A 144,179-nucleotide genomic window follows, 5' to 3' on the forward strand; every position below is an offset into this window, starting at 1 on the left:
AAAATGACTGACTAGGGAAATGTCTAGGAATGTGTCTAAAACACCGAGAATATGTTTGTAGAACATTAATACCTCTAGTGCACTGTGGAAATACTGAGAATTTGTATTCCATGAGCTGTGAAAGGTATGATAGTCTTTAGAATAATAATCACTCACGTTAAAAGAGCTGGTATATATGGAAAAATGCTGTATAAATACTTGGAATTCACAATGAAGGAGCTTGAAACAGTGGAATAAAGTCAATCAAATGCAGAATTCACAATGATAGTCAAGGGAAATATTTAGGAATGTACTTGCAACACTAGGTATACCTGTTCATAGAGCCATAATATCTGATGGACACTGTTTAATCACTGGGAAATTGTGTTCTAAGAGTAGAGAACTGATTTGGATACTGGTTACATTTATAATTCATTCTCAATGAGTTGGCGTTTTTGAAAGGAGGTAGGTTACACATTTTAACATTCATTTTCTTAGGGCTCAGAGTTTAAATAGTTATTTTCATACAGCTGATATGACAGTTTAGAGTAAGGGTTAGGGTTAGGGTTAGGGTTAGGGCTAGGGCTAGGGTTAGGGTTAGGGTTAGGGTTATTGTTAGGGCTAGGGCTAGGGCTAGGGTTAGGGTTAGGGATAGCGTTAGGTCTGGGTTAGGGTTAGGGTTAGGGTTAATGCTAGGGTAGGTTTAGAGCTAGGGCTAGGTTTAGGGTTAGAGTTAGGGTTGGGGTTAAGGTTAGGGTTAGGGCTAGGGTTAGGGTTAGGGTTATAGATAGGGTTAAGGCTAGGGTTTGGACTCGGTTTAGGGCTAGTATTATGGTTAGTGTTAGGCCTAAGACCAGGGAAATATTTAAAGTAAGGCTTCATACTCTAGAATTACTTGTTCAGAGATCTCAATTATCTGAAGGACACAATTTAGTCACTGGGAAATGTGTTCAAAAAGCTTAGAGGTGAGTGCCATAATGTTTATATTTATTATTCTGTCAAAATGAGTTGGAATTTTTAAGTTAAACAATTAAATCTTCGCTTTCATGGATCGATATAACAGCATGAAAGTATTCAAAACTCTTTGGAATCTAAATGATAGTTATTCTAGTGTTCAAAGTAGTAATAATTAAGTTGAAAGAGCTCTTATATGCAGGGAATGGCTGTATAAACACGTGGATTTCATAATGAATGAGCTAGAATCTTTACAGAATAGTGAATCAAACTCTGAGAATTCACATTGATAGACAAGGGAAATATTTCGAAATGTGCTTCATATATTAGGAATACAGGATGAAAAAGCTTTTGTATGGGAAGGAACCTGTTTGGTCACTGGGAAATTGTGTTGAAAACCTGATAACTGAGGTGGATACTGGTTACATTTATAATTTAGTCTAAATGAGTGGTGTTTTTGAAAGAAGGTTGGTTAAACACTTAAACATTTTATATGATAGGGCTCAGATACCCGTATAAAAATGTTAAAACTCACAAGTAAAAATGACTGACTAGGGAAATGTCTAAGAATGTGTCTAAAACACCGAGAATATGTTTGTAGAACATTAATACCTCTAGTGCACTGTGGAAATACTGAGAATTTGTATTCCATGAGCTGTGAAAGGTATGATAGTCTTTAGAATAATAATCACTCATGTTAAAAGAGCTTGTATATATGGAAAAATGCTGTATAAATACTTGGAATTCACAATGAAGGAGCTTGAAACAGTGGAATAAAGTCAATCAAATGCAGAATTCACAATGATAGTCAAGGGAAATATTTAAGAATGTACTTGCAACACTAGGTATACCTGTTCATAGAGCCATAATATCTGATGGACACTGTTTAATCACTGGGAAATTGTGTTCTAAGAGTAGAGAACTGATTTGGATACTGGTTACATTTATAATTCATTCTCAATGAGTTGGCGTTTTTGAAAGAAGGTAGGTTATACATTTTAACATTCATTTTCTTAGGTCTCAGAGTTTAAATAGTTATTTTCATACAGCTGATATGACAGTTTAGAGTAAGGGTTAGAGTTAGGGTTAGTGTTAGGGCTAGGGGTAAGGTTAGGGTTAGGGTTAGGGTTATTGTTAGGGCTAGGGCTAGGGCTAGGGTTAGGGTTAGGGATAGTGTTAGGTCTAGGGTTAGGTTTAGGGTTAGAGTTAGGGTTAGGGTTAGGGTTAAGGTTAGGGTTAGGGTTAGGATTAGGGTTAGGCTTAGGGTTAGGGTTTGGACTTGGTTTAGGGCTAGTATTATGGTTAGTGTTAGGCCTAAGACTAGGGAAATATTTAAAGTAAGGCTTCATACTCTAGAATTACTTGTTCAGAGATCTCAATTATCTGAAGGACACAATTTAGTCACTGGGAAATGTGTTCAAAAAGCTGAGAGGTGAGTGCCATAATGTTTATATTTATTATTCTGTCAAAATGGGTTGGAGTTCTTAAGTTAAACACTTAAATCATCGCTTTCATGGATCGATATAACAGCATGAAAGTATTCAAAACTCTTAGGAATCAAAATGATAGTTATTCTAGTGTTCAAAGTAGTAATAATTAAGTTGAAAGAGCTCTTATATGCAGGGAATGGCTGTATAAACACGTGGATTTCATAATGAATGAGCTAGAATCTTTACAGAATAGTGAATCAAACTCTGAGAATTCACATTGATAGACAAGGGAAATATTTAGAAATGTGCTTCATATATTAGGAATACAGGATGAAAAAGCTTTTGTATGGGAAGGAACCTGTTTGGTCACTGGGAAATTGTGTTGAAGACCTGAGAACTGAGGTGGATACTGGTTACATTTATAATTTAGTCTAAATGAGTGGTGTTTTTGAAAGAAGGTTGGTTAAACACTTAAACATTTTATCTGATAGGGCTCAGATACCCGTATAAAAATGTTAAAACTCACAAGTAAAAATGACTGACTAGGGAAATGTCTAGGAATGTGTCTAAAACACCGAGAATATGTTTGTAGAACATTAATACCTCTAGTGCACTGTGGAAATACTGAGAATTTGTATTCCATGAGCTGTGAAATGTATGATAGTCTTTAGAATAATAATCACTCACGTTAAAAGAGCTGGTATATATGGAAAAATGCTGTATAAATACTTGGAATTCACAATGAAGGAGCTTGAAACAGTGGAATAAAGTCAATCAAATGCAGAATTCACAATGATAGTCAAGGGAAATATTTAGGAATGTACTTGCAACACTAGGTATACCTGTTCATAGAGCCATAATATCTGATGGACACTGTTTAATCACTGGGAAATTGTGTTCTAAGAGTAGAGAACTGATTTGGATACTGGTTACATTTATAATTCATTCTCAATGAGTTGGCGTTTTTGAAAGAAGGTAGGTTATACATTTTAACATTCATTTTCTTAGGTCTCAGAGTTTAAATAGTTATTTTCATACAGCTGATATGACAGTTTAGAGTAAGGGTTAGGGTTAGGGTTAGGGTTAGGGTTAGGGCTAGGGGTAAGGTTAGGGTTAGGGTTAGGGTTATTGTTAGGGCTAGGGCTAGGGCTAGGGTTAGTGTTAGGGATAGCGTTAGGTCTAGGGTTAGGGTTAGGGTTAGGGTTAATGCTGGTTTAGGGTTAGAGCTAGGGCTAGGTTTAGGGTTAGAGTTAGGGTTAGGGTTAGGGTTAAGGTTAGGGTTAGGGTTAGGGTTAGGGTTAGGGTTAGGGTTTGGACTCAGTTTAGGGCTAGTATTATGGTTAGTGTTAGGCCTAAGACTAGGGAAATATTTAAAGTAAGGCTTCATACTCTAGAATTACTTGTTCAGAGATCTCAATTATCTGAAGGACACAATTTAGTCACTGGGAAATGTGTTCAAAAAGCTGAGAGGTGAGTGCCATAATGTTTATATTTATTATTCTGTCAAAATGGGTTGGAGTTCTTAAGTTAAACACTTAAATCATCGCTTTCATGGATCGATATAACAGCATGAAAGTATTCAAAACTCTTAGGAATCAAAATGATATTTCTTCTAGAGTTCAAAGTAGTAATAATTAAGTTGAAAGATCTCTTATATGCAGGGAATGGCTGTATATACAAGTGGATTTCATAATGAATGAGCTAGAATCTTTACAGAACAGTGAATCAAACTCGGAGAATTCACATTGATAGACAAGGGAAATATTTAGGAATGTGCTTCATATACTAGGAATACAGGATGAAAAAGCTTTTGTATGGGAAGGAAACTGGTCACTGGGAAATTGTGTTGAAGTCTTGAGAACTGAGGTGTATACTGGTTACATTTATAATTTAGTCTAAATGAGTGGTGTTTTTGAAAGAAGGTTGGTTAAACACTTAAACATTTTATCTGATAGGGCTCAGATACCCGTATAAAAATGTTAAAACTCACAAGTAAAAATGACTGACTAGGGAAATGTCTAGGAATGTGTCTAAAACACCGAGAATATGTTTGTAGAACATTAATACCTCTAGTGCACTGTGGAAATACTGAGAATTTGTATTCCATGAGCTGTGAAAGGTATGATAGTCTTTAGAATAATAATCACTCACGTTAAAAGAGCTGGTATATATGGAAAAATGCTGTATAAATACTTGGAATTCACAATGAAGGAGCTTGAAACAGTGGAATAAAGTCAATCAAATGCAGAATTCACAATGATAGTCAAGGGAAATATTTAGGAATGTACTTGCAACACTAGGTATACCTGTTCATAGAGCCATAATATCTGATGGACACTGTTTAATCACTGGGAAATTGTGTTCTAAGAGTAGAGAACTGATTTGGATACTGGTTACATTTATAATTCATTCTCAATGAGTTGGCGTTTTTGAAAGAAGGTAGGTTACACATTTTAACATTCATTTTCTTAGGGCTCAGAGTTTAAATAGTTATTTTCATACAGCTGATATGACAGTTTAGAGTAAGGGTTAGGGTTAGGGTTAGGGTTAGGGCTAGGGCTAGGGTTAGGGTTAGGGTTAGGGTTAATGCTAGGGTAGGTTTAGAGCTAGGGCTAGGTTTAGGGTTAGAGTTAGGGTTGGGGTTAAGGTTAGGGTTAGGGCTAGGGTTAGGGTTAGGGTTATAGATAGGGTTAAGGCTAGGGTTTGGACTCGGTTTAGGGCTAGTATTATGGTTAGTGTTAGGCCTAAGACCAGGGAAATATTTAAAGTAAGGCTTCATACTCTAGAATTACTTGTTCAGAGATCTCAATTATCTGAAGGACACAATTTAGTCACTGGGAAATGTGTTCAAAAAGCTTAGAGGTGAGTGCCATAATGTTTATATTTATTATTCTGTCAAAATGAGTTGGAATTTTTAAGTTAAACAATTAAATCTTCGCTTTCATGGATCGATATAACAGCATGAAAGTATTCAAAACTCTTTGGAATCTAAATGATAGTTATTCTAGTGTTCAAAGTAGTAATAATTAAGTTGAAAGAGCTCTTATATGCAGGGAATGGCTGTATAAACACGTGGATTTCATAATGAATGAGCTAGAATCTTTACAGAATAGTGAATCAAACTCTGAGAATTCACATTGATAGACAAGGGAAATATTTCGAAATGTGCTTCATATATTAGGAATACAGGATGAAAAAGCTTTTGTATGGGAAGGAACCTGTTTGGTCACTGGGAAATTGTGTTGAAAACCTGATAACTGAGGTGGATACTGGTTACATTTATAATTTAGTCTAAATGAGTGGTGTTTTTGAAAGAAGGTTGGATAAACACTTAAACATTTTATATGATAGGGCTCAGATACCCGTATAAAAATGTTAAAACTCACAAGTAAAAATGACTGACTAGGGAAATGTCTAAGAATGTGTCTAAAACACCGAGAATATGTTTGTAGAACATTAATACCTCTAGTGCACTGTGGAAATACTGAGAATTTGTATTCCATGAGCTGTGAAAGGTATGATAGTCTTTAGAATAATAATCACTCATGTTAAAAGAGCTTGTATATATGGAAAAATGCTGTATAAATACTTGGAATTCACAATGAAGGAGCTTGAAACAGTGGAATAAAGTCAATCAAATGCAGAATTCACAATGATAGTCAAGGGAAATATTTAGGAATGTACTTGCAACACTAGGTATACCTGTTCATAGAGCCATAATATCTGATGGACACTGTTTAATCACTGGGAAATTGTGTTCTAAGAGTAGAGAACTGATTTGGATACTGGTTACATTTATAATTCATTCTCAATGAGTTGGCGTTTTTGAAAGAAGGTAGGTTATACATTTTAACATTCATTTTCTTAGGTCTCAGAGTTTAAATAGTTATTTTCATACAGCTGATATGACAGTTTAGAGTAAGGGTTAGGGTTAGGGTTAGTGTTAGGGGTAGGGGTAAGGTTAGGGTTAGGGTTAGGGTTATTGTTAGGGCTAGGGCTAGGGCTAGGGTTAGGGTTAGGGATAGTGTTAGGTCTAGGGTTAGGTTTAGGGTTAGAGTTAGGGTTAGGGTTAGGGTTAAGGTTAGGGTTAGGGTTAGGATTAGGGTTAGGCTTAGGGTTAGGGTTTGGACTTGGTTTAGGGCTAGTATTATGGTTAGTGTTAGGCCTAAGACTAGGGAAATATTTAAAGTAAGGCTTCATACTCTAGAATTACTTGTTCAGAGATCTCAATTATCTGAAGGACACAATTTAGTCACTGGGAAATGTGTTCAAAAAGCTGAGAGGTGAGTGCCATAATGTTTATATTTATTATTCTGTCAAAATGGGTTGGAGTTCTTAAGTTAAACACTTAAATCATCGCTTTCATGGATCGATATAACAGCATGAAAGTATTCAAAACTCTTAGGAATCAAAATGATAGTTATTCTAGTGTTCAAAGTAGTAATAATTAAGTTGAAAGAGCTCTTATATGCAGGGAATGGCTGTATAAACACGTGGATTTCATAATGAATGAGCTAGAATCTTTACAGAATAGTGAATCAAACTCTGAGAATTCACATTGATAGACAAGGGAAATATTTAGAAATGTGCTTCATATATTAGGAATACAGGATGAAAAAGCTTTTGTATGGGAAGGAACCTGTTTGGTCACTGGGAAATTGTGTTGAAGACCTGAGAACTGAGGTGGATACTGGTTACATTTATAATTTAGTCTAAATGAGTGGTGTTTTTGAAAGAAGGTTGGTTAAACACTTAAACATTTTATCTGATAGGGCTCAGATACCCGTATAAAAATGTTAAAACTCACAAGTAAAAATGACTGACTAGGGAAATGTCTAGGAATGTGTCTAAAACACCGAGAATATGTTTGTAGAACATTAATACCTCTAGTGCACTGTGGAAATACTGAGAATTTGTATTCCATGAGCTGGGAAAGGTATGATAGTCTTTAGAATAATAATCACTCACGTTAAAAGAGCTGGTATATATGGAAAAATGCTGTATAAATACTTGGAATTCACAATGAAGGAGCTTGAAACAGTGGAATAAAGTCAATCAAATGCAGAATTCACAATGATAGTCAAGGGAAATATTTAGGAATGTACTTGCAACACTAGGTATACCTGTTCATAGAGCCATAATATCTGATGGACACTGTTTAATCACTGGGAAATTGTGTTCTAAGAGTAGAGAACTGATTTGGATACTGGTTACATTTATAATTCATTCTCAATGAGTTGGCGTTTTTGAAAGAAGGTAGGTTATACATTTTAACATTCATTTTCTTAGGTCTCAGAGTTTAAATAGTTATTTTCATACAGCTGATATGACAGTTTAGAGTAAGGGTTAGAGTTAGGGTTAGGGGTAAGGTTAGGGTTAGTGTTCGGGTTATTGTTAGGGCTAGGGCTAGGGTTAGGGTTAGGGTTAGGGATAGCGTTAGGTCTAGGGTTAGGGTTAGGGTTAGGGTTAATGCTAGGGTAGGGTTAGAGCTAGGGCTAGGTTTAGGGTTAGAGTTAGGGTTAGGGTTAGGGTTAAGGTTAGGGTTAGGGTTAGGGTTAGGGTTAGGGTTAGGGTTAGGGTTTGGACTCGGTTTAGGGTTAGTATTATGGTTAGTGTTAGGCCTAAGACTAGGGAAATATTTAAAGTAAGGCTTCATACTCTAGAATTACTTGTTCAGAGATCTCAATTATCTGAAGGACACAATTTAGTCACTGGGAAATGTGTTCAAAAAGCTGAGAGGTGAGTGCCATAATGTTTATATTTATTATTCTGTCAAAATGGGTTGGAGTTCTTAAGTTAAACACTTAAATCTTTGCTTTCATGGATCGATATAACAGCATGAAAGTATTCAAAACTCTTAGGAATCAAAATGATAGTTATTCTAGTGTTCAAAGTAGTAATAATTAAGTTGAAAGAGCTCTTATATGCAGGGAATGGCTGTATAAACACGTGGATTTCATAATGAATGAGCTAGAATCTTTACAGAATAGTGAATCAAACTCTGAGAATTCACATTGATAGACAAGGGAAATATTTAGAAATGTGCTTCATATATTAGGAATACAGGATGAAAAAGCTTTTGTATGGGAAGGAACCTGTTTGGTCACTGGGAAATTGTGTTGAAAACCTGAGAACTGAGGTGGATACTGGTTACATTTATAATTTAGTCTAAATGAGTGGTGTTTTTGAAAGAAGGTTGGTTAAACACTTAAACATTTTATCTGATAGGGCTCAGATACCCGTATAAAAATGTTAAAACTCACAAGTAAAAATGACTGACTAGGGAAATGTCTAGGAATGTGTCTAAAACACCGAGAATATGTTTGTAGAACATTAATACCTCTAGTGCACTGTGGAAATACTGAGAATTTGTATTCCATGAGCTGTGAAAGGTATGATAGTCTTTAGAATAATAATCACTCACGTTAAAAGAGCTGGTATATATGGAAAAATGCTGTATAAATACTTGGAATTCACAATGAAGGAGCTTGAAACAGTGGAATAAAGTCAATCAAATGCAGAATTCACAATGATAGTCAAGGGAAATATTTAGGAATGTACTTGCAACACTAGGTATACCTGTTCATAGAGCCATAATATCTGATGGACACTGTTTAATCACTGGGAAATTGTGTTCTAAGAGTAGAGAACTGATTTGGATACTGGTTACATTTATAATTCATTCTCAATGAGTTGGCGTTTTTGAAAGAAGGTAGGTTACACATTTTAACATTCATTTTCTTAGGGCTCAGAGTTTAAATAGTTATTTTCATACAGCTGATATGACAGTTTAGAGTAAGGGTTAGGGTTAGGGTTAGGGTTAGGGCTAGGGCTAGGGTTAGGGTTAGGGTTAGGGTTATTGTTAGGGCTAGGGCTAGGGCTAGGGTTAGGGTTAGGGATAGCGTTAGGTCTAGGGTTAGGGTTAGGGTTAGGGTTAATGCTAGGGTAGGGTTAGAGCTAGGGCTAGGTTTAGGGTTAGAGTTAGGGTTGGGGTTAAGGTTAGGGTTAGGGCTAGGGTTAGGGTTAGGGTTATAGATAGGGTTAAGGCTAGGGTTTGGACTCGGTTTAGGGCTAGTATTATGGTTAGTGTTAGGCCTAAGACCAGGGAAATATTTAAAGTAAGGCTTCATACTCTAGAATTACTTGTTCAGAGATCTCAATTATCTGAAGGACACAATTTAGTCACTGGGAAATGTGTTCAAAAAGCTGAGAGGTGAGTGCCATAATGTTTATATTTATTATTCTGTCAAAATGGGTTGGAGTTCTTAAGTTAAACACTTAAATCATCGCTTTCATGGATCGATATAACAGCATGAAAGTATTCAAAACTCTTAGGAATCAAAATGATAGTTATTCTAGTGTTCAAAGTAGTAATAATTAAGTTGAAAGAGCTCTTATATGCAGGGAATGGCTGTATAAACACGTGGATTTCATAATGAATGAGCTAGAATCTTTACAGAATAGTGAATCAAACTCTGAGAATTCACATTGATAGACAAGGGAAATATTTAGAAATGTGCTTCATATATTAGGAATACAGGATGAAAAAGCTTTTGTATGGGAAGGAACCTGTTTGGTCACTGGGAAATTGTGTTGAAGACCTGAGAACTGAGGTGGATACTGGTTACATTTATAATTTAGTCTAAATGAGTGGTGTTTTTGAAAGAAGGTTGGTTAAACACTTAAACATTTTATCTGATAGGGCTCAGATACCCGTATAAAAATGTTAAAACTCACAAGTAAAAATGACTGACTAGGGAAATGTCTAGGAATGTGTCTAAAACACCGAGAATATGTTTGTAGAACATTAATACCTCTAGTGCACTGTGGAAATACTGAGAATTTGTATTCCATGAGCTGTGAAAGGTATGATAGTCTTTAGAATAATAATCACTCACGTTAAAAGAGCTGGTATATATGGAAAAATGCTGTATAAATACTTGGAATTCACAATGAAGGAGCTTGAAACAGTGGAATAAAGTCAATCAAATGCAGAATTCACAATGATAGTCAAGGGAAATATTTAGGAATGTACTTGCAACACTAGGTATACCTGTTCATAGAGCCATAATATCTGATGGACACTGTTTAATCACTGGGAAATTGTGTTCTAAGAGTAGAGAACTGATTTGGATACTGGTTACATTTATAATTCATTCTCAATGAGTTGGCGTTTTTGAAAGAAGGTAGGTTATACATTTTAACATTCATTTTCTTAGGTCTCAGAGTTTAAATAGTTATTTTCATACAGCTGATATGACAGTTTAGAGTAAGGGTTAGAGTTAGGGTTGGGGTTAAGGTTAGGGTTAGGGCTAGGGTTAGGGTTAGGGTTATAGATAGGGTTAAGGCTAGGGTTTGGACTCGGTTTAGGGCTAGTATTATGGTTAGTGTTAGGCCTAAGACCAGGGAAATATTTAAAGTAAGGCTTCATACTCTAGAATTACTTGTTCAGAGATCTCAATTATCTGAAGGACACAATTTAGTCACTGGGAAATGTGTTCAAAAAGCTTAGAGGTGAGTGCCATAATGTTTATATTTATTATTCTGTCAAAATGAGTTGGAATTTTTAAGTTAAACAATTAAATCTTCGCTTTCATGGATCGATATAACAGCATGAAAGTATTCAAAACTCTTTGGAATCTAAATGATAGTTATTCTAGTGTTCAAAGTAGTAATAATTAAGTTGAAAGAGCTCTTATATGCAGGGAATGGCTGTATAAACACGTGGATTTCATAATGAATGAGCTAGAATCTTTACAGAATAGTGAATCAAACTCTGAGAATTCACATTGATAGACAAGGGAAATATTTCGAAATGTGCTTCATATATTAGGAATACAGGATGAAAAAGCTTTTGTATGGGAAGGAACCTGTTTGGTCACTGGGAAATTGTGTTGAAAACCTGATAACTGAGGTGGATACTGGTTACATTTATAATTTAGTCTAAATGAGTGGTGTTTTTGAAAGAAGGTTGGTTAAACACTTAAACATTTTATATGATAGGGCTCAGATACCCGTATAAAAATGTTAAAACTCACAAGTAAAAATGACTGACTAGGGAAATGTCTAAGAATGTGTCTAAAACACCGAGAATATGTTTGTAGAACATTAATACCTCTAGTGCACTGTGGAAATACTGAGAATTTGTATTCCATGAGCTGTGAAAGGTATGATAGTCTTTAGAATAATAATCACTCATGTTAAAAGAGCTTGTATATATGGAAAAATGCTGTATAAATACTTGGAATTCACAATGAAGGAGCTTGAAACAGTGGAATAAAGTCAATCAAATGCAGAATTCACAATGATAGTCAAGGGAAATATTTAGGAATGTACTTGCAACACTAGGTATACCTGTTCATAGAGCCATAATATCTGATGGACACTGTTTAATCACTGGGAAATTGTGTTCTAAGAGTAGAGAACTGATTTGGATACTGGTTACATTTATAATTCATTCTCAATGAGTTGGCGTTTTTGAAAGAAGGTAGGTTATACATTTTAACATTCATTTTCTTAGGTCTCAGAGTTTAAATAGTTATTTTCATACAGCTGATATGACAGTTTAGAGTAAGGGTTAGGGTTAGGGTTAGGGTTAGGGTTAGGGCTAGGGGTAAGGTTAGGGTTAGGGTTAGGGTTATTGTTAGGGCTAGGGCTAGGGCTAGGGTTAGTGTTAGGGATAGCGTTAGGTCTAGGGTTAGGGTTAGGGTTAGGGTTAATGCTGGTTTAGGGTTAGAGCTAGGGCTAGGTTTAGGGTTAGAGTTAGGGTTAGGGTTAGGGTTAAGGTTAGGGTTAGGGTTAGGGTTAGGGTTAGGGTTAGGGTTTGGACTCAGTTTAGGGCTAGTATTATGGTTAGTGTTAGGCCTAAGACTAGGGAAATATTTAAAGTAAGGCTTCATACTCTAGAATTACTTGTTCAGAGATCTCAATTATCTGAAGGACACAATTTAGTCACTGGGAAATGTGTTCAAAAAGCTGAGAGGTGAGTGCCATAATGTTTATATTTATTATTCTGTCAAAATGGGTTGGAGTTCTTAAGTTAAACACTTAAATCATCGCTTTCATGGATCGATATAACAGCATGAAAGTATTCAAAACTCTTAGGAATCAAAATGATATTTCTTCTAGAGTTCAAAGTAGTAATAATTAAGTTGAAAGATCTCTTATATGCAGGGAATGGCTGTATATACAAGTGGATTTCATAATGAATGAGCTAGAATCTTTACAGAACAGTGAATCAAACTCGGAGAATTCACATTGATAGACAAGGGAAATATTTAGGAATGTGCTTCATATACTAGGAATACAGGATGAAAAAGCTTTTGTATGGGAAGGAAACTGGTCACTGGGAAATTGTGTTGAAGTCTTGAGAACTGAGGTGTATACTGGTTACATTTATAATTTAGTCTAAATGAGTGGTGTTTTTGAAAGAAGTTTGGTTAAACACTTAAACATTTTATCTGATAGGGCTCAGATACCCGTATGAAAATGTTAAAACTCACAGGTAAAAATGACTGACTAGGGAAATGTCTAGGAATGTGTCTGAAACACCGAGAATATGTTTGTAGAACATTAATACCTCTAGTGCACTGTGGAAATACTGAGAATTTGTATTCCATGAGCTGTGAAAGGTATGATAGTCTTTAGATAAATAATCACTCACGTTAAAAGAGCTGGTATATACGGAAAAATGCTGTATAAATCCTTGGAATTCACAATGAAGGAGCTTCAAACAGTGGAATAAAGTCAATCAAATGCAGAATTCACAATGATAGTCAAGGGAAATATTTAGGAATGTACTTGCAACACTAGGTATACCTGTTCATAGAGCCATAATATCTGATGGACACTGTTTAATCACTGGGAAATTGTGTTCTAAGAGTAGAGAACTGATTTGGATACTGGTTACATTTATAATTCATTCTCAATGAGTTGGCGTTTTTGAAAGAAGGTAGGTTATACATTTTAACATTCATTTTCTTAGGGCTCATAGTTTAAATAGTTATTTTCATACAGCTGATATGACAGTTTAGAGTAAGGGTTAGGGTTAGGGTTAGGGTTAGGGCTAGGGGTAAGGTTAGGGTTAGGGTTAGGGTTATTGTTAGGGCTAGGGCTAGGGTAGGGTTAGGGTTAGGGATAGCGTTAGGTCTAGGGTTAGGGTTAGGGTTAGGGTTAATGCTAGGGTAGGGTTAGAGCTAGGGTTAGGTTTAGGGTTAGAGTTAGGGTTAGGGTTAGGGTTAAGGTTAGGGTTAGGTTTAGGGTTAGGTTTAGGGTTAGGGTTAGGGTTTGGACTCGGTTTAGGGCTAGTATTATGGTTAATGTTAGGCCTAAGACTAGGGAAATATTTAAAGTAAGGCTTCATACTCTAGAATTACTTGTTCAGAGATCTCAATTATCTGAAGGACACAATTTAGTCACTGGGAAATGTGTTCAAAATGCTGAGAGGTGAGTGCCATAATGTTTATATTTATTATTCTGTCAAAATGGGTTGGAGTTCTTAAGTTAAACACTTAAATCTTCGCTTTCATGGATCTATATAACAGCATGAAAGTACTCAAAACTCTTAGGAATCAAAATGATATTTCTTCTAGTGTTCAAAGTAGTAATAATTAAGTTGAAAGATCTCTTATATGCAGGGAATGGCTGTATAAACACGTGGATTTCATAATGAATGAGCTAGAATCTTTACAGAATAGTGAATCAAACTCTGAGAATTCACATTGATAGACAAGGGAAATATTTAGAAATGTGCTTCATATATTAGGAATACAGGATGAAAAAGCTTTTGTATGGGAAGGAACCTGTTTGGTCACTGGGAAATTGTGTTGAAGACCTGAGAACTGAGGTGGATACTGGTTACATTTATAATTTAGTCTAAATGAGTGGTGTTTTTGAAAGAAGGTTGGTTAAACACTTAAACATTTTATCTGATAGGGCTCAGATACCCGTATAAAAATGTTAAAACTCACAAGTAAAAATGACTGACTAGGGAAATGTCTAGGAATGTGTCTAAAACACCGAGAATATGTTTGTAGAACATTAATACCTCTAGTGCACTGTGGAAATACTGAGAATTTGTATTCCATGAGCTGTGAAATGTATGATAGTCTTTAGAATAATAATCACTCACGTTAAAAGAGCTGGTATATATGGAAAAATGCTGTATAAATACTTGGAATTCACAATGAAGGAGCTTGAAACAGTGGAATAAAGTCAATCAAATGCAGAATTCACAATGATAGTCAAGGGAAATATTTAGGAATGTACTTGCAACACTAGGTATACCTGTTCATAGAGCCATAATATCTGATGGACACTGTTTAATCACTGGGAAATTGTGTTCTAAGAGTAGAGAACTGATTTGGATACTGGTTACATTTATAATTCATTCTCAATGAGTTGGCGTTTTTGAAAGAAGGTAGGTTATACATTTTAACATTCATTTTCTTAGGTCTCAGAGTTTAAATAGTTATTTTCATACAGCTGATATGACAGTTTAGAGTAAGGGTTAGGGTTAGGGTTAGGGTTATGGTTAGGGCTAGGGGTAAGGTTAGGGTTAGGGTTAGGGTTATTGTTAGGGCTAGGGCTAGGGCTAGGGTTAGTGTTAGGGATAGCGTTAGGTCTAGGGTTAGGGTTAGGGTTAGGGTTAATGCTGGTTTAGGGTTAGAGCTAGGGCTAGGTTTAGGGTTAGAGTTAGGGTTAGGGTTAGGGTTAAGGTTAGGGTTAGGGTTAGGGTTAGGGTTAGGGTTAGGGTTTGGACTCAGTTTAGGGCTAGTATTATGGTTAGTGTTAGGCCTAAGACTAGGGAAATATTTAAAGTAAGGCTTCATACTCTAGAATTACTTGTTCAGAGATCTCAATTATCTGAAGGACACAATTTAGTCACTGGGAAATGTGTTCAAAAAGCTGAGAGGTGAGTGCCATAATGTTTATATTTATTATTCTGTCAAAATGGGTTGGAGTTCTTAAGTTAAACACTTAAATCATCGCTTTCATGGATCGATATAACAGCATGAAAGTACTCAAAACTCTTAGGAATCAAAATGATATTTCTTCTAGAGTTCAAAGTAGTAATAATTAAGTTGAAAGATCTCTTATATGCAGGGAATGGCTGTATATACAAGTGGATTTCATAATGAATGAGCTAGAATCTTTACAGAACAGTGAATCAAACTCGGAGAATTCACATTGATAGACAAGGGAAATATTTAGGAATGTGCTTCATATACTAGGAATACAGGATGAAAAAGCTTTTGTATGGGAAGGAAACTGGTCACTGGGAAATTGTGTTGAAGTCTTGAGAACTGAGGTGTATACTGGTTACATTTATAATTTAGTCTAAATGAGTGGTGTTTTTGAAAGAAGGTTGGTTAAACACTTAAACATTTTATCTGATAGGGCTCAGATACCCGTATGAAAATGTTAAAACTCACAGGTAAAAATGACTGACTAGGGAAATGTCTAGGAATGTGTCTGAAACACCGAGAATATGTTTGTAGAACATTAATACCTCTAGTGCACTGTGGAAATACTGAGAATTTGTATTCCATTAGCTGTGAAAGGTATGATAGTCTTTAGAATAATAATCACTCACGTTAAAAGAGCTGGTATATACGGAAAAATGCTGTATAAATCCTTGGAATTCACAATGAAGGAGCTTGAAACAGTGGAATAAAGTCAATCAAATGCAGAATTCACAATGATAGTCAAGGGAAATATTTAGGAATGTACTTGCAACACTAGGTATACCTGTTCATAGAGCCATAATATCTGATGGACACTGTTTAATCACTGGGAAATTGTGTTCTAAGAGTAGAGAACTGATTTGGATACTGGTTACATTTATAATTCATTCTCAATGAGTTGGCGTTTTTGAAAGAAGGTAGGTTATACATTTTAACATTCATTTTCTTAGGGCTCATAGTTTAAATAGTTATTTTCATACAGCTGATATGACAGTTTAGAGTAAGGGTTAGGGTTAGGGTTAGGGTTAGGGTTAGGGCTAGGGGTAAGGTTAGGGTTAGGGTTAGGGTTATTGTTAGGGCTAGGGCTAGGGTAGGGTTAGGGTTAGGGATAGCGTTAGGTCTAGGGTTAGGGTTAGGGTTAGGGTTAATGCTAGGGTAGGGTTAGAGCTAGGGTTAGGTTTAGGGTTAGAGTTAGGGTTAGGGTTAGGGTTAAGGTTAGGGTTAGGTTTAGGGTTAGGGTTAGGGTTAGGGTTAGGGTTTGGACTCGGTTTAGGGCTAGTATTATGGTTAATGTTAGGCCTAAGACTAGGGAAATATTTAAAGTAAGGCTTCATACTCTAGAATTACTTGTTCAGAGATCTCAATTATCTGAAGGACACAATTTAGTCACTGGGAAATGTGTTCAAAATGCTGAGAGGTGAGTGCCATAATGTTTATATTTATTATTCTGTCAAAATGGGTTGGAGTTCTTAAGTTAAACACTTAAATCTTCGCTTTCATGGATCTATATAACAGCATGAAAGTACTCAAAACTCTTAGGAATCAAAATGATATTTCTTCTAGTGTTCAAAGTAGTAATAATTAAGTTGAAAGATCTCTTATATGCAGGGAATGGCTGTATAAACACGTGGATTTCATAATGAATGAGCTAGAATCTTTACAGAATAGTGAATCAAACTCTGAGAATTCACATTGATAGACAAGGGAAAGATTTAGAAATGTGCTTCATATATTAGGAATACAGGATGAAAAAGCTTTTGTATGGGAAGGAACCTGTTTGGTCACTGGGAAATTGTGTTGAAGACCTGAGAACTGAGGTGGATACTGGTTACATTTATAATTTAGTCTAAATGAGTGGTGTTTTTGAAAGAAGGTTGGTTAAACACTTAAACATTTTATCTGATAGGGCTCAGATACCCGTATAAAAATGTTAAAACTCACAAGTAAAAATGACTGACTAGGGAAATGTCTAGGAATGTGTCTAAAACACCGAGAATATGTTTGTAGAACATTAATACCTCTAGTGCACTGTGGAAATACTGAGAATTTGTATTCCATGAGCTGGGAAAGGTATGATAGTCTTTAGAATAATAATCACTCACGTTAAAAGAGCTGGTATATATGGAAAAATGCTGTATAAATCCTTGGAATTCACAATGAAGGAGCTTGAAACAGTGGAATAAAGTCAATCAAATGCAGAATTCACAATGATAGTCAAGGGAAATATTTAGGAATGTACTTGCAACACTAGGTATACCTGTTCATAGAGCCATAATATCTGATGGACACTGTTTAATCACTGGGAAATTGTGTTCTAAGAGTAGAGAACTGATTTGGATACTGGTTACATTTATAATTCATTCTCAATGAGTTGGCGTTTTTGAAAGAAGGTAGGTTATACATTTTAACATTCATTTTCTTAGGTCTCAGAGTTTAAATAGTTATTTTCATACAGCTGATATGACAGTTTAGAGTAAGGGTTAGAGTTAGGGTTAGGGTTAAGGTTAGGGTTAGGGTTAGGGTTAGGGTTATTGTTAGGGCTAGGGCTAGGGCTAGGGTTAGGGTTAGGGATAGCGTTAGGTCTAGGGTTAGGGTTAGGGTTAGGGTTAATGCTAGGGTAGGGTTAGAGTTAGGGCTAGGTTTAGGGTTAGAGTTAGGGTTAGGGTTAGGTTTAAGGTTAGGGTTAGGGTTAGGATTAGGGTTAGGCTTAGGGTTAGGGTTTGGACTTGGTTTAGGGCTAGTATTATGGTTAGTGTTAGGCCTAAGACTAGGGAAATATTTAAAGTAAGGCTTCATACTCTAGAATTACTTGTTCAGAGATCTCAATTATCTGAAGGACACAATTTAGTCACTGGGAAATGTGTTCAAAAAGCTGAGAGGTGAGTGCCATAATGTTTATATTTATTATTCTGTCAAAATGGGTTGGAGTTCTTAAGTTAAACACTTAAATCATCGCTTTCATGGATCGATATAACAGCATGAAAGTATTCAAAACTCTTAGGAATCAAAATGATAGTTATTCTAGTGTTCAAAGTAGTAATAATTAAGTTGAAAGAGCTCTTATATGCAGGGAATGGCTGTATAAACACGTGGATTTCATAATGAATGAGCTAGAATCTTTACAGAATAGTGAATCAAACTCTGAGAATTCACATTGATAGACAAGGGAAAGATTTAGAAATGTGCTTCATATATTAGGAATACAGGATGAAAAAGCTTTTGTATGGGAAGGAACCTGTTTGGTCACTGGGAAATTGTGTTGAAGACCTGAGAACTGAGGTGGATACTGGTTACATTTATAATTTAGTCTAAATGAGTGGTGTTTTTGAAAGAAGGTTGGTTAAACACTTAAACATTTTATCTGATAGGGCTCAGATACCCGTATAAAAATGTTAAAACTCACAAGTAAAAATGACTGACTAGGGAAATGTCTAGGAATGTGTCTAAAACACCGAGAATATGTTTGTAGAACATTAATACCTCTAGTGCACTGTGGAAATACTGAGAATTTGTATTCCATGAGCTGTGAAATGTATGATAGTCTTTAGAATAATAATCACTCACGTTAAAAGAGCTGGTATATATGGAAAAATGCTGTATAAATACTTGGAATTCACAATGAAGGAGCTTGAAACAGTGGAATAAAGTCAATCAAATGCAGAATTCACAATGATAGTCAAGGGAAATATTTAGGAATGTACTTGCAACACTAGGTATACCTGTTCATAGAGCCATAATATCTGATGGACACTGTTTAATCACTGGGAAATTGTGTTCTAAGAGTAGAGAACTGATTTGGATACTGGTTACATTTATAATTCATTCTCAATGAGTTGGCGTTTTTGAAAGAAGGTAGGTTATACATTTTAACATTCATTTTCTTAGGTCTCAGAGTTTAAATAGTTATTTTCATACAGCTGATATGACAGTTTAGAGTAAGGGTTAGGGTTAGGGTTAGGGTTAGGGTTAGGGCTAGGGGTAAGGTTAGGGTTAGGGTTAGGGTTATTGTTAGGGCTAGGGCTAGGGCTAGGGTTAGTGTTAGGGATAGCGTTAGGTCTAGGGTTAGGGTTAGGGTTAGGGTTAATGCTGGTTTAGGGTTAGAGCTAGGGCTAGGTTTAGGGTTAGAGTTAGGGTTAGGGTTAGGGTTAAGGTTAGGGTTAGGGTTAGGGTTAGGGTTAGGGTTAGGGTTTGGACTCGGTTTAGGGCTAGTATTATGGTTAGTGTTAGGCCTAAGACTAGGGAAATATTTAAAGTAAGGCTTCATACTCTAGAATTACTTGTTCAGAGATCTCAATTATCTGAAGGACACAATTTAGTCACTGGGAAATGTGTTCAAAAAGCTGAGAGGTGAGTGCCATAATGTTTATATTTATTATTCTGTCAAAATGGGTTGGAGTTCTTAAGTTAAACACTTATATCTTCGCTTTCATGGATCGATATAACAGCATGAAAGTATTCAAAACTCTTAGGAATCAAAATGATATTTCTTCTAGAGTTCAAAGTAGTAATAATTAAGTTGAAAGATCTCTTATATGCAGGGAATGGCTGTATATACAAGTGGATTTCATAATGAATGAGCTAGAATCTTTACAGAACAGTGAATCAAACTCGGAGAATTCACATTGATAGACAAGGGAAATATTTAGGAATGTGCTTCATATACTAGGAATACAGGATGAAAAAGCTTTTGTATGGGAAGGAAACTGGTCACTGGGAAATTGTGTTGAAGTCTTGAGAACTGAGGTGTATACTGGTTACATTTATAATTTAGTCTAAATGAGTGGTGTTTTTGAAAGAAGGTTGGTTAAACACTTAAACATTTTATCTGATAGGGCTCAGATACCCGTATGAAAATGTTAAAACTCACAGGTAAAAATGACTGACTAGGGAAATGTCTAGGAATGTGTCTGAAACACCGAGAATATGTTTGTAGAACATTAATACCTCTAGTGCACTGTGGAAATACTGAGAATTTGTATTCCATTAGAAGAGAAAGGTATGATAGTCTTTAGAATAATAATCACTCACGTTAAAAGAGCTGGTATATACGGAAAAATGCTGTATAAATCCTTGGAATTCACAATGAAGGAGCTTCAAACAGTGGAATAAAGTCAATCAAATGCAGAATTCACAATGATAGTCAAGGGAAATATTTAGGAATGTACTTGCAACACTAGGTATACCTGTTCATAGAGCCATAATATCTAACGGACACTGTTTAATCACTGGGAAATTGTGTTCTAAGAGTAGAGAACTGATTTGGATACTGGTTACATTTATAATTCATTCTCAATGAGTTGGCGTTTTTGAAAGAAGGTAGGTTATACATATTAACATTCATTTTCTTAGGGCTCATAGTTTAAATAGTTATTTTCATACAGCTGATATGACAGTTTAGAGTAAGGGTTAGGGTTAGGGTTAGGGTTAGGGCTAGGGGTAAGGTTAGGGTTAGGGTTAGGGTTATTGTTAGGGCTAGGGCTAGGGTAGGGTTAGGGTTAGGGATAGCGTTAGGTCTAGGGTTAGGGTTAGGGTTAGGGTTAATGCTAGGGTAGGGTTAGAGCTAGGGTTAGGTTTAGGGTTAGAGTTAGGGTTAGGGTTAGGGTTAAGGTTAGGGTTAGGTTTAGGGTTAGGGTTAGGGTTAGGGTTAGGGTTTGGACTCGGTTTAGGGCTAGTATTATGGTTAATGTTAGGCCTAAGACTAGGGAAATATTTAAAGTAAGGCTTCATACTCTAGAATTACTTGTTCAGAGATCTCAATTATCTGAAGGACACAATTTAGTCACTGGGAAATGTGTTCAAAAAGCTGAGAGGTGAGTGCCATAATGTTTATATTTATTATTCTGTCAAAATGGGTTGGAGTTCTTAAGTTAAACACTTAAATCTTCGCTTTCATGGATCTATATAACAGCATGAAAGTACTCAAAACTCATAGGAATCAAAATGATATTTCTTCTAGTGTTCAAAGTAGTAATAATTAAGTTGAAAGATCTCTTATATGCAGGGAATGGCTGTATAAACACGTGGATTTCATAATGAATGAGCTAGAATCTTTACAGAATAGTGAATCAAACTCTGAGAATTCACATTGATAGACAAGGGAAAGATTTAGAAATGTGCTTCATATATTAGGAATACAGGATGAAAAAGCTTTTGTATGGGAAGGAACCTGTTTGGTCACTGGGAAATTGTGTTGAAGACCTGAGAACTGAGGTGAATACTGGTTACGTTTATAATTTAGTCTAAATGAGTGGTGTTTTTGAAAGAAGGTTGGTTAAACACTTAAACATTTTATCTGATAGGGCTCAGATACCCGTATAAAAATGTTAAAACTCACAAGTAAAAATGACTGACTAGGGAAATGTCTAGGAATGTGTCTAAAACACCGAGAATATGTTTGTAGAACATTAATACCTCTAGTGCACTGTGGAAATACTGAGAATTTGTATTCCATGAGCTGGGAAAGGTATGATAGTCTTTAGAATAATAATCACTCACGTTAAAAGAGCTGGTATATATGGAAAAATGCTGTATAAATCCTTGGAATTCACAATGAAGGAGCTTGAAACAGTGGAATAAGTCAATCAAATGCAGAATTCACAATGATAGTCAAGGGAAATATTTAGGAATGTACTTGCAACACTAGGTATACCTGTTCATAGAGCCATAATATCTGATGGACACTGTTTAATCACTGGGAAATTGTGTTCTAAGAGTAGAGAACTGATTTGGATACTGGTTACATTTATAATTCATTCTCAATGAGTTGGCGTTTTTGAAAGAAGGTAGGTTATACATTTTAACATTCATTTTCTTAGGTCTCAGAGTTTAAATAGTTATTTTCATACAGCTGATATGACAGTTTAGAGTAAGGGTTAGAGTTAGGGTTAGGGTTAAGGGTAGGGTTAGGGTTAGGGTTAGGGTTATTGTTAGGGCTAGGGCTAGGGCTAGGGTTAGGGTTAGGGATAGCGTTAGGTCTAGGGTTAGGGTTAGGGTTAGGGTTAATGCTAGGGTAGGGTTAGAGTTAGGGCTAGGTTTAGGGTTAGAGTTAGGGTTAGGGTTAGGTTTAAGGTTAGGGTTAGGGTTAGGGTTAGGGATAGGGTTAGGGTTAGGGTTTGGACTCGGTTTAGGGCTAGTATTATGGTTAGTGTTAGGCCTAAGACTAGGGAAATATTTAAAGTAAGGCTTCATACTCTAGAATTACTTGTTCAGAGATCTCAATTATCTTAAGGACACAATTTAGTCACTGGGAAATGTGTTCAAAAAGCTGAGAGGTGAGTGCCATAATGTTTATATTTATTATTCTGTCAAAATGGGTTGGAGTTCTTAAGTTAAACACTTAAATCTTCGCTTTCATGGATCGATATAACAGCATGAAAGTATTCAAAATTCTTAGGAATCAAAATGATAGTTATTCTAGTGTTCAAAGTAGTAATAATTAAGTTGAAAGAGCTCTTATATGCAGGGAATGGCTGTATAAACACGTGGATTTCATAATGAATGAGCTAGAATCTTTACAGAATAGTGAATCAAACTCTGAGAATTCACATTGATAGACAAGGGAAATATTTAGAAATGTGCTTCATATATTAGGAATACAGGATGAAAAAGCTTTTGTATGGGAAGGAACCTGTTTGGTCACTGGGAAATTGTGTTGAAAACCTGAGAACTGAGGTGGATACTGGTTACATTTATAATTTAGTCTAAATGAGTGGTGTTTTTGAAAGAAGGTTGGTTAAACACTTAAACATTTTATCTGATAGGGCTCAGATACCCGTATAAAAATGTTAAAACTCACAAGTAAAAATGACTGACTAGGGAAATGTCTAGGAATGTGTCTAAAACACCGAGAATATGTTTGTAGAACATTAATACCTCTAGTGCACTGTGGAAATACTGAGAATTTGTATTCCATGAGCTGTGAAAGGTATGATAGTCTTTAGAATAATAATCACTCACGTTAAAAGAGCTGGTATATATGGAAAAATGCTGTATAAATACTTGGAATTCACAATGAAGGAGCTTGAAACAGTGGAATAAAGTCAATCAAATGCAGAATTCACAATGATAGTCAAGGGAAATATTTAGGAATGTACTTGCAACACTAGGTATACCTGTTCATAGAGCCATAATATCTGATGGACACTGTTTAATCACTGGGAAATTGTGTTCTAAGAGTAGAGAACTGATTTGGATACTGGTTACATTTATAATTCATTCTCAATGAGTTGGCGTTTTTGAAAGAAGGTAGGTTACACATTTTAACATTCATTTTCTTAGGGCTCAGAGTTTAAATAGTTATTTTCATACAGCTGATATGACAGTTTAGAGTAAGGGTTAGGGTTAGGGTTAGGGTTAGGGCTAGGGCTAGGGTTAGGGTTAGGGTTAGGGTTATTGTTAGGGCTAGGGCTAGGGCTAGGGTTAGGGTTAGGGATAGCGTTAGGTCTAGGGTTAGGGTTAGGGTTAGGGTTAATGCTAGGGTAGGGTTAGAGCTAGGGCTAGGTTTAGGGTTAGAGTTAGGGTTGGGGTTAAGGTTAGGGTTAGGGCTAGGGTTAGGGTTAGGGTTATAGATAGGGTTAAGGCTAGGGTTTGGACTCGGTTTAGGGCTAGTATTATGGTTAGTGTTAGGCCTAAGACCAGGGAAATATTTAAAGTAAGGCTTCATACTCTAGAATTACTTGTTCAGAGATCTCAATTATTTGAAGGACACAATTTAGTCACTGGGAAATGTGTTCAAAAAGCTGAGAGGTGAGTGCCATAATGTTTATATTTATTATTCTGTCAAAATGGGTTGGAGTTCTTAAGTTAAACACTTAAATCATCGCTTTCATGGATCGATATAACAGCATGAAAGTACTCAAAACTCTTAGGAATCAAAATGATATTTCTTCTAGAGTTCAAAGTAGTAATAATTAAGTTGAAAGATCTCTTATATGCAGGGAATGGCTGTATATACAAGTGGATTTCATAATGAATGAGCTAGAATCTTTACAGAACAGTGAATCAAACTCGGAGAATTCACATTGATAGACAAGGGAAATATTTAGGAATGTGCTTCATATACTAGGAATACAGGATGAAAAAGCTTTTGTATGGGAAGGAAACTGGTCACTGGGAAATTGTGTTGAAGTCTTGAGAACTGAGGTGTATACTGGTTACATTTATAATTTAGTCTAAATGAGTGGTGTTTTTGAAAGAAGGTTGGTTAAACACTTAAACATTTTATCTGATAGGGCTCAGATACCCGTATGAAAATGTTAAAACTCACAGGTAAAAATGACTGACTAGGGAAATGTCTAGGAATGTGTCTGAAACACCGAGAATATGTTTGTAGAACATTAATACCTCTAGTGCACTGTGGAAATACTGAGAATTTGTATTCCATTAGCTGTGAAAGGTATGATAGTCTTTAGAATAATAATCACTCACGTTAAAAGAGCTGGTATATACGGAAAAATGCTGTATAAATCCTTGGAATTCACAATGAAGGAGCTTGAAACAGTGGAATAAAGTCAATCAAATGCAGAATTCACAATGATAGTCAAGGGAAATATTTAGGAATGTACTTGCAACACTAGGTATACCTGTTCATAGAGCCATAATATCTGATGGACACTGTTTAATCACTGGGAAATTGTGTTCTAAGAGTAGAGAACTGATTTGGATACTGGTTACATTTATAATTCATTCTCAATGAGTTGGCGTTTTTGAAAGAAGGTAGGTTATACATTTTAACATTCATTTTCTTAGGGCTCATAGTTTAAATAGTTATTTTCATACAGCTGATATGACAGTTTAGAGTAAGGGTTAGGGTTAGGGTTAGGGTTAGGGTTAGGGCTAGGGGTAAGGTTAGGGTTAGGGTTAGGGTTATTGTTAGGGCTAGGGCTAGGGTAGGGTTAGGGTTAGGGATAGCGTTAGGTCTAGGGTTAGGGTTAGGGTTAGGGTTAATGCTAGGGTAGGGTTAGAGCTAGGGTTAGGTTTAGGGTTAGAGTTAGGGTTAGGGTTAGGGTTAAGGTTAGGGTTAGGTTTAGGGTTAGGGTTAGGGTTAGGGTTAGGGTTTGGACTCGGTTTAGGGCTAGTATTATGGTTAATGTTAGGCCTAAGACTAGGGAAATATTTAAAGTAAGGCTTCATACTCTAGAATTACTTGTTCAGAGATCTCAATTATCTGAAGGACACAATTTAGTCACTGGGAAATGTGTTCAAAATGCTGAGAGGTGAGTGCCATAATGTTTATATTTATTATTCTGTCAAAATGGGTTGGAGTTCTTAAGTTAAACACTTAAATCTTCGCTTTCATGGATCTATATAACAGCATGAAAGTACTCAAAACTCTTAGGAATCAAAATGATATTTCTTCTAGTGTTCAAAGTAGTAATAATTAAGTTGAAAGATCTCTTATATGCAGGGAATGGCTGTATAAACACGTGGATTTCATAATGAATGAGCTAGAATCTTTACAGAATAGTGAATCAAACTCTGAGAATTCACATTGATAGACAAGGGAAAGATTTAGAAATGTGCTTCATATATTAGGAATACAGGATGAAAAAGCTTTTGTATGGGAAGGAACCTGTTTGGTCACTGGGAAATTGTGTTGAAGACCTGAGAACTGAGGTGGATACTGGTTACATTTATAATTTAGTCTAAATGAGTGGTGTTTTTGAAAGAAGGTTGGTTAAACACTTAAACATTTTATCTGATAGGGCTCAGATACCCGTATAAAAATGTTAAAACTCACAAGTAAAAATGACTGACTAGGGAAATGTCTAGGAATGTGTCTAAAACACCGAGAATATGTTTGTAGAACATTAATACCTCTAGTGCACTGTGGAAATACTGAGAATTTGTATTCCATGAGCTGGGAAAGGTATGATAGTCTTTAGAATAATAATCACTCACGTTAAAAGAGCTGGTATATATGGAAAAATGCTGTATAAATCCTTGGAATTCACAATGAAGGAGCTTGAAACAGTGGAATAAAGTCAATCAAATGCAGAATTCACAATGATAGTCAAGGGAAATATTTAGGAATGTACTTGCAACACTAGGTATACCTGTTCATAGAGCCATAATATCTGATGGACACTGTTTAATCACTGGGAAATTGTGTTCTAAGAGTAGAGAACTGATTTGGATACTGGTTACATTTATAATTCATTCTCAATGAGTTGGCGTTTTTGAAAGAAGGTAGGTTATACATTTTAACATTCATTTTCTTAGGTCTCAGAGTTTAAATAGTTATTTTCATACAGCTGATATGACAGTTTAGAGTAAGGGTTAGAGTTAGGGTTAGGGTTAAGGTTAGGGTTAGGGTTAGGGTTAGGGTTATTGTTAGGGCTAGGGCTAGGGCTAGGGTTAGGGTTAGGGATAGCGTTAGGTCTAGGGTTAGGGTTAGGGTTAGGGTTAATGCTAGGGTAGGGTTAGAGTTAGGGCTAGGTTTAGGGTTAGAGTTAGGGTTAGGGTTAGGTTTAAGGTTAGGGTTAGGGTTAGGATTAGGGTTAGGCTTAGGGTTAGGGTTTGGACTTGGTTTAGGGCTAGTATTATGGTTAGTGTTAGGCCTAAGACTAGGGAAATATTTAAAGTAAGGCTTCATACTCTAGAATTACTTGTTCAGAGATCTCAATTATCTGAAGGACACAATTTAGTCACTGGGAAATGTGTTCAAAAAGCTGAGAGGTGAGTGCCATAATGTTTATATTTATTATTCTGTCAAAATGGGTTGGAGTTCTTAAGTTAAACACTTAAATCATCGCTTTCATGGATCGATATAACAGCATGAAAGTATTCAAAACTCTTAGGAATCAAAATGATAGTTATTCTAGTGTTCAAAGTAGTAATAATTAAGTTGAAAGAGCTCTTATATGCAAGGAATGGCTGTATAAACACGTGGATTTCATAATGAATGAGCTAGAATCTTTACAGAATAGTGAATCAAACTCTGAGAATTCACATTGATAGACAAGGGAAAGATTTAGAAATGTGCTTCATATATTAGGAATACAGGATGAAAAAGCTTTTGTATGGGAAGGAACCTGTTTGGTCACTGGGAAATTGTGTTGAAGACCTGAGAACTGAGGTGGATACTGGTTACATTTATAATTTAGTCTAAATGAGTGGTGTTTTTGAAAGAAGGTTGGTTAAACACTTAAACATTTTATCTGATAGGGCTCAGATACCCGTATAAAAATGTTAAAACTCACAAGTAAAAATGACTGACTAGGGAAATGTCTAGGAATGTGTCTAAAACACCGAGAATATGTTTGTAGAACATTAATACCTCTAGTGCACTGTGGAAATACTGAGAATTTGTATTCCATGAGCTGTGAAATGTATGATAGTCTTTAGAATAATAATCACTCACGTTAAAAGAGCTGGTATATATGGAAAAATGCTGTATAAATACTTGGAATTCACAATGAAGGAGCTTGAAACAGTGGAATAAAGTCAATCAAATGCAGAATTCACAATGATAGTCAAGGGAAATATTTAGGAATGTACTTGCAACACTAGGTATACCTGTTCATAGAGCCATAATATCTGATGGACACTGTTTAATCACTGGGAAATTGTGTTCTAAGAGTAGAGAACTGATTTGGATACTGGTTACATTTATAATTCATTCTCAATGAGTTGGCGTTTTTGAAAGAAGGTAGGTTATACATTTTAACATTCATTTTCTTAGGTCTCAGAGTTTAAATAGTTATTTTCATACAGCTGATATGACAGTTTAGAGTAAGGGTTAGGGTTAGGGTTAGGGTTAGGGTTAGGGCTAGGGGTAAGGTTAGGGTTAGGGTTAGGGTTATTGTTAGGGCTAGGGCTAGGGCTAGGGTTAGTGTTAGGGATAGCGTTAGGTCTAGGGTTAGGGTTAGGGTTAGGGTTAATGCTGGTTTAGGGTTAGAGCTAGGGCTAGGTTTAGGGTTAGAGTTAGGGTTAGGGTTAGGGTTAAGGTTAGGGTTAGGGTTAGGGTTAGGGTTAGGGTTAGGGTTTGGACTCGGTTTAGGGCTAGTATTATGGTTAGTGTTAGGCCTAAGACTAGGGAAATATTTAAAGTAAGGCTTCATACTCTAGAATTACTTGTTCAGAGATCTCAATTATCTGAAGGACACAATTTAGTCACTGGGAAATGTGTTCAAAAAGCTGAGAGGTGAGTGCCATAATGTTTATATTTATTATTCTGTCAAAATGGGTTGGAGTTCTTAAGTTAAACACTTATATCTTCGCTTTCATGGATCGATATAACAGCATGAAAGTATTCAAAACTCTTAGGAATCAAAATGATATTTCTTCTAGAGTTCAAAGTAGTAATAATTAAGTTGAAAGATCTCTTATATGCAGGGAATGGCTGTATATACAAGTGGATTTCATAATGAATGAGCTAGAATCTTTACAGAACAGTGAATCAAACTCGGAGAATTCACATTGATAGACAAGGGAAATATTTAGGAATGTGCTTCATATACTAGGAATACAGGATGAAAAAGCTTTTGTATGGGAAGGAAACTGGTCACTGGGAAATTGTGTTGAAGTCTTGAGAACTGAGGTGTATACTGGTTACATTTATAATTTAGTCTAAATGAGTGGTGTTTTTGAAAGAAGGTTGGTTAAACACTTAAACATTTTATCTGATAGGGCTCAGATACCCGTATGAAAATGTTAAAACTCACAGGTAAAAATGACTGACTAGGGAAATGTCTAGGAATGTGTCTGAAACACCGAGAATATGTTTGTAGAACATTAATACCTCTAGTGCACTGTGGAAATACTGAGAATTTGTATTCCATTAGAAGAGAAAGGTATGATAGTCTTTAGAATAATAATCACTCACGTTAAAAGAGCTGGTATATACGGAAAAATGCTGTATAAATCCTTGGAATTCACAATGAAGGAGCTTCAAACAGTGGAATAAAGTCAATCAAATGCAGAATTCACAATGATAGTCAAGGGAAATATTTAGGAATGTACTTGCAACACTAGGTATACCTGTTCATAGAGCCATAATATCTAACGGACACTGTTTAATCACTGGGAAATTGTGTTCTAAGAGTAGAGAACTGATTTGGATACTGGTTACATTTATAATTCATTCTCAATGAGTTGGCGTTTTTGAAAGAAGGTAGGTTATACATATTAACATTCATTTTCTTAGGGCTCATAGTTTAAATAGTTATTTTCATACAGCTGATATGACAGTTTAGAGTAAGGGTTAGGGTTAGGGTTAGGGTTAGGGCTAGGGGTAAGGTTAGGGTTAGGGTTAGGGTTATTGTTAGGGCTAGGGCTAGGGTAGGGTTAGGGTTAGGGATAGCGTTAGGTCTAGGGTTAGGGTTAGGGTTAGGGTTAATGCTAGGGTAGGGTTAGAGCTAGGGTTAGGTTTAGGGTTAGAGTTAGGGTTAGGGTTAGGGTTAAGGTTAGGGTTAGGTTTAGGGTTAGGGTTAGGGTTAGGGTTAGGGTTTGGACTCGGTTTAGGGCTAGTATTATGGTTAATGTTAGGCCTAAGACTAGGGAAATATTTAAAGTAAGGCTTCATACTCTAGAATTACTTGTTCAGAGATCTCAATTATCTGAAGGACACAATTTAGTCACTGGGAAATGTGTTCAAAAAGCTGAGAGGTGAGTGCCATAATGTTTATATTTATTATTCTGTCAAAATGGGTTGGAGTTCTTAAGTTAAACACTTAAATCTTCGCTTTCATGGATCTATATAACAGCATGAAAGTACTCAAAACTCATAGGAATCAAAATGATATTTCTTCTAGTGTTCAAAGTAGTAATAATTAAGTTGAAAGATCTCTTATATGCAGGGAATGGCTGTATAAACACGTGGATTTCATAATGAATGAGCTAGAATCTTTACAGAATAGTGAATCAAACTCTGAGAATTCACATTGATAGACAAGGGAAAGATTTAGAAATGTGCTTCATATATTAGGAATACAGGATGAAAAAGCTTTTGTATGGGAAGGAACCTGTTTGGTCACTGGGAAATTGTGTTGAAGACCTGAGAACTGAGGTGAATACTGGTTACGTTTATAATTTAGTCTAAATGAGTGGTGTTTTTGAAAGAAGGTTGGTTAAACACTTAAACATTTTATCTGATAGGGCTCAGATACCCGTATAAAAATGTTAAAACTCACAAGTAAAAATGACTGACTAGGGAAATGTCTAGGAATGTGTCTAAAACACCGAGAATATGTTTGTAGAACATTAATACCTCTAGTGCACTGTGGAAATACTGAGAATTTGTATTCCATGAGCTGGGAAAGGTATGATAGTCTTTAGAATAATAATCACTCACGTTAAAAGAGCTGGTATATATGGAAAAATGCTGTATAAATCCTTGGAATTCACAATGAAGGAGCTTGAAACAGTGGAATAAGTCAATCAAATGCAGAATTCACAATGATAGTCAAGGGAAATATTTAGGAATGTACTTGCAACACTAGGTATACCTGTTCATAGAGCCATAATATCTGATGGACACTGTTTAATCACTGGGAAATTGTGTTCTAAGAGTAGAGAACTGATTTGGATACTGGTTACATTTATAATTCATTCTCAATGAGTTGGCGTTTTTGAAAGAAGGTAGGTTATACATTTTAACATTCATTTTCTTAGGTCTCAGAGTTTAAATAGTTATTTTCATACAGCTGATATGACAGTTTAGAGTAAGGGTTAGAGTTAGGGTTAGGGTTAAGGTTAGGGTTAGGGTTAGGGTTAGGGTTATTGTTAGGGCTAGGGCTAGGGCTAGGGTTAGGGTTAGGGATAGCGTTAGGTCTAGGGTTAGGGTTAGGGTTAGGGTTAATGCTAGGGTAGGGTTAGAGTTAGGGCTAGGTTTAGGGTTAGAGTTAGGGTTAGGGTTAGGTTTAAGGTTAGGGTTAGGGTTAGGGTTAGGGATAGGGTTAGGGTTAGGGTTTGGACTCGGTTTAGGGCTAGTATTATGGTTAGTGTTAGGCCTAAGACTAGGGAAATATTTAAAGTAAGGCTTCATACTCTAGAATTACTTGTTCAGAGATCTCAATTATCTTAAGGACACAATTTAGTCACTGGGAAATGTGTTCAAAAAGCTGAGAGGTGAGTGCCATAATGTTTATATTTATTATTCTGTCAAAATGGGTTGGAGTTCTTAAGTTAAACACTTAAATCTTCGCTTTCATGGATCGATATAACAGCATGAAAGTATTCAAAATTCTTAGGAATCAAAATGATAGTTATTCTAGTGTTCAAAGTAGTAATAATTAAGTTGAAAGAGCTCTTATATGCAGGGAATGGCTGTATAAACACGTGGATTTCATAATGAATGAGCTAGAATCTTTACAGAATAGTGAATCAAACTCTGAGTATTCACTTTGATAGACAAGGGAAATATTTAGAAATGTGCTTCATATATTAGGAATACAGGATGAAAAAGCTTTTGTATGGGAAGGAACCTGTTTGGTCACTGGGAAATTGTGTTGAAAACCTGAGAACTGAGGTGGATACTGGTTACATTTATAATTTAGTCTAAATGAGTGGTGTTTTTGAAAGAAGGTTGGTTAAACACTTAAACATTTTATCTGATAGGGCTCAGATACCCGTATGAAAATGTTAAAACTCACAGGTAAAAATGACTGACTAGGGAAATGTCTAGGAATGTGTCTGAAACACCGAGAATATGTTTGTAGAACATTAATACCTCTAGTGCACTGTGGAAATACTGAGAATTTGTATTCCATGAGCTGTGAAAGGTATGATAGTCTTTAGAATAATAATCACTCACGTTAAAAGAGCTGGTATATACGGAAAAATGCTGTATAAATCCTTGGAATTCACAATGAAGGAGCTTGAAACAGTGGAATAAAGTCAATCAAATGCAGAATTCACAATGATAGTCAAGGGAAATATTTAGGAATGTACTTGCAACACTAGGTATACCTGTTCATAGAGCCATAATATCTGATGGACACTGTTTAATCACTGGGAAATTGTGTTCTAAGAGTAGAGAACTGATTTGGATACTGGTTACATTTATAATTCATTCTCAATGAGTTGGCGTTTTTGAAAGAAGGTAGGTTATACATTTTAACATTCATTTTCTTAGGGCTCATAGTTTAAATAGTTATTTTCATACAGCTGATATGACAGTTTAGAGTAAGGGTTAGGGTTAGGGTTAGGGTTAGGGCTAGGGGTAAGGTTAGGGTTAGGGTTAGGGTTATTGTTAGGGCTAGGGCTAGGGTAGGGTTAGGGTTAGGGATAGCGTTAGGTCTAGGGTTAGGGTTAGGGTTAGGGTTAATGCTAGGGTAGGGTTAGAGCTAGGGTTAGGTTTAGGGTTAGAGTTAGGGTTAGGGTTAGGGTTAAGGTTAGGGTTAGGTTTAGGGTTAGGTTTAGGGTTAGGGTTAGGGTTTGGACTCGGTTTAGGGCTAGTATTATGGTTAATGTTAGGCCTAAGACTAGGGAAATATTTAAAGTAAGGCTTCATACTCTAGAATTACTTGTTCAGAGATCTCAATTATCTGAAGGACACAATTTAGTCACTGGGAAATGTGTTCAAAATGCTGAGAGGTGAGTGCCATAATGTTTATATTTATTATTCTGTCAAAATGGGTTGGAGTTCTTAAGTTAAACACTTAAATCTTCGCTTTCATGGATCTATATAACAGCATGAAAGTACTCAAAACTCTTAGGAATCAAAATGATATTTCTTCTAGTGTTCAAAGTAGTAATAATTAAGTTGAAAGATCTCTTATATGCAGGGAATGGCTGTATAAACACGTGGATTTCATAATGAATGAGCTAGAATCTTTACAGAATAGTGAATCAAACTCTGAGAATTCACATTGATAGACAAGGGAAATATTTAGAAATGTGCTTCATATATTAGGAATACAGGATGAAAAAGCTTTTGTATGGGAAGGAACCTGTTTGGTCACTGGGAAATTGTGTTGAAGACCTGAGAACTGAGGTGGATACTGGTTACATTTATAATTTAGTCTAAATGAGTGGTGTTTTTGAAAGAAGGTTGGTTAAACACTTAAACATTTTATCTGATAGGGCTCAGATACCCGTATGAAAATGTTAAAACTCACAGGTAAAAATGACTGACTAGGGAAATGTCTAGGAATGTGTCTGAAACACCGAGAATATGTTTGTAGAACATTAATACCTCTAGTGCACTGTGGAAATACTGAGAATTTGTATTCCATGAGCTGTGAAAGGTATGATAGTCTTTAGAATAATAATCACTCACGTTAAAAGAGCTGGTATATACGGAAAAATGCTGTATAAATCCTTGGAATTCACAATGAAGGAGCTTGAAACAGTGGAATAAAGTCAATCAAATGCAGAATTCACAATGATAGTCAAGGGAAATATTTAGGAATGTACTTGCAACACTAGGTATACCTGTTCATAGAGCCATAATATCTGATGGACACTGTTTAATCACTGGGAAATTGTGTTCTAAGAGTAGAGAACTGATTTGGATACTGGTTACATTTATAATTCATTCTCAATGAGTTGGCGTTTTTGAAAGAAGGTAGGTTATACATTTTAACATTCATTTTCTTAGGGCTCATAGTTTAAATAGTTATTTTCATACAGCTGATATGACAGTTTAGAGTAAGGGTTAGGGTTAGGGTTAGGGTTAGGGCTAGGGCTAGGGTTAGGGTTAGGGTTAGGGTTATTGTTAGGGCTAGGGCTAGGGTAGGGTTAGGGTTAGGGATAGCGTTAGGTCTAGGGTTAGGGTTAGGGTTAGGGTTAATGCTAGGGTAGGGTTAGAGCTAGGGTTAGGTTTAGGGTTAGAGTTAGGGTTAGGGTTAGGGTTAAGGTTAGGGTTAGGTTTAGGGTTAGGTTTAGGGTTAGGGTTAGGGTTTGGACTCGGTTTAGGGCTAGTATTATGGTTAATGTTAGGCCTAAGACTAGGGAAATATTTAAAGTAAGGCTTCATACTCTAGAATTACTTGTTCAGAGATCTCAATTATCTGAAGGACACAATTTAGTCACTGGGAAATGTGTTCAAAATGCTGAGAGGTGAGTGCCATAATGTTTATATTTATTATTCTGTCAAAATGGGTTGGAGTTCTTAAGTTAAACACTTAAATCTTCGCTTTCATGGATCTATATAACAGCATGAAAGTACTCAAAACTCTTAGGAATCAAAATGATATTTCTTCTAGTGTTCAAAGTAGTAATAATTAAGTTGAAAGATCTCTTATATGCAGGGAATGGCTGTATAAACACGTGGATTTCATAATGAATGAGCTAGAATCTTTACAGAATAGTGAATCAAACTCTGAGAATTCACATTGATAGACAAGGGAAATATTTAGAAATGTGCTTCATATATTAGGAATACAGGATGAAAAAGCTTTTGTATGGGAAGGAACCTGTTTGGTCACTGGGAAATTGTGTTGAAGACCTGAGAACTGAGGTGGATACTGGTTACATTTATAATTTAGTCTAAATGAGTGGTGTTTTTGAAAGAAGGTTGGTTAAACACTTAAACATTTTATCTGATAGGGCTCAGATACCCGTATGAAAATGTTAAAACTCACAGGTAAAAATGACTGACTAGGGAAATGTCTAGGAATGTGTCTGAAACACCGAGAATATGTTTGTAGAACATTAATACCTCTAGTGCACTGTGGAAATACTGAGAATTTGTATTCCATTAGCTGTGAAAGGTATGATAGTCTTTAGAATAATAATCACTCACGTTAAAAGAGCTGGTATATACGGAAAAATGCTGTATAAATCCTTGGAATTCACAATGAAGGAGCTTGAAACAGTGGAATAAAGTCAATCAAATGCAGAATTCACAATGATAGTCAAGGGAAATATTTAGGAATGTACTTGCAACACTAGGTATACCTGTTCATAGAGCCATAATATCTGATGGACACTGTTTAATCACTGGGAAATTGTGTTCTAAGAGTAGAGAACTGATTTGGATACTGGTTACATTTATAATTCATTCTCAATGAGTTGGCGTTTTTGAAAGAAGGTAGGTTATACATTTTAACATTCATTTTCTTAGGGCTCATAGTTTAAATAGTTATTTTCATACAGCTGATATGACAGTTTAGAGTAAGGGTTAGGGTTAGGGTTAGGGTTAGGGTTAGGGCTAGGGGTAAGGTTAGGGTTAGGGTTAGGGTTATTGTTAGGGCTAGGGCTAGGGTAGGGTTAGGGTTAGGGATAGCGTTAGGTCTAGGGTTAGGGTTAGGGTTAGGGTTAATGCTAGGGTAGGGTTAGAGCTAGGGTTAGGTTTAGGGTTAGAGTTAGGGTTAGGGTTAGGGTTAAGGTTAGGGTTAGGTTTAGGGTTAGGGTTAGGGTTAGGGTTAGGGTTTGGACTCGGTTTAGGGCTAGTATTATGGTTAATGTTAGGCCTAAGACTAGGGAAATATTTAAAGTAAGGCTTCATACTCTAGAATTACTTGTTCAGAGATCTCAATTATCTGAAGGACACAATTTAGTCACTGGGAAATGTGTTCAAAATGCTGAGAGGTGAGTGCCATAATGTTTATATTTATTATTCTGTCAAAATGGGTTGGAGTTCTTAAGTTAAACACTTAAATCTTCGCTTTCATGGATCTATATAACAGCATGAAAGTACTCAAAACTCTTAGGAATCAAAATGATATTTCTTCTAGTGTTCAAAGTAGTAATAATTAAGTTGAAAGATCTCTTATATGCAGGGAATGGCTGTATAAACACGTGGATTTCATAATGAATGAGCTAGAATCTTTACAGAATAGTGAATCAAACTCTGAGAATTCACATTGATAGACAAGGGAAAGATTTAGAAATGTGCTTCATATATTAGGAATACAGGATGAAAAAGCTTTTGTATGGGAAGGAACCTGTTTGGTCACTGGGAAATTGTGTTGAAGACCTGAGAACTGAGGTGGATACTGGTTACATTTATAATTTAGTCTAAATGAGTGGTGTTTTTGAAAGAAGGTTGGTTAAACACTTAAACATTTTATCTGATAGGGCTCAGATACCCGTATAAAAATGTTAAAACTCACAAGTAAAAATGACTGACTAGGGAAATGTCTAGGAATGTGTCTAAAACACCGAGAATATGTTTGTAGAACATTAATACCTCTAGTGCACTGTGGAAATACTGAGAATTTGTATTCCATGAGCTGGGAAAGGTATGATAGTCTTTAGAATAATAATCACTCACGTTAAAAGAGCTGGTATATATGGAAAAATGCTGTATAAATCCTTGGAATTCACAATGAAGGAGCTTTAAACAGTGGAATAAAGTCAATCAAATGCAGAATTCACAATGATAGTCAAGGGAAATATTTAGGAATGTACTTGCAACACTAGGTATACCTGTTCATAGAGCCATAATATCTGATGGACACTGTTTAATCACTGGGAAATTGTGTTCTAAGAGTAGAGAACTGATTTGGATACTGGTTACATTTATAATTCATTCTCAATGAGTTGGCGTTTTTGAAAGAAGGTAGGTTATACATTTTAACATTCATTTTCTTAGGTCTCAGAGTTTAAATAGTTATTTTCATACAGCTGATATGACAGTTTAGAGTAAGGGTTAGAGTTAGGGTTAGGGTTAAGGTTAGGGTTAGGGTTAGGGTTAGGGTTATTGTTAGGGCTAGGGCTAGGGCTAGGGTTAGGGTTAGGGATAGCGTTAGGTCTAGGGTTAGGGTTAGGGTTAGGGTTAATGCTAGGGTAGGGTTAGAGTTAGGGCTAGGTTTAGGGTTAGAGTTAGGGTTAGGGTTAGGTTTAAGGTTAGGGTTAGGGTTAGGATTAGGGTTAGGCTTAGGGTTAGGGTTTGGACTTGGTTTAGGGCTAGTATTATGGTTAGTGTTAGGCCTAAGACTAGGGAAATATTTAAAGTAAGGCTTCATACTCTAGAATTACTTGTTCAGAGATCTCAATTATCTGAAGGACACAATTTAGTCACTGGGAAATGTGTTCAAAAAGCTGAGAGGTGAGTGCCATAATGTTTATATTTATTATTCTGTCAAAATGGGTTGGAGTTCTTAAGTTAAACACTTAAATCATCGCTTTCATGGATCGATATAACAGCATGAAAGTATTCAAAACTCTTAGGAATCAAAATGATATTTCTTCTAGAGTTCAAAGTAGTAATAATTAAGTTGAAAGATCTCTTATATGCAGGGAATGGCTGTATATACAAGTGGATTTCATAATGAATGAGCTAGAATCTTTACAGAACAGTGAATCAAACTCGGAGAATTCACATTGATAGACAAGGGAAATATTTAGGAATGTGCTTCATATACTAGGAATACAGGATGAAAAAGCTTTTGTATGGGAAGGAAACTGGTCACTGGGAAATTGTGTTGAAGTCTTGAGAACTGAGGTGTATACTGGTTACATTTATAATTTAGTCTAAATGAGTGGTGTTTTTGAAAGAAGGTTGGTTAAACACTTAAACATTTTATCTGATAGGGCTCAGATACCCGTATGAAAATGTTAAAACTCACAGGTAAAAATGACTGACTAGGGAAATGTCTAGGAATGTGTCTGAAACACCGAGAATATGTTTGTAGAACATTAATACCTCTAGTGCACTGTGGAAATACTGAGAATTTGTATTCCATTAGAAGAGAAAGGTATGATAGTCTTTAGAATAATAATCACTCACGTTAAAAGAGCTGGTATATACGGAAAAATGCTGTATAAATCCTTGGAATTCACAATGAAGGAGCTTGAAACAGTGGAATAAAGTCAATCAAATGCAGAATTCACAATGATAGTCAAGGGAAATATTTAGGAATGTACTTGCAACACTAGGTATACCTGTTCATAGAGCCATAATATCTAACGGACACTGTTTAATCACTGGGAAATTGTGTTCTAAGAGTAGAGAACTGATTTGGATACTGGTTACATTTATAATTCATTCTCAATGAGTTGGCGTTTTTGAAAGAAGGTAGGTTATACATTTTAACATTCATTTTCTTAGGGCTCATAGTTTAAATAGTTATTTTCATACAGCTGATATGACAGTTTAGAGTAAGGGTTAGGGTTAGGGTTAGGGTTAGGGCTAGGGGTAAGGTTAGGGTTAGGGTTAGGGTTATTGTTAGGGCTAGGGCTAGGGTAGGGTTAGGGTTAGGGATAGCGTTAGGTCTAGGGTTAGGGTTAGGGTTAGGGTTAATGCTAGGGTAGGGTTAGAGCTAGGGTTAGGTTTAGGGTTAGAGTTAGGGTTAGGGTTAGGGTTAAGGTTAGGGTTAGGTTTAGGGTTAGGGTTAGGGTTAGGGTTAGGGTTTGGACTCGGTTTAGGGCTAGTATTATGGTTAATGTTAGGCCTAAGACTAGGGAAATATTTAAAGTAAGGCTTCATACTCTAGAATTACTTGTTCAGAGATCTCAATTATCTGAAGGACACAATTTAGTCACTGGGAAATGTGTTCAAAAAGCTGAGAGGTGAGTGCCATAATGTTTATATTTATTATTCTGTCAAAATGGGTTGGAGTTCTTAAGTTAAACACTTAAATCTTCGCTTTCATGGATCTATATAACAGCATGAAAGTACTCAAAACTCATAGGAATCAAAATGATATTTCTTCTAGTGTTCAAAGTAGTAATAATTAAGTTGAAAGATCTCTTATATGCAGGGAATGGCTGTATAAACACGTGGATTTCATAATGAATGAGCTAGAATCTTTACAGAATAGTGAATCAAATTCTGAGAATTCACATTGATAGACAAGGGAAAGATTTAGAAATGTGCTTCATATATTAGGAATACAGGATGAAAAAGCTTTTGTATGGGAAGGAACCTGTTTGGTCACTGGGAAATTGTGTTGAAGACCTGAGAACTGAGGTGAATACTGGTTACGTTTATAATTTAGTCTAAATGAGTGGTGTTTTTGAAAGAAGGTTGGTTAAACACTTAAACATTTTATCTGATAGGGCTCAGATACCCGTATAAAAATGTTAAAACTCACAAGTAAAAATGACTGACTAGGGAAATGTCTAGGAATGTGTCTAAAACACCGAGAATATGTTTGTAGAACATTAATACCTCTAGTGCACTGTGGAAATACTGAGAATTTGTATTCCATGAGCTGGGAAAGGTATGATAGTCTTTAGAATAATAATCACTCACGTTAAAAGAGCTGGTATATATGGAAAAATGCTGTATAAATCCTTGGAATTCACAATGAAGGAGCTTGAAACAGTGGAATAAGTCAATCAAATGCAGAATTCACAATGATAGTCAAGGGAAATATTTAGGAATGTACTTGCAACACTAGGTATACCTGTTCATAGAGCCATAATATCTGATGGACACTGTTTAATCACTGGGAAATTGTGTTCTAAGAGTAGAGAACTGATTTGGATACTGGTTACATTTATAATTCATTCTCAATGAGTTGGCGTTTTTGAAAGAAGGTAGGTTATACATTTTAACATTCATTTTCTTAGGTCTCAGAGTTTAAATAGTTATTTTCATACAGCTGATATGACAGTTTAGAGTAAGGGTTAGAGTTAGGGTTAGGGTTAAGGTTAGGGTTAGGGTTAGGGTTAGGGTTATTGTTAGGGCTAGGGCTAGGGCTAGGGTTAGGGTTAGGGATAGCGTTAGGTCTAGGGTTAGGGTTAGGGTTAGGGTTAATGCTAGGGTAGGGTTAGAGTTAGGGCTAGGTTTAGGGTTAGAGTTAGGGTTAGGGTTAGGTTTAAGGTTAGGGTTAGGGTTAGGGTTAGGGATAGGGTTAGGGTTAGGGTTTGGACTCGGTTTAGGGCTAGTATTATGGTTAGTGTTAGGCCTAAGACTAGGGAAATATTTAAAGTAAGGCTTCATACTCTAGAATTACTTGTTCAGAGATCTCAATTATCTTAAGGACACAATTTAGTCACTGGGAAATGTGTTCAAAAAGCTGAGAGGTGAGTGCCATAATGTTTATATTTATTATTCTGTCAAAATGGGTTGGAGTTCTTAAGTTAAACACTTAAATCTTCGCTTTCATGGATCGATATAACAGCATGAAAGTATTCAAAATTCTTAGGAATCAAAATGATAGTTATTCTAGTGTTCAAAGTAGTAATAATTAAGTTGAAAGAGCTCTTATATGCAGGGAATGGCTGTATAAACACGTGGATTTCATAATGAATGAGCTAGAATCTTTACAGAATAGTGAATCAAACTCTGAGTATTCACTTTGATAGACAAGGGAAATATTTAGAAATGTGCTTCATATATTAGGAATACAGGATGAAAAAGCTTTTGTATGGGAAGGAACCTGTTTGGTCACTGGGAAATTGTGTTGAAAACCTGAGAACTGAGGTGGATACTGGTTACATTTATAATTTAGTCTAAATGAGTGGTGTTTTTGAAAGAAGGTTGGTTAAACACTTAAACATTTTATCTGATAGGGCTCAGATACCCGTATGAAAATGTTAAAACTCACAGGTAAAAATGACTGACTAGGGAAATGTCTAGGAATGTGTCTGAAACACCGAGAATATGTTTGTAGAACATTAATACCTCTAGTGCACTGTGGAAATACTGAGAATTTGTATTCCATGAGCTGTGAAAGGTATGATAGTCTTTAGAATAATAATCACTCACGTTAAAAGAGCTGGTATATACGGAAAAATGCTGTATAAATCCTTGGAATTCACAATGAAGGAGCTTGAAACAGTGGAATAAAGTCAATCAAATGCAGAATTCACAATGATAGTCAAGGGAAATATTTAGGAATGTACTTGCAACACTAGGTATACCTGTTCATAGAGCCATAATATCTGATGGACACTGTTTAATCACTGGGAAATTGTGTTCTAAGAGTAGAGAACTGATTTGGATACTGGTTACATTTATAATTCATTCTCAATGAGTTGGCGTTTTTGAAAGAAGGTAGGTTATACATTTTAACATTCATTTTCTTAGGGCTCATAGTTTAAATAGTTATTTTCATACAGCTGATATGACAGTTTAGAGTAAGGGTTAGGGTTAGGGTTAGGGTTAGGGCTAGGGGTAAGGTTAGGGTTAGGGTTAGGGTTATTGTTAGGGCTAGGGCTAGGGTAGGGTTAGGGTTAGGGATAGCGTTAGGTCTAGGGTTAGGGTTAGGGTTAGGGTTAATGCTAGGGTAGGGTTAGAGCTAGGGTTAGGTTTAGGGTTAGAGTTAGGGTTAGGGTTAGGGTTAAGGTTAGGGTTAGGTTTAGGGTTAGGTTTAGGGTTAGGGTTAGGGTTTGGACTCGGTTTAGGGCTAGTATTATGGTTAATGTTAGGCCTAAGACTAGGGAAATATTTAAAGTAAGGCTTCATACTCTAGAATTACTTGTTCAGAGATCTCAATTATCTGAAGGACACAATTTAGTCACTGGGAAATGTGTTCAAAATGCTGAGAGGTGAGTGCCATAATGTTTATATTTATTATTCTGTCAAAATGGGTTGGAGTTCTTAAGTTAAACACTTAAATCTTCGCTTTCATGGATCTATATAACAGCATGAAAGTACTCAAAACTCTTAGGAATCAAAATGATATTTCTTCTAGTGTTCAAAGTAGTAATAATTAAGTTGAAAGATCTCTTATATGCAGGGAATGGCTGTATAAACACGTGGATTTCATAATGAATGAGCTAGAATCTTTACAGAATAGTGAATCAAACTCTGAGAATTCACATTGATAGACAAGGGAAATATTTAGAAATGTGCTTCATATATTAGGAATACAGGATGAAAAAGCTTTTGTATGGGAAGGAACCTGTTTGGTCACTGGGAAATTGTGTTGAAGACCTGAGAACTGAGGTGGATACTGGTTACATTTATAATTTAGTCTAAATGAGTGGTGTTTTTGAAAGAAGGTTGGTTAAACACTTAAACATTTTATCTGATAGGGCTCAGATACCCGTATAAAAATGTTAAAACTCACAAGTAAAAATGACTGACTAGGGAAATGTCTAGGAATGTGTCTAAAACACCGAGAATATGTTTGTAGAACATTAATACCTCTAGTGCACTGTGGAAATACTGAGAATTTGTATTCCATGAGCTGTGAAATGTATGATAGTCTTTAGAATAATAATCACTCACGTTAAAAGAGCTGGTATATATGGAAAAATGCTGTATAAATACTTGGAATTCACAATGAAGGAGCTTGAAACAGTGGAATAAAGTCAATCAAATGCAGAATTCACAATGATAGTCAAGGGAAATATTTAGGAATGTACTTGCAACACTAGGTATACCTGTTCATAGAGCCATAATATCTGATGGACACTGTTTAATCACTGGGAAATTGTGTTCTAAGAGTAGAGAACTGATTTGGATACTGGTTACATTTATAATTCATTCTCAATGAGTTGGCGTTTTTGAAAGAAGGTAGGTTATACATTTTAACATTCATTTTCTTAGGTCTCAGAGTTTAAATAGTTATTTTCATACAGCTGATATGACAGTTTAGAGTAAGGGTTAGGGTTAGGGTTAGGGTTAGGGTTAGGGCTAGGGGTAAGGTTAGGGTTAGGGTTAGGGTTATTGTTAGGGCTAGGGCTAGGGCTAGGGTTAGTGTTAGGGATAGCGTTAGGTCTAGGGTTAGGGTTAGGGTTAGGGTTAATGCTGGTTTAGGGTTAGAGCTAGGGCTAGGTTTAGGGTTAGAGTTAGGGTTAGGGTTAGGGTTAAGGTTAGGGTTAGGGTTAGGGTTAGGGTTAGGGTTAGGGTTTGGACTCAGTTTAGGGCTAGTATTATGGTTAGTGTTAGGCCTAAGACTAGGGAAATATTTAAAGTAAGGCTTCATACTCTAGAATTACTTGTTCAGAGATCTCAATTATCTGAAGGACACAATTTAGTCACTGGGAAATGTGTTCAAAAAGCTGAGAGGTGAGTGCCATAATGTTTATATTTATTATTCTGTCAAAATGGGTTGGAGTTCTTAAGTTAAACACTTAAATCATCGCTTTCATGGATCGATATAACAGCATGAAAGTATTCAAAACTCTTAGGAATCAAAATGATATTTCTTCTAGAGTTCAAAGTAGTAATAATTAAGTTGAAAGATCTCTTATATGCAGGGAATGGCTGTATATACAAGTGGATTTCATAATGAATGAGCTAGAATCTTTACAGAACAGTGAATCAAACTCGGAGAATTCACATTGATAGACAAGGGAAATATTTAGGAATGTGCTTCATATACTAGGAATACAGGATGAAAAAGCTTTTGTATGGGAAGGAAACTGGTCACTGGGAAATTGTGTTGAAGTCTTGAGAACTGAGGTGTATACTGGTTACATTTATAATTTAGTCTAAATGAGTGGTGTTTTTGAAAGAAGGTTGGTTAAACACTTAAACATTTTATCTGATAGGGCTCAGATACCTGTATGAAAATGTTAAAACTCACAGGTAAAAATGACTGACTAGGGAAATGTCTAGGAATGTGTCTGAAACACCGAGAATATGTTTGTAGAACATTAATACCTCTAGTGCACTGTGGAAATACTGAGAATTTGTATTCCATTAGCTGTGAAAGGTATGATAGTCTTTAGAATAATAATCACTCACGTTAAAAGAGCTGGTATATACGGAAAAATGCTGTATAAATCCTTGGAATTCACAATGAAGGAGCTTGAAACAGTGGAATAAAGTCAATCAAATGCAGAATTCACAATGATAGTCAAGGGAAATATTTAGGAATGTACTTGCAACACTAGGTATACCTGTTCATAGAGCCATAATATCTGATGGACACTGTTTAATCACTGGGAAATTGTGTTCTAAGAGTAGAGAACTGATTTGGATACTGGTTACATTTATAATTCATTCTCAATGAGTTGGCGTTTTTGAAAGAAGGTAGGTTATACATTTTAACATTCATTTTCTTAGGGCTCATAGTTTAAATAGTTATTTTCATACAGCTGATATGACAGTTTAGAGTAAGGGTTAGGGTTAGGGTTAGGGTTAGGGTTAGGGCTAGGGGTAAGGTTAGGGTTAGGGTTAGGGTTATTGTTAGGGCTAGGGCTAGGGTAGGGTTAGGGTTAGGGATAGCGTTAGGTCTAGGGTTAGGGTTAGGGTTAGGGTTAATGCTAGGGTAGGGTTAGAGCTAGGGTTAGGTTTAGGGTTAGAGTTAGGGTTAAGGTTAGGGTTAAGGTTAGGGTTAGGTTTAGGGTTAGGGTTAGGGTTAGGGTTAGGGTTTGGACTCGGTTTAGGGCTAGTATTATGGTTAATGTTAGGCCTAAGACTAGGGAAATATTTAAAGTAAGGCTTCATACTCTAGAATTACTTGTTCAGAGATCTCAATTATCTGAAGGACACAATTTAGTCACTGGGAAATGTGTTCAAAATGCTGAGAGGTGAGTGCCATAATGTTTATATTTATTATTCTGTCAAAATGGGTTGGAGTTCTTAAGTTAAACACTTAAATCTTCGCTTTCATGGATCTATATAACAGCATGAAAGTACTCAAAACTCTTAGGAATCAAAATGATATTTCTTCTAGTGTTCAAAGTAGTAATAATTAAGTTGAAAGATCTCTTATATGCAGGGAATGGCTGTATAAACACGTGGATTTCATAATGAATGAGCTAGAATCTTTACAGAATAGTGAATCAAACTCTGAGAATTCACATTGATAGACAAGGGAAAGATTTAGAAATGTGCTTCATATATTAGGAATACAGGATGAAAAAGCTTTTGTATGGGAAGGAACCTGTTTGGTCACTGGGAAATTGTGTTGAAGACCTGAGAACTGAGGTGGATACTGGTTACATTTATAATTTAGTCTAAATGAGTGGTGTTTTTGAAAGAAGGTTGGTTAAACACTTAAACATTTTATCTGATAGGGCTCAGATACCCGTATAAAAATGTTAAAACTCACAAGTAAAAATGACTGACTAGGGAAATGTCTAGGAATGTGTCTAAAACACCGAGAATATGTTTGTAGAACATTAATACCTCTAGTGCACTGTGGAAATACTGAGAATTTGTATTCCATGAGCTGGGAAAGGTATGATAGTCTTTAGAATAATAATCACTCACGTTAAAAGAGCTGGTATATATGGAAAAATGCTGTATAAATCCTTGGAATTCACAATGAAGGAGCTTTAAACAGTGGAATAAAGTCAATCAAATGCAGAATTCACAATGATAGTCAAGGGAAATATTTAGGAATGTACTTGCAACACTAGGTATACCTGTTCATAGAGCCATAATATCTGATGGACACTGTTTAATCACTGGGAAATTGTGTTCTAAGAGTAGAGAACTGATTTGGATACTGGTTACATTTATAATTCATTCTCAATGAGTTGGCGTTTTTGAAAGAAGGTAGGTTATACATTTTAACATTCATTTTCTTAGGTCTCAGAGTTTAAATAGTTATTTTCATACAGCTGATATGACAGTTTAGAGTAAGGGTTAGAGTTAGGGTTAGGGTTAAGGTTAGGGTTAGGGTTAGGGTTAGGGTTATTGTTAGGGCTAGGGCTAGGGCTAGGGTTAGGGTTAGGGATAGCGTTAGGTCTAGGGTTAGGGTTAGGGTTAGGGTTAATGCTAGGGTAGGGTTAGAGTTAGGGCTAGGTTTAGGGTTAGAGTTAGGGTTAGGGTTAGGTTTAAGGTTAGGGTTAGGGTTAGGATTAGGGTTAGGCTTAGGGTTAGGGTTTGGACTTGGTTTAGGGCTAGTATTATGGTTAGTGTTAGGCCTAAGACTAGGGAAATATTTAAAGTAAGGCTTCATACTCTAGAATTACTTGTTCAGAGATCTCAATTATCTGAAGGACACAATTTAGTCACTGGGAAATGTGTTCAAAAAGCTGAGAGGTGAGTGCCATAATGTTTATATTTATTATTCTGTCAAAATGGGTTGGAGTTCTTAAGTTAAACACTTAAATCATCGCTTTCATGGATCGATATAACAGCATGAAAGTATTCAAAACTCTTAGGAATCAAAATGATAGTTATTCTAGTGTTCAAAGTAGTAATAATTAAGTTGAAAGAGCTCTTATATGCAGGGAATGGCTGTATAAACACGTGGATTTCATAATGAATGAGCTAGAATCTTTACAGAATAGTGAATCAAACTCTGAGAATTCACATTGATAGACAAGGGAAAGATTTAGAAATGTGCTTCATATATTAGGAATACAGGATGAAAAAGCTTTTGTATGGGAAGGAACCTGTTTGGTCACTGGGAAATTGTGTTGAAGACCTGAGAACTGAGGTGGATACTGGTTACATTTATAATTTAGTCTAAATGAGTGGTGTTTTTGAAAGAAGGTTGGTTAAACACTTAAACATTTTATCTGATAGGGCTCAGATACCCGTATAAAAATGTTAAAACTCACAAGTAAAAATGACTGACTAGGGAAATGTCTAGGAATGTGTCTAAAACACCGAGAATATGTTTGTAGAACATTAATACCTCTAGTGCACTGTGGAAATACTGAGAATTTGTATTCCATGAGCTGTGAAATGTATGATAGTCTTTAGAATAATAATCACTCACGTTAAAAGAGCTGGTATATATGGAAAAATGCTGTATAAATACTTGGAATTCACAATGAAGGAGCTTGAAACAGTGGAATAAAGTCAATCAAATGCAGAATTCACAATGATAGTCAAGGGAAATATTTAGGAATGTACTTGCAACACTAGGTATACCTGTTCATAGAGCCATAATATCTGATGGACACTGTTTAATCACTGGGAAATTGTGTTCTAAGAGTAGAGAACTGATTTGGATACTGGTTACATTTATAATTCATTCTCAATGAGTTGGCGTTTTTGAAAGAAGGTAGGTTATACATTTTAACATTCATTTTCTTAGGTCTCAGAGTTTAAATAGTTATTTTCATACAGCTGATATGACAGTTTAGAGTAAGGGTTAGGGTTAGGGTTAGGGTTAGGGTTAGGGCTAGGGGTAAGGTTAGGGTTAGGGTTAGGGTTATTGTTAGGGCTAGGGCTAGGGCTAGGGTTAGTGTTAGGGATAGCGTTAGGTCTAGGGTTAGGGTTAGGGTTAGGGTTAATGCTGGTTTAGGGTTAGAGCTAGGGCTAGGTTTAGGGTTAGAGTTAGGGTTAGGGTTAGGGTTAAGGTTAGGGTTAGGGTTAGGGTTAGGGTTAGGGTTAGGGTTTGGACTCGGTTTAGGGCTAGTATTATGGTTAGTGTTAGGCCTAAGACTAGGGAAATATTTAAAGTAAGGCTTCATACTCTAGAATTACTTGTTCAGAGATCTCAATTATCTGAAGGACACAATTTAGTCACTGGGAAATGTGTTCAAAAAGCTGAGAGGTGAGTGCCATAATGTTTATATTTATTATTCTGTCAAAATGGGTTGGAGTTCTTAAGTTAAACACTTATTTCTTCGCTTTCATGGATCGATATAACAGCATGAAAGTATTCAAAACTCTTAGGAATCAAAATGATATTTCTTCTAGAGTTCAAAGTAGTAATAATTAAGTTGAAAGATCTCTTATATGCAGGGAATGGCTGTATATACAAGTGGATTTCATAATGAATGAGCTAGAATCTTTACAGAACAGTGAATCAAACTCGGAGAATTCACATTGATAGACAAGGGAAATATTTAGGAATGTGCTTCATATACTAGGAATACAGGATGAAAAAGCTTTTGTATGGGAAGGAAACTGGTCACTGGGAAATTGTGTTGAAGTCTTGAGAACTGAGGTGTATACTGGTTACATTTATAATTTAGTCTAAATGAGTGGTGTTTTTGAAAGAAGGTTGGTTAAACACTTAAACATTTTATCTGATAGGGCTCAGATACCCGTATGAAAATGTTAAAACTCACAGGTAAAAATGACTGACTAGGGAAATGTCTAGGAATGTGTCTGAAACACCGAGAATATGTTTGTAGAACATTAATACCTCTAGTGCACTGTGGAAATACTGAGAATTTGTATTCCATTAGAAGAGAAAGGTATGATAGTCTTTAGAATAATAATCACTCACGTTAAAACAGCTGGTATATACGGAAAAATGCTGTATAAATCCTTGGAATTCACAATGAAGGAGCTTGAAACAGTGGAATAAAGTCAATCAAATGCAGAATTCACAATGATAGTCAAGGGAAATATTTAGGAATGTACTTGCAACACTAGGTATACCTGTTCATAGAGCCATAATATCTAACGGACACTGTTTAATCACTGGGAAATTGTGTTCTAAGAGTAGAGAACTGATTTGGATACTGGTTACATTTATAATTCATTCTCAATGAGTTGGCGTTTTTGAAAGAAGGTAGGTTATACATTTTAACATTCATTTTCTTAGGGCTCATAGTTTAAATAGTTATTTTCATACAGCTGATATGACAGTTTAGAGTAAGGGTTAGGGTTAGGGCTAGGGGTAAGGTTAGGGTTAGGGTTAGGGTTATTGTTAGGGCTAGGGCTAGGGAAGGGTTAGGGTTAGGGATAGCGTTAGGTCTAGGGTTAGGGTTAGGGTTAGGGTTAATGCTAGGGTAGGGTTAGAGCTAGGGTTAGGTTTAGGGTTAGAGTTAGGGTTAGGGTTAGGGTTAAGGTTAGGGTTAGGTTTAGGGTTAGGGTTAGGGTTAGGGTTAGGGTTTGGACTCGGTTTAGGGCTAGTATTATGGTTAATGTTAGGCCTAAGACTAGGGAAATATTTAAAGTAAGGCTTCATACTCTAGAATTACTTGTTCAGAGATCTCAATTATCTGAAGGACACAATTTAGTCACTGGGAAATGTGTTCAAAAAGCTGAGAGGTGAGTGCCATAATGTTTATATTTATTATTCTGTCAAAATGGGTTGGAGTTCTTAAGTTAAACACTTAAATCTTCGCTTTCATGGATCTATATAACAGCATGAAAGTACTCAAAACTCTTAGGAATCAAAATGATATTTCTTCTAGTGTTCAAAGTAGTAATAATTAAGTTGAAAGATCTCTTATATGCAGGGAATGGCTGTATAAACACGTGGATTTCATAATGAATGAGCTAGAATCTTTACAGAATAGTGAATCAAACTCTGAGAATTCACATTGATAGACAAGGGAAAGATTTAGAAATGTGCTTCATATATTAGGAATACAGGATGAAAAAGCTTTTGTATGGGAAGGAACCTGTTTGGTCACTGGGAAATTGTGTTGAAGACCTGAGAACTGAGGTGGATACTGGTTACATTTATAATTTAGTCTAAATGAGTGGTGTTTTTGAAAGAAGGTTGGTTAAACACTTAAACATTTTATCTGATAGGGCTCAGATACCCGTATAAAAATGTTAAAACTCACAAGTAAAAATGACTGACTAGGGAAATGTCTAGGAATGTGTCTAAAACACCGAGAATATGTTTGTAGAACATTAATACCTCTAGTGCACTGTGGAAATACTGAGAATTTGTATTCCATGAGCTGGGAAAGGTATGATAGTCTTTAGAATAATAATCACTCACGTTAAAAGAGCTGGTATATATGGAAAAATGCTGTATAAATCCTTGGAATTCACAATGAAGGAGCTTGAAACAGTGGAATAAAGTCAATCAAATGCAGAATTCACAATGATAGTCAAGGGAAATATTTAGGAATGTACTTGCAACACTAGGTATACCTGTTCATAGAGCCATAATATCTGATGGACACTGTTTAATCACTGGGAAATTGTGTTCTAAGAGTAGAGAACTGATTTGGATACTGGTTACATTTATAATTCATTCTCAATGAGTTGGCGTTTTTGAAAGAAGGTAGGTTATACATTTTAACATTCATTTTCTTAGGTCTCAGAGTTTAAATAGTTATTTTCATACAGCTGATATGACAGTTTAGAGTAAGGGTTAGAGTTAGGGTTAGGGTTAAGGTTAGGGTTAGGGTTAGGGTTAGGGTTAGGGTTATTGTTAGGGCTAGGGCTAGGGCTAAGGTTAGGGTTAGGGATAGCGTTAGGTCTAGGGTTAGGGTTAGGGTTAGGGTTAATGCTAGGGTAGGGTTAGAGTTAGGGCTAGGTTTAGGGTTAGAGTTAGGGTTAGGGTTAGGTTTAAGGTTAGGGTTAGGGTTAGGGTTAGGGATAGGGTTAGGGTTAGGGTTTGGACTCGGTTTAGGGCTAGTATTATGGTTAGTGTTAGGCCTAAGACTAGGGAAATATTTAAAGTAAGGCTTCATACTCTAGAATTACTTGTTCAGAGATCTCAATTATCTGAAGGACACAATTTAGTCACTGGGAAATGTGTTCAAAAAGCTGAGAGGTGAGTGCCATAATGTTTATATTTATTATTCTGTCAAAATGGGTTGGAGTTCTTAAGTTAAACACTTATATCTTCGCTTTCATGGATCGATATAACAGCATGAAAGTATTCAAAACTCTTAGGAATCAAAATGATATTTCTTCTAGAGTTCAAAGTAGTAATAATTAAGTTGAAAGATCTCTTATATGCAGGGAATGGCTGTATATACAAGTGGATTTCATAATGAATGAGCTAGAATCTTTACAGAACAGTGAATCAAACTCGGAGAATTCACATTGATAGACAAGGGAAATATTTAGGAATGTGCTTCATATACTAGGAATACAGGATGAAAAAGCTTTTGTATGGGAAGGAACCTGTTTGGTCACTGGGAAATTGTGTTGAAAACCTGAGAACTGAGGTGGATACTGGTTACATTTATAATTTAGTCTAAATGAGTGGTGTTCTTGAAAGAAGGTTGGTTAAACACTTAAACATTTTATCTGATAGGGCTCAGATACCCGTATAAAAATGTTAAAACTCACAAGTAAAAATGACTGACTAGGGAAATGTCTAAGAATGTGTCTAAAACACCGAGAATATGTTTGTAGAACATTAATACCTCTAGTGCACTGTGGAAATACTGAGAATTTGTATTCCATTAGCTGTGAAAGGTATGATAGTCTTTAGAATAATAATCACTCACGTTAAAAGAGCTGAATATACGGAAAAATGCTGTATAAATCCTTGGAATTCACAATGAAGGAGCTTGAAACAGTGGAATAAAGTCAATCAAATGCAGAATTCACAATGATAGTCAAGGGAAATATTTAGGAATGTACTTGCAACACTAGGTATACCTGTTCATAGAGCCATAATATCTAACGGACACTGTTTAATCACTGGGAAATTGTGTTCTAAGAGTAGAGAACTGATTTGGATACTGGTTACATTTATAATTCATTCTCAATGAGTTGGCGTTTTTGAAAGAAGGTAGGTTATACATTTTAACATTCATTTTCTTAGGGCTCATAGTTTAAATAGTTATTTTCATACAGCTGATATGACAGTTTAGAGTAAGGGTTAGGGTTAGGGTTAGGGTTAGGGCTAGGGCAAGGGTTAGGGTTAGGGTTAGGGTTAGGGTTAGGGCTAGGGGTAAGGTTAGGGTTAGGGTTAGGGTTATTGTTAGGGCTAGGGCTAGGGCTAGGGTTAGTGTTAGGGATAGCGTTAGGTCTAGGGTTAGGGTTAGGGTTAGGGTTAATGCTGGGGTAGGGTTAGAGCTAGGGCTAGGTTTAGGGTTAGAGTTAGGGTTAGGGTTAGGGTTAGCGTTAGGGTTAGGGTTAGGGTTAGGGTTAGGGTTAGGGTTTGGACTCAGTTTAGGGCTAGTATTATGGTTAGTGTTAGGCCTAAGACTAGGGAAATATTTAAAGTAAGGCTTCATACTCTAGATTTACTTGTTCAGAGATCTCAATTATCTGAAGGACACAATTTAGTCACTGGGAAATGTGTTCAAAATGCTGAGAGGTGAGTGCCATAATGTTTATATTTATTATTCTGTCAAAATGGGTTGGAGTTCTTAAGTTAAACACTTAAATCTTCGCTTTCATGGATCTATATAACAGCATGAAAGTACTCAAAACTCTTAGGAATCAAAATGATATTTCTTCTAGTGTTCAAAGTAGTAATAATTAAGTTGAAAGATCTCTTATATGCAGGGAATGGCTGTATAAACACGTGGATTTCATAATGAATGAGCTAGAATCTTTACAGAATAGTGAATCAAACTCTGAGAATTCACATTGATAGACAAGGGAAAGATTTAGAAATGTGCTTCATATATCAGGAATACAGGATGAAAAAGCTTTTGTATGGGAAGGAACCTGTTTGGTCACTGGGAAATTGTGTTGAAGACCTGAGAACTGAGGTGGATACTGGTTACATTTATAATTTAGTCTAAATGAGTGGTGTTTTTGAAAGAAGGTTGGTTAAACACTTAAACATTTTATCTGATAGGGCTCAGATACCCGTATAAAAATGTTAAAACTCACAAGTAAAAATGACTGACTAGGGAAATGTCTAGGAATGTGTCTAAAACACCGAGAATATGTTTGTAGAACATTAATACCTCTAGTGCACTGTGGAAATACTGAGAATTTGTATTCCATGAGCTGGGAAAGGTATGATAGTCTTTAGAATAATAATCACTCACGTTAAAAGAGCTGGTATATATGGAAAAATATGTATAAATACTTGGAATTCACAATGAAGGAGCTTGAAACAGTGGAATAAAGTCAATCAAATGCAGAATTCACAATGATAGTCAAGGGAAATATTTAGGAATGTACTTGCAACACTAGGTATACCTGTTCATAGAGCCATAATATCTGATGGACACTGTTTAATCACTGGGAAATTGTGTTCTAAGAGTAGAGAACTGATTTGGATACTGGTTACATTTATAATTCATTCTCAATGAGTTGGCGTTTTTGAAAGAAGGTAGGTTATACATTTTAACATTCATTTTCTTAGGGCTCATAGTTTAAATAGTTATTTTCATACAGCTGATATGACAGTTTAGAGTAAGGGTTAGGGTTAGGGTTAGGGTTAGGGCTATGGGTAAGGTTAGGGTTAGGGTTAGGGTTATTGTTAGGGCTAGGGCTAGGGCTAGGGTTAGGGTTAGGGATAGCGTTAGGTCTAGGGTTAGGGTTAGGGTTAGGGTTAATGCTAGGGTAGGGTTAGAGCTCGGGCTAGGTTTAGGGTTAGAGTTAGGGTTAGGGTTAGGGTTAAGGTTAGGTTTAGGGTTAGGGTTAGGGTTAGGGTTAGGGTTAGGGTTTGGACTCGGTTTAGGGCTAGTATTATGGTTAGGGTTAGGCCTAAGACTAGGGAAATATTTAAAGTAAGGCTTCATACTCTAGAATTACTTGTTCAGAGATCTCAATTATCTGAAGGACACAATTTAGTCACTGGAAAATGTGTTCAAAAAGCTGAGAGGTGAGTGCTATAATGTTTATATTTATTATTCTGTCAAAATGGGTTGGAGTTCTTAAGTTAAACACTTAAATCTTCGCTTTCATGGATCTATATAACAGCATGAAAGTACTCAAAACTCTTAGGAATCAAAATGATATTTCTTCTAGTGTTCAAAGTAGTAATAATTAAGTTGAAAGAGCTCTTATATGCAGGGAATGGCTGTATAAACACGTGGATTTCATAATGAATGAGCTAGAATCTTTACAGAATAGTGAATCAAACTCTGAGAATTCACATTGATAGACAAGGGAAATATTTAGAAATGTGCTTCATATATTAGGAATACAGGATGAAAAAGCTTTTGTATGGGAAGGAACCTGTTTGGTCACTGGGAAATTGTGTTGAAGACCTGAGAACTGAGGTGGATACTGGTTACATTTATAATTTAGTCTAAATGAGTGGTGTTTTTGAAAGAAGGTTGGTTAAACACTTAAACATTTTATCTGATAGGGCTCAGATACCCGTATAAAAATGTTAAAACTCACAAGTAAAAATGACTGACTAGGGAAATGTCTAGGAATGTGTCTAAAACACCGAGAATATGTTTGTAGAACATTAATACCTCTAGTGCACTGTGGAAATACTGAGAATTTGTATTCCATGAGCTGTGAAATGTATGATAGTCTTTAGAATAATAATCACTCACGTTAAAAGAGCTGGTATATATGGAAAAATGCTGTATAAATACTTGGAATTCACAATGAAGGAGCTTGAAACAGTGGAATAAAGTCAATCAAATGCAGAATTCACAATGATAGTCAAGGGAAATATTTAGGAATGTACTTGCAACACTAGGTATACCTGTTCATAGAGAGATAATATCTGATGGACACTGTTTAATCACTGGGAAATTGTGTTCTAAGAGTAGAGAACTGATTTGGATACTGGTTACATTTATAATTCATTCTCAATGAGTTGGCGTTTTTGAAAGAAGGTAGGTTATACATTTTAACATTCATTTTCTTAGGTCTCAGAGTTTAAATAGTTATTTTCATACAGCTGATATGACAGTTTAGAGTAAGGGTTAGGGTTAGGGTTAGGGTTAGGGCTAGGGGTAAGGTTAGGGTTAGGGTTAGGGTTATTGTTAGGACTAGGGCTAGGGCTAGGGTTAGGGTTAGGGATAGCGTTAGGTCTAGGGTTAGGGTTAGGGTTAGGGTTAATGCTAGGGTAGGGTTAGAGCTAGGGCTAGGTTTAGGGTTAGAGTTAGGGTTAGGGTTAGGGTTAAGGTTAGGGTTAGGGTTAGGGTTAGGGTTAGGGTTAGGGTTAGGGTTTGGACTCGGTTTAGGGCTAGTATTATGGTTAGTGTTAGGCCTAAGACTAGGGAAATATTTAAAGTAAGGCTTCATACTCTAGAATTACTTGTTCAGAGATCTCAATTATCTGAAGGACACAATTTAGTCACTGGGAAATGTGTTCAAAAAGCTGAGAGGTGAGTGCCATAATGTTTATATTTATTATTCTGTCAAAATGGGTTGGAGTTCGTAAGTTAAACACTTAAATCTTCGCTTTCATGGATCGATATAACAGCATGAAAGTACTCAAAACTCTTAGGAATCAAAATGATATTTCTTCTAGTGTTCAAAGTAGTAATAATTAAGTTGAAAGAGCTCTTATATGCAGGGAATGGCTGTATAAACACGTGGATTTCATAATGAATGAGCTAGAATCTTTACAGAATAGTGAATCAAACTCTGAGAATTCACATTGATAGACAAGGGAAATATTTAGAAATGTGCTTCATATATTAGGAATACAGGATGAAAAAGCTTTTGTATGGGAAGGAACCTGTTTGGTCACTGGGAAATTGTGTTGAAGACCTGAGAACTGAGGTGGATACTGGTTACATTTATAATTTAGTCTAAATGAGTGGTGTTTTTGAAAGAAGGTTGGTTAAACACTTAAACATTTTATCTGATAGGGCTCAGATACCCGTATAAAAATGTTAAAACTCACAAGTAAAAATGACTGACTAGGGAAATGTCTAGGAATGTGTCTAAAACACCGAGAATATGTTTGTAGAACATTAATACCTCTAGTGCACTGTGGAAATACTGAGAATTTGTATTCCATGAGCTGTGAAATGTATGATAGTCTTTAGAATAATAATCACTCACGTTAAAAGAGCTGGTATATATGGAAAAATGCTGTATAAATACTTGGAATTCACAATGAAGGAGCTTGAAACAGTGGAATAAAGTCAATCAAATGCAGAATTCACAATGATAGTCAAGGGAAATATTTAGGAATGTACTTGCAACACTAGGTATACCTGTTCATAGAGAGATAATATCTGATGGACACTGTTTAATCACTGGGAAATTGTGTTCTAAGAGTAGAGAACTGATTTGGATACTGGTTACATTTATAATTCATTCTCAATGAGTTGGCGTTTTTGAAAGAAGGTAGGTTATACATTTTAACATTCATTTTCTTAGGTCTCAGAGTTTAAATAGTTATTTTCATACAGCTGATATGACAGTTTAGAGTAAGGGTTAGGGTTAGGGTTAGGGTTAGGGCTAGGGGTAAGGTTAGGGTTAGGGTTAGGGTTATTGTTAGGGCTAGGGCTAGGGCTAGGGTTAGGGTTAGGGATAGCGTTAGGTCTAGGGTTAGGGTTAGGGTTAGGGTTAATGCTAGGGTAGGGTTAGAGCTAGGGCTAGGTTTAGGGTTAGAGTTAGGGTTAGGGTTAGGGTTAAGGTTAGGGTTAGGGTTAGGGTTAGGGTTAGGGTTAGGGTTAGGGTTTGGACTCGGTTTAGGGCTAGTATTATGGTTAGTGTTAGGCCTAAGACTAGGGAAATATTTAAAGTAAGGCTTCATACTCTAGAATTACTTGTTCAGAGATCTCAATTATCTGAAGGACACAATTTAGTCACTGGGAAATGTGTTCAAAAAGCTGAGAGGTGAGTGCCATAATGTTTATATTTATTATTCTGTCAAAATGGGTTGGAGTTCGTAAGTTAAACACTTAAATCTTCGCTTTCATGGATCGATATAACAGCATGAAAGTACTCAAAACTCTTAGGAATCAAAATGATATTTCTTCTAGTGTTCAAAGTAGTAATAATTAAGTTGAAAGATCTCTTATATGCAGGGAATGGCTGTATAAACACGTGGATTTCATAATGAATGAGCTAGAATCTTTACAGAATAGTGAATCAAACTCTGAGAATTCACATTGATAGACAAGGGAAATATTTAGAAATGTGCTTCATATATTAGGAATACAGGATGAAAAAGCTTTTGTATGGGAAGGAACCTGTTTGGTCACTGGGAAATTGTGTTGAAGACCTGAGAACTGAGGTGGATACTGGTTACATTTATAATTTAGTCTAAATGAGTGGTGTTTTTGAAAGAAGGTTGGTTAAACACTTAAACATTTTATCTGATAGGGCTCAGATACCCGTATAAAAATGTTAAAACTCACAAGTAAAAATGACTGACTAGGGAAATGTCTAGGAATGTGTCTAAAACACCGAGAATATGTTTGTAGAACATTAATACCTCTAGTGCACTGTGGAAATACTGAGAATTTGTATTCCATGAGCTGTGAAATGTATGATAGTCTTTAGAATAATAATCACTCACGTTAAAAGAGCTGGTATATATGGAAAAATGCTGTATAAATACTTGGAATTCACAATGAAGGAGCTTGAAACAGTGGAATAAAGTCAATCAAATGCAGAATTCACAATGATAGTCAAGGGAAATATTTAGGAATGTACTTGCAACACTAGGTATACCTGTTCATAGAGCCATAATATCTGATGGACACTGTTTAATCACTGGGAAATTGTGTTCTAAGAGTAGAGAACTGATTTGGATACTGGTTACATTTATAATTCATTCTCAATGAGTTGGCGTTTTTGAAAGAAGGTAGGTTATACATTTTAACATTCATTTTCTTAGGGTTCATAGTTTAAATAGTTATTTTCATACAGCTGATATGACAGTTTAGAGTAAGGGTTAGGGTTAGGGTTAGGGTTAGGGCTATGGGTAAGGTTAGGGTTAGGGTTAGGGTTATTGTTAGGGCTAGGGCTAGGGCTAGGGTTAGGGTTAGGGATAGCGTTAGGTCTAGGGTTAGGGTTAGGGTTAGGGTTAATGCTAGGGTAGGTTTAGAGCTAGGGCTAGGTTTAGGGTTAGAGTTAGGGTTAGGGTTAGGGTTAAGGTTAGGGTTAGGGTTAGGGTTAGGGTTAGGGTTAGGGTTAGGGTTAGGGTTTGGACTCGGTTTAGGGCTAGTATTATGCTTAGGGTTAGGCCTAAGACTAGGGAAATATTTAAAGTAAGGCTTCATACTCTAGAATTACTTGTTCAGAGATCTCAATTATCTGAAGGACACAATTTAGTCACTGGGAAATGTGTTCAAAAAGCTGAGAGGTGAGTCCCATAATGTTTATATTTATTATTCTGTCAAAATGGGTTGGAGTTCTTAAGTTAAACACTTAAATCTTCGCTTTCATGGATCTATATAACAGCATGAAAGTACTCAAAACTCTTAGGAATCAAAATGATATTTCTTCTAGTGTTCAAAGTAGTAATAATTAAGTTGAAAGATCTCTTATATGCAGGGAATGGCTGTATAAACACGTGGATTTCATAATGAATGAGCTAGAATCTTTACAGAATAGTGAATCAAACTCTGAGAATTCACATTGATAGACAAGGGAAATATTTAGAAATGTGCTTCATATATTAGGAATACAGGATGAAAAAGCTTTTGTATGGGAAGGAACCTGTTTGGTCACTGGGAAATTGTGTTGAAGACCTGAGAACTGAGGTGGATACTGGTTACATTTATAATTTAGTCTAAATGAGTGGGTGTTTTTGAAAGAAGGTTGGTTAAACACTTAAACATTTTATCTGATAGGGCTCAGATACCCATATAAAAATGTTAAAACTCACAAGTAAAAATGACTGACTAGGGAAATGTCTAGGAATGTGTCTAAAACACCGAGAATATGTTTGTAGAACATTAATACCTCTAGTGCACTGTGGAAATACTGAGAATTTGTATTCTATGAGCTGTGAAATGTATGATAGTCTTTATAATAATAATCACTCACGTTAAAAGAGCTGGTATATATGGAAAAATGCTGTATAAATACTTGGAATTCACAATGAAGGAGCTTGAAACAGTGGAATAAAGTCAATCAAATGCAGAATTCACAATGATAGTCAAGGGAAATATTTAGGAATGTACTTGCAACACTAGGTATACCTGTTCATAGAGCCATAATATCTAACGGACACTGTTTAATCACTGGGAAATTGTGTTCTAAGAGTAGAGAACTGATTTGGATACTGGTTACATTTATAATTCATTCTCAATGAGTTGGCGTTTTTGAAAGAAGGTAGGTTATACATTTTAACATTCATTTTCTTAGGTCTCAGAGTTTAAATAGTTATTTTCATACAGCTGATATAACAGTTTAGAGTAAGGGTTAGGGTTAGGGTTAGGGTTAGGGCTAGGGGTAAGGTTAGGGTTAGGGTTAGGGTTAGGGTTAGGGCTAGGGCTAGGGTAGGGTTAGGGTTAGGGATAGCGTTAGGTCTAGGGTTAGGGTTAGGGTTAGGGTTAATGCTAGGGTAGGGTTAGAGCTAGGGCTAGGTTTAGGGTTAGAGTTAGGGTTAGGGTTAGGGTTAAGGTTAGGGTTGGGGTTAGGGTTAGGGTTAGGGTTAGGGTTAGGGTTAGGGTTTGGACTCGGTTTAGGGCTAGTATTATGGTTAGTGTTAGGCCTAAGACTAGGGAAATATTTAAAGTAAGGCTTCATACTCTAGAATTACTTGTTCAGAGATCTCAATTATCTGAAGGACACAATTTAGTCACTGGGAAATGTGTTCAAAAAGCTGAGAGGTGAGTGCCATAATGTTTATATTTATTATTCTGTCAAAATGGGTTGGAGTTCTTAAGTTAAACACTTAAATCTTCGCTTTCATGGATCTATATAACAGCATGAAAGTACTCAAAACTCTTAGGAATCAAAATGATATTTCTTCTAGTGTTCAAAGTAGTAATAATTAAGTTGAAAGATCTCTTATATGCAGGGAATGGCTGTATAAACACGTGGATTTCATAATGAATGAGCTAGAATCTTTACAGAATAGTGAATCAAACTCTGAGAATTCACATTGATAGACAAGGGAAATATTTAGAAATGTGCTTCATATATTAGGAATACAGGATGAAAAAGCTTTTGTATGGGAAGGAACCTGTTTGGTCACTGGGAAATTGTGTTGAAGACCTGAGAACTGAGGTGGATACTGGTTACATTTATAATTTAGTCTAAATGAGTGGTGTTTTTGAAAGAAGGTTGGTTAAACACTTAAACATTTTATCTGATAGGGCTCAGATACCCGTATAAAAATGTTAAAACTCACAAGTAAAAATGACTGACTAGGGAAATGTCTAGGAATGTGTCTAAAACACCGAGAATATGTTTGTAGAACATTAATACCTCTAGTGCACTGTGGAAATACTGAGAATTTGTATTCTATGAGCTGTGAAATGTATGATAGTCTTTAGAATAATAATCACTCACGTTAAAAGAGCTGGTATATATGGAAAAATGCTGTATAAATCCTTGGAATTCACAATGAAGGAGCTTGAAACAGTGGAATAAAGTCAATCAAATGCAGAATTCACAATGATAGTCAAGGGAAATATTTAGGAATGTACTTGCAACACTAGGTATACCTGTTCATAGAGCCATAATATCTGATGGACACTGTTTAATCACTGGGAAATTGTGTTCTAAGAGTAGAGAACTGATTTGGATACTGGTTACATTTATAATTCATTCTCAATGAGTTGGCGTTTTTGAAAGAAGGTAGGTTATACATTTTAACATTCATTTTCTTAGGTCTCAGAGTTTAAATAGTTATTTTCATACAGCTGATATGACAGTTTAGAGTAAGGGTTAGGGTTAGGGTTAGGGTTAGGGCTAGGGGTAAGGTTAGGGTTAGGGTTAGGGTTATTGTTAGGGCTAGGGCTAGGGTAGGGTTAGGGTTAGGGATAGCGTTAGGTCTAGGGTTAGGGTTAGGGTTAGGGTTAATGCTAGGGTAGGGTTAGAGCTAGGGCTAGGTTTAGGGTTAGAGTTAGGGTTAGGGTTAGGGTTAAGGTTAGGGTTAGGGTTAGGGTTAGGGTTAGGGTTAGGGTTAGGGTTAGGGTTAGGGTTTGGACTCGGTTTAGGGCTAGTATTATGGTTAGTGTTAGGCCTAAGACTAGGGAAATATTTAAAGTAAGGCTTCATACTCTAGAATTACTTGTTCAGAGATCTCAATTATCTGAAGGACACAATTTAGTCACTGGGAAATGTGTTCAAAAAGCTGAGAGGTGAGTCCCATAATGTTTATATTTATTATTCTGTCAAAATGGGTTGGAGTTCTTAAGTTAAACACTTAAATCTTCGCTTTCATGGATCTATATAACAGCATGAAAGTACTCAAAACTCTTAGGAATCAAAATGATATTTCTTCTAGTGTTCAAAGTAGTAATAATTAAGTTGAAAGATCTCTTATATGCAGGGAATGGCTGTATAAACACGTGGATTTCATAATGAATGAGCTAGAATCTTTACAGAATAGTGAATCAAACTCTGAGAATTCACATTGATAGACAAGGGAAATATTTAGAAATGTGCTTCATATATTAGGAATACAGGATGAAAAAGCTTTTGTATGGGAAGGAACCTGTTTAGTCACTGGGAAATTGTGTTGAAGACCTGAGAACTGAGGTGGATACTGGTTACATTTATAATTTAGTCTAAATGAGTGGTGTTTTTGAAAGAAGGTTGGTTAAACACTTAAACATTTTATCTGATAGGGCTCAGATACCCGTATAAAAATGTTAAAACTCACAAGTAAAAATGACTGACTAGGGAAATGTCTAGGAATGTGTCTAAAACACCGAGAATATGTTTGTAGAACATTAATACCTCTAGTGCACTGTGGAAATACTGAGAATTTGTATTCCATGAGCTGTGAAATGTATGATAGTCTTTATAATAATAATCACTCACGTTAAAAGAGCTGGTATATATGGAAAAATGCTGTATAAATACTTGGAATTCACAATGAAGGAGCTTGAAACAGTGGAATAAAGTCAATCAAATGCAGAATTCACAATGATAGTCAAGGGAAATATTTAGGAATGTACTTGCAACACTAGGTATACCTGTTCATAGAGCCATAATATCTGATGGACACTGTTTAATCACTGGGAAATTGTGTTCTAAGAGTAGAGAACTGATTTGGATACTGGTTACATTTATAATTCATTCTCAATGAGTTGGCGTTTTTGAAAGAAGGTAGGTTATACATTTTAACATTCATTTTCTTAGGTCTCAGAGTTTAAATAGTTATTTTCATACAGCTGATATGACAGTTTAGAGTAAGGGTTAGGGTTAGGGTTAGGGTTAGGGCTAGGGGTAAGGTTAGGGTTAGGGTTAGGGTTATTGTTAGGGCTAGGGCTAGGGTAGGGTTAGGGTTAGGGATAGCGTTAGGTCTAGGGTTAGGGTTAGGGTTAGGGTTAATGCTAGGGTAGGGTTAGAGCTAGGGCTAGGTTTAGGGTTAGAGTTAGGGTTAGGGTTAGGGTTAAGGTTAGGGTTAGGGTTAGGGTTAGGGTTAGGGTTAGGGTTAGGGTTAGGGTTTGGACTCGGTTTAGGGCTAGTATTATGGTTAGTGTTAGGCCTAAGACTAGGGAAATATTTAAAGTAAGGCTTCATACTCTAGAATTACTTGTTCAGAGATCTCAATTATCTGAAGGACACAATTTAGTCACTGGGAAATGTGTTCAAAAAGCTGAGAGGTGAGTGCCATAATGTTTATATTTATTATTCTGTCAAAATGGGTTGGAGTTCTTAAGTTAAACACTTAAATCTTCGCTTTCATGGATCTATATAACAGCATGAAAGTACTCAAAACTCTTAGGAATCAAAATGATATTTCTTCTAGTGTTCAAAGTAGTAATAATTAAGTTGAAAGATCTCTTATATGCAGGGAATGGCTGTATAAACACGTGGATTTCATAATGAATGAGCTAGAATCTTTACAGAATAGTGAATCAAACTCTGAGAATTCACATTGATAGACAAGGGAAATATTTAGAAATGTGCTTCATATATTAGGAATACAGGATGAAAAAGCTTTTGTATGGGAAGGAACCTGTTTGGTCACTGGGAAATTGTGTTGAAGACCTGAGAACTGAGGTGGATACTGGTTACATTTATAATTTAGTCTAAATGAGTGGTGTTTTTGAAAGAAGGTTGGTTAAACACTTAAACATTTTATCTGATAGGGCTCAGATACCCGTATAAAAATGTTAAAACTCACAAGTAAAAATGACTGACTAGGGAAATGTCTAGGAATGTGTCTAAAACACCGAGAATATGTTTGTAGAACATTAATACCTCTAGTGCACTGTGGAAATACTGAGAATTTGTATTCTATGAGCTGTGAAATGTATGATAGTCTTTAGAATAATAATCACTCACGTTAAAAGAGCTGGTATATATGGAAAAATGCTGTATAAATCCTTGGAATTCACAATGAAGGAGCTTGAAACAGTGGAATAAAGTCAATCAAATGCAGAATTCACAATGATAGTCAAGGGAAATATTTAGGAATGTACTTGCAACACTAGGTATACCTGTTCATAGAGCCATAATATCTGATGGACACTGTTTAATCACTGGGAAATTGTGTTCTAAGAGTAGAGAACTGATTTGGATACTGGTTACATTTATAATTCATTCTCAATGAGTTGGCGTTTTTGAAAGAAGGTAGGTTATACATTTTAACATTCATTTTCTTAGGTCTCAGAGTTTAAATAGTTATTTTCATACAGCTGATATGACAGTTTAGAGTAAGGGTTAGGGTTAGGGTTAGGGTTAGGGCTAGGGGTAAGGTTAGGGTTAGGGTTAGGGTTATTGTTAGGGCTAGGGCTAGGGTAGGGTTAGGGTTAGGGATAGCGTTAGGTCTAGGGTTAGGGTTAGGGTTAGGGTTAATGCTAGGGTAGGGTTAGAGCTAGGGCTAGGTTTAGGGTTAGAGTTAGGGTTAGGGTTAGGGTTAAGGTTAGGGTTAGGGTTAGGGTTAGGGTTAGGGTTAGGGTTAGGGTTAGGGTTAGGGTTAGGGTTTGGACTCGGTTTAGGGCTAGTATTATGGTTAGTGTTAGGCCTAAGACTAGGGAAATATTTAAAGTAAGGCTTCATACTCTAGAATTACTTGTTCAGAGATCTCAATTATCTGAAGGACACAATTTAGTCACTGGGAAATGTGTTCAAAAAGCTGAGAGGTGAGTCCCATAATGTTTATATTTATTATTCTGTCAAAATGGGTTGGAGTTCTTAAGTTAAACACTTAAATCTTCGCTTTCATGGATCTATATAACAGCATGAAAGTACTCAAAACTCTTAGGAATCAAAATGATATTTCTTCTAGTGTTCAAAGTAGTAATAATTAAGTTGAAAGATCTCTTATATGCAGGGAATGGCTGTATAAACACGTGGATTTCATAATGAATGAGCTAGAATCTTTACAGAATAGTGAATCAAACTCTGAGAATTCACATTGATAGACAAGGGAAATATTTAGAAATGTGCTTCATATATTAGGAATACAGGATGAAAAAGCTTTTGTATGGGAAGGAACCTGTTTGGTCACTGGGAAATTGTGTTGAAGACCTGAGAACTGAGGTGGATACTGGTTACATTTATAATTTAGTCTAAATGAGTGGTGTTTTTGAAAGAAGGTTGGTTAAACACTTAAACATTTTATCTGATAGGGCTCAGATACCCGTATAAAAATGTTAAAACTCACAAGTAAAAATGACTGACTAGGGAAATGTCTAGGAATGTGTCTAAAACACCGAGAATATGTTTGTAGAACATTAATACCTCTAGTGCACTGTGGAAATACTGAGAATTTGTATTCCATGAGCTGTGAAATGTATGATAGTCTTTAGAATAATAATCACTCACGTTAAAAGAGCTGGTATATATGGAAAAATGCTGTATAAATCCTTGGAATTCACAATGAAGGAGCTTGAAACAGTGGAATAAAGTCAATCAAATGCAGAATTCACAATGATAGTCAAGGGAAATATTTAGGAATGTACTTGCAACACTAGGTATACCTGTTCATAGAGCCATAATATCTGATGGACACTGTTTAATCACTGGGAAATTGTGTTCTAAGAGTAGAGAACTGATTTGGATACTGGTTACATTTATAATTCATTCTCAATGAGTTGGCGTTTTTGAAAGAAGGTAGGTTATACATTTTAACATTCATTTTCTTAGGTCTCAGAGTTTAAATAGTTATTTTCATACAGCTGATATGACAGTTTAGAGTAAGGGTTAGGGTTAGGGTTAGGGTTAGGGCTAGGGGTAAGGTTAGGGTTAGGGTTAGGGTTATTGTTAGGGCTAGGGCTAGGGTAGGGTTAGGGTTAGGGATAGCGTTAGGTCTAGGGTTAGGGTTAGGGTTAGGGTTAATGCTAGGGTAGGGTTAGAGCTAGGGCTAGGTTTAGGGTTAGAGTTAGGGTTAGGGTTAGGGTTAAGGTTAGGGTTAGGGTTAGGGTTAGGGTTAGGGTTAGGGTTAGGGTTAGGGTTAGGGTTTGGACTCGGTTTAGGGCTAGTATTATGGTTAGTGTTAGGCCTAAGACTAGGGAAATATTTAAAGTAAGGCTTCATACTCTAGAATTACTTGTTCAGAGATCTCAATTATCTGAAGGACACAATTTAGTCACTGGGAAATGTGTTCAAAAAGCTGAGAGGTGAGTGCCATAATGTTTATATTTATTATTCTGTCAAAATGGGTTGGAGTTCTTAAGTTAAACACTTAAATCTTCGCTTTCATGGATCTATATAACAGCATGAAAGTACTCAAAACTCTTAGGAATCAAAATGATATTTCTTCTAGTGTTCAAAGTAGTAATAATTAAGTTGAAAGATCTCTTATATGCAGGGAATGGCTGTATAAACACGTGGATTTCATAATGAATGAGCTAGAATCTTTACAGAATAGTGAATCAAACTCTGAGAATTCACATTGATAGACAAGGGAAATATTTAGAAATGTGCTTCATATATTAGGAATACAGGATGAAAAAGCTTTTGTATGGGAAGGAACCTGTTTGGTCACTGGGAAATTGTGTTGAAGACCTGAGAACTGAGGTGGATACTGGTTACATTTATAATTTAGTCTAAATGAGTGGTGTTTTTGAAAGAAGGTTGGTTAAACACTTAAACATTTTATCTGATAGGGCTCAGATACCCGTATAAAAATGTTAAAACTCACAAGTAAAAATGACTGACTAGGGAAATGTCTAGGAATGTGTCTAAAACACCGAGAATATGTTTGTAGAACATTAATACCTCTAGTACACTGTGGAAATACTGAGAATTTGTATTCCATGAGCTGTGAAATGTATGATAGTCTTTATAATAATAATCACTCACGTTAAAAGAGCTGGTATATATGGAAAAATGCTGTATAAATACTTGGAATTCACAATGAAGGAGCTTGAAACAGTGGAATAAAGTCAATCAAATGCAGAATTCACAATGATAGTCAAGGGAAATATTTAGGAATGTACTTGCAACACTAGGTATACCTGTTCATAGAGCCATAATATCTGATGGACACTGTTTAATCACTGGGAAATTGTGTTCTAAGAGTAGAGAACTGATTTGGATACTGGTTACATTTATAATTCATTCTCAATGAGTTGGCGTTTTTGAAAGAAGGTAGGTTATACATTTTAACATTCATTTTCTTAGGGCTCATAGTTTAAATAGTTATTTTCATACAGCTGATATGACAGTTTAGAGTAAGGGTTAGGGTTAGGGTTAGGGTTAGGGCTATGGGTAAGGTTAGGGTTAGGGTTAGGGTTATTGTTAGGGCTAGGGCTAGGGCTAGGGTTAGGGTTAGGGATAGCGTTAGGTCTAGGGTTAGGGTTAGGGTTAGGGTTAATGCTAGGGTAGGTTTAGAGCTAGGGCTAGGTTTAGGGTTAGAGTTAGGGTTAGGGTTAGGGTTAAGGTTAGGGTTAGGGTTAGGGTTAGGGTTAGGGTTAGGGTTAGGGTTTGGACTCGGTTTAGGGCTAGTATTATGGTTAGGGTTAGGCCTAAGACTAGGGAAATATTTAAAGTAAGGCTTCATACTCTAGAATTACTTGTTCAGAGATCTCAATTATCTGAAGGACACAATTTAGTCACTGGGAAATGTGTTCAAAAAGCTGAGAGGTGAGTGCCATAATGTTTATATTTATTATTCTGTCAAAATGGGTTGGAGTTCTTAAGTTAAGCACTTAAATCTTCGCTTTCATGGATCTATATAACAGCATGAAAGTACTCAAAACTCTTAGGAATCAAAATGATATTTCTTCTAGTGTTCAAAGTAGTAATAATTAAGTTGAAAGATCTCTTATATGCAGGGAATGGCTGTATAAACACGTGGATTTCATAATGAATGAGCTAGAATCTTTACAGAATAGTGAATCAAACTCTGAGAATTCACATTGATAGACAAGGGAAATATTTAGAAATGTGCTTCATATATTAGGAATACAGGATGAAAAAGCTTTTGTATGGGAAGGAACCTGTTTGGTCACTGGGAAATTGTGTTGAAGACCTGAGAACTGAGGTGGATACTGGTTACATTTATAATTTAGTCTAAATGAGTGGTGTTTTTGAAAGAAGGTTGGTTAAACACTTAAACATTTTATCTGATAGGGCTCAGATACCCGTATAAAAATGTTAAAACTCACAAGTAAAAATGACTGACTAGGGAAATGTCTAGGAATGTGTCTAAAACACCGAGAATATGTTTGTAGAACATTAATACCTCTAGTGCACTGTGGAAATACTGAGAATTTGTATTCTATGAGCTGTGAAATGTATGATAGTCTTTAGAATAATAATCACTCACGTTAAAAGAGCTGGTATATATGGAAAAATGCTGTATAAATCCTTGGAATTCACAATGAAGGAGCTTGAAACAGTGGAATAAAGTCAATCAAATGCAGAATTCACAATGATAGTCAAGGGAAATATTTAGGAATGTACTTGCAACACTAGGTATACCTGTTCATAGAGCCATAATATCTGATGGACACTGTTTAATCACTGGGAAATTGTGTTCTAAGAGTAGAGAACTGATTTGGATACTGGTTACATTTATAATTCATTCTCAATGAGTTGGCGTTTTTGAAAGAAGGTAGGTTATACATTTTAACATTCATTTTCTTAGGTCTCAGAGTTTAAATAGTTATTTTCATACAGCTGATATGACAGTTTAGAGTAAGGGTTAGGGTTAGGGTTAGGGTTAGGGCTAGGGGTAAGGTTAGGGTTAGGGTTAGGGTTATTGTTAGGGCTAGGGCTAGGGTAGGGTTAGGGTTAGGGATAGCGTTAGGTCTAGGGTTAGGGTTAGGGTTAGGGTTAATGCTAGGGTAGGGTTAGAGCTAGGGCTAGGTTTAGGGTTAGAGTTAGGGTTAGGGTTAGGGTTAAGGTTAGGGTTAGGGTTAGGGTTAGGGTTAGGGTTAGGGTTAGGGTTAGGGTTTGGACTCGGTTTAGGGCTAGTATTATGGTTAGTGTTAGGCCTAAGACTAGGGAAATATTTAAAGTAAGGCTTCATACTCTAGAATTACTTGTTCAGAGATCTCAATTATCTGAAGGACACAATTTAGTCACTGGGAAATGTGTTCAAAAAGCTGAGAGGTGAGTCCCATAATGTTTATATTTATTATTCTGTCAAAATGGGTTGGAGTTCTTAAGTTAAACACTTAAATCTTCGCTTTCATGGATCTATATAACAGCATGAAAGTACTCAAAACTCTTAGGAATCAAAATGATATTTCTTCTAGTGTTCAAAGTAGTAATAATTAAGTTGAAAGATCTCTTATATGCAGGGAATGGCTGTATAAACACGTGGATTTCATAATTAATGAGCTAGAATCTTTACAGAATAGTGAATCAAACTCTGAGAATTCACATTGATAGACAAGGGAAATATTTAGAAATGTGCTTCATATATTAGGAATACAGGATGAAAAAGCTTTTGTATGGGAAGGAACCTGTTTGGTCACTGGGAAATTGTGTTGAAGACCTGAGAACTGAGGTGGATACTGGTTACATTTATAATTTAGTCTAAATGAGTGGTGTTTTTGAAAGAAGGTTGGTTAAACACTTAAACATTTTATCTGATAGGGCTCAGATACCCGTATAAAAATGTTAAAACTCACAAGTAAAAATGACTGACTAGGGAAATGTCTAGGAATGTGTCTAAAACACCGAGAATATGTTTGTAGAACATTAATACCTCTAGTGCACTGTGGAAATACTGAGAATTTGTATTCCATGAGCTGTGAAATGTATGATAGTCTTTATAATAATAATCACTCACGTTAAAAGAGCTGGTATATATGGAAAAATGCTGTATAAATACTTGGAATTCACAATGAAGGAGCTTGAAACAGTGGAATAAAGTCAATCAAATGCAGAATTCACAATGATAGTCAAGGGAAATATTTAGGAATGTATTTGCAACACTAGGTATACCTGTTCATAGAGCCATAATATCTGATGGACACTGTTTAATCACTGGGAAATTATGTTCTAAGAGTAGAGAACTGATTTGGATACTGGTTACATTTATAATTCATTCTCAATGAGTTGGCGTTTTTGAAAGAAGGTAGGTTATACATTTTAACATTCATTTTCTTAGGGCTCATAGTTTAAATAGTTATTTTCATACAGCTGATATGACAGTTTAGAGTAAGGGTTAGGGTTAGGGTTAGGGTTAGGGCTATGGGTAAGGTTAGGGTTAGGGTTAGGGTTATTGTTAGGGCTAGGGCTAGGGCTAGGGTTAGGGTTAGGGATAGCGTTAGGTCTAGGGTTAGGGTTAGGGTTAGGGTTAATGCTAGGGTAGGTTTAGAGCTAGGGCTAGGTTTAGGGTTAGAGTTAGGGTTAGGGTTAGGGTTAAGGTTAGGGTTAGGGTTAGGGTTAGGGTTAGGGTTAGGGTTAGGGTTTGGACTCGGTTTAGGGCTAGTATTATGGTTAGGGTTAGGCCTAAGACTAGGGAAATATTTAAAGTAAGGCTTCATACTCTAGAATTACTTGTTCAGAGATCTCAATTATCTGAAGGACACAATTTAGTCACTGGGAAATGTGTTCAAAAAGCTGAGAGGTGAGTGCCATAATGTTTATATTTATTATTCTGTCAAAATGGGTTGGAGTTCTTAAGTTAAGCACTTAAATCTTCGCTTTCATGGATCTATATAACAGCATGAAAGTACTCAAAACTCTTAGGAATCAAAATGATATTTCTTCTAGTGTTCAAAGTAGTAATAATTAAGTTGAAAGATCTCTTATATGCAGGGAATGGCTGTATAAACACGTGGATTTCATAATGAATGAGCTAGAATCTTTACAGAATAGTGAATCAAACTCTGAGAATTCACATTGATAGACAAGGGAAATATTTAGAAATGTGCTTCATATATTAGGAATACAGGATGAAAAAGCTTTTGTATGGGAAGGAACCTGTTTGGTCACTGGGAAATTGTGTTGAAGACCTGAGAACTGAGGTGGATACTGGTTACATTTATAATTTAGTCTAAATGAGTGGTGTTTTTGAAAGAAGGTTGGTTAAACACTTAAACATTTTATCTGATAGGGCTCAGATACCCGTATAAAAATGTTAAAACTCACAAGTAAAAATGACTGACTAGGGAAATGTCTAGGAATGTGTCTAAAACACCGAGAATATGTTTGTAGAACATTAATACCTCTAGTGCACTGTGGAAATACTGAGAATTTGTATTCTATGAGCTGTGAAATGTATGATAGTCTTTAGAATAATAATCACTCACGTTAAAAGAGCTGGTATATATGGAAAAATGCTGTATAAATCCTTGGAATTCACAATGAAGGAGCTTGAAACAGTGGAATAAAGTCAATCAAATGCAGAATTCACAATGATAGTCAAGGGAAATATTTAGGAATGTACTTGCAACACTAGGTATACCTGTTCATAGAGCCATAATATCTGATGGACACTGTTTAATCACTGGGAAATTGTGTTCTAAGAGTAGAGAACTGATTTGGATACTGGTTACATTTATAATTCATTCTCAATGAGTTGGCGTTTTTGAAAGAAGGTAGGTTATACATTTTAACATTCATTTTCTTAGGTCTCAGAGTTTAAATAGTTATTTTCATACAGCTGATATGACAGTTTAGAGTAAGGGTTAGGGTTAGGGTTAGGGTTAGGGCTAGGGGTAAGGTTAGGGTTAGGGTTAGGGTTATTGTTAGGGCTAGGGCTAGGGTAGGGTTAGGGTTAGGGATAGCGTTAGGTCTAGGGTTAGGGTTAGGGTTAGGGTTAATGCTAGGGTAGGGTTAGAGCTAGGGCTAGGTTTAGGGTTAGAGTTAGGGTTAGGGTTAGGGTTAAGGTTAGGGTTAGGGTTAGGGTTAGGGTTAGGGTTAGGGTTAGGGTTAGGGTTAGGGTTTGGACTCGGTTTAGGGCTAGTATTATGGTTAGTGTTAGGCCTAAGACTAGGGAAATATTTAAAGTAAGGCTTCATACTCTAGAATTACTTGTTCAGAGATCTCAATTATCTGAAGGACACAATTTAGTCACTGGGAAATGTGTTCAAAAAGCTGAGAGGTGAGTGCCATAATGTTTATATTTATTATTCTGTCAAAATGGGTTGGAGTTCTTAAGTTAAACACTTAAATCTTCGCTTTCATGGATCTATATAACAGCATGAAAGTACTCAAAACTCTTAGGAATCAAAATGATATTTCTTCTAGTGTTCAAAGTAGTAATAATTAAGTTGAAAGATCTCTTATATGCAGGGAATGGCTGTATAAACACGTGGATTTCATAATGAATGAGCTAGAATCTTTACAGAATAGTGAATCAAACTCTGAGAATTCACATTGATAGACAAGGGAAATATTTAGAAATGTGCTTCATATATTAGGAATACAGGATGAAAAAGCTTTTGTATGGGAAGGAACCTGTTTGGTCACTGGGAAATTGTGTTGAAGACCTGAGAACTGAGGTGGATACTGGTTACATTTATAATTTAGTCTAAATGAGTGGTGTTTTTGAAAGAAGGTTGGTTAAACACTTAAACATTTTATCTGATAGGGCTCAGATACCCGTATAAAAATGTTAAAACTCACAAGTAAAAATGACTGACTAGGGAAATGTCTAGGAATGTGTCTAAAACACCGAGAATATGTTTGTAGAACATTAATACCTCTAGTGCACTGTGGAAATACTGAGAATTTGTATTCCATGAGCTGTGAAATGTATGATAGTCTTTAGAATAATAATCACTCACCTTAAAAGAGCTGGTATATATGGAAAAATGCTGTATAAATCCTTGGAATTCACAATGAAGGAGCTTGAAACAGTGGAATAAAGTCAATCAAATGCAGAATTCACAATGATAGTCAAGGGAAATATTTAGGAATGTACTTGCAACACTAGGTATACCTGTTCATAGAGCCATAATATCTGATGGACACTGTTTAATCACTGGGAAATTGTGTTCTAAGAGTAGAGAACTGATTTGGATACTGGTTACATTTATAATTCATTCTCAATGAGTTGGCGTTTTTGAAAGAAGGTAGGTTATACATTTTAACATTCATTTTCTTAGGGCTCATAGTTTAAATAGTTATTTTCATACAGCTGATATGACAGTTTAGAGTAAGGGTTAGGGTTAGGGTTAGGGTTAGGGCTATGGGTAAGGTTAGGGTTAGGGTTAGGGTTATTGTTAGGGCTAGGGCTAGGGCTAGGGTTAGGGTTAGGGATAGCGTTAGGTCTAGGGTTAGGGTTAGGGTTAGGGTTAATGCTAGGGTAGGTTTAGAGCTAGGGCTAGGTTTAGGGTTAGAGTTAGGGTTAGGGTTAGGGTTAAGGTTAGGGTTAGGGTTAGGGTTAGGGTTAGGGTTAGGGTTAGGGTTTGGACTCGGTTTAGGGCTAGTATTATGGTTAGGGTTAGGCCTAAGACTAGGGAAATATTTAAAGTAAGGCTTCATACTCTAGAATTACTTGTTCAGAGATCTCAATTATCTGAAGGACACAATTTAGTCACTGGGAAATGTGTTCAAAAAGCTGAGAGGTGAGTGCCATAATGTTTATATTTATTATTCTGTCAAAATGGGTTGGAGTTCTTAAGTTAAGCACTTAAATCTTCGCTTTCATGGATCTATATAACAGCATGAAAGTACTCAAAACTCTTAGGAATCAAAATGATATTTCTTCTAGTGTTCAAAGTAGTAATAATTAAGTTGAAAGATCTCTTATATGCAGGGAATGGCTGTATAAACACGTGGATTTCATAATGAATGAGCTAGAATCTTTACAGAATAGTGAATCAAACTCTGAGAATTCACATTGATAGACAAGGGAAATATTTAGAAATGTGCTTCATATATTAGGAATACAGGATGAAAAAGCTTTTGTATGGGAAGGAACCTGTTTGGTCACTGGGAAATTGTGTTGAAGACCTGAGAACTGAGGTGGATACTGGTTACATTTATAATTTAGTCTAAATGAGTGGTGTTTTTGAAAGAAGGTTGGTTAAACACTTAAACATTTTATCTGATAGGGCTCAGATACCCGTATAAAAATGTTAAAACTCACAAGTAAAAATGACTGACTAGGGAAATGTCTAGGAATGTGTCTAAAACACCGAGAATATGTTTGTAGAACATTAATACCTCTAGTGCACTGTGGAAATACTGAGAATTTGTATTCTATGAGCTGTGAAATGTATGATAGTCTTTAGAATAATAATCACTCACGTTAAAAGAGCTGGTATATATGGAAAAATGCTGTATAAATCCTTGGAATTCACAATGAAGGAGCTTGAAACAGTGGAATAAAGTCAATCAAATGCAGAATTCACAATGATAGTCAAGGGAAATATTTAGGAATGTACTTGCAACACTAGGTATACCTGTTCATAGAGCCATAATATCTGATGGACACTGTTTAATCACTGGGAAATTGTGTTCTAAGAGTAGAGAACTGATTTGGATACTGGTTACATTTATAATTCATTCTCAATGAGTTGGCGTTTTTGAAAGAAGGTAGGTTATACATTTTAACATTCATTTTCTTAGGTCTCAGAGTTTAAATAGTTATTTTCATACAGCTGATATGACAGTTTAGAGTAAGGGTTAGGGTTAGGGTTAGGGTTAGGGCTAGGGGTAAGGTTAGGGTTAGGGTTAGGGTTATTGTTAGGGCTAGGGCTAGGGTAGGGTTAGGGTTAGGGATAGCGTTAGGTCTAGGGTTAGGGTTAGGGTTAGGGTTAATGCTAGGGTAGGGTTAGAGCTAGGGCTAGGTTTAGGGTTAGAGTTAGGGTTAGGGTTAGGGTTAAGGTTAGGGTTAGGGTTAGGGTTAGGGTTAGGGTTAGGGTTAGGGTTAGGGTTTGGACTCGGTTTAGGGCTAGTATTATGGTTAGTGTTAGGCCTAAGACTAGGGAAATATTTAAAGTAAGGCTTCATACTCTAGAATTACTTGTTCAGAGATCTCAATTATCTGAAGGACACAATTTAGTCACTGGGAAATGTGTTCAAAAAGCTGAGAGGTGAGTCCCATAATGTTTATATTTATTATTCTGTCAAAATGGGTTGGAGTTCTTAAGTTAAACACTTAAATCTTCGCTTTCATGGATCTATATAACAGCATGAAAGTACTCAAAACTCTTAGGAATCAAAATGATATTTCTTCTAGTTTTCAAAGTAGTAATAATTAAGTTGAAAGATCTCTTATATGCAGGGAATGGCTGTATAAACACGTGGATTTCATAATGAATGAGCTAGAATCTTTACAGAATAGTGAATCAAACTCTGAGAATTCACATTGATAGACAAGGGAAATATTTAGAAATGTGCTTCATATATTAGGAATACAGGATGAAAAAGCTTTTGTATGGGAAGGAACCTGTTTGGTCACTGGGAAATTGTGTTGAAGACCTGAGAACTGAGGTGGATACTGGTTACATTTATAATTTAGTCTAAATGAGTGGGTGTTTTTGAAAGAAGGTTGGTTAAACACTTAAACATTTTATCTGATAGGGCTCAGATACCCATATAAAAATGTTAAAACTCACAAGTAAAAATGACTGACTAGGGAAATGTCTAGGAATGTGTCTAAAACACCGAGAATATGTTTGTAGAACATTAATACCTCTAGTGCACTGTGGAAATACTGAGAATTTGTATTCTATGAGCTGTGAAATGTATGATAGTCTTTATAATAATAATCACTCACGTTAAAAGAGCTGGTATATATGGAAAAATGCTGTATAAATACTTGGAATTCACAATGAAGGAGCTTGAAACAGTGGAATAAAGTCAATCAAATGCAGAATTCACAATGATAGTCAAGGGAAATATTTAGGAATGTACTTGCAACACTAGGTATACCTGTTCATAGAGCCATAATATCTGATGGACACTGTTTAATCACTGGGAAATTGTGTTCTAAGAGTAGAGAACTGATTTGGATACTGGTTACATTTATAATTCATTCTCAATGAGTTGGCGTTTTTGAAAGAAGGTAGGTTATACATTTTAACATTCATTTTCTTAGGTCTCAGAGTTTAAATAGTTATTTTCATACAGCTGATATGACAGTTTAGAGTAAGGGTTAGGGTTAGGGTTAGGGTTAGGGCTAGGGGTAAGGTTAGGGTTAGGGTTAGGGTTATTGTTAGGGCTAGGGCTAGGGTAGGGTTAGGGTTAGGGATAGCGTTAGGTCTAGGGTTAGGGTTAGGGTTAGGGTTAATGCTAGGGTAGGTTTAGAGCTAGGGCTAGGTTTAGGGTTAGAGTTAGGGTTAGGGTTAGGGTTAAGGTTAGGGTTAGGGTTAGGGTTAGGGTTAGGGTTAGGGTTTGGACTCGGTTTAGGGCTAGTATTATGGTTAGGGTTAGGCCTAAGACTAGGGAAATATTTAAAGTAAGGCTTCATACTCTAGAATTACTTGTTCAGAGATCTCAATTATCTGAAGGACACAATTTAGTCACTGGGAAATGTGTTCAAAAAGCTGAGAGGTGAGTGCCATAATGTTTATATTTATTATTCTGTCAAAATGGGTTGGAGTTCTTAAGTTAAGCACTTAAATCTTCGCTTTCATGGATCTATATAACAGCATGAAAGTACTCAAAACTCTTAGGAATCAAAATGATATTTCTTCTAGTGTTCAAAGTAGTAATAATTAAGTTGAAAGATCTCTTATATGCAGGGAATGGCTGTATAAACACGTGGATTTCATAATGAATGAGCTAGAATCTTTACAGAATAGTGAATCAAACTCTGAGAATTCACATTGATAGACAAGGGAAATATTTAGAAATGTGCTTCATATATTAGGAATACAGGATGAAAAAGCTTTTGTATGGGAAGGAACCTGTTTGGTCACTGGGAAATTGTGTTGAAGACCTGAGAACTGAGGTGGATACTGGTTACATTTATAATTTAGTCTAAATGAGTGGTGTTTTTGAAAGAAGGTTGGTTAAACACTTAAACATTTTATCTGATAGGGCTCAGATACCCGTATAAAAATGTTAAAACTCACAAGTAAAAATGACTGACTAGGGAAATGTCTAGGAATGTGTCTAAAACACCGAGAATATGTTTGTAGAACATTAATACCTCTAGTGCACTGTGGAAATACTGAGAATTTGTATTCTATGAGCTGTGAAATGTATGATAGTCTTTAGAATAATAATCACTCACGTTAAAAGAGCTGGTATATATGGAAAAATGCTGTATAAATCCTTGGAATTCACAATGAAGGAGCTTGAAACAGTGGAATAAAGTCAATCAAATGCAGAATTCACAATGATAGTCAAGGGAAATATTTAGGAATGTACTTGCAACACTAGGTATACCTGTTCATAGAGCCATAATATCTGATGGACACTGTTTAATCACTGGGAAATTGTGTTCTAAGAGTAGAGAACTGATTTGGATACTGGTTACATTTATAATTCATTCTCAATGAGTTGGCGTTTTTGAAAGAAGGTAGGTTATACATTTTAACATTCATTTTCTTAGGTCTCAGAGTTTAAATAGTTATTTTCATACAGCTGATATGACAGTTTAGAGTAAGGGTTAGGGTTAGGGTTAGGGTTAGGGCTAGGGGTAAGGTTAGGGTTAGGGTTAGGGTTATTGTTAGGGCTAGGGCTAGGGTAGGGTTAGGGTTAGGGATAGCGTTAGGTCTAGGGTTAGGGTTAGGGTTAGGGTTAATGCTAGGGTAGGGTTAGAGCTAGGGCTAGGTTTAGGGTTAGAGTTAGGGTTAGGGTTAGGGTTAAGGTTAGGGTTAGGGTTAGGGTTAGGGTTAGGGTTAGGGTTAGGGTTAGGTTTTGGACTCGGTTTAGGGCTAGTATTATGGTTAGTGTTAGGCCTAAGACTAGGGAAATATTTAAAGTAAGGCTTCATACTCTAGAATTACTTGTTCAGAGATCTCAATTATCTGAAGGACACAATTTAGTCACTGGGAAATGTGTTCAAAAAGCTGAGAGGTGAGTGCCATAATGTTTATATTTATTATTCTGTCAAAATGGGTTGGAGTTCTTAAGTTAAACACTTAAATCTTCGCTTTCATGGATCTATATAACAGCATGAAAGTACTCAAAACTCTTAGGAATCAAAATGATATTTCTTCTAGTGTTCAAAGTAGTAATAATTAAGTTGAAAGATCTCTTATATGCAGGGAATGGCTGTATAAACACGTGGATTTCATAATGAATGAGCTAGAATCTTTACAGAATAGTGAATCAAACTCTGAGAATTCACATTGATAGACAAGGGAAATATTTAGAAATGTGCTTCATATATTAGGAATACAGGATGAAAAAGCTTTTGTATGGGAAGGAACCTGTTTGGTCACTGGGAAATTGTGTTGAAGACCTGAGAACTGAGGTGGATACTGGTTACATTTATAATTTAGTCTAAATGAGTGGTGTTTTTGAAAGAAGGATGGTTAAACACTTAAACATTTTATCTGATAGGGCTCAGATACCCGTATAAAAATGTTAAAACTCACAAGTAAAAATGACTGACTAGGGAAATGTCTAGGAATGTGTCTAAAACACCGAGAATATGTTTGTAGAACATTAATACCTCTAGTGCACTGTGGAAATACTGAGAATTTGTATTCCATGAGCTGTGAAATGTATGATAGTCTTTAGAATAATAATCACTCACCTTAAAAGAGCTGGTATATATGGAAAAATGCTGTATAAATCCTTGGAATTCACAATGAAGGAGCTTGAAACAGTGGAATAAAGTCAATCAAATGCAGAATTCACAATGATAGTCAAGGGAAATATTTAGGAATGTACTTGCAACACTAGGTATACCTGTTCATAGAGCCATAATATCTGATGGACACTGTTTAATCACTGGGAAATTGTGTTCTAAGAGTAGAGAACTGATTTGGATACTGGTTACATTTATAATTCATTCTCAATGAGTTGGCGTTTTTGAAAGAAGGTAGGTTATACATTTTAACATTCATTTTCTTAGGGCTCATAGTTTAAATAGTTATTTTCATACAGCTGATATGACAGTTTAGAGTAAGGGTTAGGGTTAGGGTTAGGGTTAGGGCTATGGGTAAGGTTAGGGTTAGGGTTAGGGTTATTGTTAGGGCTAGGGCTAGGGCTAGGGTTAGGGTTAGGGATAGCGTTAGGTCTAGGGTTAGGGTTAGGGTTAGGGTTAATGCTAGGGTAGGTTTAGAGCTAGGGCTAGGTTTAGGGTTAGAGTTAGGGTTAGGGTTAGGGTTAAGGTTAGGGTTAGGGTTAGGGTTAGGGTTAGGGTTAGGGTTAGGGTTTGGACTCGGTTTAGGGCTAGTATTATGGTTAGGGTTAGGCCTAAGACTAGGGAAATATTTAAAGTAAGGCTTCATACTCTAGAATTACTTGTTCAGAGATCTCAATTATCTGAAGGACACAATTTAGTCACTGGGAAATGTGTTCAAAAAGCTGAGAGGTGAGTGCCATAATGTTTATATTTATTATTCTGTCAAAATGGGTTGGAGTTCTTAAGTTAAACACTTAAATCTTCGCTTTCATGGATCTATATAACAGCATGAAAGTACTCAAAACTCTTAGGAATCAAAATGATATTTCTTCTAGTGTTCAAAGTAGTAATAATTAAGTTGAAAGATCTCTTATATGCAGGGAATGGCTGTATAAACACGTGGATTTCATAATGAATGAGCTAGAATCTTTACAGAATAGTGAATCAAACTCTGAGAATTCACATTGATAGACAAGGGAAATATTTAGAAATGTGCTTCATATATTAGGAATACAGGATGAAAAAGCTTTTGTATGGGAAGGAACCTGTTTGGTCACTGGGAAATTGTGTTGAAGACCTGAGAACTGAGGTGGATACTGGTTACATTTATAATTTAGTCTAAATGAGTGGTGTTTTTGAAAGAAGGTTGGTTAAACACTTAAACATTTTATCTGATAGGGCTCAGATACCCGTATAAAAATGTTAAAACTCACAAGTAAAAATGACTGACTAGGGAAATGTCTAGGAATGTGTCTAAAACACCGAGAATATGTTTGTAGAACATTAATACCTCTAGTGCACTGTGGAAATACTGAGAATTTGTATTCCATGAGCTGTGAAATGTATGATAGTCTTTAGAATAATAATCACTCACGTTAAAAGAGCTGGTATATATGGAAAAATGCTGTATAAATACTTGGAATTCACAATGAAGGAGCTTGAAACAGTGGAATAAAGTCAATCAAATGCAGAATTCACAATGATAGTCAAGGGAAATATTTAGGAATGTACTTGCAACACTAGGTATACCTGTTCATAGAGCCATAATATCTGATGGACACTGTTTAATCACTGGGAAATTGTGTTCTAAGAGTAGAGAACTGATTTGGATACTGGTTACATTTATAATTCATTCTCAATGAGTTGGCGTTTTTGAAAGAAGGTAGGTTATACATTTTAACATTCATTTTCTTAGGGCTCATAGTTTAAATAGTTATTTTCATACAGCTGATATGACAGTTTAGAGTAAGGGTTAGGGTTAGGGTTAGGGTTAGGGCTAGGGGTAAGGTTAGGGTTAGGGTTAGGGTTATTGTTAGGGCTAGGGCTAGGGCTAGGGTTAGGGTTAGGGATAGCGTTAGGTCTAGGGTTAGGGTTAGGGTTAGGGTTAATGCTAGGGTAGGGTTAGAGCTAGGGCTAGGTTTAGGGTTAGAGTTAGGGTTAGGGTTAGGGTTAAGGTTAGGGTTAGGGTTAGGGTTAGGGTTAGGGTTAGGGTTAGGGTTTGGACTCGGTTTAGGGCTAGTATTATGGTTAGGGTTAGGCCTAAGACTAGGGAAATATTTAAAGTAAGGCTTCATACTCTAGAATTACTTGTTCAGAGATCTCAATTATCTGAAGGACACAATTTAGTCACTGGGAAATGTGTTCAAAAAGCTGAGAGGTGAGTGCCATAATGTTTATATTTATTATTCTGTCAAAATGGGTTGGAGTTCTTAAGTTAAACACTTAAATCTTCGCTTTCATGGATCTATATAACAGCATGAAAGTACTCAAAACTCTTAGGAATCAAAATGATATTTCTTCTAGTGTTCAAAGTAGTAATAATTAAGTTGAAAGATCTCTTATATGCAGGGAATGGCTGTATAAACACGTGGATTTCATAATGAATGAGCTAGAATCTTTACAGAATAGTGAATCAAACTCTGAGAATTCACATTGATAGACAAGGGAAATATTTAGAAATGTGCTTCATATATTAGGAATACAGGATGAAAAAGCTTTTGTATGGGAAGGAACCTGTTTGGTCACTGGGAAATTGTGTTGAAGACCTGAGAACTGAGGTGGATACTGGTTACATTTATAATTTAGTCTAAATGAGTGGTGTTTTTGAAAGAAGGTTGGTTAAACACTTAAACATTTTATCTGATAGGGCTCAGATACCCGTATAAAAATGTTAAAACTCACAAGTAAAAATGACTGACTAGGGAAATGTCTAGGAATGTGTCTAAAACACCGAGAATATGTTTGTAGAACATTAATACCTCTAGTGCACTGTGGAAATACTGAGAATTTGTATTCTATGAGCTGTGAAATGTATGATAGTCTTTAGAATAATAATCACTCACGTTAAAAGAGCTGGTATATATGGAAAAATGCTGTATAAATCCTTGGAATTCACAATGAAGGAGCTTGAAACAGTGGAATAAAGTCAATCAAATGCAGAATTCACAATGATAGTCAAGGGAAATATTTAGGAATGTACTTGCAACACTAGGTATACCTGTTCATAGAGCCATAATATCTGATGGACACTGTTTAATCACTGGGAAATTGTGTTCTAAGAGTAGAGAACTGATTTGGATACTGGTTACATTTATAATTCATTCTCAATGAGTTGGCGTTTTTGAAAGAAGGTAGGTTATACATTTTAACATTCATTTTCTTAGGTCTCAGAGTTTAAATAGTTATTTTCATACAGCTGATATGACAGTTTAGAGTAAGGGTTAGGGTTAGGGTTAGGGTTAGGGCTAGGGGTAAGGTTAGGGTTAGGGTTAGGGTTATTGTTAGGGCTAGGGCTAGGGTAGGGTTAGGGTTAGGGATAGCGTTAGGTCTAGGGTTAGGGTTAGGGTTAGGGTTAATGCTAGGGTAGGGTTAGAGCTAGGGCTAGGTTTAGGGTTAGAGTTAGGGTTAGGGTTAGGGTTAAGGTTAGGGTTAGGGTTAGGGTTAGGGTTAGGGTTAGGGTTAGGGTTTGGACTCGGTTTAGGGCTAGTATTATGGTTAGGGTTAGGCCTAAGACTAGGGAAATATTTAAAGTAAGGCTTCATACTCTAGAATTACTTGTTCAGAGATCTCAATTATCTGAAGGACACAATTTAGTCACTGGGAAATGTGTTCAAAAAGCTGAGAGGTGAGTGCCATAATGTTTATATTTATTATTCTGTCAAAATGGGTTGGAGTTCTTAAGTTAAGCACTTAAATCTTCGCTTTCATGGATCTATATAACAGCATGAAAGTACTCAAAACTCTTAGGAATCAAAATGATATTTCTTCTAGTGTTCAAAGTAGTAATAATTAAGTTGAAAGATCTCTTATATGCAGGGAATGGCTGTATAAACACGTGGATTTCATAATGAATGAGCTAGAATCTTTACAGAATAGTGAATCAAACTCTGAGAATTCACATTGATAGACAAGGGAAATATTTAGAAATGTGCTTCATATATTAGGAATACAGGATGAAAAAGCTTTTGTATGGGAAGGAACCTGTTTGGTCACTGGGAAATTGTGTTGAAGACCTGAGAACTGAGGTGGATACTGGTTACATTTATAATTTAGTCTAAATGAGTGGTGTTTTTGAAAGAAGGTTGGTTAAACACTTAAACATTTTATCTGATAGGGCTCAGATACCCGTATAAAAATGTTAAAACTCACAAGTAAAAATGACTGACTAGGGAAATGTCTAGGAATGTGTCTAAAACACCGAGAATATGTTTGTAGAACATTAATACCTCTAGTGCACTGTGGAAATACTGAGAATTTGTATTCCATGAGCTGTGAAATGTATGATAGTCTTTAGAATAATAATCACTCACGTTAAAAGAGCTGGTATATATGGAAAAATGCTGTATAAATACTTGGAATTCACAATGAAGGAGCTTGAAACAGTGGAATAAAGTCAATCAAATGCAGAATTCACAATGATAGTCAAGGGAAATATTTAGGAATGTACTTGCAACACTAGGTATACCTGTTCATAGAGCCATAATATCTGATGGACACTGTTTAATCACTGGGAAATTGTGTTCTAAGAGTAGAGAACTGATTTGGATACTGGTTACATTTATAATTCATTCTCAATGAGTTGGCGTTTTTGAAAGAAGGTAGGTTATACATTTTAACATTCATTTTCTTAGGGCTCATAGTTTAAATAGTTATTTTCATACAGCTGATATGACAGTTTAGAGTAAGGGTTAGGGTTAGGGTTAGGGTTAGGGCTAGGGGTAAGGTTAGGGTTAGGGTTAGGGTTATTGTTAGGGCTAGGGCTAGGGCTAGGGTTAGGGTTAGGGATAGCGTTAGGTCTAGGGTTAGGGTTAGGGTTAGGGTTAATGCTAGGGTAGGGTTAGAGCTAGGGCTAGGTTTAGGGTTAGAGTTAGGGTTAGGGTTAGGGTTAAGGTTAGGGTTAGGGTTAGGGTTAGGGTTAGGGTTAGGGTTAGGGTTTGGACTCGGTTTAGGGCTAGTATTATGGTTAGGGTTAGGCCTAAGACTAGGGAAATATTTAAAGTAAGGCTTCATACTCTAGAATTACTTGTTCAGAGATCTCAATTATCTGAAGGACACAATTTAGTCACTGGGAAATGTGTTCAAAAAGCTGAGAGGTGAGTGCCATAATGTTTATATTTATTATTCTGTCAAAATGGGTTGGAGTTCTTAAGTTAAACACTTAAATCTTCGCTTTCATGGATCTATATAACAGCATGAAAGTACTCAAAACTCTTAGGAATCAAAATGATATTTCTTCTAGTGTTCAAAGTAGTAATAATTAAGTTGAAAGATCTCTTATATGCAGGGAATGGCTGTATAAACACGTGGATTTCATAATGAATGAGCTAGAATCTTTACAGAATAGTGAATCAAACTCTGAGAATTCACATTGATAGACAAGGGAAATATTTAGAAATGTGCTTCATATATTAGGAATACAGGATGAAAAAGCTTTTGTATGGGAAGGAACCTGTTTGGTCACTGGGAAATTGTGTTGAAGACCTGAGAACTGAGGTGGATACTGGTTACATTTATAATTTAGTCTAAATGAGTGGTGTTTTTGAAAGAAGGTTGGTTAAACACTTAAACATTTTATCTGATAGGGCTCAGATACCCGTATAAAAATGTTAAAACTCACAAGTAAAAATGACTGACTAGGGAAATGTCTAGGAATGTGTCTAAAACACCGAGAATATGTTTGTAGAACATTAATACCTCTAGTGCACTGTGGAAATACTGAGAATTTGTATTCTATGAGCTGTGAAATGTATGATAGTCTTTAGAATAATAATCACTCACGTTAAAAGAGCTGGTATATATGGAAAAATGCTGTATAAATCCTTGGAATTCACAATGAAGGAGCTTGAAACAGTGGAATAAAGTCAATCAAATGCAGAATTCACAATGATAGTCAAGGGAAATATTTAGGAATGTACTTGCAACACTAGGTATACCTGTTCATAGAGCCATAATATCTGATGGACACTGTTTAATCACTGGGAAATTGTGTTCTAAGAGTAGAGAACTGATTTGGATACTGGTTACATTTATAATTCATTCTCAATGAGTTGGCGTTTTTGAAAGAAGGTAGGTTATACATTTTAACATTCATTTTCTTAGGTCTCAGAGTTTAAATAGTTATTTTCATACAGCTGATATGACAGTTTAGAGTAAGGGTTAGGGTTAGGGTTAGGGTTAGGGCTAGGGGTAAGGTTAGGGTTAGGGTTAGGGTTATTGTTAGGGCTAGGGCTAGGGTAGGGTTAGGGTTAGGGATAGCGTTAGGTCTAGGGTTAGGGTTAGGGTTAGGGTTAATGCTAGGGTAGGGTTAGAGCTAGGGCTAGGTTTAGGGTTAGAGTTAGGGTTAGGGTTAGGGTTAAGGTTAGGGTTAGGGTTAGGGTTAGGGTTAGGGTTAGGGTTAGGGTTTGGACTCGGTTTAGGGCTAGTATTATGGTTAGTGTTAGGCCTAAGACTAGGGAAATATTTAAAGTAAGGCTTCATACTCTAGAATTACTTGTTCAGAGATCTCAATTATCTGAAGGACACAATTTAGTCACTGGGAAATGTGTTCAAAAAGCTGAGAGGTGAGTGCCATAATGTTTATATTTATTATTCTGTCAAAATGGGTTGGAGTTCTTAAGTTAAACACTTAAATCTTCGCTTTCATGGATCTATATAACAGCATGAAAGTACTCAAAACTCTTAGGAATCAAAATGATATTTCTTCTAGTGTTCAAAGTAGTAATAATTAAGTTGAAAGATCTCTTATATGCAGGGAATGGCTGTATAAACACGTGGATTTCATAATGAATGAGCTAGAATCTTTACAGAATAGTGAATCAAACTCTGAGAATTCACATTGATAGACAAGGGAAAGATTTAGAAATGTGCTTCATATATTAGGAATACAGGATGAAAAAGCTTTTGTATGGGAAGGAACCTGTTTGGTCACTGGGAAATTGTGTTGAAGACCTGAGAACTGAGGTGGATACTGGTTACATTTATAATTTAGTCTAAATGAGTGGTGTTTTTGAAAGAAGGTTGGTTAAACACTTAAACATGTTTTTTTTTTTTTTTTTCAAATTTTTATTAAGGTATTATATGTGTACATATCTTACCATTGCCCCCCACCCCCACCCCACTCCCATACATGCCCTCACCCCCCAAAGTTTTGTATCCGTTGCTTACTCTTATATACATGCATATAAGTCCTTCAGTTGATCTCTTATTTCCCCCACCTCTCCCTAACCTTACCACTGTAATTTGACAGTCTGTTTGATGCTTTACTGCCTCTGTAACTATTTTTTTGTTCATCAGTTTATAATGTTTTTCATTATCCCCAAATGAGTGGGATCATGTGGTATTTTTCTTTCATTGACTGGCTTATTTCACTTAGCATAATGTTCTCTAATTCCATCCAAGTGCCTACAAATGGTAGTAATTCCTTCTTTTTTACGGCAGCATAGTATTCCATTGTGTAGATGTACCATAGTTTTCTGATCCAGTCATCTGCTGATGGGCACCTAGGCTGTTTCCAAATCTTAGCTATTGTAAATTGTGCTGCTATGAACATAGGGGTGCATATATCCTTTCTGATTGGTGTTTCTGGTTTCTTAGGATATATTCCTAGGAGTGGGATTACTGGGTCAAATGGGAGTTCCATTTTCAGTTTTTTGAGGAAACTCCATACTGTTCTCCACAGTGGCTGCACCAGTCTGCATTCCCACCAGCAGTGCACGAGGGTTCCTTTTTCTCCGCATCCTCGCCAACACTTGTCGTTTGTTGATTTGTTGATGATAGCCATTCTGACAGTTGTGAGATGGTATCGCATTGTTGTTTTGATTTGCATCTCTCGGATAATTAGTGACTTTGAGCATGTTTTCATGTGTCTCTTGGCCTTCCTTCTGTCTTCTTTCGAAAAGATTCTATTTAGGTCCTTTGCCCATTTTTTTATTGGATCCTTTATCTTCCTTTTATTAAGTTGTATAAGCTGCCTGTAGATGTTGGAAATTAAACCTTTATCAGTGATACCATTTGCAAATATGTTCTCCCATACAGTGGGGTTTCTTGTTGTTTTGTTGATGGTTTCTTTTGCTGTGCAAAAGCTTTTTATTTTGATGTAGTCCCATTTGTTTATTTTCTGTTTGGCTTCCATTGCCCTAGGGGCAGTATCACTGAAAAAGTTCTTTTGGCATATGTCTGAGATTTTGCTGCCTGTGGATTCCTCTAGTATTTTTATGGTTTCCCGTCTTATATTTAAGTCCTGTACCCATTTTGAGTTTATTTTTGTGTATGGTGTAAGTTGGTGATCTAGTTTCATTTTTTTGCATGTATCTGTCCAATTTTCCCAACACCATTTATTAAAGAGACTGTCTTGACTCCATTGTATGCTCATGCCTCCTTTGTCAAATATTAAATGCGCATATTGGTTTGGGTCGATATCTGGATTCTCTATTCTGTTCCATTGATCTATATGTCTGTTCTTGTGCCAGTACCAGGCTGTTTTGAGGACAGTGGCTTTGTAATACAGCTTGAAATCTGGTATTGAGATCCCTCCTACTTTATTCTTCTTTCTCAGGATTGCTGTGGCTATTCGGGGTCTTTTTTTATTCCAGATGAATTTTTGGAGAGTTCTTTCTAGGTCTGTGAAATACGCCGTTGGTATTTTAATGGGGAGTGCATTGAATCTATAGATTGCTTTGGGTAGTATGGACATTTTAATGATGTTGATTCTACCAATCCATGAACATGGTATGTTCTTCCATCTGTTTACATCTTCCTCTATCTCTTTTTTCAGGGTCCTGTAGTTTTCCGCATATAGGTCTTTTACCTCCTTGGTTAGGTTTATTCCTAAGTATCTTAATTTTTTTGGTGCAATGGAAAATGGGATTGCTTTTTTAGTCTCTCTTTCTGTAAGTTCATTGTTGGTGTATAGAAATGCCATAGATTTCTTGGCATTAATTTTGTATCCTGCTACATTGCCGAATTCATTTATTAAGTCTGTTAGTTTTTTTATGGAGTCTTTCGGGTTTTTTATGTACAATATCATGTCATCTGCAAATAAGGACAGCTTTACTTCTTCTTTTCCAATTTGGATGCCTTTTATTTCTTCTTCTTGTCTAATTGCAGTGGCTAATACTTCCAGTACTATGTCAAACAGGAGTGGTGAGAGTGGGCATCCTTGTCTTGTTCCTGTTCTTAGGGGAAATGGTTTTAGTTTTTGCCCATTGAGTATGATGTTAGCTGTGGGTTTATCATATATAGCTTTTATTATGTTGAGGTATGATCCTTCTATTCCCACCTTGTTGAGAGTTTTTATCAAGAAAGGGTGTTGGATTTTGTCAAATGCTTTTTCTGCATCAATTGATATGACTATGTGATTTTTATCTCTCAATTTGTTTATGTGATGTATCACATTTATTGATTTGCGGATATTGAACCATCCTTGCATTCCTGGGATAAATCCTACTTGGTCATGGTGTATGATCTTTCTGATGTACTGCTGGATCCTATTTGCTAGAATTTTATTGAGGATTTTGGCATCTACATTCATGAGGGATATTGGCCTGTAATTCTCCTTCATTGTGTTGTCTTTATCTGGTTTTGGTATTAGGGTGATGCTGGCTTCATAGAAGGAGCTTGGAAGTGTTCCTTCCTCTTGAATTTTTTGGAATAGTCTGAGGAGGATAGGTTTTAGTTCTTCCTTGAATGTTTGGTAGAACTCTCCTGTGAAGCCGTCTGGCCCCGGGCTTTTGTTTGCCGGAAGCTCTTTGATGACTGCTTCAATTTCTTCCATAGTTACTGGCATGTTGAGCTGTTTAGATTCTTCCTGATTGAGTTTTGGAAGGTTATATTTTTCTAGGAATATGTCCATTTCCTCCAGGTTGTCCAGTTTGTTGGAATAGAGTTGTTCGTAGTATTTTTTAACAATCCTTTGTATTTCAGCGGGATCTGTTGTTATTTCACCTCTTTCATTTCTGATCTTGTTTATTTGGGTCCTCTCTCTTTGCTTCTTGGTGAGCCTGGCTAGAGGTTCATCAATCTTGTTTATCCTTTCAAAGAACCAGCTCTTGGTCTTGTTGATCTTTTGAATTGTTTCTTTGGTCTCTATGTCGTTTATCTGTGCTCTGATCTTTATTATTTCCTTCCTTCTGCTTACACTGGGCTTTTCTTGTTGCTCTTTTTCTAACTCTTTGAGTTGTTGGGTTAGGTAATTTATTACCCCTGTTTCTTGTTTTTTGCAGTAGGCTTGTAGAGCTATGAACTTCCCTCTCAAGACTGCTTTCGCTGTGTCCCATAGATTTTGGATTGTAGTGTTTTCATTGTCATTTGTTGTCATGATGTTTTTTATTTCTTCTTTGATCTCTCTGGTAACCCAGTCATGGTTTAATAGCATGCTGTTTAGTCTCCATGTGTTTGATTTCTTTGGGTTGTTTTTATTGTAGTTGATTTCCAGTTTTATGCCACTGTGGTCTGAGAAGATGCTTGATATGATTTCTATCTTCTTGAATTTGAAGAGACTTTGCCTGTGTCCCAACATATGGTCTATCTTTGAAAATGACCCATGTGCACTTGAGAAGAATGTATATTCTGTGGCTTTGGGGTGAAATGTTCTGAAGATGTCAATTAATTCCAACTGGTCTAGTGAGTCATTTAGGATTGATGTTTCTTTGCTGATGTTTTGTTTAGAGGATTTGTCCAATGGTGATAGTGGGGTATTAAAGTCTCCTACTATGATTGTATTGCTGTCAATCTCTCCCTTGATATCCTCCAGGAGTTTTTTTATGTATTTGGGTGCTCCTGTATTGGGTGCATATATGTTTACCAGAGTTATTTCTTCTTGTTGGATTGCTCCCTTTAGTATTATGAAATGGCCTTCCTTATCTCTTGTTATGTCCTTCAGTTTGAGATCTAATTTGTCAGAAATAAGTATTGCTACCCCAGCTTTTTTTTCAGTTCCATTTGCCTGGAAAACCTTTTTCCATCCCTTCACCCTCAGTCTGTGTGCGTCTTTTTTTCTGAGGTGGGTTTCTTGTAGACAGCAGATATATGGGTCGTGTTTTCTTATCCAATCCGTTACCCTATGTCTTTTGATTGGGGCATTTAATCCATTTACATTTAAAGTTATTATTGATAGGTACTTATTTGTCGCCATTCCTATTCTTTACCCCTGTGTTACTTCTTCACTTCCTATTTCTTTTTTTTTACAGCAGACCCTTTAGCATTTCTTGCATTGCTGGTTTGGTGGTAATAAATTCCCTTAGTCCTTTTTTGTCTGTGAAGCTCCTGATTTCACCTTCAATTTTGATTGACAGCCTTGCTGGGTACAGTATTCTTGGATTCAGCCCCTTCCTTTGCATGACTTTGTATATTTCATTCCATTCCCTTCTGGCTTGATGAGTTTCTGTTGAGAAATCAGTTGCTAGTCTGATGGGGGTTCCTTTGTATGTAACTTTCTGTCTCTCTCTTGCTGCTTTTAAGATTCTTACTTTGTCGTTGTTGTTTGCCAATTTAATTATAATGTGCCTTGGCGTCGGTCTTTTGGGGTTCATTTTGCTTGGGACTCTGTGAGCTTCTTGGATTTGTGTGTGTTTTTTCTTCCCTATATCTGGGAAATTTTCTGTCATTATTTCTTCAAAGAGGTTTTCTATTCCTTGCTCAGCTTCCTTTCCTTCTGGAACCCCTATTATGCGGATGTTGTTTTGTTTCGTGTTGTCCCAAAGTTCCCTTAGACTCTCCTCTTGCCTTTTAATTTTTTTTTCTAGAAGTTGCTTTTCTTGGGTATTTTTTTCCATCTTGTCTTCTAGCTCACTGATGCGGTCCTCTGCTTCTTCTAGTCTACTCTTGATGCTTTCTATTGAGTTCTTTACAGCAGCGATGTCATTTTTCATTTCTTCTTGGTTCTTCTTCATTTCCTCTTGGTTCTTGCTCATATTGTCGAATTTGTCTTCCATTCTTTTCAGCCACCTTATGACCATTTCTCTGAATTCTTTTTCTGGAAGGTTGCTTGCCTCCATTTCGTTTACTTCCTTTTCTGGTGATGCCTGCTTTTCTTTCATATGCGGGCTGCCTCTTTGTCTCCCCATGGTCTCTCTTCTCTGGGTGTCTTGTTATGTAGTTCTTTCTCTCCTGGGTTGATTTAAAGGCACAAAATACAGCACTACCAGGTACAACTCACAAGGCACTGAACAGGAATGTATTCACGATATTAATAACCTCCAATAAAGGTGACCACCAGAAAAAGGCAAATTAGGTGATAGGAGAGAAAGAAGAAGAGGAAAAAAGAAAGAAAGAAAGAAAAAAAGAAAAAAGGAGTGTGAGAATGAAATTGGGAAAAGGGAAAGTAAAGAGAAGAAAAAAAAGAAAAAAAAAAGTAAGAGAGACAAGAAAGTGACTAAGAGAGATAGGGGAACAGACTATATATATTGGGGATAAAACTCCAATAGAACAATCACTAATCCCAGCAAATGCCAGCAACAAGTGCCTGGGGATTAGTACAAACTACAACACCAACTAATATGGAGTGAGGCAAGGGAAAGCTGAAGCACAAAACAAACAAAAAAATAAACAAAAGAAGAATAAGCAAAACAATCTCACAAAAAAGCATAAAAATTGGATATAATCTACATTCAAGCAAACAACAACAAAAGGACAGAGAGAAGGACAAGTTTATGGATAGCTCAGACAGCGAAGGGAGAGGTGTATGTGGACTTGGAGCAGGGGATTGGAGATTAGATATGTAAGTAGGGTGAAATTTTAACAAGGGGTAAACAGAAAGAATAGGGAGAATCTAAAGCAGTAAAAGGGTAAGATAAACAGGACACTGAAAAGGGGGAGGTTAGGAGGGGAGTGATGGCCTAAAGGTAGAGTTGAGATAGAGTAAAACGATGCTAAAGGAAAGATAGAAATAGAATGTAGAACCCTAATCCCAAAATAAAATGAAGAGAAAATAAAATGACACTTAAAAAAAAAAAAAAAAAAAAGATAAAATAGCAGTAGTAATAATACGGATTGAAAATAAAAATGTAATAATTAAAAAGGTAAAATCAAGTGATGAAAAAAGAGAAAAAAAAGTTTCTTGATTAAAAGATGCAAAAAATGAAAATAAAAAAGAATAAAAAAATAAAAGGTAAAAATAAAATGTGAAGTAGTGAAGGTCATTCACTTCCTCTGTTTTTCTGTTTGGCACGCCTGTTTCTCAGTCCAGACAGTATTGCAGTTCCCTGCGATCCACTGCTCTTCGGCGTTGTAAGCCAGTCCTGATTTTAAGCAGGCGGTGTGTCTTAATTTCTCGTATTCCTTTATTTTTGATTACACAAGAGTCAATTTGTGATTCAGCCCCTGGGTGGCAGTGTTTCTGGATTAACTTCCGGGTCTATCTATGGCCTCTCTAGGCAGTGTTAGAGCCTTCTTTCCCGCACTCGCCACTGGCCTGTGGGAGTGGTCTGCCTCAGAGCTGACTCTCTGATGGTCACGCCCAGCTCCGATCCCCAGGTTCCAGAAAAACAACCTTCCCCTGCAGTCTCCCAGGGTGTCCCCAACTGGGTGATCCTATGTATTGGGCTTAGTAATCAGAGGCCAGAATTTCAAGAGGAAAAAGCTCAGTTGTGCAAACTCCGGGACTCCGCGTAAGCCCAGGCACCCAGGGAACGCAGGGGCTGCGCGTAAGTCTGGACTGCCTGAAATTCTTAGGGTGTCCCTGCACTTCAGATCAAAATGGGTTGCTTTTTAGAGTGCCCTTCTCTTAGCAGCTCTGAGGACCCCTTTCCACAATCACAGATCACGCCAGCCCCTACAGCCACGGATTTTTCTAGGCACAGACTTCCCTGGTCCTCCAGCTCCCGCAAAACGCGCGTTCCTCTCTCCCTCCGGGACCAGAGACCTCACCTTATCCCAGGCGAAATCTGACCTTTCCGTGGTGGAGTGTAGAGCTCCTCTGAACCCGTGTGCTTGCGCCAGTTGGGGAGCGTTGTTCTGGGGCTCGCAGCTGTTCCTGGGGTGCCGCAGTTGTGGATTCTCAGGCTTCAGATAAGCTCCACTTTCCGGATCAAGATGGCGGAGACTCCGCGTCCAACCCCGCAGCTCCGGGAGGGGACCCAGCCGCAGTTGGTGCTGCCAGGTCAGGGGAACCCCGTTCAGCAGTCCCCCACCTCCTTCTGGAATTCAGCTGTCTCCCAACCGGCCAACAAACACTCCTTGTGCGACCCTCAGCTGTTCTTTCTTTCTGCTCCGGGACAAGGCTCGGAACACGTCTGTCTATTCCGCCGCCATTATTCCCTTTCTAACACTTAAACATTTTATCTGATAGGGCTCAGATACCCGTATAAAAATGTTAAAACTCACAAGTAAAAATGACTGACTAGGGAAATGTCTAGGAATGTGTCTAAAACACCGAGAATATATTTGTATAACATTAATACCTCTAGTGCACTGTGGAAATACTGAGAATTTGTATTCCATGAGCTGTGAAAGGTATGATAGTCTTTAGAATAATAATCACTCACGTTAAAAGAGCTGGTATATATGGAAAAATGCTGTATAAATACTAGGAATTCACAATGAAGGAGCTTGAAACAGTGGAATAAAGTCAATCAAATGCAGAATTCACAATGATAGTCAAGGGAAATATTTAGGAATGTACTTGCAACACTAGGTATACCTGTTCATAGAGCCATAATATCTGATGGACACTGTTTAATCACTGGGAAATTGTGTTCTAAGAGTAGAGAACTGATTTGGATACTGGTTACATTTATAATTCATTCTCAATGAGTTGGCGTTTTTGAAAGAAGGTAGGTTATACATTTTAACATTCATTTTCTTAGGTCTCAGAGTTTAAATAGTTATTTTCATACAGCTGATATGACAGTTTAGAGTAAGGGTTAGGGTTAGGGTTAGGGTTAGGGCTAGGGGTAAGGTTAGGGTTAGGGTTAGGGTTATTGTTAGGGCTAGGGCTAGGGTAGGGTTAGGGTTAGGGATAGCGTTAGGTCTAGGGTTAGGGTTAGGGTTAGGGTTAATGCTAGGGTAGGGTTAGAGCTAGGGCTAGGTTTAGGGTTAGAGTTAGGGTTAGGGTTAGGGTTAAGGTTAGGGTTAGGGTTAGGGTTAGGGTTTGGACTCGGTTTAGGGCTAGTATTATGGTTAGTGTTAGGCCTAAGACTAGGGAAATATTTAAAGTAAGGCTTCATACTCTAGAATTACTTGTTCAGAGATCTCAATTATCTGAAGGACACAATTTAGTCACTGGGAAATGTGTTCAAAAAGCTGAGAGGTGAGTGCCATAATGTTTATATTTATTATTCTGTCAAAATGGGTTGGAGTTCGTAAGTTAAACACTTAAATCTTCGCTTTCATGGATCGATATAACAGCATGAAAGTACTCAAAACTCTTAGGAATCAAAATGATATTTCTTCTAGTGTTCAAAGTAGTAATAATTAAGTTGAAAGATCTCTTATATGCAGGGAATGGCTGTATAAACACGTGGATTTCATAATGAATGAGCTAGAATCTTTACAGAATAGTGAATCAAACTCTGAGAATTCACATTGATAGACAAGGGAAATATTTAGAAATGTGCTTCATATATTAGGAATACAGGATGAAAAAGCTTTTGTATGGGAAGGAACCTGTTTGGTCACTGGGAAATTGTGTTGAAGACCTGAGAACTGAGGTGGATACTGGTTACATTTATAATTTAGTCTAAATGAGTGGTGTTTTTGAAAGAAGGTTGGTTAAACACTTAAACATTTTATCTGATAGGGCTCAGATACCCGTATAAAAATGTTAAAACTCACAAGTAAAAATGACTGACTAGGGAAATGTCTAGGAATGTGTCTAAAACACCGAGAATATGTTTGTAGAACATTAATACCTCTAGTGCACTGTGGAAATACTGAGAATTTGTATTCCATGAGCTGGGAAAGGTATGATAGTCTTTAGAATAATAGTCACTCACGTTAAAAGAGCTGGTATATATGGAAAAATGCTGTATAAATACTTGGAATTCACAATGAAGGAGCTTGAAACAGTGGAATAAAGTCAATCAAATGCAGAATTCACAATGATAGTCAAGGGAAATATTTAGGAATGTACTTGCAACACTAGGTATACCTGTTCATAGAGCCATAATATCTGATGGACACTGTTTAATCACTGGGAAATTGTGTTCTAAGAGTAGAGAACTGATTTGGATACTGGTTACATTTATAATTCATTCTCAATGAGTTGGCGTTTTTGAAAGAAGGTAGGTTATACATTTTAACATTCATTTTCTTAGGTCTCAGAGTTTAAATAGTTATTTTCATACAGCTGATATGACAGTTTAGAGTAAGGGTTAGGGTTAGGGTTAGGGTTAGGGCTAGGGGTAAGGTTAGGGTTAGGGTTAGGGTTATTGTTAGGGCTAGGGCTAGGGTAGGGTTAGGGTTAGGGATAGCGTTAGGTCTAGGGTTAGGGTTAGGGTTAGGGTTAATGCTAGGGTAGGGTTAGAGCTAGGGCTAGGTTTAGGGTTAGAGTTAGGGTTAGGGTTAGGGTTAAGGTTAGGGTTAGGGTTAGTGTTAGGGTTAGGGTTAGGGTTAGGGTTTGGACTCAGTTTAGGGCTAATATTATGGTTAGTGTTAGGCCTAAGACTAGGGAAATATTTAAAGTAAGGCTTCATACTCTAGAATTACTTGTTCAGAGATCTCAATTATCTGAAGGACACAATTTAGTCACTGGGAAATGTGTTCAAAAAGCTGAGAGGTGAGTGCCATAATGTTTATATTTATTATTCTGTCAAAATGGGTTGGAGTTCGTAAGTTAAACACTTAAATCTTCGCTTTCATGGATCGATATAACAGCATGAAAGTATTCAAAACTCTTAGGAATCAAAATGATAGTTATTCTAGTGTTCAAAGTAGTAATAATTAAGTTGAAAGAGCTCTTATATGCAGGGAATGGCTGTATAAACACGTGGATTTCATAATGAATTTGCTAGAATCTTTACAGTATAGTGAATCAAACTCTGAGAATTCACATTTATAGACAAGGGAAATATTTAGAAATGTGCTTCATATATTAGGAATACAGGATGAAAAAGCTTTTGTATGGGAAGGAACCTGTTTGGTCACTGGGAAATTGTGTTGAAAACCTGAGAACTGAGGTGGATATTGGTTACATTTATAATTTAGTCTAAATGAGTGGTGTTTTTGAAAGAAGGTTGGTTAAACACTTAAACATTTTATCTGATAGGGCTCAGATACCCGTATAAAAATGTTAAAACTCACAAGTAAAAATGACTGACTAGGGAAATGTCTAGGAATGTGTCTAAAACACCGAGAATATATTTGTAGAACATTAATACCTCTAGTGCACTGTGGAAATGCTGAGAATTTGTATTCCATGAGCTGTGAAAGGTATGATAGTCTTTAGAATAATAATCACTCACGTTAAAAGAGCTGGTATATATGGAAAAATGCTGTATAAATACTTGGAATTCACAATGAAGGAGCTTGAAACAGTGGAATAAAGTCAATCAAATGCAGAATTCACAATGATAGTCAAGGGAAATATTTAGGAATGTACTTGCAACACTAGGTATACCTGTTCATAGAGCCATAATATCTGATGGACACTGTTTAATCACTGGTGAATTGTGTTCTAAGAGTAGAGAACTGATTTGGATACTGGTTACATTTATAATTCATTCTCAATGAGTTGGCGTTTTTGAAAGAAGGTAGGTTATACATATTAACATTCATTTTCTTAGGTCTCAGAGTTTAAATAGTTATTTTCATACAGCTGATATGACAGTTTAGAGTAAGGGTTAGGGTTAGGGTTAGGGTTAGGGCTAGGGGTAAGGTTAGGGTTAGGGTTAGGGTTATTGTTAGGTCTAGGGCTAGGGTAGGGTTAGGGTTAGGTATAGCTTTAGGTCTAGGGTTAGGGTTAGGGTTAGGGTTAATGCTAGGGTAGGGTTAGAGCTAGGGCTAGGTTTAGGGTTAGAGTTAGGGTTAGGGTTAGGGTTAAGGTTAGGGTTAGGGTTAGGGTTAGGGTTAGGGTTAGGGTTAGGGTTTGGACTCGGTTTAGGGCTTGTATTATGGTTAGTGTTAGGCCTAAGACTAGGGAAATATTTAAAGTAAGGCTTCATACTCTAGAATTACTTGTTCAGAGATCTCAATTATCTGAAGGACACAATTTAGTCACTGGGAAATGTGTTCAAAAAGCTGAGAGGTGAGTGCCATAATGTTTATATTTATTATTCTGTCAAAATGGGTTGGAGTTCGTAAGTTAAACACTTAAATCTTCGCTTTCATGGATCGATATAACAGCATGAAAGTATTCAAAACTCTTAGGAATCAAAATGATATTTCTTCTAGTGTTCAAAGTAGTAATAATTAAGTTGAAAGAGCTCTTATATGCAGGGAATGGCTGTATAAACACGTGGATTTCATAATGAATTTGCTAGAATCTTTACAGAATAGTGAATCAAACTCTGAGAATTCACATTGATAGACAAGGGAAATATTTAGAAATGTGCTTCATATATTAGGAATACAGGATGAAAAAGCTTTTGTATGGGAAGGAACCTGTTTGGTCACTGGGAAATTGTGTTGAAAACCTGAGAACTGAGGTGGATATTGGTTACATTTATAATTTAGTCTAAATGAGTGGTGTTTTTGAAAGAAGGTTGGTTAAACACTTAAACATTTTATCTGATAGGGCTCAGATACCCGTATAAAAATGTTAAAACTCACAAGTAAAAATGACTGACTAGGGAAATGTCTAGGAATGTGTCTAAAACACCGAGAATATATTTGTAGAACATTAATACCTCTAGTGCACTGTGGAAATGCTGAGAATTTGTATTCCATGAGCTGTGAAAGGTATGATAGTCTTTAGAATAATAATCACTCACGTTAAAAGAGCTGGTATATATGGAAAAATGCTGTATAAATACTTGGAATTCACAATGAAGGAGCTTGAAACAGTGGAATAAAGTCAATCAAATGCAGAATTCACAATGATAGTCAAGGGAAATATTTAGGAATGTACTTGCAACACTAGGTATACCTGTTCATAGAGCCATAATATCTGATGGACACTGTTTAATCACTGGTAAATTGTGTTCTAAGAGTAGAGAACTGATTTGGATACTGGTTACATTTATAATTCATTCTCAATGAGTTGGCGTTTTTGAAAGAAGGTAGGTTATACATATTAACATTCATTTTCTTAGGTCTCAGAGTTTAAATAGTTATTTTCATACAGCTGATATGACAGTTTAGAGTAAGGGTTAGGGTTAGGGTTAGGGTTAGGGCTAGGGGTAAGGTTAGGGTTAGGGTTAGGGTTATTGTTAGGTCTAGGGCTAGGGTAGGGTTAGGGTTAGGTATAGCGTTAGGTCTAGGGTTAGGGTTAGGGTTAGGGTTAATGCTAGGGTAGGGTTAGAGCTAGGGCTAGGTTTAGGGTTAGAGTTAGGGTTAGGGTTAGGGTTAAGGTTAGGGTTAGGGTTAGGGTTAGGGTTAGGGTTAGGGTTTGGACTCGGTTTAGGGCTAGTATTATGGTTAGTGTTAGGCCTAAGACTAGGGAAATATTTAAAGTAAGGCTTCATACTCTAGAATTACTTGTTCAGAGATCTCAATTATCTGAAGGACACAATTTAGTCACTGGGAAATGTGTTCAAAAAGCTGAGAGGTGAGTGCCATAATGTTTATATTTATTATTCTGTCAAAATGGGTTGGAGTTCGTAAGTTAAACACTTAAATCTTCGCTTTCATGGATCGATATAACAGCATGAAAGTACTCAAAACTCTTAGGAATCAAAATGATATTTCTTCTAGTGTTCAAAGTAGTAATAATTAAGTTGAAAGATCTCTTATATGCAGGGAATGGCTGTATAAACACGTGGATTTCATAATGAATGAGCTAGAATCTTTACAGAATAGTGAATCAAACTCTGAGAATTCACATTGATAGACAAGGGAAATATTTAGGAATGTGCTTCATATACTAGGAATACAGGATGAAAAATCTTTTGTATGGGAAGGAAACTGGTCACTGGGAAATTGTGTTGAAGACCTGAGAACTGAGGTGTATACTGGTTACATTTATAATTTAGTCTAAATGAGTGGTGTTTTTGAAAGAAGGTTGGTTAAACACTTAAACATTTTATCTGATAGGGCTCAGATACCCGTATGAAAATGTTAAAACTCACAGGTAAAAATGACTGACTAAGGAAATGTTTAGGAATGTGTCTGAAACACCGAGAATATGTTTGTAGAACATTAATACCTCTAGTGCACTGTGGAAATACTGAGAATTAGTATTCCATTAGCTGTGAAAGGTATGATAGTCTTTAGAATAATAACCACTCACGTTAAAAGAGCTGGTATATACGGAAAAATGCTGTATAAATCCTTGGAATTCACAATGAAGGAGTTTGAAACAGTGGAATAAAGTCAATCAAATGCAGAATTCACAATGATAGTCAAGGGAAATATTTAGGAATGTACTTGCAACACTAGGTATACCTGTTCATAGAGCCATAATATCTGATGGACACTGTTTAATCACTGGTAAATTGTGTTCTAAGAGTAGAGAACTGATTGGATACTGGTTACATTTATAATTCATTCTCAATGAGTTGGCGTTTTTGAAAGAAGGTAGGTTATACATTTTAACATTCATTTTCTTAGGGCTCAGAGTTTAAATAGTTATTTTCATACAGCTGATATGACAGTTTAGAGTAAGGGTTAGGGTTAGGGTTAGGGTTAGGGCTAGGGCTAGGGTTAGGGTTAGGGTTAGGGTTAGGGTTATTGTTAGGGCTAGGGCTAGGGCTAGGGTTAGGGTTAGGGATAGCGTTAGGTCTAGGGTTAGGGTTAGGGTTTGTTAGGGTTAGGGTTAGGGTTAGGGTTAATGATAGGGTAGGGTTAGAGCTAGGGCTAGGTTTAGGGTTAGAGTTAGGGTTGGGGTTAGGGTTAGGGTTAGGGCTAGGGTTAGGGTTAGGGTTATGGATAGGGTTAAGGCTAGGGTTTGAACTCGGTTTAGGGCTAGTATTATGGTTAGTGTTAGGCCTAAGACTAGGGAAATATTTAAAGTAGGGCTTCATACTCTAGATTTACTTGTTCAGAGATCTCAATTATCTGAAGGACACAATTTAGTAACTGGGAAATGTGTTCAAAAAGATTAGAGGTGAGTGCCATAATGTTTATATTTATTATTCTGTCAAAATGAGTTGGAATTTTTAAGTTAAACACTTAAATATGTGCCTTCATGGATCGATATAACAGCATGAAAGTTTTCAAAACTCTTAGGAATCAAAATGATAGTTATTCTAGTGTTCAAATTAGTAATAATTTACGTTGAAAGAGCTCTCTTATATAGGGAATGGCTGTATAAACACGTGGATTTCATAATGAATGAGCTAGAATCTTTACATAATAGTGAATTAAACTCTGAGAATTCACATTGATAGACAAGGGAAATATTTAGGAATGTGCTTCATATACTAGGAATACAGGATCAAAAAGCTTTTGTATGGGAAGGAACCTGTTTGGTCACTGGGAAATTGTGTTGAAGACCTGAGAACTGAGGTGGATACTGGTTACATTTATAATTTAGTCTAAATGAGTGGTGTTTTTGAAAGAAGGTTGGTTAAACACTTAAACATTTTATCTGATAGGGCTCAGATACCCGTATGAAAATGTTAAAACTCACAGGTAAAAATGACTGACTAGGGAAATGTCTAGGAATGTGTCTGAAACACCGAGAATATTTTTGTAGAACATTAATACCTCTAGTGCACTGTGGAAATACTGAGAATTTGTATTCCATGAGCTGTGAAAGGTATGATAGTCTTTAGAATAATAATCACTCACGTTAAAAGAGCTGGTATATACGGAAAAATGCTGTATAAATCCTTGGAATTCACAATGAAGGAGCTTGAAACAGTGGAATAAAGTCAATCAAATGCAGAATTCACAATGATAGTCAAGGGAAATATTTAGGAATGTACTTGCAACACTAGGTATACCTGTTCATAGAGCCATAATATCTGATGGACACTGTTTAATCACTGGGAAATTGTGTTCTAAGAGTAGAGAACTGATTTGGATACTGGTTACATTTATAATTCATTCTCAATGAGTTGGCGTTTTTGAAAGAAGGTAGGTTATACATTTTAACATTCATTTTCTTAGGTCTCAGAGTTTAAATAGTTATTTTCATACAGCTGATATGACAGTTTAGAGTAAGGGTTAGGGTTAGGGTTAGGGTTAGGGCTAGGGGTAAGGTTAGGGTTAGGGTTAGGGTTATTGTTAGGGCTAGGGCTAGGGCTAGGGTTAGGGTTAGGGATAGCGTTAGGTCTAGGGTTAGGGTTAGGGTTAGGGTTAATGCTAGGGTAGGGTTAGAGCTAGGGCTAGGTTTAGGGTTAGAGTTAGGGTTAGGGTTAGGGTTAAGGTTAGGGTTAGGGTTAGGGTTAGGGTTAGGGTTAGGGTTTGGACTCGGTTTAGGGCTAGTATTATGGTTAGTGTTAGGCCTAAGACTAGGGAAATATTTAAAGTAAGGCTTCATACTCTAGAATTACTTGTTCAGAGATCTCAATTATCTGAAGGATACAATTTAGTCACTGGGAAATGTGTTCAAAAAGCTGAGAGGTGAGTGCCATAATGTTTATATTTATTATTCTGTCAAAATGGGTAGGAGTTCTTAAGTTAAACACTTAAATCTTCGCTTTCATGGATCGATATAACAGCATGAAAGTATTCAAAACTCTTAGGAATCAAAATGATAGTTATTCTAGTGTTCAAAGTAGTAATAATTAAGTTGAAAGAGCTCTTATATGCAGGGAATGGCTGTATAAACACGTGGATTTCATAATGAATGAGCTAGAATCTTTACAGAATAGTGAATCAAACTCTGAGAATTCACATTGATAGACAAGGGAAATATTTAGGAATGTGCTTCATATACTAGGAATACAGGATGAAAAATCTTTTGTATGGGAAGGAAACTGGTCACTGGGAAATTGTGTTGAAGACCTGAGAACTGAGGTGTATACTGGTTACATTTATAATTTAGTCTAAATGAGTGGTGTTTTTGAAAGAAGGTTGGTTAAACACTTAAACATTTTATCTGATAGGGCTCAGATACCCGTATGAAAATGTTAAAACTCACAGGTAAAAATGACTGACTAAGGAAATGTTTAGGAATGTGTCTGAAACACCGAGAATATGTTTGTAGAACATTAATACCTCTAGTGCACTGTGGAAATACTGAGAATTTGTATTCCATTAGCTGTGAAAGGTATGATAGTCTTTAGAATAATAATCACTCACGTTAAAAGAGCTGGTATATACGGAAAAATGCTGTATAAATCCTTGGAATTCACAATGAAGGAGTTTGAAACAGTGGAATAAAGTCAATCAAATGCAGAATTCACAATGATAGTCAAGGGAAATATTTAGGAATGTACTTGCAACACTAGGTATACCTGTTCATAGAGCCATAATATCTGATGGACACTGTTTAATCACTGGTAAATTGTGTTCTAAGAGTAGAGAACTGATTGGATACTGGTTACATTTATAATTCATTCTCAATGAGTTGGCGTTTTTGAAAGAAGGTAGGTTATACATTTTAACATTCATTTTCTTAGGGCTCAGAGTTTAAATAGTTATTTTCATACAGCTGATATGACAGTTTAGAGTAAGGGTTAGGGTTAGGGTTAGGGTTAGGGCTAGGGCTAGGGTTAGGGTTAGGGTTAGGGTTAGGGTTATTGTTAGGGCTAGGGCTAGGGCTAGGGTTAGGGTTAGGGATAGCGTTAGGTCTAGGGTTAGGGTTAGGGTTTGTTAGGGTTAGGGTTAGGGTTAGGGTTAATGATAGGGTAGGGTTAGAGCTAGGGCTAGGTTTAGGGTTAGAGTTAGGGTTGGGGTTAGGGTTAGGGTTAGGGCTAGGGTTAGGGTTAGGGTTATGGATAGGGTTAAGGCTAGGGTTTGAACTCGGTTTAGGGCTAGTATTATGGTTAGTGTTAGGCCTAAGACTAGGGAAATATTTAAAGTAGGGCTTCATACTCTAGATTTACTTGTTCAGAGATCTCAATTATCTGAAGGACACAATTTAGTAACTGGGAAATGTGTTCAAAAAGCTTAGAGGTGAGTGCCATAATGTTTATATTTATTATTCTGTCAAAATGAGTTGGAATTTTTAAGTTAAACACTTAAATATGTGCCTTCATGGATCGATATAACAGCATGAAAGTTTTCAAAACTCTTAGGAATCAAAATGATAGTTATTCTAGTGTTCAAATTAGTAATAATTTACGTTGAAAGAGCTCTCTTATATAGGGAATGGCTGTATAAACACGTGGATTTCATAATGAATGAGCTAGAATCTTTACATAATAGTGAATTAAACTCTGAGAATTCACATTGATAGACAAGGGAAATATTTAGGAATGTGCTTCATATACTAGGAATACAGGATCAAAAAGCTTTTGTATGGGAAGGAACCTGTTTGGTCACTGGGAAATTGTGTTGAAGACCTGAGAACTGAGGTGGATACTGGTTACATTTATAATTTAGTCTAAATGAGTGGTGTTTTTGAAAGAAGGTTGGTTAAACACTTAAACATTTTATCTGATAGGGCTCAGATACCTGAATGAAAATTTTAAAACTCACAGGTAAAAATGACTGACTAGGGAAATGTCTAGGAATGTGTCTAAAACACTGAGAATATGTTTGTAGAACATTAATACCTCTAGTGCACTGTGGAAATACTGAGAATTTGTATTCAATGAGCTGTGAAAAGTATGATAGTCTTTAGAATAATAATCACTCACGTTAAAGAGCTGGTATATAAGGAAAAATGCTGTATAAATACTTGGAATTCATAATGATGGAGCTTGAAAAGGTGGAAAAAAAGTCAATCAAACACAGAATTCACAATGATAGACAATGGAAATATTTAGGAATGTACTTGCAACACTAGGTATACCTGTTCATAGAGCCATAATATCTGATGGACACTGTTTAATCACTGGGAAATTGTGTTCTAAGAGTAGAGAACTGATTTGGATACTGGTTACATTTATAATTCATTCTCAATGAGTTGGCGTTTTTTAAAGAAGGTTGGTTATACATTTTAACATTCATTTTCTTAGGGCTCATAATTTAAATAGTTATATTCATACAGGTGATATGACAGTTTAGAGTAAGGGTTAGGGTTAGGGTTAGGGTTAGGGTTAGGGTTATGGCTAGGGTTAGCGTTAAGGTTTGGCTAGGGCTAGTGCTAGTGTTAGGTCTAGGGTTAGGGTTAGGGTTAGGGTTAGGGGTAGGGTTAGGGTGAGGATTAAGGTTAGGAATAGGGTTAGGGTTAGCTTTAAGGCTAGGATTAGGGGTAGCTTTAGGGTTAGGGTAGGGCTATTGTTAGGGCTAGGGTTAGGTTTAGAGTTAGGGTTAGCGTTAAGTTAGGGTTAGGGTTAGGGCTAGGTTTAGGGTTAGGATTAAGGTTAGGGTTAGTCATAGGGTTAGGGCTAGGGCTAGGGTTAGGGCTAGGGCTAGGGCTAGGGCTAGGGCTAGGGCTAGGGCTAGGGTTAGGGTTAGGTTGATGGTTAGGTTAGGGTTAGGGTAAGGGTTAGGGTGAGGTTAAGGGTTAGTGTTAGGGTTAGGGTTAGGGTTAGAGTTAGGGTTAGGTTTAAGGTTAGGTTTAGGGTTAGGGTTAGGAATAGGGTTAGTGCTAGGGCTAGGGTTAGGGCTAGGGCTAGGGCTAGGGTTAGGATTAGGTTTAGGGTTAGTTTAGGGTTAGGGTTAGGGTTAGGGTTAGGTTAAGCTTAGGGTTAGGGTTAGCGTTAGGTTAGGGTTAGGGTTAGGGCTAGGGTTAGGGTTAGGTTTAGGGTTAGGGTTAGGGCTAGGGCTGGGGCTAGGGCTAGTACTAGAGCTACGTTTAGTCTTAGGGTTAATGTTAAGGTTAGGGTTAGGGCTAGGTTCAGGGTTAGGGTTAGGGATAGGTTTAGGCATAGGGTTAGGGTTAGGGTAAGGTTAGGTTAAGGGCTAGGGCTAGGGTTAGGCTTAGGGTCAGGGTTATTGTTAGGACTATGGCTAGAGCTAGGGTTAGGGTTAGGGATAGGGTTATGCCTAGGGTTAGATTTAGTGTTAGGGTTAGGGTTAGGGTTAATGCTAGGGTAGGGTTAAAACTAGGGCTAGGTTTAGGGTTAGAGTTAGGGTTAGGGTTAGAGCTAGGGTTAGGTTTAGGGTTAGGTTTAGGGCTACTGCTGGTTTAAGGGGTAGTATTAGGGTTATATTTAGGGTTAGAATTAGGGTTTGATTTAGGGTTAGATCTTGGTTTAGGGCTCGGGTTAGGGTTAGGGTTAGGGTTAGGGTTAGGTTAGGGTTAGGGTTAGGGTTAGGGATAGGCTTAGGGTTAGGGTTAGTGTTAGGGTTAGGGCTAGGTCTAGGGTTAGGGTAGTGTTAGGCTTAGGGCTAGGGCTAGGGTTAGGGTTAGGGTTATGGTTAGGGTGAGGGTGAATGTTAGTGTTAGGGTTATGGTTATGGTTAGGGTTAGGGCTAAATTTAGTGTTAGGGTTAGGTCTAGGACTCGGGCTAGGGCTAGTACTAGTGCTACGTTTAGGTTTAGGGTTAATGTTAAGGTTAGGGTTAGGGCTAGGTTTGGGTTTGGGTTAGGGATAGGTTTAGGCATAGGGTTATGGTTAGGGTAAGATTAGGTTTAGGGCTAGGGCTAAGGTTAGGCTTAAGGTTTGGGTTATTGTTAGGGCTAGGGCTAGAGCTATGGTTAGGATTAGGGATACGGTTAGGCCTTGGGTTAGAGTTATGATTAGGGTTAGGGTTAGGGTTAATGCTAGGGTAGGGTTAAAGCTAGGGCTAGGTTTAGGGTTAGAGTTAGGTTTTGGGTTAGAGCTAGGGTTAGGGTTAGGGTTAGGGTTAGGGTTAGGGTTAGGGATAGGTTTAGGGTTGTCCTAGAGTTAGGGTTAGGGTTAGGGTTATGGTTAGGGTTAAGGCTAGTGTTTGGACTAGGTTTAGGGCTAGTATTACAGTTAGTGTTAGGCCTAAGAATAGGGAAATATTTAGAGTAAGGCTTCATACACTAGAATTACTTGTTCAGAGATCTTTAATATCTGAAGGACACAATTTAGTCACTGCGAAATGTGTTCAAAAAGCTGAGAGGTGAGTGCCATAATGTTTATATTTTTTATTCTGTCCAATGGGCTGGAGTTCTTAAGTTAAACACTTAAATCTTCGCTTTCATGGATCGATATAACAGCATGAAAGTATTCAAAACTCTTAGGAATCAAAAAGATAGTTATTTTAGTGTTCAAAGTAGTAATAATTAAGTTGAAAGAGCTCTTGTATATAGGAAATGGCTGTATAAACACGTGGATTTCATAATGAATGAGCTAGAATCTTTACAGAATAGTGAATCAAACTGAGAGTTCAGATTGATAGACAAGGGAAATATTTAAGAATGTGCTTCATATACTAGGAATACAGGATGAAAGAGCTTTCGTATGGGAAAGAAACTGTTTAGTCACTGGGAAATTGTGTTGAAGACCTGGGAACTGAAGTGGATTCTTTTTTTTTTTTATGGAAAAATATAATTTTTTTTTCAAATTTTTATTAAGGTATTATATGTGTACATATCTTACCATTGCCCCCCCCCACCCCACTCCCATACCCTCCCTCACAACCCAATGTTTTGCATCCGTTGGTTACTCTTATATTCATGCATACAAGTCCTTCAGTTGATCTCTTATTTCCCCCACCTCTCCCTAACCTTACCGCTGTAATTAGACACTCTGTTTGATGCTTTACTGCCTCTGTAACTATCTTTTGGTTCATCAGTTTATAATGTTTTTCATTATCCCTAAATGAGTGAGATCATGTGGTATTTTTCTTTCATTGACTGGCTTATTTCACTTAGCATAATGTTCTCTAATTCCATCCAGGTGTCTACAAATGGTAGTAATTCCTTCTTTTTTATGGCAGCATAGTATTCCATTGTGTAGATGTACCATAGTTTTCTGATCCAGTCATCTGCTGACGGGCACCTAGGCTGTTTCCAAATCTTAGCTATTGTAAATTGTGCTGCTTTGAACATAGGGGTGCATATATCCTTTCTGATTGGTGTTTCTGGTTTCTTAGGATATATTCCTAGGAGTGGGATTACTGGGTCAAATGGGAGTTCCATTTTCAGTTTTTTGAGGAAACTCCATACTGTTCTCCACAGTGGCTGCACCAGTCTGCATTCCCACCAGCAGTGCACGAGGGTTCCTTTTTCTCCGCATCCTCGCCAACACTTGTCGTTTGTTGATTTGTTGATGATAGCCATTCTGACAGGTGTGAGATGGTATCGCATTGTCGTTTTGATTTGCATCTCTCGGATAATAAGTGACTTTGAGCATGTTTTCATGTGTCTCTTGGCCTTACTTCTGTCTTCTTTCGAAAATATTCTATTTAGGTCCTTTGCCCATTTTTTTATTGGATCATTTATCTTTCTTTTATTAAGTTGTATAAGCTGCCTGTAGATGTTGGAGATTAAACCTTTATCAGTGATACCATTTGCAAATATGTTCTCCCATACAGTGGGGTTTCTTGTTGTTTTGTTGATGGTTTCTTTTGCTGTGCAAAAGCTTTTTATTTTGATGTAGTCCCATTTGTTTATTTTCTCTTTAGCTTCCATTGCCCTAGGGGCAGTATCACTGAAAAAGTTCTTTTGGCATATGTCTGAGATTTTGCTACCTGTGGATTCCTCTAGTATTTTTATGGTTTCCTGTCTTATATTTAAGTCCTGTATCCATTTTGAGTTTATTTTTGTGTATGGTGTAAGTTGGTGTTCTAGTTTCATTTTTTTGCATGTATCTGTCCAATTTTCCCAACACCATTTATTGAAGAGACTGTCTTGACTCCATTGTATGCTCATGCCTCCTTTCTCAAATATTAATTGTGCATATTGGTTTGGGTCGATATCTGGATTCCCTATTGTATTCCATTGATCTATATGTCTGTTCTTGTGCCAGTATCAGGCTGTTTTGAGGACAGTGGCTTTGTAATACAGCTTGAAATCTGGTATTGAGATCCCTCCTACTTTATTCTTCTTTCTCAGGATTGCTGTGGATATTCGGGGTCTTTTTTTATTCCAGATGAATTTTTGTAGAGTTCTTTCTAGGTCTGTGAAATATGCTGTTGGTATTTTAATGGGGAGTGCATTGAATCTATAGATTGCTTTGGGTAGTATGGACATTTTGATGATGTTGATTCTACCAATCCATGAACATGGTATGTTCTTCCATCTGTTTACATCTTCCTCTATCTCTTTTTTCAGTGTCCTGTAGTTTTTCGCTTATAGGTCTTTTACCTCCTTGGTTAGGTTTATTCCTAAGTATCTTAATTTTTTTGGTGCGATAGAAAATGGGATTGCTTTTTTAGTCTCTCTTTCTGTAAGTTCACTGTTGGTGTATAGAAATGCCATAGATTTCTTGGCATTAATTTTGTATCCTGCTACCTTGCCCAATTCATTTATTAAGTCTGTTAGTTTTTTGATAGAGTCTTTCAGGTTTTTTATGTACAATATCATGTCATCTGCAAATAAGGACAGCTTTACTTCTTCTTTTACAATTTGGATGCCTTTTATTTCTTCTTCTTGTCTAATTGCAATGACTAATACTTCCAGTACTATGTCAAACAGGAGTGGTGAGAGTGGGCATCCTTGTCTTGTTCCTGTTCTTAGGGGAAATGGTTTTAGTTTTTGCCCATTGAGTATGATGTTAGCTGTGGGTTTATCATATATAGCTTTTATTATGTTGAGGTATGATCCTTCTATTCCCACCTTGTTGAGAGTTTTTATCAAGAAAGGGTGTTGGATTTTGTCAAATGCTTTTTCTGCATCAATTGATATGACTATGTGATTTTTATCTTTCAATTTGTTTATGTGATGTATCACATTTATTGATTTTCGGATATTGAACCATCCTTGCATTCCTGGGATAAACCCTACTTGGTCATGGTGTATGATCTCTCTGATGTACTGCTGGATCCGATTTGCTAGAATTTTGTTGAGGATTTTGGCATCTACATTCATGAGGGATATTGGCCTGTAATTCTCCTTCATTGTGTTGTCTTTATCTGGTTTTGGTATTAGGGTGATGCTGGCTTCATAGAAGGAGCTTGGAAGTGTTCCATCCTCTTGAATTTTTTGGAATAGTCTGAGGAGGATAGGTTTTAGTTCTTCCTTGAATGTTTGGTAAAACTCTCCTGTGAAGCCGTCTGGCCCCGGGCTTTTGTTTGCCGGAAGCTCTTTGATGAGTGCTTCAATTTCTTCCATAGTTACTGGCATGTTGAGCTGTTTAGATTCTTCCTGATTGAGTTTTGGAAGGTTATATTTTTCTAGGAATATGTCCATTTCCTCCAGGTTGTCCAGTTTGTTGGAATAGAGTTGTTCGTAGTATTTTGTAACAATGCTTTGTATTTCGGCGGGATCTGTTGTTATTTCACCTCTTTCATTTCTGATTTTGTTTATTTGGGTCCTCTCTCTTTGCTTCTTGGTGAGCCTGGCTAGAGGTTCATCAATCTTCTTTATCCTTTCAAAGAACCAGCTCTTAGTTTTGTTGATCTTTTGTATTGTTTCTTTGTTCTCTATGTCGTTTATCTGTGCTCTGATCTTTATTATTTCCTTCCTTCTGTTTACACTGGGCTTTTCTTGTTGCTCTTTTTCTAACTCTTTGAGTTGTTGGGTTAGGTAATTTATTACCGCTGTTTCTTGTTTTTTTGCAGTAGGCTTCTAGAGCTATGAACTTCCCTCTCAAGACTGCTTTCGCTGTGTCCCATAGATTTGGGATTGTAGTGTTTTCATTGTCATTTGTTGTCATGATGTTTTTTATTTCTTCTTTGATCTCTCTGGTAACCCAGTCATGGTTTAATAGCATGCTGTTTAGTCTCCATGTGTTTGATTTCTTTGGGTTGTTTTTATTGTAGTTGATTTCCAGTTTTATGCCACTGTGGTCTGAGAAGATGCTTGATATGATTTCTATCTTCTTGAATTTGAAGAGACTTTGCCTATGTCCCAACATATGGTCTATCTTTGAAAATGACCCATGTGCACTTGAGAAGAATGTATATTCTGTGGCTTTGGGGTGAAATGTTCTGAAGATGTCAATTAATTCCATCTGGTCTAGTGAGTCATTTAGGATTGATGTTTCTTTGCTGATTTTTTGTTTAGAGGATTTGTCCAATGGTGATAGTGGGGTATTAAAGTCTCCTACTATGATTGTATTGCTGTCAATCTCTCCCTTGATATCCTCCAGGAGTTTTTTTATGTATTTGGGTGCTCCTGTATTGGGTGCATATATGTTTACCAGAGTTATTTCTTCTTGTTGGATTGCTCCCTTTAGTATTATGAAGTGGCCTTCCTTATCTCTTGTTATGTCCTTCAGTTTGAGATCTAATTTTTCAGATATAAGTATTGCTACCCCAGCTTTTTTTTCAGTTCCATTTGCCTGGAAAACCTTTTTCCATCCCTTCACCCTCAGTCTCTGTGCGTCTTTTTTTCTGAGGTGGGTTTCTTGTAGACAGCAGATATATGTGTCATGTTTTCTTATCCAGTCCATTACCTTATGTCTTTTGATTGGGGCATTTAATCCATTTACATTTAAAGTTATTATTGATAGGTACTTGTTTGTCGCCATTCCTATTCTTTACACCTGTGTTCCTTCTTCGCTTCCTATTTCTTTCTTTTTTTTTTCTTTTTTTTTTTTCTCAACACACCCTTTAGCATTTCTTGCATTGCTGGTTTGGTGGTAATAAATTCCCTTAGTCCTTTTTTGTCTGTGAAGCTCCTGATTTCACCTTCAATTTTGATTGATAGCCTTGCTGGGTACAGTATTCTTGGATTCAGACCCTTCCTTTGCATGACTTTGTATATTTCATTCCATTCCCTTCTGGCCTGATGAGTTTCTGTTGAGAAATCAGTTGCTAGTCTGATGGGGGTTCCTTTGTATGTAACTTTCTGTCTCTCTCTGGCCGCTTTTAAGATTCTCACTTTGTCGTTGGTGTTTGCCAATTTAATTATAATCTGCCTTGGTGTCGGTCTTTTGGGGTTAATTTTGCTTGGGACTCTGTGAGCTTCTTGGATTTGTGTGGGTTTTTTCTTCTCTATATCAGGGAAATTTTCTGTCATTATTTCTTCAAATAGGTTTTCTATTCCTTGCTCAGCTTCCTTTCCTTCTGGAACCCCTATTATGCGGATGTTGTTTTGTTTCGTGTTGTCCCAAAGTTCCCTTAGGCTCTCCTCCTGCCTTTTAATTTTTTTTTTAGAAGTTGCTCTACTTGGGTATTCTTTCCCATCTTGTCTTCTAGCTCACTGATGCGGTCCTCTGCTTCTTCTAGTCTACTCTTGATGCTTTCTATTGAGTTCTTTACAGCAGCGATGTCATTTTTCATTTCTTCTTGGTTCTTCTTCATTTCCTCTTGGTTCTTGCTCATATTGTCGAATTTGTCTTCCATTCTTTTCAGCCACCTTATGACCATTTTTCTGAATTCTTTTTCTGGAAGGTTGCTTGCTTCCATTTCGTTTACTTCCTTTTCTGGTGATGCCTGCTTTTCTTTCATATGCGGGCTGTGTCTTTGTCTCTCCATGGTCTCTCTTCTCTGGGTGTCTGGTTATGTAGTTCTCTCTCTCCTGCGTCGATTTAAAGGCACAAAATACAGCACTACCAGGTACAACACACAAGGCACTGAACAGAAATGTATTCACGATATTAACAACCTCCAATAAAGGTGACCACCAGAGAAAGGCAAATTAGGGGGTAGTAGAGAAAGAAGAAGAGGAAAAAGAAAGAAAGAAGAAGAAGAAAAAAGGGGTGTCAAAATGAAATTGGGAAAAGGGAAAAAAAGAAGAAAAAAAGTAAGAGAGACAAGAAAGAGACTAAGAGAGAAAGGGAAACAGACTATATATATTGGGGATAAAACTCCAATAGAACAATCACTTATCCCAGCAAATGCCAGCAACAAGTACCTGGGGATTAATACAAACTACAACACCAACTAATATTGAGTGAGGCAAGGGAAAACAGAAGCACTAAACAAATGAAAAAATAAACAAAAGAAGAATAAGCAAAACAATCTCACAAAAAAGCATAAAAATTTGATATAATCTACATTCAAGCGAACAACAACAAAAGGACAGAGAGAAAAACAATTTTTTGGATAGTTAAGACAGCGAAGAGAGAGGTGTGTATGGACTTGGAGCAGGGGATTGGATATTAGATATATAAGTAGGGTGAAATTTTAAAAGGGGGTAAACAGAAAGAATAGGGAAAATCTAAAGCGGAAAGGGGTAAGACAAACAGGACACTGAAAAGGGAAAAGTGAGGAAGAGAGTGATGGCATAAAGGTAGATTTGAGATAGAGTAAAATGATGATAAAGGAAAGATAAAAATAGAATGTAGAACATTAATCCCAAAACAAAATGAAGAGAAAATAAAATGACACTTAAAAAAAAAAGATAAAATAGCAGTAGTAATAATACGGATTGAAAATAAAAATGTAATAATTAAAAAGGTAAAATCAAGTGAGGAAAAAAATTAGTTTCTTGAGTAAAAGATGCAAAAAATGAAAATAAAAAAATAAAAAATAAAAATAAAATGTGGAGTAGTGAAGGTCATTCACTTCCTCTGTTGTTCTGTTTGGCATGCCTGTTTCTCAGTGTGGACAGTATTGCAGTTCCCTGCGTTCCACTGCTCTTCAGTGATGTAAGCCAGTCCTGATTTTAAGCAGGCGGTGTGTCTTAATTCGTATTCCTTTATTTTTGATTACACAAGAGTCAATTTGTGATTCAGCCCCTGGGTGGCAGTGTTTCTGGATTGACTTCCGGGTTTATCTATGGCCTCTCTAGGGAGTGTTAGAGCCTTCTTTCCCTGTGGCACTCACTACCGGTTTGTGGGAGTGGGCTGCCTCAGAGCTGGCTCTTGGGTGGTCACTCCCCGCTCCGATCCCCAGGTTCCAGAAAAACAACTTTCCCCTGCAGTCTCCCAGGGTGTCCCCAACTGGGTGAACCTATGAATTGGGCTTAGTAATCAGAAGCAAGAATTTCAAAAGGAAAAAGCCCAAGTGTGCGCACTCCGTGGCTGCGCGTAAGTCTAGCACACCCCTGAAATTCTTAGGGTGTCCCTGCACTTCAGATCAAAATGCGTTGCTTTTTAGAGAGCCCTTCTGTTAGCAGCTCTGAAGACCCCTTCCACATTCACAGATCACGCCAGCCCCAGCAGCCACCGATTTTTCTAGGCACAGACTTCTCTGGTCCTCCAGCTCCCGCAAAACGCGCGTTCCTCTCTCGTGCTGGGACCAGAGAACTCACCTTATCCTAGGCGAAATCTGACCTTTCCGTGGTGGATTGTAGAACTCCTCTGAACCCGTGTGTTTGCGTCAATTGGGGAGCATTGTTCTGGGGCTCGCAGCTGTTCCGTGGGTGCCGCAGTTGTGGATTCTCAGGCTTCCGATAAGCTCCACTTTCCGGTTCCAGATGGCAGCGACTCCGAGTCCAAGCCCGCAGCTCCAGGAGGGGACCCAGCCACAGTGGGAGCTGCCAGGTCAGGGGAACCCCATCTAGCCGTCTCCCACCTTCTTCTGGAGTTCAGCTGTCCCCCAACTTGCCAACAAACACTCCTAGTGCGACCCTCAGCTGTTCTTTTTTCTGCTCCGGGACAAGGCTCAGAACACCTCTGTCTATTCCGCCGCCATTTTTCTCCTTCCTGAGGTGGATACTGATCTTTTAAATTCAGTCTAAATGTGTTGGCGTTTTTGAAAGAACGTTGGTTAAATATTTAAACATTCATTTTCATAATGCTCAGATATTTTAAATAGTTATTATCATACAGGTGATATGACAGTTTAAGGTTAGGGTTAGAGTTATTACACAATTTACTCAGTGGAAAATCGTGTTCAAAGAGTTGAGAACTGAGTTGGACACTGGTTACATTTATAATTTAGTCTAAATGCGTTGGCGTTTTCGAAAGGTTGGTTAAACATTTATACATTCATGACCTTAGGGCTCACATACCTGTATGAAAATCTTAAAACTCTCACAGGTACAAGTGAGAGACCAGGGAAAAGTCTAGGAATGTGTCAGAAACACTTGGAATACGACTTAGAACCGGAATACCTCTAGAGCACTGTTGAAATACTGAGAATTAGTATTCAAAGAGCTGTGAAAGGTAGGATAGTCTTTAAAATAGTAATCACTCACATTAAAAAGGCTGGTGTACATGGAAAAATGCTATAGAAACACTTTGAATTAACAATGAAAGCTTGAATTACAAGACAGTAATGAATCAAACTGAGAATTCACAGTGATAGACTAGGGAAATATTTAGAGTAAGGCTTCATACACTAGAAATACTTGTTCAGAGATCTTTAATATCTGAAGGACACAATTTAGTTACTGGGAAATCGTGTTCAAAAAGCTGAGAGGTGAGTGCCATAATGTTTATATTTATTATTCTGTCAAAACGAGTTGGAGTTTTTAAGTTAAACACTTAAATCTTCGCTTTCATGGATCGATATAACAGCATGAAAGTATTCAAAACTCTTAGGAATCAAAATGATAGTTATTCTAGTGTTCAAAGTAGTAATAATTTACGTTGAACGAGCTCTCTTATATAGGGAATGGTTGTATAAACACGTGGATTTCATAAGGAATGAGCTAGTATCTCTACAGAATAGTGAATCACACTCTGAGATTTCACATTGATAGACAAGGGAAGTATTTAGGAATGTGCTTCATATACCAGGAATACAGGAAAAAAGAGCTTTTGTATTGGAAGGAAACTGTTTAGTCACTGGGAAATTGTGTTGAAGACCTGGGAACTGAGGTGGATACTGATCTTTTAAATTCAGTCTAAATGTGTTGGCGTTTTTGAAAGAACGTTGGTTAAATATTTAAACATTCATTTTCATAATGCTCAGATATTTTAAATAGTTATTATCATACAGCTGTTATGACAGTTTAAGGTTAGGGTTAGAGTTAGGACACAATTTACTCAGTGGAAAATCGTGTTCAAAGAGTTGAGAACTGAGTTGGACACTGGTTACATTTATAATTTAGTCTAAACGCGTTGGCGTTTTCGAAAGGTTGGTTAAACATTTATATATTCATGATCTTAGGGTTCACATACCTGTATGAAAATCTTAAAACTCTAACAGGTACAAATGAGAGACCAGGGAAAAGTCTAGGAATGTGTCAGAAACACTTGGAATACGACTTAGAACCGTAATACCTCTAGAGCACTGTTGAAATACTGAGAATTTGAATTCAAGAGCTGTGAAAGGAAGGATAGTCTTTAAAATAGTAATCACTCACATTAAAAGGGCTGGTGTACATGGAAAAATGCTATAGAAAAACTTCGAATTAACAATGAAAGCTTGAATTATAAGACAGTAAGGAATCAAACTGAGAATTCACAGTGATAGACTAAGGAAATATTTAGAGTAAGGCTTCATACACTAGAAATACTTGTTCAGAGATCTTTAATATCTGAAGGACACAATTTAGTCACTGGGAAATCATGTTCAAAAAGCTTAGAGGTGAGTGCCATAATCTTTATATAATTATTATTCTGTCAAAATGAGTTGGAGTTTTTAAGTTAAACACTTAAATATTTGCCTTCATGGATCGATATAACAGCATGAAAGCATTCAAAACTCTTAGGAATCAAAATGATAGTTATTCTAGTGTTCAAAGTAGTAATAATTTACGTTGAACGAGCTCTCTTATATAGGGAATGGCTGTATAAACACATGGATTTCATAATGAATGAGCTAGAATCTTTACATAATAGTGAATTAAACTCTGAGAATTCACATTGATAGACAAGGGAAATATTTAGGAATGTGCTTCATATACTAGGAATACAGGATCAAAGAGCTTTTGTATCAGAAGGAAACTGTTTGGTCACTGGGAAATTGTGTTGAAGACCTGAGAACTGAGGTGGATAATGGTTACATTTATAATTTAGTCTAAATGAGTGCTGTTTTTGAAAGAAGTTTGGTTAAACACTTAAACATTTTATCTGATAGGGCTCAGATACCCGAATGAAAATTTTAAAACTCACAGGTAAAAATGACTGACTAGGGAAATGTCTAGGAATGTGTCTAAAACACTGAGAATATGTTTGTAGAACATTAATACCTCTAGTGCACTGTGGAAATACTGAGAATTTGTATTCCATGAGCTGTGAAAAGTATGATAGTCTTTAGAATAATAATCACTCACATTAAAAGAGCTGGTATATATGGATAAATGCTGTATAAATACTTGGAATTCACAATGATGGAGATTGAAAAGGTGGAAAAAAAGTCAATCAAACACAGAATTCACAATGATAGACAAGGGAAATATTTAGGAATGTACTTGCAACACTAGGTATACCTGTTCATAGATCCATAATATCTGATGGACACTGTTTAATCACTGGGAAATTGTGTTCTAAGAGTAGAGAACTGATTTGGATACTGGTTACATTTATAATTCATTCTCAATGAGTTGGCGTTTTTTAAAGAAGGTTGGTTATACATTTTAACATTCATTTTCTTTTGGCTCATAGTTTAAATAGTTATTTTCATACAGGTGATATGACAGTTTAGAGTAAGGGTTAGGGTTAGGGTTATGGTTAGGGTTATGGCTAGGGTTAGCGTTAAGGTTTGGCTAGGGCTAGTGCTAGTGTTAGGGCTAGGGTTAGGGTTAGGGTTAGGGTTAGGGCTAGGGTGAGGGTGAGGATTAAGGTTAGGAATAGGGTTAGGGTTAGCTTTAGGGCTAGGATTAGGGTTAGCTTTAGGGTTAGGGTAGGGCTAGGGTTAGTGCTAGGGTTAGGTTTAGAGTTAGGGTTAGGTTAGGTTAGGGTTAGGGTTAGGGTTAGGGCTAGGTTTAGGGTTAGGATTAGGGTTAGGGTTAGGGATAGGGTTAGGGCTAGGGCTAGGGTTAGGGCTAGGGCTAGGACTAGGGCTAGGGCTAGGGTTAGGGTTAGGTTGAGGGTTAGGTTAGGGTTAGGGTTAGGGTTAGGGTTAGGTTTAAGGTTAGGAATAGGGTTAGGGTTAGGTTTAAGGTTAGGAATAGGGTTAGGGTTAGCTTTAGGGCTAGGATTATGGCTAGGGTTAGGTTTAGGGTTAAGGCTAGCATTAAGGCTTGGGTTAGGGCTAATATTAAGATTAGGATTTTTGTTAGGGTTAGGGTCAGGGTTAGGGTTAGGGTTAAGGTTGGGGTTATGTTTAAACATTTTAAATCTCAATGAATTGGCTTGAATCCCTGGACAAAATGGAATCTAACACTGAGAATTCACGATGATAGACTTGGGAAATATTTAGGAATGTGCTTGAAACACTAAGGATACATATTCATAGAGCCTTAATATTTGAAGTATACTGTTTAATCACTGGCAAATCGTGTTCAACGTGCTGAGAACAGAATGCCATACTGTTTATACTTATAATTCAGTCCCAATATGTTGGCTTACTTGAAAAAACATTTGTTAAATACTTAAACATTCAAGTTCATAGGGCTCACATACCTGCATGAAAATGTTTAAAGTCTCAGAGCTCAAAATGACAGACCAGGGAAAAGTCTAGGAATACTAGACACTTGGTATACCTCTGTGGAACCTTAATGTGGGGCTAGGGCTAGGGCTAGAGTTAGGGTTAGGGTTAGGGCTAGTTTTAGGGTTAGATTTAGGGTTAGGGTTAGGGTTAGGTTAGGGTTCGGGCTATGTTTAGGGTTATGTTTAGGGTTAGGGTTAGGTTAGGGTTAGGGTTAGGGTTAGGGTTAGGTTAGGTTTAGGGTTAGGGCTAGGGTTAGGGTTAGGGCTTGGGTTAGGGTTAGGGCTAGGGCTAGGGTTAGGGTTAGGGTTAGGGTTATTGTTAGGGCTAGGCTAGGGCTAGGGTTAGGGTTAGGGATAGCGTTAGGTCTAGGGTTAGGGTTAGGGTTTGGGTTAGGGTTAGGGTTAATGATAGGGTAGGGTTAGAGCTAGGGCTAGGTTTAGGGTTAGAGTTAGGGTTAGGGTTATAGCTAGGGTTAGGGTTAGGGTTAGGGTTAGGGTTAGGGTTATGGATAGGGTTAAGGCTAGGGTTTGGACTCGGTTTAGGGGTAGTATTACGGTTAGTGTTAGGCGTAAGACTAGGGAAATATTTAGAGTAAGGCTTCATACTCTAGAATTACTTGTTCAGAGATCTCAATTATCTGAAGGACACAATTTAGCCACTGGGAAATGTGTTCAAAAAGCTGAGAGGTGAGTGCCATAATGTTTATATTTATTATTCTGTCAAAACGAGTTGGAGTTTTTAAGTTAAACACTTAAATCTTCGCTTTCATGGATCGATATAACAGCATGAAAGTATTCAAAACTCTTAGGAATCAAAATTATAGTTATTCTAGTGTTCAAAGTAGCAATAATTTACGTTGAACGAGCTCTCTTATATAGGGAATGGTTGTATAAACACGTGCATTTCATAAGGAATGAGCTAGTATCTCTACAGAATAGTGAATCAAACTCTGAGATTTCACATTGATAGACAAGGGTAGTATTTAGGAATGTGCTTCATATAGCAGGAATACAGGAAAAAAGAGCTTTTGTATTGGAAGGAAACTGTTTAGTCCCTGGGAAATTGTGTTGAAGACCTGGGAACTGAGGAGGATACTGATCTTTAAAATTCAGTCTAAATGTGTTGGCGTTTTTGAAAGAACGTTGGTTAAATATTTAAACATTCATTTTCATAATGCTCAGATATTTTAAATAGTTATTATCATACAGGTGATATGACAGTTTAAGGTTAGGGTTAGAGTTAGGACACAATTTACTCAGTGGAAAATCGTGTTCAAAGAGTTGAGAACTGAGTTGGACACTGGTTATATTTATAATTTAGTCTAAATGCGTTGGCGTTTCCAAAGGTTGGTTAAACATTTATACATTCATGATCTTAGGGCTCACATACCTGTATGAAAATCTTAAAACTCTCACAGGTACAAATGAGAGACCAGGGAAAAGTCTAGGAATGTGTCAGAAACACTTGGAATACGACTTAGAACCGTAATACCTCTAGAGCACTGTTGAAATACTGAGAATTTGTATTCAAAGAGCTGTGAAAGGTAGGATAATCTTTAACATAGTAATCACTCACATTAAAAGGGCTGATGTACATGGAAAAATGCCATAGAAACACTTGGAATTAACAATCAAAGCTTGAATTACAAGACAGTAATGAATCAAACTGAGAATTCACAGTGATAGACTAGGGAAATATTTAGAGTAAGGCTTCATACACTAGAAATACTTGTTCAGAGATCTTTAATATCTGAAGGACACAATTTAGTCACTGGGAAATCGTGTTCAAAAAGCTGAGAGGTGAGTGCCATAATGTTTATATTTATTATTCTGTCAAAACGAGTTGGAGTTTTTAAGTTAAACACTTAAATCTTCGCTTTCATGGATCGATATAACAGCATGAAAGTATTCAAAACTCTTAGGAATCAAAATGATAGTTATTCTAGTGTTCAAAGTAGTAATAATTTACGTTGAACGAGCTCTCTTATATAGGGAATGGTTGTATAAACACGTGGATTTCATAAGGAATGAGCTAGTATCTCTACAGAACAGTGAATCAAACTCTGAGATTTCACATTGATAGACAAGGCAAGTATTTAGGAATGTGCTTCATATAGCAGGAATACAGGAAAAAAGAGCTTTTGTATTGGAAGGAAACTGTTTAGTCCCTGGGAAATTGTGTTGAAGACCTGGGAACTGAGGTGGATACTGATCTTTTAAATTCAGTCTAAATGTGTTGGCGTTTTTGAAAGAAGGTTGGTTAAATATTTAAACATTCATTTTCATAATGCTCAGATATTTTAAATAGTTATTATCATACAGCTGTTATGACAGTTTAAGGTTAGGGTTAGAGTTAGGACACAATTTACTCAGTGGAAAATCGTGTTCAAAGAGTTGAGAACTGAGTTGGATACTGGTTACATTTATAATTTAGTCTATATGCGTTGGCGTTTTCGAAAGGTTGGTTAAACATTTATACATTCATGATCTTAGGGCTCACATACCTGTATGAAAATCTTAAAACTCTCACAGGTACAAATGAGAGCAGGGAAAAGTCTAGGAATGTGTCAGAAACACTTGGAATACGACTTAGAACCGGAATACCTCTAGAGCACTGTTGAAATACTGAGAATTTGTATTCAAAGAGCTGTGAAAGGTAGGATAGTCTTTAACATAGTAATCACTCACATTAAAAGGGCTGGTGTACATGGAAAAATGCCATAGAAACACTTGGAATTAACAATCAAAGCTTGAATTACAAGACAGTAATGAATCAAACTGAGAATTCACAGTGATAGACTAGGGAAATATTTAGAGTAAGGCTTCATACACTAGAAATACTTGTTCAGAGATCTTTAATATCTGAAGGACACAATTTAGTTACTGGGAAATCGTGTTCAAAAAGCTGAGAGGTGAGTGCCATAATGTTTATATTTATTATTCTGTCAAAACGAGTTGGAGTTTTTAAGTTAAACACTTAAATCTTCGCTTTCATGGATCGATATAACAGCATGAAAGTATTCAATACTCTTAGGAATCAAAATGATAGTTATTCTAGTGTTCAAAGTAGTAATAATTTACGTTGAACGAGCTCTCTTATATAGGGAATGGTTGTATAAACACGTGGATTTCATAAGGAATGAGCTAGTATCTCTACAGAACAGTGAATCAAACTCTGAGATTTCACATTGATAGACAAGGGAAGTATTTAGGAATGTGCTTCATATAGCAGGAATACAGGAAAAAAGAGCTTTTGTATTGGAAGGAAACTGTTTAGTCCCTGGGAAATTGTGTTGAAGACCTGGGAACTGAGGTGGATACTGATCTTTTAAATTCAGTCTAAATGTGTTGGCGTTTTTGAAAGAAGGTTGGTTAAATATTTAAACATTCATTTTCATAATGCTCAGATATTTTAAATAGTTATTATCATACAGGTGATATGACAGTTTAAGGTTAGGGTTAGAGTTAGGACACAATTTACTCAGTGGAAAATCGTGTTCAAAGAGTTGAGAACTGAGTTGGACACTGGTTACATTTATAATTTAGTCTAAATGCGTTGGCGTTTTCGAAAGGTTGGTTAAACATTTATACATTCATGATCTTAGGGCTCACATACCTGTATGAAAATCTTAAAACTCTCACAGGTACAAATGAGAGACCAGGGAAAAGTCTAGGAATGTGTCAGAAACACTTGGAATACGACTTAGAACCGTAATACCTCAAGAGCACTGTTGAAATACTGAGAATTTGTATTCAAAGAGCTGTGAAAGGTAGGATAGTCTTTAACATAGTAATCACTCACATTAAAAGGGCTGGTGTAGATGGAAAAATGCTATAGAAACACTTGGAATTAACAATCAAAGCTTGAATTACAAGACAGTAATGAATCCAACTGAGAATTCACAGTGATAGACTAGGGAAATATTTAGAGTAAGGCTTCATACACTAGAAATACTTGTTCAGAGATCTTTAATATCTGAAGGACACAATTTAGTCACTGGGAAATCGTGTTCAAAAAGCTGAGAGGTGAGTGCCATAATGTTTATATTTATTATTCTGTCAAAACGAGTTGGAGTTTTTAAGTTAAACACTTAAATCTTCGCTTTCATGGATCGATATAACAGCATGAAAGTATTCAAAACTCTTAGGAATCAAAATGATAGTTATTCTAGTGTTCAAAGTAGTGATAATTTACGTTGAACGAGCTCTCTTATATAGGGAATGGTTGTATAAACACGTGGATTTCATAAGGAATGAGCTAGTATCTCTACAGAACAGTGAATCAAACTCTGAGATTTCACATTGATAGACAAGGGAAGTATTTAGGAATGTGCTTCATATAGCAGGAATACAGGAAAAAAGAGCTTTTGTATTGGAAGGAAACTGTTTAGTCCCTGGGAAATTGTGTTGAAGACCTGGGAACTGAGGTGGATTCTGATCTTTTAAATTCAGTCTAAATGTGTTGGCGTTTTTGAAAGAAGGTTGGTTAAATATTTAAACATTCATTTTCATAATGCTCAGATATTTTAAATAGTTATTATCATACAGGTGATATGTCAGTTTAAGGTTAGGGTTAGAGTTAGGACACAATTTACTCAGTGGAAAATCGTGTTCAAAGAGTTGAGAACTGAGTTGGACACTGGTTACATTTATAATTTAGTCTATATGCGTTGGCGTTTTCGAAAGGTTGGTTAAACATTTATACATTCATGATCTTAGGGCTCACATACCTGTATGAAAATCTTAAAACTCTCACAGGTACAAATGAGAGCAGGGAAAAGTCTAGGAATGTGTCAGAAACACTTGGAATACGACTTAGAACCGGAATACCTCTAGAGCACTGTTGAAATACTGAGAATTTGTATTCAAAGAGCTGTGAAAGGTAGGATAGTCTTTAACATAGTAATCACTCACATTAAAAGGGCTGGTGTACATGGAAAAATGCCATAGAAACACTTGGAATTAACAATCAAAGCTTGAATTACAAGACAGTAATGAATCAAACTGAGAATTCACAGTGATAGACTAGGGAAATATTTAGAGTAAGGCTTCATACACTAGAAATACTTGTTCAGAGATCTTTAATATCTGAAGGACACAATTTAGTTACTGGGAAATCGTGTTCAAAAAGCTGAGAGGTGAGTGCCATAATGTTTATATTTATTATTCTGTCAAAACGAGTTGGAGTTTTTAAGTTAAACACTTAAATCTTCGCTTTCATGGATCGATATAACAGCATGAAAGTATTCAATACTCTTAGGAATCAAAATGATAGTTATTCTAGTGTTCAAAGTAGTAATAATTTACGTTGAACGAGCTCTCTTATATAGGGAATGGTTGTATAAACACGTGGATTTCATAAGGAATGAGCTAGTATCTCTACAGAACAGTGAATCAAACTCTGAGATTTCACATTGATAGACAAGGGAAGTATTTAGGAATGTGCTTCATATAGCAGGAATACAGGAAAAAAGAGCTTTTGTATTGGAAGGAAACTGTTTAGTCCCTGGGAAATTGTGTTGAAGACCTGGGAACTGAGGTGGATACTGATCTTTTAAATTCAGTCTAAATGTGTTGGCGTTTTTGAAAGAAGGTTGGTTAAATATTTAAACATTCATTTTCATAATGCTCAGATATTTTAAATAGTTATTATCATACAGGTGATATGTCAGTTTAAGGTTAGGGTTAGAGTTAGGACACAATTTACTCAGTGGAAAATCGTGTTCAAAGAGTTGAGAACTGAGTTGGACACTGGTTACATTTATAATTTAGTCTATATGCGTTGGCGTTTTCGAAAGGTTGGTTAAACATTTATACATTCATGATCTTAGGGCTCACATACCTGTATGAAAATCTTAAAACTCTCACAGGTACAAATGAGAGCAGGGAAAAGTCTAGGAATGTGTCAGAAACACTTGGAATACGACTTAGAACCGGAATACCTCTAGAGCACTGTTGAAATACTGAGAATTTGTATTCAAAGAGCTGTGAAAGGTAGGATAGTCTTTAACATAGTAATCACTCACATTAAAAGGGCTGGTGTACATGGAAAAATGCCATAGAAACACTTGGAATTAACAATCAAAGCTTGAATTACAAGACAGTAATGAATCAAACTGAGAATTCACAGTGATAGACTAGGGAAATATTTAGAGTAAGGCTTCATACACTAGAAATACTTGTTCAGAGATCTTTAATATCTGAAGGACACAATTTAGTCACTGGGAAATCGTGTTCAAAAAGCTGAGAGGTGAGTGCCATAATGTTTATATTTATTATTCTGTCAAAACGAGTTGGAGTTTTTAAGTTAAACACTTAAATCTTCGCTTTCATGGATCGATATAACAGCATGAAAGTATTCAAAACTCTTAGGAATCAAAATGATAGTTATTCTAGTGTTCAAAGTAGTGATAATTTACGTTGAACGAGCTCTCTTATATAGGGAATGGTTGTATAAACACGTGGATTTCATAAGGAATGAGCTAGTATCTCTACAGAACAGTGAATCAAACTCTGAGATTTCACATTGATAGACAAGGGAAGTATTTAGGAATGTGCTTCATATAGCAGGAATACAGGAAAAAAGAGCTTTTGTATTGGAAGGAAACTGTTTAGTCCCTGGGAAATTGTGTTGAAGACCTGGGAACTGAGGTGGATTCTGATCTTTTAAATTCAGTCTAAATGTGTTGGCGTTTTTGAAAGAAGGTTGGTTAAATATTTAAACATTCATTTTCATAATGCTCAGATATTTTAAATAGTTATTATCATACAGGTGATATGTCAGTTTAAGGTTAGGGTTAGAGTTAGGACACAATTTACTCAGTGGAAAATCGTGTTCAAAGAGTTGAGAACTGAGTTGGACACTGGTTACATTTATAATTTAGTCTATATGCGTTGGCGTTTTCGAAAGGTTGGTTAAACATTTATACATTCATGATCTTAGGGCTCACATACCTGTATGAAAATCTTAAAACTCTCACAGGTACAAATGAGAGCAGGGAAAAGTCTAGGAATGTGTCAGAAACACTTGGAATACGACTTAGAACCGGAATACCTCTAGAGCACTGTTGAAATACTGAGAATTTGTATTCAAAGAGCTGTGAAAGGTAGGATAGTCTTTAACATAGTAATCACTCACATTAAAAGGGCTGGTGTACATGGAAAAATGCCATAGAAACACTTGGAATTAACAATCAAAGCTTGAATTACAAGACAGTAATGAATCAAACTGAGAATTCACAGTGATAGACTAGGGAAATATTTAGAGTAAGGCTTCATACACTAGAAATACTTGTTCAGAGATCTTTAATATCTGAAGGACACAATTTAGTTACTGGGAAATCGTGTTCAAAAAGCTGAGAGGTGAGTGCCATAATGTTTATATTTATTATTCTGTCAAAACGAGTTGGAGTTTTTAAGTTAAACACTTAAATCTTCGCTTTCATGGATCGATATAACAGCATGAAAGTATTCAATACTCTTAGGAATCAAAATGATAGTTATTCTAGTGTTCAAAGTAGTAATAATTTACGTTGAACGAGCTCTCTTATATAGGGAATGGTTGTATAAACACGTGGATTTCATAAGGAATGAGCTAGTATCTCTACAGAACAGTGAATCAAACTCTGAGATTTCACATTGATAGACAAGGGAAGTATTTAGGAATGTGCTTCATATAACAGGAATACAGGAAAAAAGAGCTTTTGTATTGGAAGGAAACTGTTTAGTCCCTGGGAAATTGTGTTGAAGACCTGGGAACTGAGGTGGATACTGATCTTTTAAATTCAGTCTAAATGTGTTGGCGTTTTTGAAAGAAGGTTGGTTAAATATTTAAACATTCATTTTCATAATGCTCAGATATTTTAAATAGTTATTATCATACAGGTGATATGTCAGTTTAAGGTTAGGGTTAGAGTTAGGACACAATTTACTCAGTGGAAAATCGTGTTCAAAGAGTTGAGAACTGAGTTGGACACTGGTTACATTTATAATTTAGTCTATATGCGTTGGCGTTTTCGAAAGGTTGGTTAAACATTTATACATTCATGATCTTAGGGCTCACATACCTGTATGAAAATCTTAAAACTCTCACAGGTACAAATGAGAGCAGGGAAAAGTCTAGGAATGTGTCAGAAACACTTGGAATACGACTTAGAACCGGAATACCTCTAGAGCACTGTTGAAATACTGAGAATTTGTATTCAAAGAGCTGTGAAAGGTAGGATAGTCTTTAACATAGTAATCACTCACATTAAAAGGGCTGGTGTAGATGGAAAAATGCTATAGAAACACTTGGAATTAACAATCAAAGCTTGAATTACAAGACAGTAATGAATCCAACTGAGAATTCACAGTGATAGACTAGGGAAATATTTAGAGTAAGGCTTCATACACTAGAAATACTTGTTCAGAGATCTTTAATATCTGAAGGACACAATTTAGTCACTGGGAAATCGTGTTCAAAAAGCTGAGAGGTGAGTGCCATAATGTTTATATTTATTATTCTGTCAAAACGAGTTGGAGTTTTTAAGTTAAACACTTAAATCTTCGCTTTCATGGATCGATATAACAGCATGAAAGTATTCAAAACTCTTAGGAATCAAAATGATAGTTATTCTAGTGTTCAAAGTAGTGATAATTTACGTTGAACGAGCTCTCTTATATAGGGAATGGTTGTATAAACACGTGGATTTCATAAGGAATGAGCTAGTATCTCTACAGAACAGTGAATCAAACTCTGAGATTTCACATTGATAGACAAGGGAAGTATTTAGGAATGTGCTTCATATAACAGGAATACAGGAAAAAAGAGCTTTTGTATTGGAAGGAAACTGTTTAGTCCCTGGGAAATTGTGTTGAAGACCTGGGAACTGAGGTGGATTCTGATCTTTTAAATTCAGTCTAAATGTGTTGGCGTTTTTGAAAGAAGGTTGGTTAAATATTTAAACATTCATTTTCATAATGCTCAGATATTTTAAATAGTTATTATCATACAGGTGATATGTCAGTTTAAGGTTAGGGTTAGAGTTAGGACACAATTTACTCAGTGGAAAATCGTGTTCAAAGAGTTGAGAACTGAGTTGGACACTGGTTACATTTATAATTTAGTCTATATGCGTTGGCGTTTTCGAAAGGTTGGTTAAACATTTATACATTCATGATCTTAGGGCTCACATACCTGTATGAAAATCTTAAAACTCTCACAGGTACAAATGAGAGCAGGGAAAAGTCTAGGAATGTGTCAGAAACACTTGGAATACGACTTAGAACCGGAATACCTCTAGAGCACTGTTGAAATACTGAGAATTTGTATTCAAAGAGCTGTGAAAGGTAGGATAGTCTTTAACATAGTAATCACTCACATTAAAAGGGCTGGTGTAGATGGAAAAATGCTATAGAAACACTTGGAATTAACAATCAAAGCTTGAATTACAAGACAGTAATGAATCCAACTGAGAATTCACAGTGATAGACTAGGGAAATATTTAGAGTAAGGCTTCATACACTAGAAATACTTGTTCAGAGATCTTTAATATCTGAAGGACACAATTTAGTCACTGGGAAATCGTGTTCAAAAAGCTGAGAGGTGAGTGCCATAATGTTTATATTTATTATTCTGTCAAAACGAGTTGGAGTTTTTAAGTTAAACACTTAAATCTTCGCTTTCATGGATCGATATAACAGCATGAAAGTATTCAAAACTCTTAGGAATCAAAATGATAGTTATTCTAGTGTTCAAAGTAGTGATAATTTACGTTGAACGAGCTCTCTTATATAGGGAATGGTTGTATAAACACGTGGATTTCATAAGGAATGAGCTAGTATCTCTACAGAACAGTGAATCAAACTCTGAGATTTCACATTGATAGACAAGGGAAGTATTTAGGAATGTGCTTCATATAGCAGGAATACAGGAAAAAAGAGCTTTTGTATTGGAAGGAAACTGTTTAGTCCCTGGGAAATTGTGTTGAAGACCTGGGAACTGAGGTGGATTCTGATCTTTTAAATTCAGTCTAAATGTGTTGGCGTTTTTGAAAGAAGGTTGGTTAAATATTTAAACATTCATTTTCATAATGCTCAGATATTTTAAATAGTTATTATCATACAGGTGATATGTCAGTTTAAGGTTAGGGTTAGAGTTAGGACACAATTTACTCAGTGGAAAATCGTGTTCAAAGAGTTGAGAACTGAGTTGGACACTGGTTACATTTATAATTTAGTCTATATGCGTTGGCGTTTTCGAAAGGTTGGTTAAACATTTATACATTCATGATCTTAGGGCTCACATACCTGTATGAAAATCTTAAAACTCTCACAGGTACAAATGAGAGCAGGGAAAAGTCTAGGAATGTGTCAGAAACACTTGGAATACGACTTAGAACCGGAATACCTCTAGAGCACTGTTGAAATACTGAGAATTTGTATTCAAAGAGCTGTGAAAGGTAGGATAGTCTTTAACATAGTAATCACTCACATTAAAAGGGCTGGTGTACATGGAAAAATGCCATAGAAACACTTGGAATTAACAATCAAAGCTTGAATTACAAGACAGTAATGAATCAAACTGAGAATTCACAGTGATAGACTAGGGAAATATTTAGAGTAAGGCTTCATACACTAGAAATACTTGTTCAGAGATCTTTAATATCTGAAGGACACAATTTAGTTACTGGGAAATCGTGTTCAAAAAGCTGAGAGGTGAGTGCCATAATGTTTATATTTATTATTCTGTCAAAACGAGTTGGAGTTTTTAAGTTAAACACTTAAATCTTCGCTTTCATGGATCGATATAACAGCATGAAAGTATTCAATACTCTTAGGAATCAAAATGATAGTTATTCTAGTGTTCAAAGTAGTGATAATTTACGTTGAACGAGCTCTCTTATATAGGGAATGGTTGTATAAACACGTGGATTTCATAAGGAATGAGCTAGTATCTCTACAGAACAGTGAATCAAACTCTGAGATTTCACATTGATAGACAAGGGAAGTATTTAGGAATGTGCTTCATATAGCAGGAATACAGGAAAAAAGAGCTTTTGTATTGGAAGGAAACTGTTTAGTCCCTGGGAAATTGTGTTGAAGACCTGGGAACTGAGGTGGATACTGATCTTTTAAATTCAGTCTAAATGTGTTGGCGTTTTTGAAAGAAGGTTGGTTAAATATTTAAACATTCATTTTCATAATGCTCAGATATTTTAAATAGTTATTATCATACAGGTGATATGTCAGTTTAAGGTTAGGGTTAGAGTTAGGACACAATTTACTCAGTGGAAAATCGTGTTCAAAGAGTTGAGAACTGAGTTGGACACTGGTTACATTTATAATTTAGTCTATATGCGTTGGCGTTTTCGAAAGGTTGGTTAAACATTTATACATTCATGATCTTAGGGCTCACATACCTGTATGAAAATCTTAAAACTCTCACAGGTACAAATGAGAGCAGGGAAAAGTCTAGGAATGTGTCAGAAACACTTGGAATACGACTTAGAACCGGAATACCTCTAGAGCACTGTTGAAATACTGAGAATTTGTATTCAAAGAGCTGTGAAAGGTAGGATAGTCTTTAACATAGTAATCACTCACATTAAAAGGGCTGGTGTACATGGAAAAATGCCATAGAAACACTTGGAATTAACAATCAAAGCTTGAATTACAAGACAGTAATGAATCAAACTGAGAATTCACAGTGATAGACTAGGGAAATATTTAGAGTAAGGCTTCATACACTAGAAATACTTGTTCAGAGATCTTTAATATCTGAAGGACACAATTTAGTCACTGGGAAATCGTGTTCAAAAAGCTGAGAGGTGAGTGCCATAATGTTTATATTTATTATTCTGTCAAAACGAGTTGGAGTTTTTAAGTTAAACACTTAAATCTTCGCTTTCATGGATCGATATAACAGCATGAAAGTATTCAAAACTCTTAGGAATCAAAATGATAGTTATTCTAGTGTTCAAAGTAGTGATAATTTACGTTGAACGAGCTCTCTTATATAGGGAATGGTTGTATAAACACGTGGATTTCATAAGGAATGAGCTAGTATCTCTACAGAACAGTGAATCAAACTCTGAGATTTCACATTGATAGACAAGGGAAGTATTTAGGAATGTGCTTCATATAGCAGGAATACAGGAAAAAAGAGCTTTTGTATTGGAAGGAAACTGTTTAGTCCCTGGGAAATTGTGTTGAAGACCTGGGAACTGAGGTGGATTCTGATCTTTTAAATTCAGTCTAAATGTGTTGGCGTTTTTGAAAGAAGGTTGGTTAAATATTTAAACATTCATTTTCATAATGCTCAGATATTTTAAATAGTTATTATCATACAGGTGATATGTCAGTTTAAGGTTAGGGTTAGAGTTAGGACACAATTTACTCAGTGGAAAATCGTGTTCAAAGAGTTGAGAACTGAGTTGGACACTGGTTACATTTATAATTTAGTCTATATGCGTTGGCGTTTTCGAAAGGTTGGTTAAACATTTATACATTCATGATCTTAGGGCTCACATACCTGTATGAAAATCTTAAAACTCTCACAGGTACAAATGAGAGCAGGGAAAAGTCTAGGAATGTGTCAGAAACACTTGGAATACGACTTAGAACCGGAATACCTCTAGAGCACTGTTGAAATACTGAGAATTTGTATTCAAAGAGCTGTGAAAGGTAGGATAGTCTTTAACATAGTAATCACTCACATTAAAAGGGCTGGTGTACATGGAAAAATGCCATAGAAACACTTGGAATTAACAATCAAAGCTTGAATTACAAGACAGTAATGAATCAAACTGAGAATTCACAGTGATAGACTAGGGAAATATTTAGAGTAAGGCTTCATACACTAGAAATACTTGTTCAGAGATCTTTAATATCTGAAGGACACAATTTAGTTACTGGGAAATCGTGTTCAAAAAGCTGAGAGGTGAGTGCCATAATGTTTATATTTATTATTCTGTCAAAACGAGTTGGAGTTTTTAAGTTAAACACTTAAATCTTCGCTTTCATGGATCGATATAACAGCATGAAAGTATTCAATACTCTTAGGAATCAAAATGATAGTTATTCTAGTGTTCAAAGTAGTAATAATTTACGTTGAACGAGCTCTCTTATATAGGGAATGGTTGTATAAACACGTGGATTTCATAAGGAATGAGCTAGTATCTCTACAGAACAGTGAATCAAACTCTGAGATTTCACATTGATAGACAAGGGAAGTATTTAGGAATGTGCTTCATATAGCAGGAATACAGGAAAAAAGAGCTTTTGTATTGGAAGGAAACTGTTTAGTCCCTGGGAAATTGTGTTGAAGACCTGGGAACTGAGGTGGATTCTGATCTTTTAAATTCAGTCTAAATGTGTTGGCGTTTTTGAAAGAAGGTTGGTTAAATATTTAAACATTCATTTTCATAATGCTCAGATATTTTAAATAGTTATTATCATACAGGTGATATGACAGTTTAAGGTTAGGGTTAGAGTTAGGACACAATTTACTCAGTGGAAAATCGTGTTCAAAGAGTTGAGAACTGAGTTGGACACTGGTTACATTTATAATTTAGTCTAAATGCGTTGGCGTTTTCGAAAGGTTGGTTAAACATTTATACATTCATGATCTTAGGGCTCACATACCTGTATGAAAATCTTAAAACTCTCACAGGTACAAATGAGAGCAGGGAAAAGTCTAGGAATGTGTCAGAAACACTTGGAATACGACTTAGAACCGGAATACCTCTAGAGCACTGTTGAAATACTGAGAATTTGTATTCAAAGAGCTGTGAAAGGTAGGATAGTCTTTAACATAGTAATCACTCACATTAAAAGGGCTGGTGTAGATGGAAAAATGCTATAGAAACACTTGGAATTAACAATCAAAGCTTGAATTACAAGACAGTAATGAATCCAACTGAGAATTCACAGTGATAGACTAGGGAAATATTTAGAGTAAGGCTTCATACACTAGAAATACTTGTTCAGAGATCTTTAATATCTGAAGGACACAATTTAGTCACTGGGAAATCGTGTTCAAAAAGCTGAGAGGTGAGTGCCATAATGTTTATATTTATTATTCTGTCAAAACGAGTTGGAGTTTTTAAGTTAAACACTTAAATCTTCGCTTTCATGGATCGATATAACAGCATGAAAGTATTCAAAACTCTTAGGAATCAAAATGATAGTTATTCTAGTGTTCAAAGTAGTGATAATTTACGTTGAACGAGCTCTCTTATATAGGGAATGGTTGTATAAACACGTGGATTTCATAAGGAATGAGCTAGTATCTCTACAGAACAGTGAATCAAACTCTGAGATTTCACATTGATAGACAAGGGAAGTATTTAGGAATGTGCTTCATATAACAGGAATACAGGAAAAAAGAGCTTTTGTATTGGAAGGAAACTGTTTAGTCCCTGGGAAATTGTGTTGAAGACCTGGGAACTGAGGTGGATTCTGATCTTTTAAATTCAGTCTAAATGTGTTGGCGTTTTTGAAAGAAGGTTGGTTAAATATTTAAACATTCATTTTCATAATGCTCAGATATTTTAAATAGTTATTATCATACAGGTGATATGTCAGTTTAAGGTTAGGGTTAGAGTTAGGACACAATTTACTCAGTGGAAAATCGTGTTCAAAGAGTTGAGAACTGAGTTGGACACTGGTTACATTTATAATTTAGTCTATATGCGTTGGCGTTTTCGAAAGGTTGGTTAAACATTTATACATTCATGATCTTAGGGCTCACATACCTGTATGAAAATCTTAAAACTCTCACAGGTACAAATGAGAGCAGGGAAAAGTCTAGGAATGTGTCAGAAACACTTGGAATACGACTTAGAACCGGAATACCTCTAGAGCACTGTTGAAATACTGAGAATTTGTATTCAAAGAGCTGTGAAAGGTAGGATAGTCTTTAACATAGTAATCACTCACATTAAAAGGGCTGGTGTAGATGGAAAAATGCTATAGAAACACTTGGAATTAACAATCAAAGCTTGAATTACAAGACAGTAATGAATCCAACTGAGAATTCACAGTGATAGACTAGGGAAATATTTAGAGTAAGGCTTCATACACTAGAAATACTTGTTCAGAGATCTTTAATATCTGAAGGACACAATTTAGTCACTGGGAAATCGTGTTCAAAAAGCTGAGAGGTGAGTGCCATAATGTTTATATTTATTATTCTGTCAAAACGAGTTGGAGTTTTTAAGTTAAACACTTAAATCTTCGCTTTCATGGATCGATATAACAGCATGAAAGTATTCAAAACTCTTAGGAATCAAAATGATAGTTATTCTAGTGTTCAAAGGAGTGATAATTTACGTTGAACGAGCTCTCTTATATAGGGAATGGTTGTATAAACACGTGGATTTCATAAGGAATGAGCTAGTATCTCTACAGAACAGTGAATCAAACTCTGAGATTTCACATTGATAGACAAGGGAAGTATTTAGGAATGTGCTTCATATAGCAGGAATACAGGAAAAAAGAGCTTTTGTATTGGAAGGAAACTGTTTAGTCCCTGGGAAATTGTGTTGAAGACCTGGGAACTGAGGTGGATTCTGATCTTTTAAATTCAGTCTAAATGTGTTGGCGTTTTTGAAAGAAGGTTGGTTAAATATTTAAACATTCATTTTCATAATGCTCAGATATTTTAAATAGTTATTATCATACAGGTGATATGTCAGTTTAAGGTTAGGGTTAGAGTTAGGACACAATTTACTCAGTGGAAAATCGTGTTCAAAGAGTTGAGAACTGAGTTGGACACTGGTTACATTTATAATTTAGTCTATATGCGTTGGCGTTTTCGAAAGGTTGGTTAAACATTTATACATTCATGATCTTAGGGCTCACATACCTGTATGAAAATCTTAAAACTCTCACAGGTACAAATGAGAGCAGGGAAAAGTCTAGGAATGTGTCAGAAACACTTGGAATACGACTTAGAACCGGAATACCTCTAGAGCACTGTTGAAATACTGAGAATTTGTATTCAAAGAGCTGTGAAAGGTAGGATAGTCTTTAACATAGTAATCACTCACATTAAAAGGGCTGGTGTACATGGAAAAATGCCATAGAAACACTTGGAATTAACAATCAAAGCTTGAATTACAAGACAGTAATGAATCAAACTGAGAATTCACAGTGATAGACTAGGGAAATATTTAGAGTAAGGCTTCATACACTAGAAATACTTGTTCAGAGATCTTTAATATCTGAAGGACACAATTTAGTTACTGGGAAATCGTGTTCAAAAAGCTGAGAGGTGAGTGCCATAATGTTTATATTTATTATTCTGTCAAAACGAGTTGGAGTTTTTAAGTTAAACACTTAAATCTTCGCTTTCATGGATCGATATAACAGCATGAAAGTATTCAATACTCTTAGGAATCAAAATGATAGTTATTCTAGTGTTCAAAGTAGTGATAATTTACGTTGAACGAGCTCTCTTATATAGGGAATGGTTGTATAAACACGTGGATTTCATAAGGAATGAGCTAGTATCTCTACAGAACAGTGAATCAAACTCTGAGATTTCACATTGATAGACAAGGGAAGTATTTAGGAATGTGCTTCATATAGCAGGAATACAGGAAAAAAGAGCTTTTGTATTGGAAGGAAACTGTTTAGTCCCTGGGAAATTGTGTTGAAGACCTGGGAACTGAGGTGGATACTGATCTTTTAAATTCAGTCTAAATGTGTTGGCGTTTTTGAAAGAAGGTTGGTTAAATATTTAAACATTCATTTTCATAATGCTCAGATATTTTAAATAGTTATTATCATACAGGTGATATGTCAGTTTAAGGTTAGGGTTAGAGTTAGGACACAATTTACTCAGTGGAAAATCGTGTTCAAAGAGTTGAGAACTGAGTTGGACACTGGTTACATTTATAATTTAGTCTATATGCGTTGGCGTTTTCGAAAGGTTGGTTAAACATTTATACATTCATGATCTTAGGGCTCACATACCTGTATGAAAATCTTAAAACTCTCACAGGTACAAATGAGAGCAGGGAAAAGTCTAGGAATGTGTCAGAAACACTTGGAATACGACTTAGAACCGGAATACCTCTAGAGCACTGTTGAAATACTGAGAATTTGTATTCAAAGAGCTGTGAAAGGTAGGATAGTCTTTAACATAGTAATCACTCACATTAAAAGGGCTGGTGTACATGGAAAAATGCCATAGAAACACTTGGAATTAACAATCAAAGCTTGAATTACAAGACAGTAATGAATCAAACTGAGAATTCACAGTGATAGACTAGGGAAATATTTAGAGTAAGGCTTCATACACTAGAAATACTTGTTCAGAGATCTTTAATATCTGAAGGACACAATTTAGTCACTGGGAAATCGTGTTCAAAAAGCTGAGAGGTGAGTGCCATAATGTTTATATTTATTATTCTGTCAAAACGAGTTGGAGTTTTTAAGTTAAACACTTAAATCTTCGCTTTCATGGATCGATATAACAGCATGAAAGTATTCAAAACTCTTAGGAATCAAAATGATAGTTATTCTAGTGTTCAAAGTAGTGATAATTTACGTTGAACGAGCTCTCTTATATAGGGAATGGTTGTATAAACACGTGGATTTCATAAGGAATGAGCTAGTATCTCTACAGAACAGTGAATCAAACTCTGAGATTTCACATTGATAGACAAGGGAAGTATTTAGGAATGTGCTTCATATAGCAGGAATACAGGAAAAAAGAGCTTTTGTATTGGAAGGAAACTGTTTAGTCCCTGGGAAATTGTGTTGAAGACCTGGGAACTGAGGTGGATTCTGATCTTTTAAATTCAGTCTAAATGTGTTGGCGTTTTTGAAAGAAGGTTGGTTAAATATTTAAACATTCATTTTCATAATGCTCAGATATTTTAAATAGTTATTATCATACAGGTGATATGTCAGTTTAAGGTTAGGGTTAGAGTTAGGACACAATTTACTCAGTGGAAAATCGTGTTCAAAGAGTTGAGAACTGAGTTGGACACTGGTTACATTTATAATTTAGTCTATATGCGTTGGCGTTTTCGAAAGGTTGGTTAAACATTTATACATTCATGATCTTAGGGCTCACATACCTGTATGAAAATCTTAAAACTCTCACAGGTACAAATGAGAGCAGGGAAAAGTCTAGGAATGTGTCAGAAACACTTGGAATACGACTTAGAACCGGAATACCTCTAGAGCACTGTTGAAATACTGAGAATTTGTATTCAAAGAGCTGTGAAAGGTAGGATAGTCTTTAACATAGTAATCACTCACATTAAAAGGGCTGGTGTACATGGAAAAATGCCATAGAAACACTTGGAATTAACAATCAAAGCTTGAATTACAAGACAGTAATGAATCAAACTGAGAATTCACAGTGATAGACTAGGGAAATATTTAGAGTAAGGCTTCATACACTAGAAATACTTGTTCAGAGATCTTTAATATCTGAAGGACACAATTTAGTTACTGGGAAATCGTGTTCAAAAAGCTGAGAGGTGAGTGCCATAATGTTTATATTTATTATTCTGTCAAAACGAGTTGGAGTTTTTAAGTTAAACACTTAAATCTTCGCTTTCATGGATCGATATAACAGCATGAAAGTATTCAATACTCTTAGGAATCAAAATGATAGTTATTCTAGTGTTCAAAGTAGTAATAATTTACGTTGAACGAGCTCTCTTATATAGGGAATGGTTGTATAAACACGTGGATTTCATAAGGAATGAGCTAGTATCTCTACAGAACAGTGAATCAAACTCTGAGATTTCACATTGATAGACAAGGGAAGTATTTAGGAATGTGCTTCATATAGCAGGAATACAGGAAAAAAGAGCTTTTGTATTGGAAGGAAACTGTTTAGTCCCTGGGAAATTGTGTTGAAGACCTGGGAACTGAGGTGGATTCTGATCTTTTAAATTCAGTCTAAATGTGTTGGCGTTTTTGAAAGAAGGTTGGTTAAATATTTAAACATTCATTTTCATAATGCTCAGATATTTTAAATAGTTATTATCATACAGGTGATATGACAGTTTAAGGTTAGGGTTAGAGTTAGGACACAATTTACTCAGTGGAAAATCGTGTTCAAAGAGTTGAGAACTGAGTTGGACACTGGTTACATTTATAATTTAGTCTAAATGCGTTGGCGTTTTCGAAAGGTTGGTTAAACATTTATACATTCATGATCTTAGGGCTCACATACCTGTATGAAAATCTTAAAACTCTCACAGGTACAAATGAGAGACCAGGGAAAAGTCTAGGAATGTGTCAGAAACACTTGGAATACGACTTAGAACCGGAATACCTCTAGAGCACTGTTGAAATACTGAGAATTAGTATTCAAAGAGCTGTGAAAGGTAGGATAGTCTTTAAAATAGTAATCACTCACATTAAAAAGGCTGGTGTACATGGAAAAATGCTATAGAAACACTTTGAATTAACAATGAAAGCTTGAATTACAAGACAGTAATGAATCAAACTGAGAATTCACAGTGATAGACTAGGGAAATATTTAGAGTAAGGCTTCATACACTAGAAATACTTGTTCAGAGATCTTTAATATCTGAAGGACACAATTTAGTCACTGGGAAATCGTGTTCAAAAAGCTGAGAGGTGAGTGCCATAATGTTTATATTTATTATTCTGTCAAAACGAGTTGGAGTTTTTAAGTTAAACACTTAAATCTTCGCTTTCATGGATCGATATAACAGCATGAAAGTATTCAAAACTCTTAGGAATCAAAATGATAGTTATTCTAGTGTTCAAAGTAGTGATAATTTACGTTGAACGAGCTCTCTTATATAGGGAATGGTTGTATAAACACGTGGATTTCATAAGGAATGAGCTAGTATCTCTACAGAACAGTGAATCAAACTCTGAGATTTCACATTGATAGACAAGGGAAGTATTTAGGAATGTGCTTCATATAGCAGGAATACAGGAAAAAAGAGCTTTTGTATTGGAAGGAAACTGTTTAGTCCCTGGGAAATTGTGTTGAAGACCTGGGAACTGAGGTGGATTCTGATCTTTTAAATTCAGTCTAAATGTGTTGGCGTTTTTGAAAGAAGGTTGGTTAAATATTTAAACATTCATTTTCATAATGCTCAGATATTTTAAATAGTTATTATCATACAGGTGATATGACAGTTTAAGGTTAGGGTTAGAGTTAGGACACAATTTACTCAGTGGAAAATCGTGTTCAAAGAGTTGAGAACTGAGTTGGACACTGGTTACATTTATAATTTAGTCTAAATGCGTTGGCGTTTTCGAAAGGTTGGTTAAACATTTATACATTCATGATCTTAGGGCTCACATACCTGTATGAAAATCTTAAAACTCTCACAGGTACAAATGAGAGACCAGGGAAAAGTCTAGGAATGTGTCAGAAACACTTGGAATACGACTTAGAACCGGAATACCTCTAGAGCACTGTTGAAATACTGAGAATTAGTATTCAAAGAGCTGTGAAAGGTAGGATAGTCTTTAAAATAGTAATCACTCACATTAAAAAGGCTGGTGTACATGGAAAAATGCTATAGAAACACTTTGAATTAACAATGAAAGCTTGAATTACAAGACAGTAATGAATCAAACTGAGAATTCACAGTGATAGACTAGGGTAATATTTAGAGTAAGGCTTCATACACTAGAAATACTTGTTCAGAGATCTTTAATATCTGAAGGACACAATTTAGTCACTGGGAAATCGTGTTCAAAAAGCTGAGAGGTGAGTGCCATAATGTTTATATTTATTATTCTGTCAAAACGAGTTGGAGTTTTTAAGTTAAACACTTAAATCTTCGCTTTCATGGATCGATATAACAGCATGAAAGTATTCAAAACTCTTCGGAATCAAAAAGATAGTTATTCTAGTGTTCAAAGTAGTAATAATTTACGTTGAAAGAGCTCTCTTATATAGGGAATGTCTGTATAAACACGTGGATTTCATAAGGAATGAGCTAGTATCTCTACAGAACAGTGAATCAAACTCTGAGATTTCACATTGATAGACAAGGGAAGTATTTAGGAATGTGCTTCATATAGCAGGAATACAGGAAAAAAGAGCTTTTGTATTGGAAGGAAACTGTTTAGTCCCTGGGAAATTGTGTTGAAGACCTGGGAACTGAGGTGGATACTGATCTTTTAAATTCAGTCTAAATGTGTTGGCGTTTTTGAAAGAACGTTGGTTAAATATTTAAACATTCATTTTCATAATGCTCAGATATTTTAAATAGTTATTATCATACAGGTGATATGACAGTTTAAGGTTAGGGTTAGAGTTATTACACAATTTACTCAGTGGAAAATCGTGTTCAAAGAGTTGAGAACTGAGTTGGACACTGGTTACATTTATAATTTAGTCTAAATGCGTTGGCGTTTTCGAAAGGTTGGTTAAACATTTATACATTCATGATCTTAGGGCTCACATACCTGTATGAAAATCTTAAAACTCTCACAGGTACAAATGAGAGACCAGGGAAAAGTCTAGGAATGTGTCAGAAACACTTGGAATACGACTTAGAACCGGAATACCTCTAGAGCACTGTTGAAATACTGAGAATTAGTATTCAAAGAGCTGTGAAAGGTAGGATAGTCTTTAAAATAGTAATCACTCACATTAAAAAGGCTGGTGTACATGGAAAAATGCTATAGAAACACTTTGAATTAACAATGAAAGCTTGAATTACAAGACAGTAATGAATCAAACTGAGAATTCACAGTGATAGACTAGGGAAATATTTAGAGTAAGGCTTCATACACTAGAAATACTTGTTCAGAGATCTTTAATATCTGAAGGACACAATTTAGTCACTGGGAAATCGTGTTCAAAAAGCTGAGAGGTGAGTGCCATAATGTTTACATTTATTATTCTGTCAAAACGAGTTGGAGTTTTTAAGTTTAACACTTAAATCTTCGCTGTCATGGATCGATATAACAGCATGAAAGTATTCAAAAATCTTAGGAATCAAAATGATAGTTATTCTAGTTTTCAAAGTAGTAATAATTTACGTTGAACGAGCTCTCTTATATAGGGAATGGTTGTATAAACACGTGGATTTCATAAGGAATGAGCTAGTATCTCTACAGAATAGTGAATCAAACTCTGAGATTTCACATTGATAGACAAGGGAAGTATTTAGGAATGTGCTTCATATACCAGGAATACAGGAAAAAAGAGCCTTTGTATTGGAAGGAAATTGTTTGGTCACTTGGAAATTGTGTTGAAGACTTGAGAACTGAGGTGGATACTGCTTACATTTATAATTTAGTCTAAATGAGTGGTGTTTTTGAAAGAAGGTTGGTTAAACACTTAAACATTTTATCTGATAGGGCTCAGATACCCATATGAAAATGTTAAAACTCACAGGTAAAAATGACTGACTAGGGAAATGTCTAGGAATGTGTCTAAAACACTGAGAATATGTTTGTAGAACATTAATACCTCTAGTGCACTGTGGAAATACTGAGAATTTGTATTCCATGAGCTGTGAAAGGTATGATAGTCTTTAGAATAATAATCACTCACGTTAAAAGAGCTGGTATATATGGAAAAATGCTGTATAAATACTTGGAATTCACAATGAAGGAGCTTGTAACAGTGGAAAAAAGTCAATCAAATGCAGAATTCACAATGATAGTCAAGGGAAATATTTAGGAATGTACTTGCAACACTAGGTATACCTTTTCATAGAGCCATAATATCTGATGGACACTGTTTAATCACTGGTAAATTGTGTTCTAAGAGTAGAGAACTGATTTGGATACTGGTTACATTTATAATTCATTCTCAATGAGTTGGCGTTTTTTAAAGAAGGTTGGTTATACATTTTAACATTCATTTTCTTTGGGCTCATAGTTTAAATAGTTATTTTCATACAGGTGATATGACAGTTTAGAGTAAGGGTTAGGGTTAGGGTTAGGGTTAGCGTTATGGCTAGGGTTAGCTTTAAGGTTTAGCTAGGGCTTGTGTTAGGGCTAGGGTTAGGGTTAGGGTTAGGGTTAGGAATAGGGTTAGGGTTAGGTTTAAGGTTAGGAATAGGGTTATGGTTAGGTTTAAGGTTAGGAATAGGGTTAGGGTTAGCTTTAGGGCTAGGATTAGGGCTAGGGTTACGTTGAGGGTTAAGGCTAGCATTAAGGCTTGGGTTAGGGCTAATATTAAGATTAGGATTTGTATTAGGGTTAGGGCCAGGGTTAGGGTTAGGGTTAAGGTTGGGGTTATGTTTAAACATTTGGAAATCTCAATGAATTGGCTTGAATCACTGGACAAAATGGAATCTAACACTGAGAATTCACGATGATAGACTTGGGAAATATTTAGGAATGTGCTTGAAACACTAAGGATACATATTCATAGAGCCTTAATATTTGAAGGATACTGTTTAATCACTGGCAAATCGCGATCAACGCGCTGAGAAGAGAATGCCATACTGTTTATACTTATAATTCAGTCCCAATATGTTGGCTTTTTTGAAAAAACATTTGTTAAATACTTAAACATTCAGGTTCATAGGGCTCACATACCTGCATGAAAATGTTTAAAGTCTCAGAGCTCAAAATGACAGACCAGGGAAATGTCTAGGAATACTAGAAACTTGGTATACCTCTGTGGAACCTTAATGTAGGGCTAGGGCTAGGGCTAGAGTTAGGGTTAGGGTTAGGGTTAGGGTTAGGGCTAGCTTTAGGGTTAGATTTAGGGTTAGGGTTAGGGTTACGTTAGGGTTCGGGCTATGTTTAGGGTTATGTTTAGGGTTAGGGTTAGGTTAGGGTTAGCGTTAGGGTTAGGGTTATGGTTAGGTTAGAATTAGGCTTAGGCTTAGGCTTAGGGTTAGGGCTAGGGTTAGGGTTAGGGTTATGGCTAGGGTTAGCGTTAAGGTTTGGCTAGGGCTAGTGCTAGTGTTAGGGCTAGGGTTAGGGTTAGGGCTAGGGTTAGGGTGAGGATTAAGGTTAGGAATAGGGTTAGGGTTAGAGTTAGGGTTAGGTTTAAGGTTAGGTTTAGGGTTGGGGTTAGGGATAGGGTTAGTGCTAGGGCTAGGGTAGGGCTAGGGCTAGGGCTTGGGCTAGGTTTAGGATTAGGTTTACGGTTAGGTTAGGGTTAGGGTTAGGGTTAGGGTTAGGGCTAGGGTTAGGGTTAGTGTTAGGTTAGGGTTAGGGTTAGGGCTAGTGTTAGGGTTAGGGTTAGGGTTAGGGCTAGGGCTCGGGCTAGGGCTAGTATTAGAGCTACGTTTAGGTTTAGGGTTAATGTTAAGGTTAGGGTTAGGGCTAGGTTTAGGGTTAGGGTTAGGGATAGGTTTAGGCATAGGGTTAGGGTTAGGGTAAGGTTAGGTTAAGGGCTAGGGCTAAGGTTAGGCTTAGGGTCAGGGTTAATGTTAGGACTAGGGCTAGAGCTAGGGTTAGGGTTAAGGATAGGGTTATGCCTAGGGTTAGAGTTAGTGTTAGGGTTAGTGTTAGGGTTAGGGTTAGGGTTTATGTTAGGGTAGGGTTAAAGCTAGGGCTAGGTTTAGGGTTAGAGTTAGGGTTAGTGTTAGGTTTAGGGCTATTGCTGGTTTAAGGGGTAGTATTAGGGTTATATTTAGGGTTGGATTTAGGGTTTGATTTAGGGTTAGATCTTGGTTTAGGGCTCGGGTTAGGGTTAGGGTTAGGGTTAGGGTTAGGTTAGGGTTAGGGTTAGGGTTAGGGTTAGGGATAGGGTTAGGGTTTGGGTTAACCTATCCCTAACCCTAACCCTAGCTCTAGCCCTAGTCCTAACAATAACCCTGACCCTAAGCCTAACCTTAGGGTTAGGGTTAGTGTTAGGGTTAGGGCTAGGTCTAGGGTTAGGATTAGTGTTAGGCTTAGGGCTAGGGCTATGGTTAGGGTTAAGGTGAGGGTGAAGGTTAGTGTTAGGGTTATGGTTAGGGTTAGTGTTAGGTTTAGGGCTATTGCTGGTTTAAGGGGTAGTATTAGGGTTATATTTAGGGTTAGAATTAGGGTTTGATTTAGGGTTAGATCTTGGTTTCGGGCTCGGGTTAGGTTTAGGGTTCGGTTAGGGTTAGGGTTAGGGTTAGGGTTAGGGTTAGGGATAGGTTTAGGGTTGTCCTAGAGTTAGGGTTAGGGTTAGGGTTATGGTTAGGGTTAAGGCTAGTGTTTGGACTAGGTTTAGGGCTAGTATTACGGTTAGTGTTAGCCCTAAGATTAGGGAAATATTTAGAGCAAGGCTTCATACACTAGAATTACTTGTTCAGAGATCTTTAATATCTGAAGGACATAATTTAGTCACTGGGAAATGTGTTCAAAAAGCTGAGAGGTGAGTGCCATAATGGTTATATTTATTATTCTGTCCAAATGAGTTGGAGTTTTTATGTTAAACACTTAAATCTTCGCTTTCATGGATCGATATAACAGCATGAAAGTATTCAAAACTCTTAGGAATCAAAAAGATAGTTATTCTAGTGTTCAAAGTAGTAATAATTAAGTTGAAAGAGCTCTTATATATAGGGAATGGCTGTATAAACACGTGGATTTCATAATGAATGAGCTAGAATCTTTACAGAATAGTGAATCAAACTGAGAGTTCACATTGATAGACAAGGGAAATATTTAAGAATGTGCTTCATATACTAGGAATAAAGGATGAAAGAGCTTTTGTATGGGAAGGAAACTGTTTAGTCACTGGGAAATTGTGTTGAAGACCTGGGAACTGAGGTGGATTCTGATCTTTTAAATTCAGTCTAAATGTGTTGGCGTTTTTGAAAGAAGGTTGTTTAAATATTTAAACATTCATTTTCATAATGCTCAGATATTTTAAATAGTTATTATCATACAGCTGATATGACAGTTGAAGGTTAGGGTTAGAGTTAGGACACAATTTACTCAGTGAAAAATCGTGTTCAAAGAGTTGAGAACTGAGTTGGACCCTGGTTACATTTATAATTTAGTCTAAATGCGTTGGCGTTTTCGAAAGGTTGGTTAAACATTTAAACATTCATTGTCTTAGGGCTCACATACCTGTATGAAAATCTTAAAACTCTCACAGGTACAAATGAGAGACCAGGGAAAAGTCTAGGAATGTGTCAGAAACACTTGGAATACGACTTAGAACCGGAATACCTCTAGAGCACTGTTGAAATACTGAGAATTAGTATTCAAAGAGCTGTGAAAGGTAGGATAGTCTTTAAAATAGTAATCACTCACATTAAAAAGGCTGGTGTACATGGAAAAATGCTATAGAAACACTTTGAATTAACAATGAAAGCTTGAATTACAAGACAGTTATGAATCAAACTGAGAATTCACAGTGATAGACTAGGGAAATATTTAGAGTAAGGCTTCATACACTAGAAATACTTGTTCAGAGATCTTTAATATCTGAAGGACACAGTTTAGTCACTGGGAAATCGTGTTCAAAAAGCTGAGAGGTGAGTGCCATAATGTTTATATTTATTATTCTGTCAAAACGAGTTGGAGTTTTTAAGTTTAACACTTAAATCTTCGCTGTCATGGATCGATATAACAGCATGAAAGTATTCAAAAATCTTAGGAATCAAAATGATAGTTATTCTAGTGTTCACAGTAGTAATAATTTACGGTGAACGAGCTCTCTTATATAGGGAATGGTTGTATAAACACGTGGATTTCATAAGGAATGAGCTAGTATCTCTACAGAATAGTGAATCAAACTCTGAGATTTCACATTGATAGACAAGGGAAGTATTTAGGAATGTGCTTCATATACCAGGAATACAGGAAAAAAGAGCCTTTGTATTGGAAGGAAACTGTTTGGTCACTTGGAAATTGTATTGAAGACCTGAGAACTGAGGTGGATACTGGTTACATTTATAATTTAGTCTAAATGAGTGGTGTTTTTGAAAGAAGGTTGGTTAAACACTTAAACATTTTATCTGATAGGGCTCAGATACCCATATGAAAATGTTAAAACTCACAGGTAAAAATGACTGACTAGGGAAATGTCTAGGAATGTGTCTAAAACACTGAGAATATGTTTGTAGAACATTAATACCTCTAGTGCACTGTGGAAATACTGAGAATTTGTATTCCATGAGCTGTGAAAGGTATGATAGTCTTTAGAATAATAATCACTCACGTTAAAAGAGCTGGTATATATGGAAAAATGCTGTATAAATACTTGGAATTCACAATGAAGGAGCTTGTAACAGTGGAAAAAAGTCAATCAAATGCAGAATTCACAATGATAGTCAAGGGAAATATTTAGGAATGTACTTGCAACACTAGGTATACCTTTTCATAGAGCCATAATATCTGATGGACACTGTTTAATCACTGGTAAATTGTGTTCTAAGAGTAGAGAACTGATTTGGATACTGGTTACATTTATAATTCATTCTCAATGAGTTGGCGTTTTTTAAAGAAGGTTGGTTATACATTTTAACATTCATTTTCTTAGGGCTCATAGTTTAAATATTTATTTTCATACAGGTGATATGACAGTTTAGAGTAAGGGTTAGGGTTAGGGTTAGGGTTAGCGTTATGGCTAGGGTTAGCTTTAAGGTTTAGCTAGGGCTAGTGTTAGGGCTAGGGTTAGGGTTAGGGTTAGGGTTAGGAATAGCGTTAGGGTTAGGTTTAAGGTTAGGAATAGGGTTAGGGTTAGGTTTAAGGTTAGGAATAGGGTTAGGGTTAGCTTTAGGGCTAGGATTAGGGCTAGGGTTACGTTTAGGGTTAAGGCTAGCATTAAGGCTTGGGTTAGGGCTAATATTAAGATTAGGATTTGTATTAGGGTTAGGGTCAGGGTTAGGGTTAGGGTTAAGGTTGGGGTTATGTTTAAACATTTGGAAATCTCAATGAATTGGCTTGAATCACTGGACAAAATGGAATCTAACACTGAGAATTCACGATGATAGACTTGGGAAATATTTAGGAATGTGCTTGAAACACTAAGGATACATATTC

Source organism: Plecotus auritus (genome assembly GCF_963455305.1).
Source record: "Plecotus auritus genome assembly, chromosome: 5".
Taxonomy (NCBI): Eukaryota; Metazoa; Chordata; class Mammalia; order Chiroptera; family Vespertilionidae; genus Plecotus; species Plecotus auritus.